This window comes from Coregonus lavaretus, assembly GCF_964263955.1.
Source record: "Coregonus lavaretus genome assembly, chromosome: 16".
Taxonomy (NCBI): Eukaryota; Metazoa; Chordata; class Actinopteri; order Salmoniformes; family Salmonidae; genus Coregonus; species Coregonus lavaretus.
Window position 1 is genome coordinate 17,740,645 of NC_140003.1, and position 144,179 is coordinate 17,884,823.

A 144,179-nucleotide genomic window follows, 5' to 3' on the forward strand; every position below is an offset into this window, starting at 1 on the left:
ATAAATAATTTTCTGGTAACCACCAAGCAGAACCACATTGACAGCCAACTATTGATACACAAACAGGCGGGGTCGGACTGGGACCATAAATCGGCCTGGGCATTTCCAACACACCAGCACACCAGGGGCAAATGGGTCGGCCCACTAAACTACTTTGGGCCGGTGTCTGTGAAATGGAACAGCAACCCATTACCCAAATTATGATAATTCTACACAAAAATCATAATAATATTTCTTAACAGGCACATTTTTTAACAAACCAAAAACTCCCATGAGATGGACCAGCCCACTGGTAATTTGCCCAAACTGCCCTATGGCCAGACCATTTCTGCAAACAGGTGTCAAAAGAAAGACATGCAAACTACTGTCAGAATAATGAATTAACCAACTCTATTGATTACTTGCTGGAATATTAACTAAGCTTGCAAGACCTTGTTTTAATTTTGGGCCACTTTCACTTGAATTCTATCCATGCCTCTGCCTCACTACCCACAAATTCAGCAAGTGTTCTGACACAAAAGACTGTGGTAAGGCTCCTTGTGAAAACTCCCCATCAACTCTCTGAGAAAATGTATTGTTTTCCATGGCTAATTCGAGGGGCATTAGCATAAATTGACAGCTGGGGTGTGCCATATGCATGTAAAGCGGTGAGTTCATTTACAGGTCGTGTGGAGTCCTAGCGATGGAGGTACAGTTAACTCACAGCGGTCAGATGAAGGAAGCGACCTCCATCAGTATGGATGCCAGCATTGAAGTGCCGCCTCAGCATCCTGGTTGACACAGGGCCTTTTCCTGTCTGTTAGCAGAATTACACCACCCCCTGGGACACAACATCAACACAGAGACAAGGTCCCTTCTGAATCTTTAATTAGGCCATGGAGAAAAATAACAGGAGTTAACCACATCTCCACAAAATCAATGACACTCTGATAACTATGGACACCCAGTACATGACAATGCTCTCTAGTGATATAGAGTTCTTCGGGTTGCGAGTCACCTCAGGATGCAAAATCCATACCCGTCATACTATGAGACTATCGTGACTGATGTGTTATTGTGCAGTACTAGGACAAAGACATCTGGTACAACTTCTGTGGATATGAGGATGTGTGCTTGAGTCAGTGAATGAGTCTGTGTGAGTAGAGATAAGGGTGGGTGTTGTTGAATTTGTGCAGTGGTGCAAAAAGTACCCAATTGTCATACTTAAGTAAAAGTAAAGATACCTTAATAGAAAATGACTCAAGTAAAAGTGAAAGTCACCCAGTAAAATATTACTTGAGTAAAAGTCTAAAAGTATTTGGTTTTAAATATACTTAAGTATCAAAAGTAAATGTAATTGCAAAAATATACAAAAGTATAAGTAAAAGTATAAATAATTTCAAATTCCTTATATTATGCAAACCAGATGGCACGATTTTCTTGTTTTTTTTTAATTCACGGATATTCAGGGGCACACTCCAACACTCAGACATAATTTCCAAATTAAGCATTTGTGTTTAGTGAGTCCACCAGATCAGAGGCAGTAGGGATGACCAGGGATGTTTACATTTACATTTACATTTTAGTCATTTAGCAGACGCTCTTATCCAGAGCGACTTACAGTTAGTGAATACATGTTTTTTTTTTTTTTTTTTTATACTGGCCCCCCGTGGGAAACGAACCCACAACCCTGGCGTTGCAAACGCCATGCTCTATCAACTGAGCTACATCCCTGCCGGCCATTCCCTCCCCTACCCTGGACGACGCTGGGCCAATTGTGCGCCGCCCATGAGTCTCCCGGTCGCGGCCGGCTGCGACAGAGCCTGGATTCGAACCAGGATCTCTAGTGGCACAGTTAGCACTGCGATGCAGTGCCTTAGACCACTGCGCCACTCAGGAGACATGTTCTCTTGATATGTGCGTGAATTGGTCCATTTTCCTGTCCTGCTAAGCATTCAAAATGTAATGAGTACTTTTGGGTGTCAGGTAAAAAATGTATGGAATAAAAAGTATATTATTTTCTTTAGGAATGTAGTGGAATAAAAGTAAAAGTTGTCAAAAATAGAAAAAGTAAAGTAAAGTTTTGATACCCCAAAAAATTACTTAAGTAGTACCTTAACGTATTTTTACTTAAGTACTTTACACTACTGAATTTGTGTCTTGTCTAGGTTTTAAGTTTCAATGCAGTCTCTTTTTCCAATGAAACTAGTAGCTTTGCAATAGTGGACTGCACTCTCAAAAGGCTGCAGCATTCACTTTGAAACAGAGATAAAAAATTATCTAGGCCTACAGAGATAGGGAGACAACAGATAACTTTTTATCTTCTGTAAAACTAGGGGGTAGAGGTTCTCCATCCCTAATGTTTTAGTTGTTATATTTACAGAACAAGAACGTCTAAACTACATTGCCAAAAGACACATAGAATAATGAGCATGTATCTTCTTGATTGCCAAATCTTCTTTGTAATTGAACAGAGTTGGACTTTGTAGCAGGGCTAACCTCGGATTAAGATGCAACCGTGTATTTTCCAATCGATGAGAATATATGAGCCATGAAGATAATGGATCTTTGTCATGTTAGAGCTGTGTTATTACTCAACAGGAGAGAGGAGTTGAGGCGAGAAATGATTGAAAAAGACTAATTTGTGAGTGTTACAACAATGGCCTTTCAAGGTGATGAAGCTATTTATGGAGAGAGAGTGTAGATGGGGCATCAGGGAATACAGATGAGGGAGGAATGGGTCTGTCGGGTGGTGAACACAATCAGCTGCAGAGCAGAAAGCACCATTGCCTCACCAGAGCCCAGCCTCCATTGTACTGGAAGAGACAAGTCTTAATTGTGCCTTTGAATTACTTGAGAAAGGCTGGCTGGCATCTGCAAAGAGAACGTTTAAAATAACTATGTCTCCCTCCATTTAGTATGGTATGTTACATTTGGTATGGTATGTATTAATTTGTGGATGTCCATCATCCATTTCGTATGATATGTTACGAATTTCAATTTGTTGTGGCTAATGTTAGCTAGGTGGCTAACACTAACGTTAGCTAGGTGGCTAATGTTAGCTAGGCTAGGGGTTAGGGTTAAAGTAAGGGTTAAGGTTAGAGTCAGGAGTTAGGTTAAATGGTTAAGGTTCGGGTAAGGGTGTCACAATCGTTCATGAACGAGAAGGACCAAGGCGCAGCGTGACATGCATTCATATTTATTTACGTACTGAACACACGACAAAACAATAAACGAAACGTGAAGTCCAAGGTAGACAAATAACATACCTCACACGGAACAAGATCCCACAACCCACTAGTGCCAACAGGCTACCTAAGTATGGTCCCCAATCAGAGACAACGAGCTACAGCTGCCTCTGATTGGGAACCACCCTGGCCAACATAGATCTAAACGATCTAGAAACTAACATAGACAAACCCAACACAGAAAATACACACCCTGACTCAACCAATACAAGTCCCTAGAGTCAGGGCGTGACAAAGGGAAAGGGTTAGCTACATGCTAAGTAGTTGAAAAGTAGCTAAAAAGTAGTAAGTAGTAGCAAAGTAGGTAAAATGCTAAAGTTGTCCGTGATGAGATTCAAACAAGCAACCTTTGAGTTGCTAGACGTTAGTGTTATTTGTCGGAAGTTACATTCTGTCTTATTTAACCATACCAAATGTAACAACATATTCAAATGTGAGTGTTTAGTATGTTACGTCTAGTCTATGAGAGCAGGCTGAGCAGACGGAGTTCAACCTTAGGATGGAAGAATCAATTTCATTAATAAAAAATAATGTACGAGCGAAAACAATCACATCACAGTAAATAGAGGTTGTGGGAGCTATCATCATAGCCTGACAAGCAGAAATTCATGTTTGAGTTCAAGTCCTGTGTCTGGATGCTTCTCATTTATCTTGGCTGTCAAGTAAAGGTCAGAATTGGGAGAGGTGAGAACTGCAGTAAACAGGTCAGCTCTGTCACCATAGAAACTGCCAAAGCCAAAAATAAAATAACAAGATGACTAAACTCAGATGGTCATAAAGATTTGGGGGAACTAGGGGTGGTATTGTGTCACAACGGTGGAATGGAAATATGGGTCCTTTGTGATACCAATCAAGCTGTGCTAATACAGTAGCCTATTACTATGTGAGTGCTGCCAATCCTTATTCTCAATGAGTCAACCACAATGGAAAAACCAATGAGAAAGTTTTAGTGACAACAATTGATTTGATGAGCCTACATGGGTCATTATTTCTTAAGGGCACAGGTACTGTACTGTCACATGTTCACAACATCCACTTCCTGTCGGAGTTGGTCCCCATCCACCAATTATCCTGGGGCAGTATCTGTATCAAAGCACATTATGATAACACAATCACACACACATTGAAGTCTTGTAGCGATAAGAGGCTGCATGGATTTGAGGAAAATTGGAAACATCAGGATCTTTACCCTTTTTATGAAACAGATTCAAGCAATGTGCCCAGAAATGTACAGTTCAAGGAAATAAAATAAAAAATACTGATTTCAAATACGGTTTAGTAAATACACAAAAATAACATGAATTAGAGAAGCTTATCCACTTTCCTAAGGGAGGAGTAGGCCTATTACAAAAGGTATGATACCTTTGTCTTATCAATTTTGAACCATCAGAATTAAGCATAGGCACATTACTTGAAGCTGTTATTGAGGTTCTTTTAAAACGTCTCTTGAAACTGTGAATACAATTTTAACATTGAATGTGCTTCCCTCTGCTGGATACAACCATAACTGCATCCTGAGTATGAATTCTAATGAACTATTCTGCCCTTCTCTGATCCCATCCAAAGAACCAATTGTGCCTCTTGACATGATAAATGCTACAGGTTATGCATTATTCAGTAAATATCATGAGTTCAACTGACAACACAGACACACAATCCCTGCCTCATGTGTATATTGTACATGACACGATGCTGGTTGTATATAAAAGTAGGCCTAACTGCATCAAAATCGATTAAAAAGACAGTTAGGCCTCCTTCACAAGTGGTAATTCAGAGCCCACTCAGTAACCAGAATAATTGTCGTTAGGTAATAGTCTAGCCTACACACACATTTTATCTTCGTGTTAGGTCAGATGGATCAACTTGCTTGCGAGGAGGACGCTGCTGGTAAACAGGATAATTATCTCACCCTACATGTAGTTAATAGGATTTATTTAAGGCTTAAGCCAATCAACAACTTAGCATGATGACTAACTCAATTGTGGGTACACACACACACACTCAATGTGCCCGCTCTGATTATGATTGACTCCAAGGCTTACACATGGTCATATAGGCCCCATGAGAAAAAAATCAGAAACTAGATTTTTATAGGCGGACATGAGAAGTATGTGTTGTTTCTTTTGTGGTATTTTGTTTTCTATGGAACATTTATGTATAAAAGGTTTGTTATTCAAGTTAGCGGCACTGTTTTCCAGGGTCCGATTAAGTTTTCTAAATATTTAAAATTACAAATGAGAAATGAATTGAAATATCAATTGGTTTTAAAACAAGATATGACAAATATAAATTACATATGGGTTTCCTTACCCTTTAAAAAGTATATAGACAAGGTATGAGAGTAATCAATGCTTTGGTTTTGTTTATCTGGCCACTGTTTAAAATGCTAACTATTTAGCATTTGTGGCACAAATCCAATGCAAGTCAATGTTACCTACAGTGAGGGAAAAAAGTATTTGATCCCCTGCTGATTTTGTACGTTTGCCCACTGACAAAGAAATGATGAGTCTATAATTTTAATGGTAGGTTTATTTGAACAGTGAGAGACAGAATAACAACAACAAAAATCCAGAAAAATGCATGTCAAAAATGTTATAAATTGATTTGCATTTTAATGAGGGAAATAAGTATTTGACCCCCTCTCAATCAGAAAGATTTCTGGCTCCCAGGTGTTAAAGGGAGTGCTCCTAATCTCAGCTTGTTACCTGTATAAAAGACACAGCAATCAATCAATCAGATTCCAAACTCTCCACCATGGCCAAGACCAAAGAGCTCTCCAAGTATGTCAGGGACAAGATTGTAGAACTACACAAGGCTGGAATGGGCTACAAGACCATCGCCAAGCAGCTTGTTGAGAAGGTGACAACAGTTGGTGCGATTATTCGCAAATGGAAGAAACACAAAATAACTGTCATTCTCCCTCGCCCTGGTGCTCCATGCAAGATCTCACCTCGTGGAGTTGCAATGATCATGAAAACGGTGAGGAATCAGCCCAGAACTACACGGGAGGATCTTGTCAATGATCTCAAGGCAGCTGGGACCATAGTCACCAAGAAAACAATTGGTAACACACTACGCCGTGAAGGACTGAAATCCTGCAGTGCCCGCAAGGTCCCCCTGCTCAAGAAAGCACATAAACATGCCTGTCTGAAGTTTGCCAATGAACATCTGAATGATTCAGAGGAGAACTGGGTGAAAGTGTTGTGGTCAGATGAGACCAAAATGGAGCTATTTGGCATCAACTCAACTCGCCGTGTTTGGAGGAGGAGGAATGCTGCCTATGACCCCAAGAACACCATCCCCACCGTCAAACATGGAGGTGGAAACATTTTGCTTTGGGGGTGTTTTTCTGCTAAGGGGACAGGACAACTTCACCGCATCAAAGGGACGATGGACGGGGCCATGTACCGTCAAATTTTGGGTGAGAACCTCCTTCCCTCAGCCAGGGCATTGAAAATGGGTTGTGATTGGGTATTCCAGCATGACAATGACCCAAAACACACGGCCAAGGCAACAAAGGAGTGGCTCAAGAAGAAGCACATTAAGGTCCTGGAGTGGCCTAGCCAGTCTCCAGACCTTAATCCCATAGAACATCTGTGGAGGGAGCTGAAGGTTCGAGTTGCCAAACGTCAGCCTCGAAACCTTAATGACTTGGAGAAGATCTGCAAAGAGGAGTGGGACAAAATCCCTCCTGAGATGTGTGCAAACCTGGTGGCCAACTACAAGAAACGTCTGACCTCTGTGATTGCCAACAAGGGTTTTGCCACCAAGTACTAAGTCATGTTTTGCAGAGGGGTCAAATACTTATTTCCCTCATTAAAATGCAAATCAATTTATAAATTTTTTGACATGCATTTTTCTGGATTTTTTTGTTGTTATTCTGTCTCTCACTGTTGAAATAAACCTACCATTAAAATTATAGACGGATCATTTCTTTGTCAGTGGGCAAACGTACAAAATCAGCAGGGGATCAAATACTTTTTTCCCTCACTGTATATCAGCATTTTTGCACTTCATGTCAAAATCATCTATAAGTAACATTGAGTTACACAATCCATTTTTAGATAATATAATAATAATAATAATATGCCATTTAGCAAACGCTTTTATCCAAAGCGACTTACAGTCATGTGTGCATACATTTTTACGTATGGGTGGTCCCGGGGATCGAACCCACTACCCTGGCGTTACAAGCGCCATGCTCTTCCAATTGAGCTACAGAGGACCACCACAGATACTTTAGGATGATTTGGACATGAGGTGCAAAAATGCTGTAGGTACCACTGATTTGCATTGGATTTGTGCCACAAATACTACAATGTTAGCATTTGTAACAGTGGCCAGGTAAATGAAACCAAAGCATGGATTGCTGTCACACTAAGACTGCTTACAGACTGCTTACATGGATTGCTGTCCATAGACTTCTTACAGGGTCAGGAAACCAATAAGCAATTTTGTAATGTGTGTTAACTATCCCTTTAACTATAGCCAAGAACCACAGAAAGCCTAACTAACCCATAGTTAAATTAGTCAAAGGAAGCTAAACTGCAGTTCACTGACTTACAGTATCTACGACATAGTAATATGTTACATTATCAATCACAGTTGTGGCTTACATTCAAATATACCGAGATATACTTGATCTTGCACAGTTAATTGATTGCAGTACCCTGATTTTATACAAACATGTCCAGTTTTGCCACAGTGTATACAGTGTGTCACGTTTTTTAATCATTTATAACAATAGTGTAGATGTCACTCCTTCAAGTGCATAATCCAGTACACTATGTGTATCATAACACAATCACAAGGAACTGAAATAGTGCTTAGGCAGTCAGATCAACAATACATAGACAAGTCGATCACAGTCTAAAAACTATATTTTGCACACGTTAATCTTTATTTATAGTACCAGTCAAAAGTTTGGACACACCTACTTATTCAGGAGTTTTTCTTTATTTTTTACAATTTTCTACATTGTAGAATAATAGCCTCACAGGCAGCACATTGGTCCTCTGTTTGAGATGGACTGGATGACTTTTTCCAAACTCTCCATCTTCTATTCTTATATCATTGCACAAGTCAGGGCCTTTGTTGTTGGGAAAAGCTGCCCCAATGTACTGTATAGTTTCCATCAAATTTTCCCTCTTCTCTTGTGATGTCATTCAGACAACCTGAGATGCACTTAGATCCCCACTGAGTGTTTCTGGCTCGGGGTGAGGTGAGGCTCAGCTGCATACTCTGTCTCTCACATTTCTACTGTCGCTGTCGCTTTTTATTATTGGCAGTACTCTTAAGTCCCAGGCAATGTACAATATTATACAGTTTTGATAGATGTATAAAAAGACTTCTCCACTAATTCAGTTGTCCGTACTAACTTCCGAGGTGTTCAGCGCCTCTTCTTTCTAGGGATGTAGAAACACAGACACATGAGAAGAGAAACATTGACATGGGTTTGAGTTATACTTCATCTCCACTAGGTGTCAGTGAGGAAACATAGCGTTAGCACTGGGTAACATTCACAAGAGTGAAACACACTGAACGTTGCAGATAAAATAATGAAAAGAGCTGAAATTATTTATTCCTCTATGTGTCAGAGAGGCATGTCATATTTAATAATATGCCATTTAGCAGACGCTTTTATCCAAAGCGACTTACAGTCATGTGCGCATACATTTTTACGTATGGGTGGTCCTGGGGATCGAACCCACTACCCTGGCGTTACAAGCGCCATGCTCTACCAATTGAGCTACATATCTGAACACAGCCCTGTACTCTACTGTACAGCCAGCTGCTGGATTTGGGGGAGGGGAGGCACAGTATGTGAATAGAACACTGCTGTCGGTCTTAGTTCTGTGAATCGATGGATAGGAGAACAGCTGGGCTCGTGAAACAGAATAAGAAAAGAAACACAAGGGACAAAAGGGGAGGCTCAAGCATCATACCCTTTCTCTTCCTCAACAGCTGTTCAAGTCTCTCTGCTTCACTGTGGTTCGAAAAGTCTCTGCTTTGTTGAACACACACTGAGGAATTATGTCCTCATTCATTCATTCACTCTTTCATTCTGACTCTCTGGCTCTCTCCCCACTAACTCCCATGATAAATGTCACCCCATGATAAGATGTTTTATTGGTCAGAACAAAACTCTTGGCCCTTCTCATAAACCCTCAAATACTTGTTCATCAATCCCTGCCAGCCCCAATCCCCAACTCCTGCTCCCTTTCCTAACCTCCATCTGTTGGTGGATCCACTTGAGGGACTGGGTGACGCGGGTGTACACCCCAGGCTTGTTCCTATCAGCACAGCCCTGGCCCCAGCTAGTGGCCCCCACCAGCTTCCACACTGAGTCCTCGCATGCCAGAGGTCCCCCGCTGTCCCCCTGGGGGCCACAAACACAACAGTAAAACCCCAGGCTCTCACAGAAAGGCCCTAGACACAGCTAACATTTTACCAGCAGTGAAAACATATCAGCATATATATATTTAACACATGTAGACTTACACAATCACAAAAGGTCTCACTCTGTACTAAGGCTCACCACCATCAGCTTACAGTACCTGGCAGGAGTCTGTTCCTCCCTCCAGGTAACCTGCACAGATCATCCCAGGGGAGATGTAGCCCTGGTAGACCCCAGGCGCGCTGCACGCCTTAGCGGAGATGAGTGGGACCCGGGCAGAGAGCAACGAATCACTAGCTTCTCCTGGCAAAGAGCAGACTACATTCAGACAAAGTATACATTTACAAAGAAAAACATTTTAAAACTCTATGACTCCTAGACTGACTACTTGTGTGAATAGAGGAACAGCATGTGAGATGCTTAACAGCCTAGACTCGCCCCCTTCTGAAGTGGCCCCCCAGCCTGAGATCCAGCACATGGTCCCGTCCTCAAAGTCCTCCCCAAAGTTAGGTAGGCAGATGGGCTCCACTAGACCTGGAGCAGGAAGGGAGGACGGGTCAGAGAAACAAACTACACTTCCCAGAAACACCTGGGTTTAAAATAGTGATAAAGTAAGAGTTCACTAAGACAATCTACTATTTACCTGATTCTTATTCCTGGGCAACTAACAAATGGCTAGAAAACAATGCATTCAATAATGAAAAGTGAGCTAGAGTAGAGATGCAGGATTGCAGGAAAACAAGAGTAGGGGTGTGGGTGAGCCTTATGGCCTCAACCACAGACAGACCATTCACTTAATGACATGTCGCTGTCAGAGCCCGGGAAACCTGAGAGAGAGACAGCCAGGTGACCAGAGAGAAGAGGGGGTGTATTGGGGTAAAAAGAAAGAGTGGAAAGTGTGAAAAAATGAGGGATGGAGGGAGATGATTAAGATGGATAAAAAAAGGAGTTACAGAAACAAAGCATAGGATATACTATGAGCCGTGCACCTGCCTCCGTCCCCTGTAGCTCAGTTGGTAGAGTATGGCGCTTGCAACTCCAGGGTTGTGGGTTCGTTTCCCACGGGGGGGCAGTATGAAAATGTATGCACTCACTAACTAAGTCGCTCTGGATAAGAGCGTCTGCTAAATGACTAAAATGTAAATGTAAATGTCCCTCCCTCCATTCATAAAGACAAATGGAGAGAGATCAGAGATGTACAGTATGTCTAAAGACAGAGGGGTCCCTACCTACCGTTAAAGGTGAGTGGCTCAGCCAGCTTCATCAGAGCAATGTCATAGTCTAGGGCCTTGGGCCGGTAGCGGCCATGGTAGATAATCTTCTGTACTGCCAGAGCCTGAGCCCCATTCACCGGCTGCTCTGTCAATCCTACATGCACTGCCCACAGTGTGGGGAACGCAAACCTGAGGAAGGAGGAACAGTATGAGATGTGTGGGATTGTGTGTGTGTTTGTCATATGATTATGTGTTTGTGTGTGTGTGTATGTGTTTGTTCTCTTTCGACTCACTCATACACGCAGTGTGCAGCTGTCAGTATCCAGCTGTCTGCTACGACGGAGCCTCCACACAAGTGTTCGCTCTGGAAGTGCAGGCTCACCTGCCAGGGGAACTGGCCCGGTGCTGATACATTACCCCCAACAATACGACTGCTGAACTGGGGTCTGGAGCCGCACTCTGCAGACACATGCACAATATGCACTTACAATTATATTATTACCTTTATGTATAGTTTCTCACTTTCCTTAAATATCCACTCACCCAGGCATTTGATTGTGGTCACCGTCTCTGAGCTGCATTGAGTCTTACTGGAGAAAGAGAGGAAAGGGAGAGCAAGACGAGGGGAGAGCAGAAGACAGAGATGCTCAGAATACTGATAGCAAAATAATTATGTTTTCTCAAAACAGCATCCGTCTCTATCATCTCTCTTGTTCTGATGTGGTGACAGTGGGCTACCTGAGGCCGGCGGCGTTATGAATCTTGATGGTCTGTTGGCCCGACTGGCTCAGGTTGATTGACACCAGGTTTTGCTGGAAATCCTGCTCTATAGCAGAGAGGGGGAGGGAGCGGGACTCCACATACCTGAGGGGTGAATAGAATAGATTATTGCCAATGAATCAGAAACACCCTCCGAAAACTCATCTATTATCACCAGGCAAGCTCTATCCTGGAACACACAAGGGCAATGAAAAAGAGGGCTCAAGAAGGCCAATAACGCATATCATGTTAAATACCCTAGTCATACCTGGAGTAGCCCAGCTGCTTGCAGGCAGAAAGGCCCAGAGCAGGGTTCCAGTCTTCAGAGCAGACAGTCCTCCACACTCCTCCACTCAGCACCTGGAGCACTGAGCTCTTTCCACTCAAACGCACTGTACGAACAGTCAGGTCGAGAAGGAGACAGAAGTAGAGATACTGGTAGAGAGAGTGAGGAATATAGGCTTCTACTGAATGAGTCCCTTGACCAGCTGCGTCTCAATAGTCTAATGTGTCCTTGTCCTTGTGTATGTTGGGATAAAACAGTAGCTCTGCTCACCACAGCTAAGCTCGTCCTCCCCATTCTCACAGTCCATCACCCCGTCACATTGCGCTGAGCCACTGATGCAGTGAGAGGACGTACCACAGCGGAACTTCCCCACACAGCTCAGACTCACTGTGGAGACAGAAAAAAAACCTTAACATGCTGTTGTTTGTAAACTGACACCAGACAACAACACTTTGTTTCTGTCTTTACTGTGCAAACAGGGTTCCAGGCATTGATTGACTTTAAAGCAGGACAGGAACCAAATTGTATAATGGGTGTCATGACTTGCCCTCATGGGCTGAGGATCAAAGATGCCGGCTAGGCAAAGGTTTGAACACCCCCTCTCCTGGGGACCTGTTTTATGATCGGTCATAAATTCCTTGCATAAACTCTCTTTTCCATGCCATGCAGTATTGGGAGAGGGTATTTCCCTGTGAAACAAAGGAAGTCTTCCCGCCAAGACTCCAACATCCAAAAGTGGATAATGAAACAATATTCATACTTCAATGAATGTGGGAAATGGTCGGTGGCGACTTAAAGAACAATCATGTCAAATTCGTTACTATGTTGTGATGTCATTAAAGACGGTGGAACAACATTACTGCATCTCTGGGGGTGTACACTTCCCAGTTATGAGGTTTGCATCTAATTGTTGTATAAAACAAATGATTAAGTATAATAATACTTTTGTGAAGATAACAATGTGATACAAAATGGTTTAAAACAACAACTCCATTACCAAAGGAAGACCAAACAGATTACAGTATAAGCCGGATGTTGCAAATTGTTGAATTTCTACCAGACCAGGAAGCGTGAAGCTGAAGCTACACAGGTTAAAATGGTTAGACCAGGAAGCCCCACAGCTTAAAATGGTTGACACTACAGACCAGCCAACAGGCAGCGTAAGCTGAATATGGCTAAATGGTGAAACTCTCAACCTCTACACGAGAAGAAGACAACGCACTAGACCTTATCATCTCAGTCTGCAGCTGCCTTGTATAGTCGTCTAGAGAACTTTCATTAAAGACACGAGTTGGGAAGGACAATCCCTCTCAGACAACCGTTGGTACATCCGAAGTATCTATCTAACAGTTCAACTCTACGAACTACAGGGTACGCTGAAGTATCCATTGTAACCACCACTAAGACCAGAAACTCTACCAAAGACATTGGGATCTCTGGTGGGCAAACCAGAGTCCTACGTCATCAACTCAATTATCGAGGACAGCTACACATAAATACATGTTGCATTTCTAATCCGAATGAGCAGGTGCTAAGCATTTATATTTCCGTGAGCGTAGTTAAGAAATGTCCGATAGGTGAATTCCTTTATCTCTTCCTTTCCCCCCTCTCTCTGAATCAGCCAACCCTCCTTCTACCCAAGCATTCATGCTATTGTTAGTCCAGTCCACTAGGGACCTGTTTTCATTGTATTACATTAGTAATCAATAACCTATGTGTGCGTGTGTGTTTGCATTCTGTGTAATTATTTAGTTGGTAAATAAATAATTAAGCCAATTTGTGTATTGCTGATTCATCAATAAGATTAGGGTTCTTGCAGGTTCAAGGATTATGCGATGTTCAAAATGAGACTGATAAGAGGTAATTATTTAATAAGTGACTGTTATTGATATATGACATATATATCTTCTTGGAGTTTAATTCAGGCGATGGTAACTCGTTAAGAAACGTATTCCGTGTGGCCCCAAATTCCTAATGAGTTAATTGTTACATGATTAATTTAATCAAGTGACAATTAAACATAGTTAGGTAATTCGATAAATAACAGTCATACATTAAAGTAAGTCACGTCACTGGATAGGGGTTAATTAATTATTTAAAGAGCTGAGGGAAGCAGTATAATGAATTAATTACAAAAAGACTATGTTCGTTAGTGCTCACCTCCCAGCCCAATGCCCAGCGTGAGAATGACCACCATGAGGACCGATGCTCCAATCAGCAGCTCCATCCTGCGAGCCACCAACCGGCCACACCACGTTTTCTCCTCTGATGGATCATCCTCTGTCAAAGGATGACAAAGGAATTTTGAATTCAAAGAGCCTCTCCGGGGCCAACCACTACACTCTTAGAGAAAAGGTTATTCGGTTTGTCCCCATAGGGGAACTCTTTTTGGTGCTGGGTAGAACCCTTTGCAGATGGTTCTATCTAGAACCCTCTATGTAGGGTTCTTCAAAGAACCCCCTGTATATGGTTTTACCTAATCACTCTATGTAGGGTTCTGCTTAGAACCCTCTATGAAGGGTTCTACCAAGAACCATTATATCTTTGGAGGGTTCTTTCTAGAACCCTCTATAAACGGTTCCACCAGCTTTATAAGCCTTTAAAATGTAATTATTTAATACAATACATTGCATATATCATAAGGCCTTTTTTTGAGGTCCTAGTTATACCCTAACACAGTGATGTTAGGAATATCCTGGTTTACAGGCCACATCAGGCCTGCAAGTCACATTATGCTGCCTTGCAAAGTGATGTGTAATTGGCATCCAGCCAGAGTTAGGATATCCAAAAAGTGGAATTGTTAGTCACCTGCAACCTGCATTCAGAATGACTGCTAGGGTAGGGAAGACTGAATACTGAGACTACCTCAATCATCTAAACTGGAACAACCATCTCAGTAACAGGTGCAATAAATCCAATTACTAACAGATTGGATTAGATTAGAAAACGGTATATTATTTATCTTTGTATAGCATAAAATGTATCAACCAATCAATGTACATGCAAAAACACAAATATTACAGTAAAACAAACTATTCTGAAAATGTCCTTGCAATTGAGCATAATGGGAAATACTATATATGGTTCTATGTAGAACCCTTCTTGCCATTCAAATAATCCTTCTTGCTTTCCAAATAATTATCAAAGAACCCTTTCTTCCAAAAACGGTTCATATGATGTTAAAGGTTCCAGATAGAACCCTTTACCTTACAAAGAACCCTCGTCTTCCAAAAAGGGTTCTTCTGATCAAAACGGTTATTGGTAGAACCCCCTCCGCAAATAACCAGTTTGGAACCCTTTTTTCCATGTTCATTCAAATGTAGGCATAGAATACTATAATCCACAATGGTGAACTCTTACCTATTACACTTCACACTCCACTGTACAGGTAGAGGAGTCCCAGTCTCTTACCATTCATGAAAGTCTGGACCTTAGTGATTGGCATGGCTGGACTTGGTGGGGCAGGGGGCGGGGCTTTGGGCTCAGTGGTGGGTTCAGGTTTGGTAGTGTCGGGTGGAGGGGTGTCATTGGGGCTGTCGAGGGGACTGACATTCAATGTGGTCGGGGTATCGACGGTCGGGAGGTCCTCATCAGTCACAGACACCACCTCTATCCTCCATGTGTCTGTCTGCTCGGCCTCAGGGGCCTATGGGATGATATGGATATTGACACAACGCTTATACTACTCAACGACCAATAGTATAGAGCCACGTGTATAGCTAACATAGACATGTAACCAAAGCTCTTGACTATTACCATGTGGATGGATAATATAACTTAAACATAATCAGAAGTAATTTCTGAACATGCATACACTCTTAGAAAAAAGGATGTGTTCTTACCGTGTCAGTGGCTGTGCTCTCCTCAGCAGCAGGAGCTGCTGGCTCCTCAGTGTTCTCTTGGTCTGCCATGTCTCCCCTCACACCCTGTCATCTATTGTACAGTCCATCTCAGAGCAGTTGACAGAAACACTCCATGGCATGGAATGGAAGAGAGGAGGAGAAAGAGGAGAAGAAAGACGGATGAGAGCGCAAAGTACAGGATAGACAAGATGAAAGACAAAAGAAAAGAGGTGAAAAGGCAAAGACCCAAAGAGATAAGAGAAGGAAGACTTGAGCAAACCAATCTGTAGATTGCCGCTAAAATGACTGCCTGACCAGCTACTTTTCTGGCCAACCTAGTGACCATTAGATTCCGGTAGTAATTATCTTGATCCTCTCCACCATCGTGTCTTTTTCTTCCAATCCGGATACCAACTGAACATACAGTTCTCTCCCTTTCTCTCTCCCTTAATGGGAGGTCTTATATCAACTGCCTTACCTGAACCCGCGCTCACCGCTCAGACACAAAGGGACACCTGAGTAGGCGAGTTCTGATCGAAGAGGCCTGCCACTCAGCGAGGGGATCAAATTATCCCACGCCTGCTCCTCCAGGGGTAGGGTTACACGTGGCACGGGGTGTGTGTCCCTCCCTGGACCGGACCACATGACATGGACATATAGTGAGGGAAAAAAGTATTTGATCCCCTGCTGATTTTGTACGTTTGCCCACTGACAAAGACATGATCAGTCTGTAATTTTAATGGTAGGTTTCTTTGAACAGTGAGAGACAGAATAACAACAAAAAAATCCAGAAAAACGCCACTTGAGCCACTCTTTTGTTGCCTTGGCCGTGTGTTTTGGGTCATTGTCATGCTGGAATACCCATCCACGACCCATTTTAAATGCCCTGGCTGAGGGAAGGAGGTTCTCACCCAAGATTTGACGGTACATGGCGCCGTCCATCGTCCCTTTGATGCGGTGAAGTTGTCCTGTCCCCTTAGCAGAAAAACACCCCCAAAGCATAATGTTTCCACCTCCATGTTTGACGGTGGGGATGGTGTTCTTGGGGTCATAGGCAGCATTCCTCCTCCTCCAAACATGGCGAGTTGAGTTGATGCCAAAGAGCTCAATTTTGGTCTCATTCAGTCCTTCACGGCGTAGTGTGTTACCAATTGTTTACTTGGTGACTATGGTCCCAGCTGCCTTGAGATCATTGACAAGATCCTCCCATGTAGTTCTGGGCTGATTCCTCACCGTTCTCATGATCATTGCATGGAGCCCCAGGCCGAGGGAGATTGACAGTTATTTTGTGTTTCTTCCATTTGCGAATAATCGCCCCAACTGTTGTCACCTTCTCACCAAGCTGCTTGGCGATGGTCTTGTAGCCCATTCCCGCCTTGTGTAGGTCTACAATCTTGTCCCTGGCATCATTGGAGAGCTCTTTGGTCTTGGCCATGGTGGAGAGTTTGGAATCTGATTGATTGATTGCTTCTGTGGACATGTGTCTTTTATACAGGTAACAAACTGAGATTAGGAGCACTCCCTTTAAGAGTGTGCTCCTAATCTCAGCTCGTTACCTGTATAAAAGACACCTGGGAGACAGAAATGTTTCTGATTGAGAGGGGGTCAAATACTTATTTCCCTCATTAAAATGCAATTCAATTTATAATTTTTTTTACATGTGTTTTTCTGGATTATTTTGTTATTATTCTGTCTCTCACTGTTCAAATAAACCTACCATTAAAATTATAGACTGATCATTTCTTTGTCAGTGGGCAAATGTACAAAATCAGCAGGGGATCAAATACTTTTTTCCCTCACTGTAGGGGGTGACGTGGTCACCTGTCCTTATAGTCTAGGCCGAACATAATGGCCAGCTGACAGTCTGTTAGTCTATAGAGTTCAGATCACTCAGATGTTCCCAGAAAAGTAATCAGCTCTCCATCAAAAATAGATTCACTCTTACAAATAATTTACCATTAAGTCATGATCAGTGTAATAATATGACTTTAAATAATAAAAAATGTGTCAGACGTAGTAAAAAAAACGGTACTAAATAAAAAGAACGAGAATGAAGAAGTAATATGACAATAAATAAACATAAATTGACCCCAAGTAAATTAGTTATTTTTTATTGTGCATTGTGGTGGAATCTTTCTCCCATATTGGAGGTCCAGTGAGAGGTCTGAGGTGACTTGAAATCCTGGGTGGTAAATCTATCTCTCCTCATCACGTCTCTTTGGCAAGCGCTTATGTCTTATTCAGTGAGGTGTGCATCATTCCCGAGAGAGAGGGGTTGGGGGCGGGGTCAGAGTGTGTGTAGAATAAATAGAGGAATAGACCTCATAACCTATGTACATGTACACTTCCCTATGTATGTATTTGGACAGGGATAATATATTTTTCTATTTGGCTCTATACTCCAGCATTTTGGATTTGAGTTGAAGGTGAGGTGACAATACAGAATGTCACATTTTATTTTAGGTTATTTTCATGCATATCTGATTTACCGTTTTGTAATGAAAGCAATTTATATATCTAGTCCCACCATTTGAAGATGTCATAAGTATTTGGACAAATGTCACTTATAGCGTATTAAAGTTGTCAGAAGTTGAATATTTGGCCCCATATTACTTGCGCACAATGATTACATCAAGCTTGTGACTACAAACTTGTTGGATGCATTTGCAGCTTGTTTTGGTAGTGTTTCAGATTATGTTTTGCCCAAAAGGAAGTGAATGGTGAATAATGTACTGTGTCATTTTGGAGGAAATGTTATTGTAAGTAAGAAAATAAGATGTTTGTGAATACTTCTACATGAATGTGGATGCAACCATGATTATGGATAATCATGAATTAATCATGAATGAGAAAGTTACAGACGGACAAAGATCATACAGTAAATCAGGTATGAAAATACCCTCAAATTAATGGTGACATTCTGTCACCTCATATGAAACATTTGATCTCAAATCCAAAATAATGGAGTGTAGAGCCAAATATTTATTTTTGTATCACTGTCCAAATACATACCTTGGGGGGTGTATATTCATAGTAAATTGTAGTAAATATCAGGGCCGATTCCAGGCATAAGCAACATAAGTGGTCGCTTAGGGCCCCTGGCTGCTAGGGGCCCCCGACTAAAATACAACTTTTTTTTAGAACTTACACAAGGTGCAATTAAAAGATTGGGTTGTGCATCAGCAGTTTTTCTCTTGTTATGTCAGTCAATGACAATCACTCAATTAGCATGTCAGCTAACACTTTTTAGATTGGTAAATTAGTCTAGCCAGCTATCTAACTTAATAATCATGGCTGAATACCGACCAGGCACATAGGGCAGGTGCCCAGGGGCCCTGACCTCCAGGGGGCCCACATTGATTTTGTTAGTCGCACTCACCCAGATATCATTAACATGGCATAAGTCATGTCAAAATGTGTACAATTGTAAATGCAAAATATTTCTCTAAACCCCAATGCAAAATGGGTAGATATGTTGGAAATTTGCTTTGAAACTCCACATTTTTTCTCTCAAAATTTATAGAATTGCATTTTATTTTGGGATGAAATGGCAACATTTTCTCTCTTCCCCATGGCAAAATGTGTAGAATTGCAGAAAGCTTGCTTTAAAACTGTAACATTTTCTTTACTTCTGATGGCAAAATATGTAGAATTGCAGGAAATTTACTTTAAAACTTTTCTCTCCGCCATCATGAGGGACCACTAAAATGTTTTGGCCGTGAGGTGGGGGGCCCCCCAAACAAATGCTTAGGGCCCCCAAAAGGCTAGGGTCGACCCTGATAAATATTATAAATAATGTGAAAAGTTTAAAAAAGGCAAGTGTAATGACCACAACTCAATCCGACTGACACTTTAGACTAAAAAACAAATATTTTTGTCCATAAATATCCTCATATTTCTAACAGATTATCCTTTAATCCAGTCCAGTCCAGTTACATCCAGTTATGCTAACAGAGCAAACAAGGGCCGTGTGTGCGTTGACCCTTAGAGTTAGTCTACCATTATATGCCAATTTGCTTTTCTTCCGTTGCTTCCGTCATTTCAAGTATATCAGTCACACTGGGTAAAAGGGTGAAATGCCCAACAGTTGTATAGTTTGGGTTATTTCAACGTTGTAGGGATTTGCAGGATTCTCCTCACAGTTACAGTTGTGACCCCTGAGTTGGGTTCATTGGTTGTAAATGTTGTAGAAAGGTTGTAAAGGGGTTGCAGAGGGGTTACTTATGGAGCTCTGCGAGGGAGGAAGTGTGTGCAGGGCTGGTGTCTTCCAGCGCTGGTCCCCCTCTTAGCCTCTCCTTTATGGGACAGGGCCAAGTAGATGCCTGGGTGAGACAGGGAGGAGAAGGTGGTGTAGTGGTTCTCCTCCAGGCTCTCCTTAAACAGACAGTCAGATGAGAACTGTACCTGCGGGTGGACAAGATGAGATGCTCAGAAAAGCAAATGTCTTCATTGCATTACTATACCCCATTTATAACAGTCAAGTTAGAGTCATGTTAGATGTACTGAATTGTACTCACTGCTCCGTGTGCGATGCCCTCTTGGCTCATACAGAGATACAAGCCACTCTTGATGCCTCTGATTCCCACAACACCACACTTCATGGCAAACACCTTCAGCAAGCCTGCAGGATGCAAGGGATGGTGAGATACAGACTAACGCAAAAGAGTGACACACACACACACGCAACAGGTTAATGATCTTACATCAAGGGGTTCCAGGTCTGTTTCATACCTGTTCTCTGAAATGGACAGTTCCTCTGACACTGACATAACAACTGATATACTGTATATTATTGTTATCAATTAAAGGGAGGTCAGCAGAACTTACTATGTTCAGTTGGTTCATGCACTCCTCCTACAGTTCCATTGGACAGGACCTGGAGATGGTATCCAATCCCAACACGGCAGTACAGCAGCTGTTGTTTGACCATTCCTCTGATTGGATGAGGAGGTGGCACACCTGAAGAGAGAGAGAGAGAGAGAGAGAGGGGGGGGGTGTAAGAAATACAACTGTGGACACGTGCATTTTATCAGTGGAACTATAGTTCTGCTTTTATTCTCTTTTGTTGAAGTTTACTATACAGTAAGAGTATTAGGTAGCGTCCTGTCTCTCAAGGTGACAGCAAAGGCTAATGTATTCTACAAGCTGATCAGGGCAGGCTAGCCCAGACACAGTTACATAAGAGGAAAATATTTATCTAAACAAAGTAACCTCAGTCACAACAGTTTAAAGCTGTCTGGCAGAGGAATTTCACAACAGGTGATTTTTTAACCTTTTAACTTCCTAATGAACAAACATCCAACAAACACCTGCAGCCGGTCGGGAGGTCATTATGTTACAGTATGTAGGGCCAGGAGTTTATATGAAAAACTCTGGGTCCTAGTAAAATTATATCAGCATCTTGCAAGAAGACACAACCTTCTTGATATTTTATCTCATGTTGTTCTCACCTTTCGTTTTCTGCTTTGAGTCTTTCATTGACAACCTCCAAAGGCCTCGCAGTTGACTGCCCTGGTCCTCATTTGCATCTGCATAGTCATAATCCATACACACAGCCAGTAGCATCATCAGGAACGGGAACAGCAGGTGAGCATCCATAGTGATCAGCATTAGATACCAGACCTGGGTTCAAATACCTGTGTATTTGAGTATCTGGTATGTCAAATACTTTTTTCTGTGTATTTCAGTATTTTCAAATACACAGCCTAAAACAAGTACTTTTATTTGAGTATTTGAATGGTTATTAGTAAAAACCTAATTGTATTTGAGAGTATTTTCTAATACTAATTTCAAATACTATTTTCAAATACCTGGGTTAAATGCATGGGAGTGTATTTGAGTCAGTGTATTTAAGTATTTTTAAATACTTTCCAAGTGTATTTCCAAACACATTGAAATATTCAACTATTTGTCTATTCAAATAAAATAGATCTGAATACTTACTTCGAATGTATGTGAAAGTAATTGCGATATTTGAAATAGTACTTGAAACCAGGTCTGTTAAATACAAATCAATGGGCACCAGTTCCATTCTGCCATGTTGACAGCAAAGCCCCATACAGGGACAGTGAAGTTAAGCACACGGTCCTTCCATTCGGCCCACGCTGTCACCAGACCCACCAGTCAAGTTGTGGTGTTGCGGCTGTCAAAGTGCACCCAACCCTTAATACTTTTCCCAATCCTCCTCCAACCAATGCTGCTGAACGCGGTGTACTCCAGTCAAAATAAACACCTCTGCTACACAGGGTCAGTGTGCCTTCTCTCTGCCCTATCCACTTCCTCCCCTCTCACTCTGCTTTAACACTGCACACACACACACACACACACACACACACACACACACACACACAAACACACACCACTGTCCGTATGCCATCACATTTATAATATACACTTTGCTCTATGTCTCTTTTGAGAGGTGGCCCTGGTTAGACTTACAGTACATGACCTTCCCATGTCACTAATTGTTCAAATGCAGATTAACCTGATCAAGAGTTTCATTTTAAAAGATATACCATTAGAATGCTGTAACGCTAACCTGATTTGAGTTGGTATTATATCATTATTTTGAATAAGTCTATCAGGGAGAAGTACGGACACAGATAAACCTAATGACGTTGTTGTTTGGGTATGCGTGTGTGTCTTTGACAGACTTTGACATACACACTGTTGGAAATTCTAAGACCCATAGGCATTATAATAAACTACAATGTTGCCTCTGACAGAGAATATGCATGCTTTATAATTTACATTTACATTTACGTCATTTAGCAGACGCTCTTATCCAGAGCGACTTACAAATAGGTACATTCACCTTATAGCCAGTGGGATAACCACTTTACAATGTTTATTTATTTTTTTTTTTTTAAATTTTGGGGGGGGGGTGGGTTGGGGTAAGGGGGGGGGGGTAGAAGGATTACTTTATCCTATCCCAGGTATTCCTTAAAGAGGTGGGGTTTCAAATGTCTCCGGAAGGTGGTGAGTGACTCCGCTGTCCTGGCGTCGTGAGGGAGCTTGTTCCACCATTGGGGTGCCAGAGCAGCGAACAGTTTTGACTGGGCTGAGCGGGAACTATGCTTTCGCAGAGGTAGGGGAGCCAGCAGGCCAGAGGTGGAAGAACGCAATGCCCTCGTTTGGGTGTAGGGACTGATCAGAGCCTGAAGGTACGGAGGTGCCGTTCCCCTCACAGCTCCGTAGGCAAGCACCATGGTCTTGTAGCAGATGCGAGCTTCAACTGGAAGCCAGTGGAGTGTGCGGAGGAGCGGGGTGACGTGAGAGAACTTGGGAAGGTTGAACACCAGACGGGCTGCGGCATTCTGGATGAGCTGTAGGGGTTTAATGGCACAGGCAGGGAGCCCAGCCAACAGCGAGTTGCAGTAATCCAGACGGGAGATGACAAGTGCCTGGATTAGGACCTGTGCCGCTTCCTGTGTAAGACAGGGTCGTACTCTCCGAATGTTGTAGAGCATGAACCTACAGGATCGGGTCGCCGCCTTGATGTTAGCGGAGAACGACAGGGTGTTGTCCAGGGTCACGCCAAGGCTCTTCGCACTCTGGGAGGAGGACACAACGGAGTTGTCAACCGTGATGGCGAGATCATGGAACAGGCAGTCCTTCCCCGGGAGGAACAGCAGCTCCGTCTTGCCAAGGTTCAGCTTGAGGTGGTGATCCGTCATCCATACTGATATGTCTGCCAGACATGCAGAGATGCGATTCGCCACCTGGTTATCAGAAGGGGGAAAGGAGAAGATTAGTTGTGTGTCGTCAGCGTAGCAATGATAGGAGAGGCCATGTGAGGATATGACAGAGCCAAGTGACTTGGTGTATAGCGAGAATAGGAGAGGGCCTAGAACTGAGCCCTGGGGGACACCAGTGGTGAGAGCACATGGTGCGGAGACAGCTTCTCGCCATGCCACTTGTTAGGAGCAACCGGTCAGGTAGGACGCAATCCAAGAGTGAGCAGCGCCGGAGATGCCCAGCTCGGAGAGGGTGGAGAGGAGGATCTGATGGTTCACAGTATCAAAGGCAGCAGACAGGTCTAGAAGGACAAGAGCAGAGGAGAGAGAGTTAGCTTTAGCAGTGCAGAGAGCCTCCGTGACACAGAGAAGAGCAGTCTCAGTTGAATGACCAGTCTTGAAACCTGACTGGTTTGGATCAAGAAGGTCATTCGGAGAGAGATAGCAAGAGAGTTGGCTAAAGACGGCTCGCTCAATAGTTTTGGAGAGAAAACAAAGAAGGGATACTGGTCTGTAGTTGTTGACATCAGAGGGATCGAGTGTTGGTTTTTTGAGAAGGGGTGCAACTCTCGCTCTCTTGAAGACGGAAGGGACATAGCCAGCGGTCAAGGATGAGTTGATCAGCGAGGTGAGGTAAGGGAGAAGGTCACCGGAGATGGTCTGGAGAAGAGAGGAGGGGATAGGGTCAAGCGGGCAGGTTGTTGGGCGGCCTGCCGTCACAAGTCGCAAGATTTTATCTGGAGAGAGAGGGGAGAAAGAAGTCAAAGCATAGGGTAGGGCAGTATGAGCAGGACCAGCAGTGTCATTTGACTTAACAAACAAGGATCGGATGTCATCAACCTTCTTTTCAAAATGGTTGACGAAGTCATCCACAGAGAGGGAGGAGGGGAGGGGGGGTGATTCAGCAGGGAGGAGAATGTGGCAAAGAGCTTCCTAGGGTTAGAGGCAGATGCTTGGAATTTAGAGTGGTAGAAAGTGGCCTTAGCAGCAGAAACAGATGAAGAAAATGTAGAGAGGAGGGAGTGAAAAGATGCCAGGTCCGCAGGGAGTCTAGTTTTCTTCCATTTCCGCTCAGCTGCCCGGAGCTCTGTTCTGTGAGCTCGCAATGAGTCATCAAGCCACAGAGCTGGAGGGGAGGACCGAGCCGGCCGGGAGGATAGGGGACATAGAGAGTCAAAGGATGCAGAAAGGGAGGAGAGGAGGGTTGAGGAGGCAGAATCAGGAGATTGGAGGGAGAAGGATTGAGCAGAGGGAAGAGATGATAGGATGGAAGAGGAGAGAGTAGCGGGAGAGAGAGAGCGAAGGTTGCGACGGCGCATTACCATCTGTGTAGGGGCAGAGTGAGTAGTGTTGGAGGAGAGGGAGAGAGAAAAGGATACAAAGTAGTGGTCGGAGACATGGAGGGGAGTTGCAGTGAGATTAGTAGAACAACAGCATCGAGTAAAGATGAGGTCAAGCGTATTGCCTGCCTTGTGAGTAGGGGGGGACGGTGAGAGGGTGAGGTCAAAAGAGGAGAGGAGTGGAAAGAAGGAGGCAGAGAGAAATGAGTCAAATGTAGACGTAGGGAGGTTGAAATCCCCCAGAACTGTGAGGGGTGAGCCATCCTCAGGAAAGGAACTTATCAAGGCGTCAAGCTCATTGATGAACTCTCCAAGGGAACCTGGAGGGCGATAGATGACAAGGATATTAAGCTTAAATGGGCTAGTGACTGTGACAGCATGGAATTCAAATGAGGAGATAGACAGATGGGTCAGGGGAAAAATTGAGAATGTCCACTTGGGAGAGATGAGGATTCCTGTGCCACCACCCCGCTGACCAGATGCTCTCGGGGTATGCGAGAACACATGGTCAGACGAGGAGAGAGCAGCAGGAGTAGCAGTGTTTTCAGTGGTAATCCATGTTTCCGTCAGCGCCAAGAAGTCGAGGGACTGGAGGGTAGCATAGGCTGAGATGAACTCTGCCTTGTTGGCAGCAGAACGGCAGTTCCAGAGGCTGCCTGAGACCTGGAACTCCACGTGGGTGGTGCGTGCAGGGACCACCAGGTTAGAGAGGCAGCAGCCACGCGGTGTGAGGCGTTTGTGTAGCCTGTGCAGAGAGGAGAGATCAGGGATAGGCAGAGGCATAGTTGACAGGCTGCAGCAGATGGCTACAATAATGCAGTGGTACTCAACGCTTACCCTACAAGGTCCGGAGCCTGCTGGTTTTCTGTTCTACCTGATAATTAATTGCATACACCTGGTGTACCAAGTCTAAATCAGTCCCTGATTAGAGGGAAACAATGAAAAAATGCAGTGGAACTAGCTTCGAGGTCCAGAGTTGAGTTTGAGGGCTTTATCAGATCAAAACTCTAAGAAATACAAAGGTATGTTATATCACTCATCCTCATTCTCTGCCCACCAGTCATGCGTAAGGATACTGTACACTACAGTATCAGTGAGATTGCATGGCAGGCCTAATCACTGGTCTGTGCTGGTCTGCAATCAAAGACACAGAGAGAGAGTGTGATTAAGTGCATTTAGGCTGGTTATTACGTCTCTCAAACAAGATTCAAAACTGGTGGTGATACAGGACATTTGTTGCGAAGACCCTCACATGACCTTTGAGTCTGAAAAACGTAAGACTGATCATTGAGATAAAGCAAGGAAAACTCCCTCTTGGCTTTATCTTTATGAGACTGACGTCTGTCTGTGAGCCATTTTCTTATACAGCACAAAATGTCTGACAAGAGAAATCATATCATTCAGACAAGTCAAAGGTTGTTTGATAAAGAAAAGTAAACAGGTGGTTCTGTGATCATTCTTTGAATTATTGTCATTTTTAATAGCAGGTGTAATAATTACTGATGATAAACAATGAAAACCATTTAGTTCTTTGTTATCAATAAAAATCATCATCATGAAATGTTATACTGAATGTACATGTTGGGCGCGTTCCCCTGCTCAGACAGTTCATTGCGCAGTCGCAGATGCCCCTCTCTCGCATGCCTGCCTCACCTGGGGCAACAATAGATATTCCTGTTTTTCTACAGTCAAAAACTACAATAGCCACAAGACTGTTGACAGCCAAAGCAGGCTGACTGTAGTTGTTTAACGCAGAAGTCAGCCTACTTCCTGTAGTCTCAAAATGATACACGTTTTGTTTAATGTAATAAATGATTTCTACTTCAAATGGAGCAGACTTAATAACATTAATAACATGTATTAAATCATGTGAAATAATGTCATTCAAATAAGTTGACTCACCTACATAAGTACACTCAAAATGTCCCCACCTTGGGGGAAAACACTGGGGAGTTCTCATAGACCGCCAGCAAAAACAAAACAACATATACATTGCAGTGCATTTCACACTACTTTTGGATAATAATTGGATTGTTAGGCTAGTATGAATGTCCTGCTTAATATAATGGTTGTGTCATCGTGGCAAATCAACTGCATTATACTTAAACAACACTTCAACTTCAACCAGTAAAATGGCTCTTTGGGTAGCTTTGCTACAGTCTATATGAACGAGTGTTAGCATTTTAGCTAAAAACTGCTGCATCCAAAATAGGTTGTGTGCAATGATCACAACCAAATATCATCCTAGCGAACTTTCAAGCAATAACCAAACATTGTAATTATATGAGAATCCTAAAAAGTGTTTTTGTTTAGAAGTAATAACTACGTACATCTAGGATAAATAGAATGGCTGCAGATGGTGAACAGCTTGATTATGATGTGAATTGTGACTCCATGCAGATGTATCAACTTTGAAACATGTTTTTTTCTTATTGGGATGATGGCTATTGCTAATGTGTTCTACCTGATCACATGGCACTTGGTAATTTTCTGCAATTCACATCTTCCAGTATACATACAGTGGGGAGAGCAAGTAATTGATACACTGCCGATTTTGCAGGTTTTCCTACTTACAAAACATGTAGTGGTCTGTAATTTTTATCATAGGTACACTTCAACTGTGAGAGACGGAATCTAAAACAAAAATCAAGAAAATCACATTGTATGATTTTTTAATAATTAATTTGCATTTTATTGCATGACATAAGTATTTGATCACCTACCAACCAGTAAGAATTCCGGCTCTCACAGACCTGATAGTTTCTCTCAAGCCCTCCTGTTCTCCACTCATTACCTGTGTTAACTGCACCTGTTTGAAATCGTTCCCTGTATAAAAAACACCTGTCCACACACTCAATCAAACAGACTCCAACCTCTCCACAATGGCCAAGACCAGAGAGCTGTGTAATGACATCAGGGATAAAATTGTAGACCTGCACAAGGCTGGGATGGGCTAAAAAGGACAATAGGCAAGCAGCTTGGTGAGAAGGCAACAACTGTTGGCGCAATTATTAGAAAATGGAAGAAGTTCAAGATGATGGTCAATCACCCTCGGTCTGGGGCTCCATGCAAGAACTCACCTAGTGGGGCATCAATGATTATGAGGAAGGTGAGGGATCAGCCCAGAACTACACAGCAGGACCTGGTCAATGACCTGAAGAGAGCTGGGACCACAGTCTCAAAGAAAACCATTAGTAACACACTACGCCGTCATGGATTAAAATCCTGCAGCGCACGCAAGGTCCCCCTGCTCAAGCCAGCGCATGTCCAGGCCCGTCTGAAGTTTGCCAATGACCATCTGGATGATCCAGAGGAGGAATGGGAGAAGGTCATGTGGTCTGATGAGACAAAAATAGAGGTTTTTGGTCTAAACTCCACTCGCCGTGTTTGGAGGAAGAAGAAGGATGAGTACAACCCCAAGAACACCATCCCAACTGTGAAGAATGGAGGTGGAAACATCATTCTTTGGGGATGCTTTTCTGCAAAGGGGACAGGACGACTGCACCGTATTGAGGGGAGGATGGATGGGGCCATGTATCGCGAGATCTTGGCCAACAACCTCCTTCCCTCAGTAAGAGCATTGAAGATGGGTCGTGGCTGGGTCTTCCAGCATGACAACGACCCGAAACACACAGCCAGGGCAACTAAGGAGTGGCTCCGTAAGAAGCATCTCAAGGTCCTGGAGTGGCCTAGCCAGTCTCCAGACCTGAACCCAATAGAAAATCTTTGGAGGGAGCTGAAAGTCTGTATTGCCCAGCAACAGCCCAGAAAAGGATCTGGAGAAGGTCTGTATGGAGGAGTGGGCCAAAATCCCTGCTGCAGTGTGTGCAAACCTGGTCAAGAACTACAGGAAACGTATGATCTCTGTAATTGCAAACAAAGGTTTCTGTACCAAATATTAAGTTCTGCTTTTCTGATGTATCAAATACTTATGTCATGCAATAGAATGCAAATTAATTACTCAAAAATCATACAATGTGATTTTCTGGTTTTAGATTCCGTCTCTCACAGTTGAAGTGTACCTATGATAAAAATTACAGACCTCTACATGCTTTGTAAGTAGGAAAACCTGCAAAATCGGCAGTGTATCAAATACTTGTTCTCCTATTGTAGATGGCGATAATTAGCATAACGCTCAGTGCTTTCCCGCCAAACATTCCTTTGTTCTTTGAGCAGCGTTATTGCATGAGTCAGGCTGGGGCGAGCAACTACAGCGCTGCCCAATTCGTTGCTATTTCGCCAATACAGGTGCATGGTGACTCCACTTACGTCAGCGCCGTCATGCTTACCCCTGCTGAGAGCCAGTGGCTCTAGCACATAGAGATAGATCTATCTCTTTTAGGACTCTGGTGCCCAAAAGCCTGTTTTAGCATGTGCAGCGCCATTGAGGACTTTCACCATTTTTATGCAGTTAACTTGGTGGGACTTCCTATGGGTTAAGGAAGGTTCACATAATTCCATCCAGGTTATTAGGAGGGATCAGCCAATGAATTATACACATGAGCATACATTTCATAACTGCAGATGGCAGTAAATCGCCAACCATGGCTTTATACCTATTCAAACAGCACACTCTGTGGCCGTATGCACCCTTTCAGTTTGTTTACCAACTCATAGAATTAGTGAAAGAAAACTGACTACTTCAAAATGTAGATGGCCTCAATGGCGCTGCCCTTGAGTCATGGGTAACGGCATACGTGTAGTGTGTCTGAAAGTGGGCGAGGCAAAATAAGTGGGTGGATCAGCTAATTGGGCAGATTTGTTGCCACTCAAGACCGTTTTGCCTGGCTGGATTGGGCTGCAGGATGAGTCAATTAACCAGTGCGAATCACTACACTGTAAACCCCAATGTGCTGTCATTACTCAAAGCTTATAAGGAAACCCACATGATTTTGTAGTCATTACTCAAACCAATAGAGTCACTGTGACCCTGTAGGGGTTCCAGATTTGAGTTGTATCAGCTTGAAAATGTTGAGTAACACCCCCACTAAACCATGCATCCAATATAATTTTCCAGTGTGCCTTGCCTTTTCGAGTGAATTGTAGAGTTACAAACCATGACTGTTTTTGTTAATGACAGAAACATGGTTGTTGAATTCATTTATTTTCAGTCCTGTGATCTTCACCAAGTGAGATCCTAGGCGAATGTTATCATTATAATTAAACTCTTTATGACAATAAATTACATATCTGGGAAGGCCTATTTTGAAAAAGTGACTTTGTTATAATAACAAAAACAAAAGGGTGCTTTTTAGTCGTTCAGTTTTTATTGTTATTCTATTTTTGATATCCTCTTATGTTTGTTATTATTTTCATTGTTTTTATTTGTTTTTTCCTGTAAAGCACATTGTGTTGCATTCCATTTCTAAAATGTGCAGTATAAATAAAGCTTGATTGGATTTGATGGATTCTCATTTAGTTTTGCGTCAATACTGAGGAGTATTTCTGTCTGTAATAAAGCCCTTTTGTGGGGAAAACCTCATTCTGATTGGCTGGGCCTGGCTCCCCAGTGGCCTGGCTCCCCAAGTGGGTGAGCCTATGCCCTCCCAGGCCCACCCATGGCTGCACCCCTGCCCAGTCATGTGAAATACATAGATGTATTTATTTCAATTGACTGATTTTCTTATATGAACTGTAACTCAGTAAAATCTTTGAAATTGTTGCATTCATATTTTTGTTCAGTATAGATGTCATCTTCATACAGTCTATTCAGTGGGGAGGGAATGAACGTTAACAACACCGGGACACAATGTCCTTCGCTCCCGCTTGCCAGGCACTGTTGTTGCCAGGCACTGTTGTCCCGCAACAGCGTGGGAAGTACAGTACCAGTCAAAAGTTTGGACACACCTACTCATTCCAGGGTTCTTCTTTAATTTTCTACATTGTAGAATAATAGTGAAGACATCAAAACTATGAAATAACACATATTGAATCATGTAGTAACCAAAAAAGTGTTAAACAAATCAAAATATATTTTATATTTGAGATTCTTCAAAGTAGCCACCCTTTGCCTTGATGACAGCTTTGCACACTCTTGGCATTCTCTCAACCAGCTCCATGAGGAATGCTTTTCCAACAGTCTTGAAGGAGTTCCCACATATGCTGAGCACTTGTTGGCTGCTTTTCCTTCACTCTGCGGTCCAACTCATCCCAAACCATCTCAATTGGGTCAAGGTCAGGTGATTGTGGAGGCCAGGTCATCTGATGCAGCACTCCATCGCTCTCCTTCTTGGTCAAATAGCCCTTACACAGCCTGGAGGTGTGTTTTGGGTCATTGTCCTAGATAGGATGGCGTATCGCTGCAGAATGCTGTGGTAGCAATGCTGGTTAAGTGTGCCTTGAATTCTAAATAAATCACTGACAGTGTCACCAGCAAAGCACCCCCACACCATCACACCTCCTCCTCCATAATTCACGGTGGGAACCACACATGCGGAGATCATCCGTTCACCTACTCTGCATCTCACAATGAAACTGCGGGTTGGAAACAAAAATCTCAAATTTGAACTCATCAGACCAAAGGACAGATTTCCACCGGTCTAATGTCTCTGTGAAGCATATATTTGGGCTGCAATCTGAGGTGCAGTTAACTCTAATGAACTTATCCTCTGCAGCAGAGTTAACTTTGGGTCTTCCTTTCCTGTGGCGGTCCTCATGAGAGCCAGTTTCATCAAAGCGCTTGATGGTTTTTGCGACTGCACTTGAAGAAACTTTCAAAGTTCTTGAATTTTTCAGGATTGACTGACCTTCTTGTATTAAAGTAATGATGGACTGTCATTTCTCTTTGCTTATTTGAGCTGTTCTTGCCATAATATGGACTTGGTCTTTTGCCAAATAGGGCTATCTTCTGTATACCACCCCTACCTTGTCACAACACAACTGATTGGCTGAAACGCATTAAGAAGGAAAGAAATTCCATTTCATATGATATGTTACGAATTACAATTCGTATGATATATTACGAATTGCAATTCGTAAAATATGTTAGAAATTTGATAAACGTATGACATGTTACAAATTTACATTTACTATGTTACGTCTAGTCTATGAAACCAGACTGAGTATGCAGTTACCCATGGGAGAGGCTATAAGGACATTCCTGGTGCCCAAAATGATGAAGTATGTCGCGCAGCTGAGAGTCAAGTGGAGATTAATGGATTCGGTTCAGTCAGTCAACCTGATAAGCCCTGCTAGCTAGTTTATGCTGCTGGCCAGCTGGCAACAACAGCAGCAGCATGTTGCTAGTTAAACCTTGTAAAATAAAGTGTGTTTATTTCGATGGGCGAGAGAGAATTTACTTTTAGTAAGTTATTGGTCACCATTTGGAATCTGGATGTCACCGTGACAAAATGAGATAATGTAATGACAAGGCGGAGTGAATGACCAGTGATTTGGTGTTGTATCGAGGTGTTTCCCACTGTTGCCACTGGGCAGCAGTTGCTTCACGGGCAGCTGTATCTCATGTCGCTGGCGGTAGTTAACGTGGCCAATTTCCATCTCACTTGATTATATTTTGAGTAAGCAGGATAACAGCATACACGAGAAATAACTTGTAATATTGGTAGTAACCATCTGGATCTCAGGGTGATACAGTCTACTGCTCAAGGGGAGACTTTTTGTGCTGCAAGCCGGCAACACAAGGGGGTGGGAAGAAAAATATTTGAATTTGGCCTTTAAAATATAACCTATAGAAACGCGTTGAATTAGACATTCATAAATGGAAAAACAGACAGTAACGAAACAAAAAAATCACAAGGAATAAGGTTAAGTATCTGTCCTATATCTTGGAGATATAAGAAAGCTCAGGAAATATTTTTGTTTTTTGGACACCTATTTAACCCCTTTTTTTTGTTGGCACAATACTGCCTCCATACTCCCATATTTTTTGTATTTACTTACTACCGGGTTATTTTCAGACGAGTCCCGTGACAGTTGTGGGGGTTTCATCTGTCCATAGAGTGGTCATACTATTTAGTAGACCCAACCATTCGTATGCTACATACATTTTAGTGAGAAGGAGGATTTTGGGGATGTCTCTTAGTTTGATAAACAGTGCTGTAGCTCTGCCACTTTCCACCAAAGATGCTGAAGGCAGATGCGGTGGATTGAGATGCAGCCCATACAAAAAAAAACACACTATTGGCTTAAACTGACTGATTTTGATGGGGATTTGTTATTATGTTAATTATATTGGCTCATGGGTGCATCAATAGACTCTTAAGGATTTTAAACTAGCTAGCTGTGGAGGGCTCATTAGGACGACTGACTGAACCGAATCCGTTACGGCTCATGTACACTAGCACGCGGTAAATTTTCCGCGTGCCGCTTCGGCCGCTCAGAGTGGTTCGCTTGTGGGCGTGCTGGCATCATATGGCAGTATATAGCAGCAAGCTCGTTGTGCATCAATAATTCAGCATAGCAAGTTTGTATGAAGGTCTGGTTATTAAATGGGTAAATAGTTTAATCCATTCTCTGTTTTATGAATTTATTCACAGGTAAATAGTAATATGCTCTAAACCGCTCTGGTGACAAACAAACATCGTTGCCCTGTCTCCAAATGGAATAACCTATTCAAGTAAGTAAATACATTTGGAAAATGTAAAAAAAGATGTATTATTAGCTAGCTAGCTACAGTGCAGGCTAACTCAAATGAGCTGCTAACGTAGCTAGATACCTATCTAGCCAACTTTACATACTGTATAGCTAGCTAGCTACAGTAAGTGAATTAAATATCACCAGCTACCTAACTTCATATTAGCTAGCTAAACACAAACTCCAAATGCATTTGTAGGTAGCTAGCTAACAGCCATGGAAGAGGGTGAAAGGATAGCGCAGCTCCAGCTGTCAAGGAAGGGAGAGAGTAGGCTATTCTGGGTAGGGCAGGTACTTTTGTGTAGTTCCAGTACCTAGAAAGAAAAACTGAGGACAGAGATAATAGCAACATAATTTTCATTATATTCAGTGCTGTCTAATTTGAGTATAATGAAGCCTGTGTCTTGTGATGTTTTCTGTCCTCAGATACAGAGAGCTGTGACAGCGTGTCTGCAGATGAACAGGTCCCAATGAACAGCAGTGGTTCGCAGTCCTGGTCCTGGGGACTCAAAGCGGTGCACATTTTTGTTTTTGCCTTAGCACTACGCAGCTGATTCAAATGATCAACTCATCATCAAGTTTCAAGTGGTATTTGGGTATTAATTTGTGATGCTATCCTTGATACGATCCTGCTGTTGTCACATGCACCCATCTATCCAATGTTATCATGATTTGTTACAAGAGATATTATACTTTAGTAATCCACAATGACCTGGTGATGTAAAAGTCTAATGATGACATTATCTTCCATATTCCTACAGATACCTTGCAACTGGAGATTCCTTCAAAACGATTGCCCACAGTTACCGTGTAGGGCACTGCACGGTTGGGTGCATTGTCGCGAGTGTAACCAGGGCCATCTGGGACTTCCTCATGGGGGAATTCAGGCCTGTGTGAAGGCTACCTGTGTCCTGCATAACTTCATGAGGATGGACACGAGGACCTGCAGCTCGCCACCGTGTGCCAGAGGAGAGGTCTGCTCTGCAGGATGTTGCACAGATGGGGGCCAACAACGCAGCATGGGAGGCAATCCGTGTGCGGGAGACCTTCACCTCCTGCTTCTTTGAAGAGGGTGCTGTTCCCTGGCAACACCTTGTGCCATAGACTACACTATGCACAACCAAAGGCTCTTTTAAGAGCCACCCACATTGCAATAAGAGTATTCTTACATTTACATTTTACATTTACGTCATTTAGCAGACGCTCTTATCCAGAGCGACTTACAAATAGGTGCATTCACCCTATAGCCAGTGGGATAACCACTTTACAATATCTTTTTTATTTTTATTTTATTTTTAGGGGGGGGGTAGAAGGATTACTTTATCCTATCCCAGGTATTCCTTCTTCCATTTACTTAACTATGTCAACTGAAGTTATTAAATTCCCAGTTTCCCTCCCTTTGATTTCTACTTCTCAGGTGAGGGCCTGTTCAGGTAAGTGTGATGTCTGCACAAAAACAAAACAGGCTCTTTTAAGAGAGTCACCCATATTGAAAAATTTTAGATCAGTTAGACACCTGACCCCATACACAGGAGCTCTCCCATTACCCATACTTGCGGCCCATGCCCTCACATACTCCATAATGGGACACATTAAATGTTGCGTCCTCTAAATATTTCTAGGCTCTAGCACAGCTTGAAAGATAAGTGAATTTCACAACGCTAGTTCAAAGGACCCCATTTCCGTTTCACCGCCTTTAAAGTTGAATGTGTCTAAACAAACTGTTTGCCTAACTCCGACCCTATGCAACCCATGATTGAATCAATTTGAATGTCTGTTTACATTGGGATAGTCTGACTGATTCATTTATCGTACTGGAAACTTGTAAATCATTATCCACTTGTGGCGCAGGTGACTTCTTAGGTGTCCATATAGTTGCCTGAGATATTGCAGCAAGTCAGTCTTCTGGAAGTGTGTCAAGCGGTTTCGTGTTATTTTTTTTGTAGTCTACACAGCCCAGAGGAATGAATATTGCTGGAGTTTTCTCACTTGCATTGAGTTTCCTCATGTAGCTAAACGCTCGTGTACAGGATTATTTGCTCAAGCGTGATTAGAAACCCATTTTATTCCACAGCCCTCGTATCTTTAAAACGGAATTCTTGAAATGGAGTGCCGTGTGTTGTCTGTTCAGAGTCATGTTGTCAGGGGATACGTCGGGAATAAATCGGCAACATTCCCATTGCAGGTAAGAAATTAATATTTGTACGCTGCTTGCAGAGGGTTTGCAATGTATGCACGTTTGACAGCTCTGCTCGACTAGCCTGGCTACTAAAGATGCTGAGAAAGGGGAGAGAGTACAGCCAAGGGTTTGGAGGGATTCGCAAAATTGGTCAGATTAGCAGAATTTAGTCACAGAATTAACAGAAATGCTCAAAATAGTAATGCAGAATAACAGAGGATACAGTGTACACAACCTGTTCATTCAGACATAATGAATGAATCAATGCAGTGAGTTTTATGATGTTGACCTCAAATGATTGTGTGTGTTCATGAAGAAAGATGGCATACGCCCACAAAAGTGAAGCATTGTTATGAGCTGCTTCTCTCCTCTCAGGTGCTGGGGTTTGAAGTGGACTCCATCAACTCGGTGCAATTCTCCAATCACACAGGTATGTAGGCCTACAGTGCAGTAATTCCATGCTCTAATATAACATTTTACAAAAACAATTGGCAACAATAGGCTACTTATATAAAAGCACACCAGAAGAAAATCAAATCAAGAATCAAATCAAATCCTATCTCTGGTTGTAAAATGTATGTCTTTGGATCCTTTTTGTCCCATATCAGTAGCCAATATCGTCTTGGCCCATCCCCATCTCGGCCCACATTCAAGATTTCAGTGAATGTGTTTAGTAAGCACAGTGTGTAGCCTAGCTATAGTGGTCTGTAACACTAGTCTCACCCTCTACTTTTTGTGGAGCTCTTTTTTTAACCTCTCCTCCCCCAAGCTCAAGTGTCCCACTTCCACTCAGAGAAGAAGAATTGAGACTTTGTGCTTATCCCAAATTAGTTTTTGGCTCTAACTTGTTCGATTCATTAACCCACTGTGTCTCCCAAAACACTTTTTCTAATGTTAGGTCATAAAATACTGAAAGTTTCGGAGTGAATGATGATACAATGATCTCATACATTACATGAAATCCAAGTTCTCTGTAAGGTGTTGGAGATAGGCCTACAGGTAACGATTGATAGTCCATCTATTACATTTAACTGTACAGAAAGAAGGGGGATACTGAACTGTTAAGTAATGGGTTCGTAGAGTGCATGCCATTCATTCAGAGATTGAACACTGGGATGGTTGTTTTTTTACTTCTAGTAGGCTGCAGTAGCTATGTTAGCTCATGCTTGACCTTTCAGTATGGGGGTTGGCAGTGGACAAAATAGTCTGCCATGAATCTTTTGATGGTGAGAAGTTAAGATCAATGTCAAGTTATGCCTACAGATCTCAGCCCAATCTACAGTGGAGCTCTGTTTTTCCTTTACTTTTCCCCTTCACCCCCACAGTCCCCCTTCTCTCTCTGATCTTGGGTCTAGGCCAAGGGGGCCTCTCCTAAACTCAGTGGGAAACCTGTATGGCCTGGTTGGAAATGTATTCCCCTCATTCATTCTTGATCCTGGAATGTCTCTTCATGATTTAACATATAAGCTAGCTTTGTTATCTGACTTACAGGAAAGTACAGTGGAGTTAATATCTGACTTGATAGCGTAGTTTAAAGAAGTTCAGTGAGTTGCTCTCCTGTCTGTTAGTGTTAAGTGAAACCAGAATGTGTGTCAGTGAGTTCACTACCTACAGGGAAGTCTAACCGAGAGCTGGTGGGGAGGACAAGGAAGGAGTGAATGTAGAGAGGGGAGAGATACGGTGGGAAAAAAGCAGACAGACATTTTGTAGCCTGATAACTTCACTCTGGCCTCAATAAGGTCTGTGCCTGTACATAGAGTTTTTGTCCAAATCATTAATTGCCATCAACAAATGATGTATGTGATGGTTCAAGTGCAGCCTTTCCTTGGAGTTCAGCCCACTGTGCCCCCTCCCTATCACGTTACTGGCCAACTGTTTGAGTGCTAGCCCATGCTCATGACCTACTATAATTTCCCTTGAATGTGTTCAACTGATGTTCAGGGTTAAAGTGAATAAACACATTCCTTATATGTTTGAGCTCTTAAACCCAAGACTGTATTCTTTCTTCCCCTGCAGGTGGTTTATTGGAATATGTTTAGAGATTAGAATCGTTGCTAGGCCTGTTTCTTGCTCAGTTGTGAATGGCTTTTATTTTATTTTTCTATGAGCTGCTATGTCCTCAGCCCAATGTCAGAGATACAAATGCTAGAGGAATGATTGATGCAGGTAACTGAATTCTAACAATGGAGATTGTAATCAGTCTTCCTCTGTCAGAATGTTTGGTTGTCTCTCAGCCTCTTCGTCTCTCCCAAATCCACACTCTGATTAACTGCTTGACAACTTCTACTTCACATTTCCGACTGCTGGTCATAAGAACAACACAGCTAGACTATATAATGATTTGAATGGCTACAGATAAGAGTTTCTGTATCCCAATTTGCCCAGGTTAAAAATAATAGAGGCCAACCGATATATTGGCCTTTTACCACTATAAATAGGATAGGGAAAAAAGGACTCTCATGCTTATCTGAACACTTGAGGCCATTCTCATGATGTCATTATTGTCATTAATGTTTTGGTAACCTTCCCCAGATCTGTGCCTCAACACAATCCTGTCTCGTAGCTCTACGGACAATTCCTTCGACCTCATGGCTTGGTTTTTGCTCAGACATGCACTGTCAACTCTGGGACCTTATTTAGACAGGTGTGTGCCTTTCCAAATCATGTCCAATCAATTGAATTTACCACAGGTGGACTCCAAGTTTTAGAAACATCTCAAGGATGATCGATGGAAACAGGATGCACCTGAGTTCAATTTCCAGTCTCATAGCAAAGGGTCTGAATACTTTTAATTTTTAATAAATGTGCAAATTTTTATAAAAACCTGTTTTCGCTTTGTCATTATGGGGTATTGTGTGTAGATTGATGAGGAAAATATTAATTTAATCAATTTTAGAACATGGCTGTAACGTAACAAAATGTGGAAAAGGGGAAGGGGTCTGAATACTTTCCGAATGCACTTTATGTTGGTATCGGTAAGTTTTGTCCCACTAAAAATCGGAATTGGACCCTAAAAAACATATCACTAAGGCTCTAAAAAAACATGGAAATCTCTGCGCGTGTGCAGGATTTTTTTTTTTTTTACGTAGGTGAGTGCCCACTCCACTGCCTACGTAGCTGCTGTGCTGTGTGCTCCGCTGCCGCTTCCCCCTCCTTGAGCGCCTATGTCTGGTCAATGGTGTAGCCTACAAACTTCATGTTGTAAACAAAACTAATGTGTGCGTAAAATAACACATGCGCAGAACATGATCTGGATCCTTAGCTTTAAGAAAGAGGTTTCTGGAGGGGGGGCCTGGGTGAAAACGATGTATCCGTAGCCATGGCCTATAATGATTGATGACTGGGAGATCAGTGTTTCTATAATCACCTTAGCAACCAAGTCTGCCTCTGGAATTCCTTCAAAGAACCCAGTCTGGTGAATTTACCAGTCCACATTCTCCCTCCATAAACAATAGCCCCCCCCTGTTGTTTGAACTTTTCATTCAGGGTATTGGCAGGCACTTGCAGACTTATCAATCTGTTGAGTGAAGTCTTAAGGTGTTCCGTTACCTCTGACCATTGACATCTCTTGTTTCCAAGGTTACTCTCATTGGAAAGGGCAAGTGCTGACGGCAGATGAACTGAACGTTCTCTATGAGGGTATCAAACTCAATAACGTCAACCGTTATGACTACGTCCTCACAGGTGAGAAAGCTGTTTCCATTGTCAATATGGATTCTGCCATTTTAAGCAGTTTTATAACATTTACATAATATTATGTAGGAGTATTATGGCTGTGTTGACCTTTAACCTAATGATCTGTAAAAATTCTAATAAGTTCGTTTTCTGTAATGTTTACACATGAGGTATGTGACCTTTGCATAACCCATAGATCTTCTCTTCCCCAAGGGTACACCAGGGACACATCTTTCCTAGAGACGGTGGTGGACATTGTTCAGGAGCTGAAGAGGTTGAACCCAAAACTGGTATATGGTGAGTAGCCATTGCTACACAGATGTGTATTCCATATAGCTGCATACAGTAAGGTTTGGGATGAATGTAGAGCTTGGATGTGAGTGTGTTCTTATATATTTGCTTTGTGTTATCAGTGTGTGATCCAGTGATGGGAGACCAAGGCACTATGGTAAGTATACCATGCTTATAGTCATTTTATTATAATATTTTTTATCCATGCTTATTATAGTAATTTTCTATTATTATTATTATTATTATTATTATTATTATTATTATATAGTCCTGTTTTTCTTCAAACATGTTCAAACCACTAATATGTGCACTCATGAACCTAATACCCTCTTTTCCAGTATGTCCCTGAGAATATACTGCCTGTTTACAGAGACAAAGTCGTAGCAGTGGCTGACATCCTTACACCCAACCAGTTTGAGGCAGAGTGAGTACAGTTGCTACTAGGATACATTGGGTTGCATTTATTAAGTTGCTATGTCCATGTGCTGCACAACATGCCATAATGTACAGTTGAAGTCGGAAGTTTACATACACTTAGGTTGGAGTCATTAAAACTTATTTTTCAACCACTCCACACATTTTTACAACAATTGTTACAGACAGATTATTTCACTTATAATTCACTGTATCACAATTCCAGTGGGTCAGAAGTTTACATCCACTAAGTTGAATGTGCCTTTAAACAGCTTGGAAAATTCCAGAAAATTATGTCATGGCTTTAGAAGCTTCTGATAGGCTAATTGACATCACTTGAGTCAATTGGAGGTGTACCTGTGGATATATTTTAACTCAGTGCCTCTTTGCTTGACATCATGGGAAAATCAAAAGAAATCAGCCAAGACCTCAGAAAAAAGATTGTAGACCTCCACAAGTCTGGTTCATCCTTGGGAGCAATTTCCAAACGCCTGAAGGTACCACGTTCATCTTTACAAACAATAGTACGCAAGTATAAACACCATGGGACCACGCAGCCGTCATACCGCTCAGGAAGGAGACGCGTTCTGTCTCCTAGAGATGAACGAACTTTGGTGCGAAAAGTGCAAATCAAACCCAGAACAACAGCAAAGGACCTTTTGAAGATGCTGGAGGAAACAGGTACAAAAGTATCTATATCCACAGTAAAACTAGTCCTATATCGTCGACATAACCTGAAAGGCCGCTCAGCAAGGAAGAAGCCACTGCTCCAAAACCGCCATAAAAAAGCCAGACTACGGTTTACAACTGCACATGGGGACAAAGATCGTATTTTTTGGAGAAATGTCCTCTGGTCTGATGAGAAAAAAAAATAGAACTGTTTGGCCATAATGACCATCGTTATGTTTCGAGGAAAAAGGGGGTTGCTTGCAAGCCGAAGAACACCATCCCAACTGTGAAGGACAGGGGTGGCAGCATCATGCTGTGGGGGTGCTTTGCTGCAGGAGGGACTGGTGTACTTCACAAAATAGATGGCATCATGAGGAAGGAAAATAATGTGGATATATTGAAGCAACATCTCAAGACATCAGTCAGGAAGTTAAAGCTTGGTCGCAAATTGGTCTTCCAAATGGACAATGACCCCAAGCATTCTTCCAATGTTGTGGCAAAATGACTTAAGGACATCAAAGTCAAGGTTTTGGAGTGGCCATCACAAAGCCCTGACCTCAATCCTATAGAACATTTGTGGGCAGAACTGAAAAAGAGTGTGCGAGCAAGGAGGCCTACAAACCTGACTCAGTTACACCAGCTCTGTCAGGAGGAAAGGGCCAAAATTCACCCAACTTATTGTGGGAAGTTTGTGGAAGGCTACCCGAAACGTTTGACCCAAGTTAAACAATTTAAAGGCAATGCTACCAAATACTAATTGAGTGTATGTAAACTTCTGACCCACTGGGAATGTGATGAAAGAAATAAAAGCTGAAATAAATCATTCTCTCTACAATTATTCTGACATTTCACATTCTTAAAATAAAGTGGTGATCCTAAGACCTAAGGGAATTTTTACTAGGATTAAATGTCAGGAATTGTGAAAAACTGAGTTTAAATGTATTTGGCTGAAGTGTATGTAAACTTCCGACTTCAACTGTAGCTATCACAGTAACGAGAGAATGAATGCTTACTACAATATTACTACCCAATAAAAAAATGGTTGCTGTTCTTAGCCCTTTGTAGAATAACCCTTATTGGACAAAAACCATTTGTTCCCTTATGTTTTATTCGTAAAGCAACAGACCAAACCTTTCCCCAGCCCTTTAAGTGAACACTGTGCCCTGGTTTATGCATTCGTCATTACACGTGGCTTGACTTGATTTGCCCTGCACACGAGTTCACCTTCTGGACAAATGTAAAATAGCATTGGCTAAAAGAAAAGGCCAGTTTTACACAGAGCATTTTGATGTGTGTATGTGTGCAATTATGTCTTGAACCTCTCTGTGCTTGTACTGTGTGTATAACCTCTCAGAATGTGTTTCTTAGGCTGCTGACGGGGAGGAAGATCAGCACAGAAAAAGATGCTCTTGAGGTGGGTTCCATTGTCCACCACTTAAATCTTGTAGAGCTAATACACATTATGATGATGGTTGTAATGGTCAGGATGATGATGGTGGTGGTGGGGCGGCAGGTAGCTTAGTGGGTAAGAGCGTTGTGCCAGTAACCGAAAGGTCGCTGGTTCTAATCCCCGAGCCGACTAGGTGAAAAATCTGTCGATGTGCCCTTGAGCAAGGCACTTAACCCTAATTGCTCCTGTAAGTCGCTCTGGATAAGAGCGTCTGCTAAATGACTAAAATGTAAATGTAAATGTAAAAAATGTGATGATGATGGTTTTAATCTTGACTGATGATGGTGAAGGCTCCTTGCTCTCGCAGGTGATGGACCTGCTCCACCAGATGGGCCCTGATACGGTAGTCCTCACCAGCACAGATCTGATCTCTCCTCATGGGGACCAGTTGCTAGTGGCCCTCGGAAGCCAGAAGATGGGTAAGGCAAGGGCCGGAAGGAAGGGCTCTGACTGGTAAAGAAATGTGTCCCTTTAGGTTCTGGGTAGTGCATGTGGAAAGTTTAACTTGACAACATGTTAAAAGGTAACAGACATACTCACACTGTGTCCTTTCTTCAGTGAGACCAGATGGGACTAAGTCCACCCAGAAGATTCGGCTGGAGATGCCCAAGGTGGATGCAGTGTTTGTGGGAACGGGAGACCTGTTCGCTGCCATGCTGCTGGCCTGGACCCACCACCACCCCAAAGACCTGAAGGTCAGTAATACAGGGGACTGGGGAGATAACAACCAAGCTACATAATCATTTACTAATGTAATAAATGTGGTTTGATTTATGGATGAACAAGTCTATCTTTTCTTATCTACTTTGTCATCTCTTTTAGGCTGCCTGTGAGAAGACTGTCTCTGTCCTGCACCATGTTATCAAGAGGACCATTACCTATGCCAACAGTGAGATGATATAGAAGTCTCTGCCTGCCTGTCTGTATGCCTGTCTAATTTATATTCCAGTCTTTCTAACATCTCTCCTCTTCTCCATCAGAGATGGCCGGCCCCGGTAAGAGACCCAGCCCTGCTCAGTTGGAGCTGAGGATGGTCCAGAGCAAAAAAGACATTGAGGACCCGGCCATCGTAGTGGAGGCCACCGTCTTATAACACCCAACGCCTCATAAATAGACATAGGATTTTTACACCATGAAATGTCATCTGACTTTGCCTTATAGGATCTCGTAGAGAGCACTATATTTTCATGATGGAGGTCAGTCTGGGTATTTACCCTGCGCACCGCACACACGCATATACTTAATCACTGCCATGTGTCTTTACTATGACCTGAGCCTTGTCACCCATTGGAAAGATGGTAAATGGTATTAGAGGGCCACAAACAGGGTAGGGGTATTACCGTACATCAGAATAGAGAAGTGGAGGTATGGATGCCTGATTGGCCCTCAATTTGGCGTGGGCATTGATTGGCATGGCATGGGCCCTGAGTTTCCCCTGACAATGTGAGCTGACCAGGAAAATCTCTGAGCCTCAGTTATGGGTTGGGGATAGATCATAGGCTTTTATCAGATACAGTGATGCATCAACATGAGTTGTGCTATCATGATCATGTTATGCAATACTAATCCATGCACATTTGATCATCAGATTTTCAATTGTCAATGTTTCATTTTAGGCAAAAAGTATATTATTTGATAGTTGAAAATTGTAGATGTTAGTTTTCATACTTTTTATGTTCCTTTTACTTGTACTACTAACGTGCTTTGTCTGTCCGAATACTAATACTTGTTATATAATTCTTAAATGTCTTACACATTTCAAACTGAGGTACCAATATTTGCACAGATAGTCTTGATAAACATGTTTATTATGAATTGTAATCATTGAATGTTTTTCATGGTCTTGATTGTCTCACTATTTTCTATCGTTACTAGAACACAGGCCTATGTCGGTATGAAAAAGTACAAATTGGCCTTAGCGGAGTGTGTTGGAGGAATATGTTTTGTATCTGTGCCTGCCAAGGTAATTAAATAAATCTTTACACAATGTTAGAAAGATATGTGCAAAACCTGAAGCTGCTGCTCTGAGATGGAGTATATAATAAATATTAATATTTTAATTAAACCCACAGGTCTCTAGTTTCTTCAAGCCTCTCTAAGGTGAGGGCCTCCTGTACCTGTTGCTTTGGTTCCCTTTGATGTGATTACAGTGAGATCAGTAGTTTTCTGTACTACACTCAAGAGTCATAGGGGCACTCTGTAGCTTTATGCAATGTTCTCATTGGAGTATTAATTGATCCCACAGGTATTGGTGCCTGGAAACAAATGATTTCTGCCAGCAGTGAATTTCTATTTTCTATATTGTTGTGGTTGTGCTTTCAATAATGGATATAATATGCCACAAAAGGTGAATGTTAGATATTATATAAATAGATTGGAGGAATATTACAGAACAGAACATTCAATTACTGGCTGGCTGGGGGCCTGTGTGCCTGTTGTATTCTGGTGAGATTAGGGGCAGGTTTCATAGCCTCAGATTGGTGCACTAATCCCAGCATGGATAGTTTGCATTAACCCAAATAAACAGGCAGGCCAAGTAAAGAAGCTCACGCTGTGCCAAGGCAACACCAACCAAGTTGATGAGTCATGCTTTTTGTTTGGGGTGTCTGACTGTAACTGTGCCAGGCCTGTCTGAGCAGCAACAACACTATCTGTGGTTAAACAACCAACACCTGAGCGCCACTGGAGGTTGAGGAGGCAGTGGTTAGTTACAGTAACCAGCAGAGGGCGTCAGACCGTTAGCCCTGATCCATCCCATGCTGCTCAGAGCTGGGCTGTACATGACTGTACAGAGGACCATCAATAACCATAAGGGGATAGCATGAATCTTCTTGATTGTTGGAATGGTTATCTAGACAAGCACCGTGTGAATATTGGCAGTCATGATGTATAGTGGGTTGACTTGCACTGCAATGTGTTTAAAAAAAGCCTTATGTGGCTGTAGTTCCCTGTACTGTATTACTGCAATGTATTGTATCTTTCACCTCTGTGGTGATGATGATGATGATGACTGTGACTAACAGTTAAGCAAGACAATGCCACATTCCCAGAGTAAAAATAAATAAATCCTAATTTGTCTGTATCTGAGCTACTGTGTCTGTCAATGATGCATACAAACCCTGGATTGCTGATGCTATGTATTGGCCAATTGGAGGCTTTGAAGCCACCTGTCGGCCATATTGGCACTCCACAGAAGGAGCAGTCCTCCACAGGAATGAATGGAATTCTACAGTATTTCAATTAAACATTTCAAGGACAAAATTACATGTATTTAAGTATTGTTTTGTTGTAGTGGGGACAGTAACATTAGAACTTTCTAAAAATTATACTTTAAGGAAAATGTTTGTATATAATTTTCATGTTTTATTTTTTTATGTTTAGCTCACAATATAATGTAAAAGTATGCATTACGGTGTATGTAATAGAATAAACGTAACAAAAACAAATGTAGACAGGAATAAATAAATTTCTATAGCATCCAAAATATTTTGGTCTGGGAGTGCAATAGGCTCTATGCACGCATCACTTCCGCATTGGCGTAAGGATGCTTGGGCATTTCCGGTTACCGGAAAAAAAAAACATTAGACAGTGACAGTAGACCGTTATGATGTCAGAGATGAAGTTTACAAGGTGTTTGCTGGAGTTGCCTAAAGTATCTGTTAATGATATACGGAGGGTCGTCCGGACATCCAGTACGACACCACGTAGCAAACTGGATAAAGGCTTCAAATTTTACGTTTCTTCTTTTCATTGCAACTTTGAAGGTAATATGCTAACGCTAGCTAGCCTGAGCTAGAAGCCTTGCTTTGGTGTTTTAAGTCATGACTCCGTCCTGCTTCAGGTTAATCATGCTTTAAATAAAGTTGAATCATGTGTATATACCTCTCACTTCATGTGTTTGTACTTTTATGAAAGTATCAGGTAAAAACAGGGCTACAAATGAGATCTCTGTGAGAGCCCACTGCTCCCGCTCAATGAAGAAACTAAAGCCACCACACCAGCTGAGAGTAGGACTAGATTAAGTGGCATGTTCAAAGTTCTGTTGAACTTGTTCAAGGTTCCGTTCAACACATGTTTTACTCGTTTAATGTTACCACAGCTTAGATACTTTACTCATCCCGAGGGAAATTCAAGGTTTCCAGTAGCTTACAACAACACACATCACACATGCAGCATTTAAACAGATAATAATACTAGTCATTGTTGACAGCTCAAATACATAGGCCTATATATTAAACACATTGGACATTTTAATTTACCTTGTGAAAAACCTTATGTCATCATCAGATCCAGCAAACCGCTCCAAGCAGAACTTGCTGCTGATAGTTATCTCCTCAATTTGATTTCGGAGCCTTGCTATCTCTACACTAAGTTCTTCATTGTGGTCAAGGGACATATCCAGCGCAGCAGGTTCAGTACTGTTGCAGTAGTCATGGTCAGGAGGACAGTCCAATTCCACAGACGGATCATTCATGGTTTCTGTGTTGGGACGCTCTGTCCTTTCCCAAACTCCGGCCCGTGGGGCTGGAAGACTGAAATTGTTCCATTGAAACAGCACTGGAACAGCTCCCTTCTTCAGACTTCTGCGCCCAGCTGGAGTCGGAGGCTCTATCACATCTTCACTTAGAAAGTGTCGGCTGAAGACTCGTGTGTTTGTTGTAAGAAAGTTGACTCGTCGAATGTTAATCATCCACCATTTATGTAATTCACTGTCTTTGTGAAAAGTAAAAAAAACTAACAGAAGAATTGCATCTGGCAGACACTGTACATTGCGGCAAACAGCAGTGATGGCTGGAAGAGCTGTCATCCTGTTTTTGAAAGGACACTTTCGTATGTTTACACGTCATCGTGTTATAAGTCAAGACGAAGTATTACAAGTAAAAACATTAACATAAATATTAAGATAAACAACAACAACGACGAAAATGAACCGTTTCGGATGTTTTTGACGACAAGCATTCAATGCTAACATACGGTAGCACAGCATTCTACGATAACCGGAAGTTTACATCCATCCTGAGATTTAAAAGGAAATACGTCATGCTCGCCTGTGCATATCGCCTATGGTGTATACAATGGTGGGGGAGTACCAAGATGGAGGTGCGGTGGCTTTAAAACAGCGCCCCCTGCCAGTCATCTAAGAGCACCATTGAGAGGATCTTGACTGGCTGCATCACCGCTTGGTATGGCAACTGCACACCCTCAATCGCAACACACTACAGAGGGTGGTGCGGACGGTCCAGTACATCACTCGGGCCGAGCTCCCTACCTTCCAGGAGCCTCCTGCCATCCAGGACCGCACGGCAAGCGGTACTGGAGCGCCAAGTCTGGGACCAAAAGACACCTGAACAGCTTCTACCCCCAAGCCATAAGTCTGCTGAACAGTTAATCAAATGGCTACCCGGACTATTGCATTGACCCTTTTTGACACTAACTTTCTTACATTGACTATGCACACTCACTGAACTCTACCCACACACTCACACATACTTACACTGACACTCCAACACACACACACACACAAAACACACATGCATATTGACGCCACATACTGTGCACAAGCATTCACACTCTCCACATATGCTGCTACTACTCAGTTTATTATCTATCCAGATTGCCTAGTCACTTTTACCCGTACCTACATGTACAGTGCCTTCAGAAAGTATTCACACTCCTTGACTTTTCCCACATTTTGTTTTGTTACATCCTGAATTTATAATGGATTAAATTGAGATGTTGTGTCACTGATGTACACACAATACCCCATCATTTCAAAGTTTATAGAAATGTTGAATTAATTCAAAATGAAAACCTGAAATGTTGTCAGCCAATAAGTATTCAACCCTTTTGTTATGGCAAGCCTAAATAAGTTCAGGAGTAAAAATGTGCTTAACAAGTCACATAATAAGTTGCATGGACTCACTCTGGGTGCAAAAAATAGTGTTGAACATGCTTTGTAAATGACTACCCCATCTCTGTACCCCACACATACAATTAATTATCTGTAAGGTCGCTCAGTCAAGCAGTAAATTTCAAGCACAGATAAAACCACAAAGACCAGGGAGGTTTTCCAATGCCTCGCAAAGAAGGGCACCTATTGGTAGATGTGTAAAAAAACAAAAGCAGACATTGAATATCCCTTTGATCATGGTGCAGTTATTAATTACACTTTGGATGGTGTATTAGTACACCCAGTCACTACAAAGATACAGGCGCCCTTCCTAACTCAGTTGCCGGAGAGGAACGAAACCGCTCAGGGATTTCACCATGAGGCCAATGGTGACTTTAAAACAGTTACAGAGTTTAATGGCTGTGATATGAGATAACCGAGGATGGATCAACAACATTGTAGTTACTCCACAATACTAACATAAAAGACAGAGTGAAAATAAGTAAGTCTGTACAGAATAAAAACATTCCAAAACATGCATCCCGTTTGCAATAAGGCACTAAAGTAACTGCTAAATATGTGGCAAAGAAATGAACTTTTTGTCCTGAATACAAAGCGTTATGTTTGGGGCAAATCCAACACATCAGTGAGTACCACTCTTCACATTTTGAAGCATAGAGGCGGCTGGATCATTTTATGGGTTTGCTTGTCATTGGCAAGTACTAGGGAGTTTTGGGGGGGGGATAAAAATAAACTGAATAGAGCTAAGCACAGGCAAAATCCTATAGGAAAACTTGGTTCAGTCTGCTTTCCAACAGACACTGGGAGACAAATTCACATTTCAGCAGGACAATTACCTAAAACACAAGGCCAAATATAGACTGGAGTTGCTTACCAAGACGACATTGAATGTTCCTGAGTGGCCAAGTTATAGTTTGACATATGTCGGCTTGGAAATCTATGGCAAGACTTACAATTTGGCTGTCTAGAAATGATAAACAACCGACTTGACAGAGCTTGAAAAATTGATAAAAGAATAATGGCCAAATATTGTACAATCCAGGTGTTCAAAGCTCTTAGACTTACTTAGAAAGATAAAGCTGTAATCGCTGCCAAAGGTGATTGTAACATGTATTGACTCAGGGGGTTGAATACTTATCCAATCAAGATATATCTAATATGTTTTCTTTTCTGTTCATTTCTTACAAATGTTAAAATGTTCCTTTCACTTGGAGTATTTTGTGTAGATCTTTGACAAATTACAATTAAATCAATTTTAATCCGACTTTGTAACACAACAAAATGTGGAAAAAGTAAAGGGGTGTGAATACTTTTCTGAAGTTATTACCTCAACAACCTCGTACCCCTGCAGATTGTGACTCGGGACCAATACTCCTTCTATATTGTTGTTATTTATTGTGTTACTGTTTTCTATTTTTATTTGCTAATTGTCTTACTTTTTAACTCTGCATTGTTGGGAAAGGTCTCATTACTTGTATTTTTTTATTTTATTTTTTAGCTAAGCATTTCACGGTAAAGTCTACACCTGTTGTATTCCGTGCATGTGACAAATAACATTTTATTTTTATTTATCTAGTGTAAATATAATTAATTGGTCTCAACACCTCACTGCACAACGCCGGTCCCCCATGTGACCTACTTGTTGTGTGTATGTACTGACGGGTATGTGTAACTGATAGATGCACACTGATACATGCAGTGCTTAATTTGTCAATTGGGAGGTGATGGAACAAAAGGTGAGGCAGAAGGGGGGTGACCCGGTGTGCTCTGAGGTACCAGAACGCATAAAAAAAAAAACGTTTGAATAAAGCATTGCACGCATTATCATCGCTTTTACATACTGGCATAGATCAGTAGAGTAGAGGCGCTTGCAGAAGTTTCACACATGGAGGAAAACATGTGTAGCCTAGGTTTCGGGAAAAATGTGGCCTTTATAAACGCATTTCATGCAATTCTAGATCATTTTAGATGACTGGAGACTTTAGCAGAATATTTTTTAATACCTCACAAATAATCAAAATGACACTGACAAACTGAGAATCTGAGATCAATAAAAACGACATTGTCTTCAATCCATCAACAGCCTAAACTTACTGTAGGTGTGTGAAGACACATATTGTACAATATGAGGAGGAAATTATAGTCCTAAAATGATGTTCAGTCACCTCACCAGCGTTGGCAGATGCGCTTGTGCCAAAAGCTTATATCTCTCTTGTTTTACTTGGTAAAACAATGCTGTTCGCTCAATAGGCCTATTTGGAAGTTGCTAACTTGGTAGCCTACAGACAGATTAGTATTCTCTTTTTAGCAGGATCCACTTGCTTTCCAACCTGTATTTTCCCACGATTGTATTTCAAATATTGCGAAAGCCTGTTTTGGCTGCATGCTGTTCACTGACAGATTTGACGCGCGTTCCCGACTGTAGGCATGCCTCGAGATTGGGCTACACACAATCCACAGCTAGGCACTTTTTTCAAATAAACTATTGATAATCTGTGGCTAAATTATATGCCTACTCCTGGTGTAGCATTCGGAATTATTTCATTTATTTCTGAACAGACAGCAGTAATTGTATAACTTTGGCAAATGTATTTCAATTGATCTCATGTCTATCAGAGTAGAGAGAGGGAGAGAAATCATAGAACGTGAATCTCATTCTAGTTCTGTGCGAGATACAGGCGCGCTTCTCTCTCTCGCCACGGCAATGGCCACGCGATGGTCTACATAGGCTACAATGTTGCGCAAATCATAAACCTGGGCCCGCCCAACACGAATCAATTATCAGGCACGTTTTCACATTGCATTTTTAGGGGGCAACATTTTTAGGGGCAGCCATGAGAATTACAGAGGAGTCATATTGAATTAGCCTAACTCTGATTCCTTTTATTATAATTTTAACGTTTTTTTCATGCCAGGAGAAGTACAGGATCCTGGCAAATGGGTTCCGGAACGAAACTATCCAAAACGTCGAGGTGCTTGATCCTGTTCCTGCAGGATCCGGCTCAAATTAAGCACTGAGTACATGTTAATGTTTTTAAATGTATGTAAATAGTACATTATTTTGTCTGTATTGTCTTTTTCGCTATGTGTCGGACCCCAGTAAGACTAGCTGTCGCCATTGGCGTCGGCTAATGCAGAACCTAATAAATAAAAATAAAAATATTAATGAAAACCGCCAAATTACATGAAGTGTTCCATTCCGATTATGGGTGAGGGGCTGGACCGGAAGTTTGATATATTCTCTGCTCTGATCTTTTATACCTCAGTTGGTGCTTTCAGCGACAAACAATAGCATAGCAACCACCCTGATGAGTGAATTAGCTAGCTACTGAGAATAATTTAGATTGGAATCCTGAAGCATCCAAAGTGGCAGCACTAATGAAGATTATAGCTAGATACATTTTGAACTAGCTAAGAAGCTTGCATCTTCAAAACTGGAACAAATCCGGAGACTCATCACACGCAGAAATCAGGTAACGTTAGTTAACTCGCTAGCATTATCACGGTGAGTGACAGTAAGGGGTAACGACGTTAGCTTACTGGCTAGTAAGCACGAATCTTCTGATGTTGGGTACTAACTACCAGTTAGCTAGGTAGATAGAACAGACACCTCGATTGCGTTTTATACCTTGCTTGCATGCTAATTTACGTAAATACAATATCGTATTCGTTTTCCAGACGAATGGCTAGCTGGATTGGTCCCATGTATTATGTTTGTATAGTTGGCTAGCTAACAGCAGTTAGCTACGTTTAATGAGCAATCAACGTCTTTAGTGGTCAAACTAGGTAATTAGCTTCAAGTTTGCTAGCTAGATGCTAACTAAGCAGTTAAAAGTTAGCTAGCATAGTTATGTGGCAAGGGCATTGATGAAGAATTCGCTAAATTCATATCAAAACATACAGTAGCAATCTTGTGTTAAAATAATATGCTGTTCCTGATGCACTTTTTGCTTGGTTTTGTCCTCTGTAACTCAGCTGGTAGAGCACGGCGTTTGTAACGCCAGGGTAGTGGGTTCGATCCCCTGGACCACCCATACACAAAAATGTATGCACGCATGACTGTAAGTCGCTTTGGATAAAAGCGTCTGCTAAATGGCATTATATAGTATATTATTTCTATTTTCAGGAATTGTAATGTTACATTGGGAAATTGTGAGCATCCCTCCCTGTTCGACGGTGACACTGCATGTGTCCACTTCAGTCACGCCTCGATCAGACTGAGCATAGTGCGTTTTGGCACACCAGAAGGCCATACATTTCCAATGGAACGCTGCGTTTGCCTTGCAGCATTGGGGCTCAGTTCTGTGTGGTGCATACGTTGGATTTATCCAAAGTATGCATGAAAATGTATGCTTAGACTTGGCATAAATAGAAGCAAATGGTGAATGTCGGACTATAGTGGATATGTGTGTAACAAAACATAATGAAAAGTTTCTGCAGAATGTGTAATACAGCATTCAAGCAATTCAGTGTTCGGTCAGATCGAGGCAAGTATAGCTTGGCATGTGTACATTGTCGTCCCACCGGGTTACTTTAGTGCAAACTCTCCTGCTGCGTGCCTTGGCGATTCTGTACTGTAAAATTCATTTTATTCAACTGCACCAGTACTAAAAGCAATAATTTAATGCATCTCTTTGAGATGTAGCTAGCTAACTGGATGATGTGCATGTTTGATCATCGTGATGTTACCTTTTGCACATGCTCCCTTTGTCTTTCTGTTCTACTTAGGGCAGGCAGGGTTTCCCAAACTCGGTCCTGGGGACCCCAAGGGGTACACGTTTTGGTTTTTGCCCTAGCACTACATAGCTGATCAAATAATCAACTAATCATCAAGCTTTGATAATTTGAAACATTTTTTATTTATTTTTAACCTTATTTTACCAGGTAAGTTCACTGAGAACAAATTCTCATTTACAGCAACGACCTGGTGAATAGTTACAGGGGAGAGGAGGGGGATGGATGCTGGGGATGATTAGGTGGCCATGATGGTATGAGGGCCAGATTGGGAATTTGGCCAGCTGTGTAGTGTTAGGGCAAAAAATAAAACATGCACCCCTTGGGATCCAGAGGACCAAGTTTGGGAAACGCTTACTTGGGGAGCTCTGAGGCGTCATGCCCACAGGGGCACGTGCCCCCACATATTTGTTTTGTTTAAAAAATAAATGTTTTATTATTACATTTTTGTTTTGTTTTTTTCTCATACCACATTTACATTTTAGTCATTTAGCAGACACTCTTATCCAGAGCGATTTACAGTTAGTGAGTGCATACATTATTTTTTTATATATATATTTTTTCATACTGGCCCCCCGTGGGAATCGAACCCACAACCCTGGCATTGCAAACGCCATGCTCTACCAACTGAGATACATCCCTGCCGGCCATTCCCTCCCCTACCCTGGACGCCCCATGGGTCTCCCGGTCGTGGCCGGCTACGACAGAGCCTAGATTCGAACCAGGATCTCTAGTGGCACAGCTAGCACTGCGATGCAGTGCCTTAGACCACTGCGCCACTCAGGAGACTACTACTAACTAAATACTACTAACCGCGTAGCAATTTTATGAAGTTGGCTTTAAAATCAAATCAAGAAAATATTTGCTAAAAAAAGAAAAGTAACACTAAGATTACATAACAATAACATTTACATTTACGTCATTTAGTAGACGCTCTTATCCAGAGCGACTTACAAATTGGTGCATTCACCCTATAGCCAGTGGAATAGCCACTTTACAAATTTTTTTTTATTTTTTTTTATTTTTTTGGGGGGGGGGGGGGTAGAAGGATTACTTTATCCTATCCCAGGTATTCCTTAAAGAGGTGGGGTTTCAAATGTCTCCGGAAGGTGGTGAGTGACTCCGCTGTCCTGGCGTCGTGAGGGAGCTTGTTCCACCATTGGGGTGCCAGAGCAGCGAACAGTTTTGACTGGGCTGAGCGGGAACTATGCTTCCGCAGAGGAAGGGGAGCCAGCAGGCCAGAGGTGGATGAACGCAATGCCCTCGTTTGGGTGTAGGGACTGATCAGAGCCTGAAGGTACGGAGGTGCCGTTCCCCTCACAGCTCCATAGGCAAGCACCATGGTCTTGTAACAGATGCGAGCTTCAACTGGAAGCCAGTGGAGTGTGCGGAGGAGCGGGGTGACGTGAGAGAACTTGGGAAGGTTGAACACCAGACGGGCTGCGGCATTCTGGATGAGTTGTAGGGGTTTAATGGCACATAATAATGGCACATAATAACGAGACTATATACAGTGGGTAACGGTACCGAGTCAATGTGCGGGGGTACAGGTTAGTCGAGGTAATTTGTACATGTAGGTAGGGGTGAAGTGACTATGCATAGATAATAAACAGTGAGTAGCAGCAGTGTATAAACAAAGGGGGGGGGGGGGTCTATGTAAATAGTCCAGGTGGCCATTTGGTTAATTGTTCAGCAGTCTTATGGCTTGGGGGTAGAAGCTCTTAAGGAGTCTTTTGGACCTAGACTTGGCGCTCCGGTACTGCTTGCCGTGCGGTAGCGGAGAGAACAGTCTGACCTGGGTGACTGGAGACTTTGACCATTTTTTGGTCCTTCCTCTGACACCGCCTAGTATATGGGTCCTGGATGGCAGGAAGCTTGGCCCCAGTGATATATTGGGCTGTACACACTACCCTCTGTAGCGCCTTACAGTCGGAAGCCAAGCAGTTGCCATACCAGGCCGTGATGCGACCGGTCAGGATGCTCTCGATGGTGCAGCTGTAGAACTTTTTGAGGATCTGGGGATCCGTGCAAAATCTTTTCAGTCTCCTGAGTGGGAAAAGGTGTTGTCGTGTCCTCTTCACGACTGTCTTGGTGTGTTTGGACCATGATCGTTTGTTGGTGATGTGGACACCAAGGAACTTGAAGCTCTCAACCTGCTCCACTATAGCCCGTCTATGTTAATGTGGGCCAGTTTGGCCCTCCTTTTCCTGTAGTCCACGATCATCTCCTTTGTCTTGCTCATATTGAGGGAGAGGTTGTTGTCCTGGCACCACACTGCCAGGTCTCTGACCTCCTCCCTATAGGCTCTCATCGTTGTAGGTGATCAGGCCTACCACTGTTGTGTCGTCAGCAAACTTAATGATGGTGTTGGAGTCGTGCTTGGCCACGCAGTCTTGGGTGAACAGGGAGTACAGGAGTGGACTAAGCATGCACTCCTGAGGGGCAACGGTGTTGAGGATCAGTGTGGCAGATGGATTGTTGCCTGCCCGTCAGGAAGTCCAGGATCCAGTTGCCGAGGGAGGTGTTTAGTCCCAGAGTCCTTAGCTTAGTGATGAGCTTTGTGGGCACTATGGTGTTGAACGCTGAGCTGTAGTCAATGAACAGCATTCTCATATAGGTGTTCCTTTTGTCCAGGTGGGAAAGAGAAGTGTGGAGTGCGATTGAAATTCCATCATCTGTGGATCTGTTGGGGCGGTATGCGAATTGGAATGGGTCTAGGGTTTTCGGGATGATGGTGTTGATGTGAGCCATGGCCAGCCTTTCAAAGCACTCCATGGCTACTGACGTGAGTGCTACGGGGCAGTAGTCATTTAGGCAGGTTACCTTCGTATTCTTGGGCACAGGGACTATGGTGGTCTGCTTGAAACACGTAGGTATTACAGACTTGGTCAAGGAGAGGTTGAAAATGTCAGTGAAGACACTTGCCAGTTGGTCCACGCATGCTCTGAATACACGCCCTGGTAATCCGTCTGGCCCCGCGGCCTTGTGAATGTTGACCTGTTTAAAGGTCTTGCTCACGTCGGCTACGGAAAGCGTGATCACACAGTCATCCAAAACAGCTGGTGCTCTCGTGTTGCTAGCCTCGAAGCGAGCATAAAAGGCATTTAGCTCGTCTGGTAGGCTCGCGTCACTGGGCAGCTCGCGGCTGGGTTTCCCTTTGTAGTCCGTAATAGTTTGCAAGCCCAGTCACATCCAACGAGTGTCAGAGCCTCTGTAGTAGGATTCAATATTAGTCCTGTATTGATGCTTTGCCTGTTTGATGGTTCGTCTGAGGGCATAGCGGGATTTCTTATAAGCGTCCGGATTAGTGTTCCACTCCTTGAAAGCGGCAGCTCTAGCCTTTAGCTCGGTGCGGATGTTGCCTGTAATCCATGACATCTGGTTGGGATATGTACGTACGTTCACTGTGGGGATGACGTCGTCGATGCACTTATTGATGAAGCCGGTGACTGAGGTTTTATACTCATCAATGCCATTGGATGAATCACGGAACATATTCCAGTCTGTGCTAGCAAAACAGTCTTGTAGCATCCGCATCATCTGACCACTTCCATATTGAGTGAGTCACTGGTACTTCCTGCTTTAGTTGTTGCTTATAAGCAGGAATCAGGAGGATATAAATATGGTCAGATTTACCAAATGGAGGGCAAGGGAGAGATTTGTATGTTAAGTTTGCCTGCATTAAAGTCCCCGGCCACTAGGAGCGCCGCTTCTGGATTAGGATTTTCTTGTTTGCTTATGGCCTTATACAGCTCGTTGAGTATGGTCTTAGTGCCAGCATCGGTTTGTGGTGGTAAATAGACATCTACGAATAATATAGATGATAACTCTTTTGGTAGATGGTGTGTTCTACAGCTTATCATGAGGTACTCTACCTCAGGCAAGCAATACCTCGAGACTTCTTTAATATTAGACATAGTGTACCAGCTGTTATTGACAAATAGACACACACCCCCGCCCCTCGTCTTTCCAGACGTAGCTGCTCTGTGCTGCCGACGCACGGAAAAACCCAGCCAGCTCTATATTATCCATGTCGTCATTCAGCTATTACCGTTTTTAATGTCCAGTTGGTAGGATAGTCTCAACCGTAGATCATCCAGTTTGTTTTCCAGTGATTGCATGTTGGCCAATAGAACCGATGGTAGTGGCGATTTACTCACTCACCTACGAATCCTCACAAGGCACCCCGACCTTCGCCCCCTGTATCTCCGTCTTTTCTTCATGCGAATGACGGGGATTTGGGCCTCGTCTCCGGGAAGCAGTATATGGTAAAAGTATTAGAAAGTGTCCAGATAAAAAATATTTTATCAATATTAGATGACGCTTACCCAGACACACTTGTCTAAATTGATGGGTCATGTAAAATATATGCTATAACCCCCAGCCACATCTTGCTAAGTGGATGGGTCTCTACAGAAGGTGTAAACGGTACAGCCAAATGGTTACTTGCATAGTAGCAATATCAGAAATAGTGTCAATATAAATACAATAATATACAGTCTACAAAAACAATATCAATAATGATATCAGTGATAGATGAGGTAGTTATATGCATACAATCAGGGGTAAAGTGGCTGAGCAGCAGGATAAAAAAAATTGTAGCAGCAACGTCACAAAATGTATTAGGGGAGAGTCATTTGAATAGAGGCACTGCAGATAGTGCTGATGACTGGTCCGTCCGAACCACGCATGAACAAGGGAATCTATATTCGGAGAGCCTGTTCTGCCCTTGACTTTGGTGCAGGGCATGTGATGTCCATAGCCTCTTCGTCACAAAACTCCCTGATCTTCTCAAAAATATGTTTGTCTAGCTGTGTCCAGTCCAGGTGGTGCTTGTACAGGCAGACCATCTATGGGAGGAAGGATGTCAGCCTTGCGCAGCAGCTGAAACCTGGTCCTGACTGAGTCCGAACGCTCCTTGGCGACAACACCAACCTCCAGAGCATCGAAGCTGTAAAACAGGAAATAACAAAAAAATTTGAGAAGACATTACAACCTTGCACAACATCAATTCACCTCCCAAGTTTAGATAAGAAGAATAACCTCATACAATGCAATGAAAATGATATTCACCTGAAGTGCTGGTACTGCTTGACCTGAGCTTTCCACCCAAAGTGTTTGTGTCCTGGGTGGCGTCCTGGTAATACTATTTCATTAACCTCTGCGTAGTTGTTGATGTTAACCACGCGCTGTAAGTCCTCATGCTTCAGGTGTAACCTGTGCTTGCTTGGGCCAGCTCTCTTTTTGATGGGAGGCATTAGACCATTATCCTTGTATGACTGGTGGAGGAGAGTCAGGTGTGTTCTACTGATGCTGAAAGACAAATTCCAGATACAAATATTTTTGCATTATTATACAATAGATAGCCGTAGTGGTCTCCTGAGTGGCGCAGTGGTCTAAGGCACTGTATCGCAGTGCTAACTGTGCCACTAGAGATCCTGGTTCGAATCCAGGCTCTGTCGCAGCCGGCCGCGACCGGGAGACTCATGGGCGGCGCACAATTGGCCCAGCGTCGTCCAGGGTAGGGGAGGGAATGGCCGGCAGGGATGTAGCTCAGTTGATAGAGCATGGCGTTTGCAACGCCAGGGTTGTGGGTTAGATTCCCACGGGGGCCAGTATAAAAAAATATATATATATGTATTCACTAACTGTAAGTCGCTCTGGATAAGAGCGTCTGCTAAATGACTTAAATGTAAATGTAATCACCGTCAGACACACCTGGCTAACTTGATGGGTGGTCAGCTAGCTAACAGTAAGCTTTAAATTGGGGTATTTTGTTTAGACATGTAGTTAGCTAGCTAGCTAAACAATGAACCATAATCCCAATCTATGGAGTACTAGCAATACAAACTTTTTATCATAGCTAGCTAAAGTTAACCAAATAGGTTCAATGTTAGCTAGATAACATTAGGCTATAACTAGCGATGCGGAATGACATAGTATCTGAAACTGTAGCTAGACTCTTACCTGTATACATGGATGAACGCTCCACGGCAAACTGCAACCCCTTTCATTTAAATAAGACGTCCTGTGTCGTTTCCGTTTTGTTTGTACAGCTTGCTTGGCCCGTTGTGTCAAGTCACTGGTTCACACTGACCGTGTGCAATGCCATAAGGATCATCAGCCTTCTGTGTTCTCTTTTCGACTCCCTCTGCATTTGCAATCAAACGGCAGAATTCTATTCATCTCCTTATCATCCTCTGCTTCTACCAGACATTCCACTGATTTCAAAACTCGGTCAACTTCTTCCATGATAACAACACTGTTGATCGCCGTTTCTTCCCCATCACTGTCATCGGAAGACTCTACAATGTCTTCAATGAAAATCAGGGGTTTCCTCATCTGATTCATTTTCAGAGTCAGGGAGTCCTCCAGAAAGTAGTCCATCACAACTTTTTCCCACTGATATTTGTCGATAGCGCCTGATAAATTCAGGGCAGCAATGTTATTGAGCGCAGAAGCAACATATTTGCAGTTCTCCATGGCTAACATTATATATAAATAAAAAAAACTGCAGTAAAAAGGAGTATCTACGCCATAATGAGCAGCTCATTTTATAGACACAAGCTGCTACACCGCAGACCAGTCTGAAACTCATCTCTCGGCATGTCCAGCCCACTCATTATCTCAGCCACTCATGGCAAGCGTGTAGGTTCCTGTCTATTTCTGTGGCTAAATCGACTAGGCTCGTAATTTAACAACTTTATTCGTATTTACAGATGGCATACAAGTTTGTTATTAAGGCACATGAAAGGGGTCACATGCACAAACTGTTCTGAACTGTTTCGGATGGGAAGTACGTGGACGCCTTTACAGATCTGTTTCACTATTATATTATATGGTGCCCATATCCCTGTTAGAGAGCGAGTCAAATAAGGCTACAGTACATTATTGTATTTAACAAAAAAATACAACATTAGGCTCTATTTATGGAATTGCAAGGCAGTGCGAATTATACTGTGACATTCGGGGTCTCTATATTTTTTTTTAGCAGAATCTCCAGTCGTGTACCTAAATAGTAAAGACGTCATTTAACAGTTTAAAAAAAAACTGTGTTAGGACATAACCAGTCATGATGTTTTCATCTGATTGTCAAACGAATCACTTCAAAAAGTAGGCTACCTGTGCATGTTTGTCCACTCAAATAATTCCAGCATCCAAATGGTGCACTGTGCACCTGCAATTTGATGAATGGAAAGGGACATCGGTTACAAAACACCAAAAAGTGTAATGACATTCGCCGATTGTCATTAGGTCTGCACTCTTGTAGCCTGAATTAATTGATGCGTCTTGCTGACAAAGGACCTTTTTTTGTAGAAAGAAAAGTCGGACACCTGAAAAGTGGCTAAAATACAGGACTGTCCCTGGATGACAAGTGCAGCCACGTGGAAATAAATTGTTTAAACCATGACAGATGTGGGGGTGTTTGTTACATTTGAAATAAGCTTTTATTTAAATATTTACCACTGTAGCCGTACAAACAGCATTTTAAACATGGTAGAATAATTTAATTAGCAAACAAAGTCCCCAGTACCGCGGTTGGCCTTGAACTTCCATGGTTCAGCTAGTTGGTTGTTACCGTTATGATTGACAATCTTCATAGCCACTTCTTTATAATATCCAAATGATATGCAACGGACAGCTGTTCTTGGCGCTGTGGGCAAGCCAGCTCTAGGCTATGTATGGTAACTGTCCTTTCTGGCTTTCTCTCTCTGGCTTGCCTATTCTCAGCAAGGGTCCACTCAGTTGGATAGAATAAACCTGGTCCAATTTGTTCTGCATTCTTGCATCCAGATGTTTTTTTCCCCGCTCTGCTTAGCACTGAGAGGGGCTTGACATGAAGCAAAGTAACATAATTGAGGGAGCGTTTCATTAGTCAGGAGAACGTTTCAACTTTAGCCTCGTCACTGCAGGTGCGGTGGGCCTACGGAGAGGGACTCAGAGGGGGCTAATAGGGCAGGCTTGATCCCATTACCCTTGAGGTGACTGGACTGTCCACTGGATAGTGAGTGGGGGTAGACCAAGGCAACTGCACTGTCTTCGTGGACACTTTCCTTTTTCTACACTGCAGACCTTAATGGTCAAATCATGTTTTTGTTTTTCAGTTCGTTTTGGAATACTGACTGTCCAAACAGAAAGTTATAAGTGACCAAATCGGATTTGTGTGTGTTCAGACTAGTCATTTGCTGACATGGCTACGCTAGTTGTCATGTTAATGGTGTGTGTGCAGTGGCATAGGCTGATTGGTTGTGGTGCTTGTGCTTCCTCTCACCCAGAAGTTGTGTACCAAGCTAAAGTGACAGCAATGCCTGCCATGGAAGTCTTAGTTGCTTTGAATGTTCTAAATCATAGTGTAAGAACATTTTTTAAAGCCTCAAAGGATAAAATGATCCAACTTTCAAAACAAGTCCTTTTTGGCTAGTCACAGCAGTCAACTAGCTAGTTAGGTAGCTGTTTAGCTTGGTAGCACATTCACTAATTTGTTTGTAAACAATTAATAAGCTAGTTAGCTACCACATGTTCTTGTCAAACTGTCAACTGAGTAGCTAGCAATAAACAATACAGTGGGGGAAAAAAGTATTTAGTCAGCCACCAATTGTGCAAGTTCTCCCACTTAAAAAGATGAGAGAGGCCTGTAATTTTCATCATAGGTACACGTCAACTATGACAGACAAATTGAGATTTATTTTCTCCAGAAAATCACATTGTAGGATTTTTAATGAATTTATTTGCAGATTATGGTGGAAAATAAGTATTTGGTCACCTACAAACAAGCAAGATTTCTGGCTCTCACAGACCTGTAACTTCTTCTTTAAGAGGCTCCTCTGTCCTCCACTCGTTACCTGTATTAATGGCACCTGTTTGAACTTGTTATCAGTATAAAAGACACCTGTCCACAACCTCACAGTCACACTCCAAACTCCACTATGGCCAAGACCAAAGAGCTGTCAAAGGACACCAGAAACAAAATTGTAGACCTGCACCAGGCTGGGAAGACTGAATCTGCAATAGGTAAGCAGCTTGGTTTGAAGAAATCAACTGTGGGAGCAATTATTAGGAAATGGAAGACATACAAGACCCCTGATAATCTCCCTCGATCTGGGGCTCCACGCAAGATCTCACCCCGTGGGGTCAAAATGATCACAAGAACGGTGAGCAAAAATCCCAGAACCACGCGGGGGGACCTAGTGAATGACCTGCAGAGAGCTGGGACCAAAGTAACAAAGCCTACCATCAGTAACACACTACGCCGCCAAGGACTCAAATCCTGCAGTGCCAGACGTGTCCCGCTGCTTAAGCCAGTACATGTCCAGGCCCATCTGAAGTTTGCTAGAGTGCATTTGGATGATCCAGAAGAGGATTGGGAGAATGTCATATGGTCAGATGAAACCAAAATATAACTTTTTGGTAAAAACTCAACTCGTCGTGTTTGGGGACAAAGAATGCTGAGTTGCATCCAAAGAACACCATACCTACTGTGAAGCATGGGGGTGGAAACATCATGCTTTGGGGCTGTTTTTCTGCAAAGGGACCAGGACGACTGATCCGTGTAAAGGAAAGAATGAATGGGGCCATGTATCGTGAGATTTTGAGTGAAAACCTCCTTCCATCAGCAAGGGCATTGAAGATGAAACGTGGCTGGGTCTTTCAGCATGACAATGATACCAAACACACCGCCCGGGCAACAAAGGAGTGGCTTTGTAAGAAGCATTTCAAGGTCCTGGAGTGGCCTAGCCAGTCTCCAGTTCTCAACCCCATAGAAAATCTTTGGAGGGAGTTGAAAGTCCTTGCCCAGCGACAGCCCCAAAACATCACTGCTCTAGAGGAGATCTGCATGGAGGAATGGGCCAAAATACCAGCAACAGTGTGTGAAAACCTTGTGAAGACTTACAGAAAACGTTTGACCTGTGTCATTGCCAACAAAGGGTATATAACAAAGTATTGAGAAACTTTTGTTATTGACCAAATATTTATTTTCCACCATAATTTGCAAATAAATTCATTAAAAATCCTACAATGTGATTTTCTGGATTTCTTTTTCCTCATTTTGTCTGTCATAGTTGACGTGTACCTATGATGAAAATTACAGGCCTCATCTTTTTAAGTGGGAGAACTTGCACAATTGGTGGCTGACTAAATACTTTTTTCCCCCACTGTACACTCAATTAGTATTTGGTAGCATTGCCTTTAAATTGTTTAACTTGGGTCAAATGTTTTGGGTAGCCTTCCACAAGCTTCCCACAATAAGATGGGTGAGTTTTGGCCCATTCCTCCTGACAGAGCTGGTGTAACTGAGTCTGGTTTGTAGGCCTCCTTGCTCGCACACGCTTTTCCAGTTCTGCCCACAAATCTTCTATAGGATTGAGGTCAGGGCTTTGTGATGGCCACTCCAATACCTTGACTTTGATGTCCTTAAGTCATTTTGCCACAACTTTGGAAGTATGCTTGGGGTCATTGTCCATTTTGGAAGACCCATTTGCGACCAAGCTTTATCTTCCTGACTGATGTCTTGAGATGTTGCTTCAATATATCCACATAATTTTCCTTTCTCATTATGCCATCTATTTTGTGAAGTGCACCAGTCCCTCCTGCAGCAAAGCACCCCCACAGCATGATGCTGCAACCCCCGTGCTTCACGGTTGGGATGGTTTTCTTCGGCTTGCAAGCTACCCCCTTTTTCCTCCAAACATAACGATGGTCATTATGGCCAAACAGTTCTATTTTTGTTTCATCAGACCAGAGAACATTTCTCCAAAAAGTACAATCTTTGTCCCCATGTGCAGTTGCAAACGGTAGTCTGGCCTTTTTTATGGCTGATTTGGAGCAGTGGCTTCTTCCTTGCTGAGCAGCCTTTCAGGTTATGTCGATATAGGACTCATTTTACTGTGTATATAGATACTTTTGTACCTGTTTCCTCGAGCATCTTCACAAGGTCCTTTGCTGTTGTTCTGGGATTGATTTGCACTTTTCACACCAAAGTACGTTCATCTTTAGGAGACAGAACGCGTCTCCTTCCTGAGCAGTATGACGGTTGCGTGGTCCCATGGTATTTATACTTGCGTACTATTGTTTGTATGTGGTACCTTCAGGCGTTTGGAAATTGCTCCCAAGGATGAACCAGACTTGTGGAGGTCTACAATTTTTGTCAATTAGCCTATCAAAAGCTTCTAAAGCCATTACATTTTCTGGAATTTTCCAAGCGGTTTAAAGGCACAGTCAACATAGCGTATGTAAACTTCTGACCTGGCTTTAGAAGCTTTTGATAGGCTAATTGACATCATTTTAGTAAATTGGAGGTGTACCTGTGGATGTATTTCAAGGCCTACCTTCAAACTCCGTGCCTCTTTGCTTGACATCATGGGAAAATCAAAAGAAATCAGCCAAGACCTCAGAAAAAGAATTGTACAGCTCCACAATCTGGTTCATCCTTGGGAGGAACTTCCAAACGCCTGAAGGTAGCACATTCATCTGTACAAACAATAGTATGCAAGTATTAACACCATGGGACCACGCAGCCGTCATACCGCTCAGGAAGGACACTCGTTCGATCTCCTAGAGATGAATGTACTTTGGTGCGAAAAGTGCAAATCAATCCCAGAACAACATCAAAGGACCTTGTGAAGATGCTGGAGGAAACGGGTACAAAAGTATCTATATCCACAGTAAAACGAGTCCTGCATCGACATAACCTGAAAGGCCGCTCAGCAAGGAAGAAGCCACTGCTCCAAAACCGCCATAAAAAGGCCAGACTACGGTTTGCAACTGCACATGGGGACAAAGATTGTACTTTTTGGAGAAATGTCCTCTGGTCTGATTAAACACAATTTTAACTGTTTGGCCATAATGACCATCGTTATGTTTGGAGGAAAAAGGGGGTAGCTTGCAAGCCAAAGAACACCATCCCAACCGTGAAGCACGGGGGTGGCAGCATCATGCTGTGGGGGTGCTTTGCTGCAGGAGGGACTGGTGCACTTCACAAAATAGATGGCATCATGAGGAAGGAAAATTATGTGGATATATTGAAGCAACATCTCAAGACATCAGTCAGGAAGTTAAAGCTTGGTCGCAAATGGGTCTTCCAAATAAACAATGACCCCAAGCATACTTCCAAAGTTGTGGCAAAATGGCTTAAGGACAACAAAGTCAAGGTATTGCAGTTGCCATCACAAAGCCCTGACCTCAATCCTATAGAAAATGTGTGGACAGAACTGAAAAAGCGTTTGCGAGCAAGGAGCCCTACAAACCTGACTCAGTTACACCAGCTCTGGCAGGAGGAATGGGCCAAAATACACCCAACTTATTGTGGGAAGCTTGTGGAAGGCTACCTGAAACGTTTGACCCAAGTTAAACAATTTAAAGGCAATGCTACCAAATACTAATTGAGTGTATGTAAACTTCTGACCCACTGGGAATGTGATGAAATAAATAAAAGCTGAAATAAATCATTCTCTCTACTATTATTCTGACATTTCACATTCTTAAAATAAAGTGGTGATCCTAACTGACTTAAGACAGTGAATTTTTACTAGGATTAAATGTCAGGAATTGTGAAACTGTTTTTAAATGTATTTGGCTAAGGTGTATGTAAACTTCAGACTTCAACTGTATGTGTATATGTCTCTCTCGTGTTAGTAAACCATGTGCGTGTTAGTCATTGTGAGCGCTGCTTTATTGTGGAGGATGGGATGGAAGACTGGCAAGTCTCTTCTTGTTAACGTCTGAAGCAATATTCTCTCTAATCTTCTTTGGCACTGAGCAAATTTCAGGTCTGCTGAGCGTTAACTTAAACGTTGTGAAAGTTCTGTGCAACTTCCAGCGTGCTTTTACTGTGAACACTTAAGGCTCTACCCGCTTCAAGTTAGTTTTAACAGTGGCCAAGTAGGCTACTGTGGCTATTTGATCGTAATGTAAGCCTACCAGTGGCCTACCATCAAAAACAATGGAGAAAATGCATACCATAACATTATATGCATTATAACATGGAAATCACTGTTCTATTATTTAGCCTACAGTATCAGCCAATGTGTGATGTTCAATGTAGGCCTACATTCCATTAGACATATAGGGCTTGACATTAACCTGTTTATCCACTTGTCCTTCAGACAAAGAGGTGACTGAAAATGTTGTTTGATGCAAGAAACCACTTTACCAATTTAAAATGCATAATTATTCCCATACCATTTATTACAGATAATCAGACAAATTATGCTACCCCCTTTTTAAGACAAAAAAAAAAACCTTTTTACATGACTCACTTTTAAAAAATGTCTAGAAATGTACACATTTTGTGCTCTTGTAGGAAGTATTTAGCTCACCTATTGCTGACTACAAATTATCTTTAACTGGGCTAATAACTCACTAACTAGCAAAGGATATGAACAAAATGTGGCTACGTGCAGCTCTCGCTTTGATCAAAATAAAAAAGCGCATATACTCACGACCGCTCATGCTTTAAACACAGTCCAGTTCAAAGTAAGTGGCACATCCATATATGGCAAAGGTCTATTTACATATAGGCCTACTACAGCTGTGATTGTTTGTCTCACAGGTCTGTGTAGAGTAAGGGCTGAGTCGTGCGTGTCAATGCAATAGAATCCTATTCCGATGCGTTCTGCCTACAACAAAATCTCTTCCATAATTAGTTTTGTTTCGGTATGTTGCATTGAAAGTGGCTAATATTGCATTGATTCAATCACAATTGCTACAGTAAAGGGAACGTTGATAGTGTTAACAGGAAAAACTCTAGAACAGTGGTCACCAACCTTTTCTCAGTCGATAATTTTTTGAGTCGATGCAAGCCGAGCTCTACCACTCAGATTTTTTTTTACATGACTTACAAAATGTAAACCTATGCAACATTAACCAATTAAAAACAGTACTGTAGCAATGAGGTTTGTGCAGTAAGCTATAGGCCCAATATATTATTATCGCACGTGGGCTTTGCTTGAATTGCCCTGCATTGTTGTTCGGGCCATAAAAAAAAAAAATGCCTCAACATCCCTCCGCTCTCCCTTTCCTCTACTGACTCTGACCAAAAAGGGACCCCGTCTTCCAGCTGATGGCAACTCGAGTCGCACCACATTTCTGCCTCATGCACACATTTAAAGAAGACCCAAGATGCTAATAATAACAACGCAAGCCTATAGATACACTTTCCTACTCATTCATGACTGCTGCAGTGCTTGTTGTAGCGCTGAGTGGAAATAGGAAGAACGCACATTTTATGGCTTATAAAAGTGTTGAATACAACATGTTGATAGTGCTGAGTAAGAACTTAAACATGAACTCACTCATAAAAACAGCAGCTCTTTGCTGTATTCGTTGACAGTCTCGCTCTAGTCATGGTTTTGAAATATCACAGTATCACCTTTGCTGTAGCTTTCTATGCCTGCTACGTTACTGCAGACACGGTAATCTGAGCCATCTGATTGGCCAGCGGTAGGCCGATAGTGCACTTGATTTGCTCTCCGGGCCTGTCGAAGGCAGAGTTTTGAACCTTCAGACGCATGAAATGGTTCAAAATGGCAACAGTTCGCCTATTCAGCACGCAGGTGAATAATATTCGCAACAAGAGGCTTTATATATATATATATATATTTTTTTTACATAAATGTTTGGCGATAGACTAGGAAAGCCTTGGAGGTCGATCACGATCGACCAGTTGGTGACCACTGCTCTAGAAAGTTGAGTGAAGTTCAATCTCGTGCTTCTCTCTGTGGGCTGATATTTCTTCTGCACGGCAGTCCCGGGGGAGCTGCGCAGCAGCCTCATGGTTACTGTGCTCCTGCGCACAGCTTAGAGGGAACATTGGTCTGAAGTTAGTTAAACTTGCACACAGAGAGAGCTAATAAGGCCCATCACTGCGCTCACATCGTCAATCTGTCTCAGGTGTGCTATGGTTTTGTGCTCGGCTTTGAAATGTCAATTTCCTGCACAGAGAAGATTAAATCACCAGTACATAGCCTGGTCCTCATTTTTAAGCGCTCTCCATTGTTAAAGAGCAAACTAAGGGTTTCCAGACTAGCTAGCCCTATTTATCACCCCTCACGTTCCCTAACGGCCATCCCCGTTTTGCTGATTACATGAAGAAGCACCACTTGGATCCTCATGTCTTATCAGTCATCTCCCCCTTACAGCTCAGTCAGAATTTTATGGTTACACTATGAAGCCATTGATAACGGAGGCTAACTGCAGATGCTAGGCTAACCCAGCCTAGCCCCTTTAAGCAGGCTTGTTAAAGGACATGGATAGATGAGCCTCAATGCTGAGTTATGCAAACTCATTGACCTGCACAATGAACAAACAGGCATTTGCTGCCATTAACCTATAACTGTGTGTATCAGATATGCTTTGAGCGCTAGGCCTATGTTTAGGATCTGCGCTTCTTCTCCTCGGATTCTGAATGACTTTCCTTGTCCAGCTTTCACTGTGTTCTCGTCTCCTCTCTCACTCAGCTTTTAGGCCTGGCAGTGAAGCCAGAAGTGTGTTCTCTGGCTCAAGACCTCTGACCCCTAGCTTTAGCATCACATCAGTGGTGCTTTGGCTTGACCGGCTATTCATGTCTCTGGACTCCTGCCTGTGAACTAGGGTTGGGCGGTATTCAGATTTTCATATCGTCCCGGGATTTACGGTATTGCTGGCTTAGTACACAAGGGGGCGCCAAAAAAAGCCTGTTGGGCGTCTATTACCGGAATGATGATAGAATGAGCACAAGTAATGGCGAATTTCCATGGTGGCTGCTAGCAAAATATGCTAATGAGCGCAAACAGAAATAAACGAATTGCAAAGTAAGGCAATCCAGCTAATAAAGTTATACATGTATGGGTAGGAGCTACCGAATGTCATTTTTGCTGAGTTTGGACATTTTACAAGCGAATGTGAACGAGAGACATGCAAATGAACAAAGTTTTGACACATGCTTGTCTGAAAGAACAGTGCTGGCTCTGAAGCAGCATGTGTATATGCTGTGTCTGTGTAGAGGAGCAGACAGGCCTAGAATGGAGGAGAGAAAAAAACTCAAGAAATCAAGCAGTGGCAGCTGTACAGAACTCATCCAAAGGGCTTTGACTTCTCAAACATGGCAGAAAGTGAACACTATATGATACCCCGTCACCTTATTAATTCAGCCACTTGCTTGAATAACTACAAAGTTAAACTTGGGGTTTGCGTTAATGCATAATTCTGCATTTTTCATGCAGCAAAAAACGTATTACGCATAAGAAATATCTTGCTGCGTTTTGTAAATGCAGATTTAAAATGCTTCTTGTAATTTCTGCTCGGCATCAGACAAATTTTGTGCTTCAGTTGCACTCCTCCACTCTGAGAATTCACAAACGGGCATTCTATCAGCAGACAGCTACTTTTCTCGGTGTAGCCAGCCTACTGTTCTCCAGTAAAATGAAAGATTAACATTAGGAAATGTAGCTGGCCAAACAATTTTTTGGGGATAAACAGAAATATGATGGCCATGCATCGTTTTTGCAAAACATACCTTGCTTTTTCATTGTAAGCTCATTTACTCGTGTTGATGCCAGCCAAATAGTGTTGCACATCTGTTGTCATCTAGGCAGAAAATAGCTTTATTTTCATCAATGTGTCGCACTAATGTATTTTCTGTGAAGGAAAACTATAGTTGCACGTCCCTGATCATTCTATTTAAGAAAAAAAACACTGACTTTCAATATAAAACGCGACCCCTGTCAATACACAGCTGGACTCACCTGCTCCCGCTTTCTCCTGTTGTGCTATTTACAAACAAACATGTGACTGGCTCAACTGTTCTGGGGAACGATGATGAGCTTAATAATGTGACTGGTGAAATGAGGAACGCGATCTACTTTATCTCCTAACATATTGCACAAGTTGACTGCAGGTATTTTCTTAAGTAGCTACAAATATTTTTTTGATGAGGGTATTGAAAAGCCATCCAGTGGCTATTTTCAAATACTCCGGTATACGGTACAGTGAGGGGAAAAAAGTATTTGATTCCCTGCTGATTTTGTACGTTTGCCCACTGAAAGAAAATCCGTCTATAATTTTGATGGTAGGTTTATTTGAACAGTGAGAGACAGAATAACAACAACAAAATCCAGAAAAACGCATGTAAAAAAATGTTATAAATTGATTTGCATTTTAATGAGGGAAATAAGTATTTGACCCCTCTGCAAAACATGACTTAGTACTTCGTGGCAAAACCCTTGTTGGCCATCACAGAGGTCAGACGTTTCTTGTAATTGGCCACCAGGTTTGCACACATCTCAGGAGGGATTTTGTTCCACTCCTCTTTGCAGATCTTCTCCAAGTCATTAAGGTTTCGATGCTGATGTTTGGCAACTCGAACCTTCAGCTCCCTCCACAGATTTTCTATGGGATTAAGGTCTGGAGACTGGCTAGGCCACTCCAGGACCTTAATGTGCTTCTTCTTGAGCCACTCCTTTGTTGCTTTGGCCGTGTGTTTGGGGTCATTGTCATGCTGGAATACCCATCCACGACCCATTTTCAATGCCCTGGTTGAGGGAAGGAGGTTCTCACCCAAGATTTAACGGTACGTGGCCCCGTCCATCGTCCCTTTGATGCGGTGAAGTTGTCCTGTCCCCTTAGCAGAAAAACACCCCCAAAGCATAATGTTTCCACCTCCATGTTTGATGGTGGGGATGGTGTTATTGGGGTCATAGGCAGCATTCCTCCTCCTCCAAACACGTTGAGTTGATGCCAAAGAGCTCGATTTTGGTCTCATCTGACCACAACACTTCCACCCAATTCTCCTCTGAATCACTCAGATGTTAATTGGCAAACTTCAGACGGACCTGTAAATGTGTTTCTTGAGCAGGGGGACCTTGCGGGCGCTGCAGGATTTCAGTCCTTCACGGCGTAGTGTGTTACCAATTGTTTTCTTGGTGACTATGGTCCCAGCGGCCTTGAGATCATTGACAAGATCCTCTCGTGTAGTTCTGGGCTGATTCCTCACCGTTCTCATGATCATTGCATCTCCACGAGGTGAGATCTTGCATGGAGCCCCAGGCCGAGGGAGATTGACAGTTATTTTGTGTTTCTTCCATTTGCGAATAATCGCACCAACTGTTGTCACCCTCTCACCAAGCTGCTTGGCGATGGTCTTGTAGCCCATTCCAGCCTTGTGTAGGTCTACAATCTTGTCCCTGACATCCTTGGAGAGCTCTTTGGTCTTGGCCATGGTGGAGAGTTTGGAATCTGATTGATTGATTGCTTCTATGGACAGGTGTCTTTTATACAGGTAACAAATTGAGATTAGGAGCACTCCCTTTAAGAGTGTGCTCCTAATCTCAACTCGTTACCTGTATAAAAGACACCTGGGAGCCAGAAATCTTTCTGATTGAGAGGGGGTCAAATACTTATTTCCCTCATAAAAATGCAAATCAATTTATAACATTTTTGACGTGCGTTTCTGGATTTTTTTGTTGTTATTCTGTTTCTCACTGTTCAAATAAACCTACCATTAAAATTATAGACTGATCATTTCTTTGTCAGTGGGCAAACGTACAAAATCAGCAGGGGATCAAATACTTTTTTCCCTCACTGTATATACAATATACCGCCAAAGCGTAGTGTGAATCATAATTTGACACTGACAGCTTGACATTAGCTTTTTTAGCCACTTTAAAAAAAAATATATATATATATATACTTGCCCGAAAGCTCAAGTCACAAAATGGTTAACACCATGGGCCAAAAAGGTTACTGAAAATGGTGTTGTATGATGCAAGGAACCACTTTACAAAATAACATTCAATATTATCACTGGTATTCACAATGGAAGGCTGGTCTCTGGTGCCATGGATTACAGTATATATCACCTGCTGTTGTGGCCTTGAGCAAGGCTTTTAACCCCCCACAAAGTCAAATACTGCACTGTTAGGCTACTGTATAAAATATGTGGTCCATCAACTCTCCATCTGGAGAGCTATTCTCCATCTGGAGAGCTACTGGGTGTGCAGGCTTTTGAACAAACCCTGTCACCAGAGTCTGTTTATCAAGGTCCTTTTGAGCAGCTGATTCTATTACAATGTGGTATGATTGAGCAGGGCTGGAGCAAAAGCCTGCACACCCAGTAGCTCTCCTGGACTGTCCTGGAGGATGGTTGGCCACCCTGCAACATTACTATTGCAACCAAATACTTTTAATGTATTTTTAGAAAATAATTCCATTCAGTGAACCAGATATCAAATGGCAAAGGTGGGTGAGGTAGCTAACTAAGATGTTTATCTAAACTCAGCAAAAAAAGAAACGTCCTCTCACTGTCAACTGCGTTTATTTTCAGCAAACCTAACATGTGTAAATATTTGTATGAACATAACAAGATTCAACAACTGAGACATAAACTGAACAAGTTCCACAGACCTGTGACTAACAGAAATTGAATAATGTGTCCCTGAACAAAGGGGGGGGGGGGGGGGGGGGGTGTGACACACCGCCCTAGACCATGACGGACCCTCCACCTCCAAATCGATCCCGCTCCAGAGTACAGGCCTCGGTGTAACGCTCATTCCTTCAACAATAAACGCGAATCCGACCATCACCCCGGTGAGACAAAACCGCGACTCGTCAGTGAAGAGCACTTTTTGTCAGTCCTGTCTGGTCCAGCGACGGTGGGTTTGTGCCCATAGGCGACGTTGTTGTCGGTGATGTCTGGTGAGGACCTGCCTTACAACAGGCCTACAAGCCCTCAGTCCAGCCTCTCTCAGCCTATTGCGGACAGTCTGAGCACTGATGGAGGGATTGTGCGTTCCTGGTGTAACTCGGGCAGTTGTTATTGCCATCCTGTACCTGTCCCGCAGGTGTGATGTTCGGATGTACCGATCCTGTGCAGGTGTTGTTACAAGGGGTCTGCCACTGAGGATGATCAGCTGTCCATCCTGTCTCCCTGTAGCGCTGTCTTAGGCGTCTCACAGTACGGACATGGCAATTTATTGCCCTGGCCACATCTGCAGTCCTCATGCCTCCTTGCAGCATGCCTAAGGCACGTTCACGCAGATGAGCAGGGACCCTGGGCATCTTTCTTTTGGTGTTTTTCAGAGTCAGTAGAAAGGCCTCTTTAGTGTCCTAAGTTTTCATAACTGTGACCTTAATTGCCTACCGTCTGTAAGCTGTTAGTGTTCATTCATTGTTTATGGTTCATTGAACAAGCATGGGAAACAGTCTTTAAACCCTTTACAATTAAGATCTGGGAAGTTATTTAGATTTTTTTTACAAATTATCTTTGAAAGACAGGGTCCTGAAAAAGGGATGTTTCTTTTTTTTCCTGAGTTTATTTGTAAGGCTAAAATATTCAGTGTTCAGGGGAGATCTTGACAGCATAGGAGTTAGGCTACATGTCAATTAGTCTATTATAATAATATATATTTTTTAACTTTGTCAGAATTACATGGCCAGTATTGAAGAGGGGAGAATCCTAGCCAATTTTGAGCACTTGAGACGGTTCTACAACCAGAGTATGTACTATTGGCTTCATCAACTGTGCACCAGTATCAACTGCGTGTTGGCCATTTGCGGTTATACACAGGTGCTGGTGGAAAGTTATTTTAGGACATCGGACATGACAATGACATTTAATAAATGCTAATAGTTAACTAGCGAGAACCAGCCAAACTACACTGTTATGAATTGGCTAGGCTATATCATTATCTTACCTGCTGCGCAATGTCTCTCTGGCAACGGCCCACAGACACGCACACAGGTGATATACACCATGACTTTTCCAGGATTTTTATTGCTGACCAAAAATGACCTATAACTGGGCAAATAACTCACTAACTAGCAATGAATATCAACAAATGTGACCCACCGGCTCGATTCGATCTTATGTAGCAAAATTTGAAATTGTGTTTTTACATTGGATGAAAGTAGAGACTCAGAGCTAGAAAACTGTATATTATACACTACAGCTCTCGGAGCGTTCAGAGTGCACACTGGACGCTCTGGCCAAAAAGTAGGGTTGATCCGAGCGTTCTGACCTAACAGTAGTCAAGCACCCAAGCTAACGTTGGCTAGCTTGCTAGCTACTTCCAGGCACAAATGAGAGAACCGCTCACTCTGGCCATTTTATTCACCCTAGCAGAGCTGGTTAGGCTGTTTTTTTATGTTATCCAGAGCGTTGATGACTGCAACTGTGCCGCTGGCAACAATTCTATTTAGCTTTTTTGCCAACGTTTACTAACACCAGCCATATTCAAAGGGTGTTGAGCGTTCGTAAATGTGTCAGTTATTCTGCGCTATGGGACACTCAGACTCGGAGTAGATAGTCAGAGCGAATTTACCAACTATGTCTATCGACAGCTGTCTCAGCGACATTATAAACATTATTTTGAAGTAGTTACTTGCATAGTGGAGTCTTTTTCGTTTATACATGTAGCTAGCTAGCTAGCTAGCCAAACAATGAACCATAATCCCAACTCATGTATGGAGGACTAAAAGTGCCACAATTAAATAAATAAATACACCATTAAATAATTACTTAAATGTGTCATTAATTAATTAAAATTAGAATTAAATACATAAATGTGTAATTAAATGTATCATTAATTAATTCAAATACCGATTCATTTTATGTAAAATACATATATAATTATTTCACTATTTACATTTACATTTCATGATCCTGCATTGCAGTGACTCATGAATTACTTAAAACTGTCAAACTGACCCATCAAAGTCAGTGGGCGGGGCTAACGCGAATCTAGTCTGATCCATTGCTTTGGTCTGAAGTAGAGTAGGCCAACCTGGATAGAAACAATGGAGGATCTCCGTGAACTTTCCAGGGAGTTGGTTAGAGACATTTTAAACTTAGCAGAGGATGTAGAAGCAGGACCTGCTGACCCAGAGCATGTAGCTAGTAAAGCAGAGGAACTTATTGAAGTTGTTGGAGTCATTTCCGCACTTTCCGACGAAGATATCGACCACAGAGTGATTGCAAATCTAGAAGAAGTTGTCCACCGCTTCTCTGGTACCAGGGCACTTCAGGCCCAACACACACAGGGACCGGGGCGTTTGGCGTTTGACATACCGAGTGCAGTTCTGGAGCATTAACTTCTTTGTGGAGTTCCCGCAGTTCAAATTTGCAGCGATGTTCGGTGTGTCAAAGAGGACCATCAGGAGGCGCATGCAACAATACAGTTTAAGGTATTTACACTAAATTCATGAGTTTTCTGTTTATGAATTGCTGCTCTCATACACTCGGAAAGAATATGACGTTTAAGGTAACATTACTTGATGTTGTGTTTTTCTTGTTTGTACAGAAAGACAGATCTCTATTCAGCTGTGAATGATGAGGAGTTAGACCGTATTGTAAGTGAAATTCACAGAAGTCATCCAAACACCGGCTACAAGCTAATGCGTGGTCACCTGAATGCAAGAGGTGTGCATGTTCCAAGTGAGTAGATAATAATATGGGCATTATTTAAATGTATTTTTAATTTGGAGCTCTGCCCCTTTGAAAGGTGAAGGAAGCCCGCTTATGGAAAGACATCAACCTGTGAGCTGTAGTTTCTACAGTGCATACTATGCAAAGCTGTATTATTTAAAAAAACTGAATAAGTAACATTTCATTTCTCACTGCCTTGGTGACCAAAAATAACAATCTTGTGTAAGGACATGTCAAACTAGTTTTAAGTACAAGACTGATTATGCTTGTCATCCATTCAGGTTCCTGAAGAATATGGGATCGATTGGAACGGACCTCACTGCCTTCATCGAGGCACTGTGTCAGTCCCCGAGGTTCAGCTGGCCCGTGAGCTCTCAGATGAAGAGGTTGCAATTTTGCCAGCTCCAGGAGTTTCTGTTACTGATGCACTTAGACTATATGTAGAGACTGTGGAAGTGTTATCAAGAATCTTAGACTGATGTCCAACCCATGTTTTTATTTGTTGTGTTAGAACAAGCAAGGAAAAACTGAAAGTTTACTTTCCTTTTAAAAGAAAGGAAAAAAAGCTGTTTCTTTGAAGCTTCCTGTCTCATTATGGTCCACAGAATGACTAACATGAATGCTGTACTGTTAGCACTGAAGGTGCAGAACAGTTTGATTTTAGTAAATGGAAGAAAAAAAAGTCAACTACTGCACAGTGTGTTAATGTTTTCAAAGACACTGAACTTGTGTCAATTCATCTGAACTGTGTATGCATTGACATTAGGGCTGGGCAATATGGAGAAAATCAAATATCACATTTTTGACCTAACACCTTGATGTCGATATTGCAACGATATTGTAAGGTTGACAATTGGTGCATTCACAAAATATCTTCCACATTTAGATTTCGGATAAATAACTATCATATTGTGGATATAATGACTAAGTGGTAAAAGGCAAATAATAGAACAGCTAGAACAGTCTGGTAAGTTCAGAAAATGACATCACTTTACTGTAATGCAGCCTTTGAAACCAGGAAAAGACTAAACTTACCATGTAACGATATTACACTTCTTCAAAATCTAATGGTGCTTTTCCATTACATGGTACCTACTCGCCTCGTCCTAAAATCTGCAATGGGAAACGGACGCACAGCGAGTCGAGGCGAGTCAAGTAGGTACTGGTAATGGAAAAGCACCTTAAGACGATATCTAGTCTTATATCACGATAGATATAATATTAAAATATTGCCCAGCCCTAATTGACGTCTGAAAAAACTTAAACAAGCCCAAATCCAGTACTTTTTATGGCAGCGACAAGTGCTTTCTCAAAGTCCATGTAGAGTTTGAAATGAGCTGGCAGCTTTAGGGTTTCAAAGCATGTGGAGGACGTAGGAAGGGTTCCCCCAGAAATCTCCACTCTCAGTTCAGGAGGAAGCATCTCCCAGCCAACCCAGAATGTCAGCAGCTGGGCCAGGGTACCTGATGAAGCTAAAAGTCATAAAATGGATTAAAGACATTTAGTTCAACTGTAATTGATCATATCTATCCATGAGACATAGAAGCATTTGTAAAGAGAGAAAATAAGGTTTATACCTGTTTCAATGAACATCCTTAGAAAGCCAGTGATGCGGCAGGTGGTGTCTAAGTCAAAGTCTTCATCATCACTGTCCTCAACTGGCCATGTGATTTTTTCTAGGAGCATCTTAAAGAAAACAAAAATTGTAATTTAAAAAAAGGGAGAACTTATTTTGGTGAAGGACTATGCAGATCAAAATCTTAGAAAATTGAAAAATATCCATCTCAGTCATTGAAAATACACGTAAATTCATCAAGTTAAGTCACAGATATAACTAAATTACTGACTTACCTGGGGTGTGAACTGCATTTCAGCCATTTTGGGGAAAAGAAGTGGTACAACATCCGGCCTAGATGTCAGCAGGGGCCATACCATCACATCTTTCAGTCCCTTTCTCAACTGTTTAATTTGGCGCATGGTCCTCCCAACGACCTAAGAGACAGACCGACCCATATTACAGCCCAAATCCTTAACCCAAATTTGACAAAAGTTGGCACAGTAGGAAAAATGTTAATAAACACAATAAAGTGCTTTATAAAAATCCATTAAAACTCTAGTACTTAAACTCTCGTGTTAATATAACAAGCCAGGGTTCACAACACATTCTATAATTTCAACAAGTACAGCGATGAATTCTGTCACTTAACCAGCAGGAACTCACTGCATGGAGTAGAAGTTTGTTATGTAGCCATCTCCGATTTGTTTTGGTGACTGCCGGAAGATCCCAAGACATGGAAAGATCTGAAACTGTGTCCTTCTGTTCCGGTGTAAGATCTTCATGTTCAAGCTAGAATTAAGACCATACAAGTTATTATATCTGCCCAAGCAATATTTTTTACATGGCAAAGTTTCTTTTAGGTTACATACCAGTTCTATGATGCTCCTGATGTGCAGATCAGGGCAGTCTTCTGTAACAACGGTAGCCATTTCAGGGTCCCCATTGAACAGTACATGAATTACAGCAGGACTTAGTCCTGTGACATGGGGACCATCATGCAGAAAGGTGTGGCCCAACATCCTTCCTGCAACCCGGAAGAGGTTGCTTTCAATAAGTGCCTCTGATGCTGCTGGAACAAGATGGTCAGGTTCACCCTCAAATAGCAGTGTTTGGCCCATTCCTCCTGTAAAGTACCAAGAGAGCAGGGAATAAAGTCACAACAATTAACCTCTTAAATACATTAAATAAAAATGTATGATAGATAGATAGATAGATAGATTACATCATACTAGTGGCGATTACTTGGCCTGTGGTATTGCTGCTTGTAGAATTCACTTAAACCAAATTGTAGCCTACTCCAAAATGACTTACAGAAGGACCCCAAACCACTTCAAATTCAATTCCCCTGTATACCCTACTACAGACTTACCTGACACAAAACATTGCCCACCGGCCCTCCGCTAAACAGCACATATCCGCGTTCATCAACCACCAGAACGTACGTGTACGCGTGTGTGTGTGTGCGCGCGCATAGAGAGAGGCGGTGTAGAGTGAGTCACGACACAAACAGGTGCTCAGTCAGCGTTGCATGCAGTGTGAGAATGGCAAGCAGCAAGAGCGGCAAAAGCCAATGTGTGCTTCTTTTACCTATATATGTAACGCTATCTTTTGCGTTTATCCAAACGTCGTCAAACTTGGCACTGCACTTACTCGTGACCAGAGCAAGACACCTGTCAAGTTTGAAATCCATCAGACTAACTGAGAGACATGCGCTACAGACAGACATTTCTGCAATTTATAGATGGATTAACCTTCAAAAAATTAGTAAGATACTTACCAAGATCTAGACTGAATCCAAACTGGAGTTTGGATATGATTGTTGTCATAAAGTACCGCATCACTCCCTCTCCGATAGCAACATCACCTGAAATAAAATACTGATAATAACACTGGAAAAAAAGTGGCGGCCTAATACAGGTAACTGGATTTGGTAACATTTAACAAGAAAGGGAGAAAAACTTCTATTGGCTGTAATTCTAGAATAGCATCCTTAATATTGATTATTCCAGATAACAAGAGTATATTGTGCACAATATTCACATACATACATATAACATTTTTATCAATTATATAATTTTGTGCATTCCATTCTCCCATTTAACAATTACATATAAGCTACTTGAGTGGTATAAACTGTACTGATGTATTTATATTATAAATGTTATATTACTTACCAACCAGAGTACAATGAAGTGGACATGCCCATTCTTGCTGCTGTTTATAGAATAAGAGAAGCTCCCGTTCCCTGTCCTCTTCAGAGTCCCTTACATCCATCTTCATTCTAAGTGGTTTCCCAGTTGCATGTTCCCTTAGCAGATTCTCTTTGAAAACTTTGGCAGCTTGAGTGGGTTCTTTAATAAGCTTCCATTCTAAACAAACAACAACAATAAAGTTATCTATTACAGAGAGACATATTGTGAGTTGGCATGTTACCTGCATATACAGATATCCTCTCACTCTACAGAACAGGAGGAAAATTCTGTTCATTTCACTGACAAAACGTGAGACCCAACATCTTCAGAACCTGTCACAACGCTGAGTTGACATAAAAACAGCACTACTAAACAACTACAACTAAATATTAGAAAAATAGAAAAACCCAGTTGCATGTTATTAATTGTCTGTAACTGTATTATCTTATCTAATTATATCCTACAGGTGTTATCTTTCTATTAACTTTTCAGTTACACACAATCTTATAGCAACACTATTGTGATGACACAAACCACTGTCTGTTTCTTTGCGATCCAACTCCTCGTTGACAATCACTGCCGGTACTACTGCACTCTCAGCTGATGTTTCAGGCCTCACTGGAACACTGTCACTGACTAGGGCTGTCTCACTATCATTTTCTTCACTTTGGCCTCCCTCTTGTTCTCTTTCTGATTCCTGCATGGGTGTCCTTGAAGTTAACACAATTGAAATGATGGTCATACTCGCTTATTTGTGTGCACAACAATAAGAGAGACATATTCCCAAAGAAAATAAATTATGCTACCCTTGCATTGCTTTAAGAAGTACATACCCATTGCAGCTCAATCTGTGCAGCTTCATCTCTGAAAAGGGAACTTCCTTCTGACAAGTGATGCAGGGGATGACTGGACCAGAGGCAGGACGTGAGCTCTCCTAACAACAACAACAAATGGCTTTTAATTAATGATTAAAAGTCACCAGTAATCTTTGTTTTGATTATGTATTAAACTAAGTCTCTGTAAATGTATGTACACAATCTAAGGGTAGATCCTGTTGAAGTGGACGTATGTTGATTGTAGCCTGTCCAATCATCGTCGATGGATCTTTCAGATAGGCAAGGGTGTATCCAGTGCTGGGACACTGAAGCAACGCAAGATTTCGACTGCGAGTAGATCCTACAAGTTTTAGAAATTCAAAGCCTCCCCCTTGTTGGAGCTTCGGAAACACTTCCATCAGTTTATTTGTTATAACCATGGGATCGTGGTCATTCCCTGGAGAAAAAAACAAAACAAAATCATAACTCACCTCACCTTAAATTAAGCAAATAAGCCTGTGATAACTATTATTGACACTATGAACACCAATTAAGTTTGAGTCACTATAAAAAGAAATGCAAATAATTTCAACAAGCCACAGACAGTACAAACTTTTTTTTACTTTTGGTAAATGCCTAGTTTGGCACTGACCTGAAAATGTTACTTTTTGCTCTCCAAGTCCTGAAGTAAGAAGTTCAGCTTTAAACAGTACGCTTGGAGTTTTATCCGCATTGTGGTCAGCCAAACAACAGACAGTGTGTGTGTAGCTTCTTCGGCTAACTTGGACTTGTGCTGGTCGTCTCGTCATATTCCTTCTGGCTCCAATGTTATATGGCGCAAAGAGCCTTGCTACCTCCGCTGCAACACAGAAAAACGTAACAGCTCAATGGTCACCAGTCAGCTAAAACAGCCTCTACTTCTATCTTGGGATGCTCAAGCCAGCTAACACCATTTAGCCGATTAGCGAACTAGCTAGGTTTATGCTTCCCCCCCCCCATTAACAATAAACGTGTCACGCACGAAGCATCATAATACCGCATGCAAATACATGTTCGAGTCGATCTAATTTAACCTACACGTGTGTCCCGAATCATTAAATAGTAGCACACCTGGCTAACATGAAATTACTTAGCTTACCTTGGACAGGTGTACGTGATTGAGCGGCCGGTATCTGCTATGACTGAGCTGCCGGAGTCACCGGTGCCGCGGGAGCCGTTGGACTTCTGCTCAGAGCTTCCTCAATCAAATTCGCTGCTTCTCTCAGCAGCTCCGGGCAACTTTTAGACATTTTGTCCTGCACCTCACACAGCGTCTCAACATTGGGGCTAGCAGGACCGAGTCTTCTTGATTTTTAGCCGTTGCAATGAAAGTACTGTTTAACCGTGTAACTAAACCAACGTAGAGGTGAATAGCGCCACCCAGTGTATTGGAATGTGTTCAGTAGCTCTGCATCAATCCATTATCCGGAATTGATTTGTCTTGGCTTGATGCAGAGGGTAACCAATCAGGCGTTAGGTTCCGCCTACCAACTTTTGATGGGTCAGTTTGACAGTTTTAAGTAATTCATGAATCACTCCAACGCAGGACCATGAAATGTAAATGTAAATAGTGAAATAATTATATATGTATTTTACATAAAATGAATCGGTATTTGAATTAATTAATGATACATTTAATTACACATTTATGTATTTAATTCTAATTTTAATTAATTAATGACACATTTAAGTAATTATTTAATGGTGTATTTATTTATTTAATTGTGGCACTTTTAGTCCTCCATACTCATGACGTTACTACCCTGCATGAATCTGCAGGTAGCTAACCAACCAGGTTCAATGTTAGCTAGCAGACAATTCTGATCGGAGTAGCCTAATTGTTTGCTAGTGATTTTTGCGTGACTTTTTTTTATTTACCGGTCTATTCGGACAACTGCTTGTCCAACATATTTTTTTACTTTCCCTGGGCATGCGGACAAACGTTATTGTCGAGCCCTGCTGGTACTGTATGTCCAACCCAATGGCCCATGTTAGGGCAAAGCTGGCCGCCGAGGAAGCTATCTTCTTAGTTGGGTTATTTGTGAGGAGAATGAGCCGCCTTTACTTTGAATGTTGTGGCTGAAATAGCTGCCATCTGAACAAGTGTTTATTTAGCCCACCATGTCCTTAGAGAACAAAACAAACCACAACCAGAAACCAAGAAGACACTGGCTGCAAATTTAGTTAAGTAGCTAGCCTTTAACCTAGCTCCGAGGTCACTTCTCCCGCCCTTTCTTGAGTGGCACTGGTCGGTAGCCAATGGCAGAGTAAAGGCAGAATCAACAACTTGTGGTCAAACTGTTACCATGGCAGAGCCTGCCATGCTAACTCCACCCCTTTCCAAGAGAACCCAGCCCCCTCCAGGTTGATGGAAATGGGAAGTGACTTATCCAGGGTGCCTGTAGCTCCCTAATCAGTGCTAATCTGATCCATGAGGATTAGAGATGAGTAAGGCATGTAAGATACTACTTACATGTATGCCTCTCCTCTAGAAGGGAGTCACTTGCCATTCTTGCCTACCTAGCTATCATTAGCTTAGTCCAGTGAGAGTCTGAATTGAAGTGGACTGGTGATTGGAGGTGCACTGTTCCTCTGGGTCATCTTTATTGGACTTCACTTATTTTGCCCCATTGTAGTAGAGGGCAGTGTTGTCTGGGGACCCCAATCACCTCTTGCGCTGAGTGGGAAGTTTTCCGTGGAATCTCCCCTCCTACCTACACCTCATCCAGTGGGATCTGGTTGAGTTATAGTTTATATCATCATAATCTCCTTTGTTCCTTCTGAGGGATTACCATGGCTGTGCAGCAGAACAGGCCGTGAGTGACGATCCGCTGTCCTCCTGATCGTTTTCAACTTTTTTATTTTATTTTGGTGGGGAAACTTAAGGTCAATATGCTGAACCAGAGCGCAGTGATGATCTTCACCGGGATCTGTGGGGCGTTGGTGGTCCTGGCCATGGGCTACTACGTCTACTGGTAAGTCATACTCAGAAGGAGGGGGGTGGACTGGCCACTAACCAGGGCCGTTCAGATGGCCTCCGGTAGATATCTGGACCAGTTCTGGGACTTCGATGGGTGCCTGGCTCTTTGTTTGGGGAGCTTCAAGAGAAGTCAACTCATATCCCATCTTTAATCCCCTCAGTTGTATTTTCTACTTGTTTGTTACGACCCAGGCAGTTGTATCAAATGGACTTTGAGAATCTTGACCTTTGTTGACCAGATGTGGACTAATGGTTTCTCAAATCCTAATGTGACCTTTCTTGGTCTTTGTAGAATAGATAGATCCTATGGCCATACATAACCATATCCCCCAGTGAACCTGCAGCCAGATGATCGAGGATAGGCTGCTGTTACTTTCCTAAGCAGCTTTAGCCCAGTGTCTGTACTCTGTAATCCTCTCCCAGGCATTCGCGAGGCCACAGGTGGGCCTTGCTTTCTTTCTCAGGCTCCTGGGGCTAGGCTGGCGCTCTGCTCACACTGCCTGTTTACTTGAGTTGGGTCCCTCTGGTCTTGCTTCCCATAGGGAAGCAACTAATATGTGATGCTTTGAGGGCTCTAGTCTGAGGCAATGCTCACCAACCTTGGTCTTGGAGATGATCCTGGTTGAAAGCGATGGAGAGCGAGAGTAAAGCGCTTTCCAGACAGACAAGCGATGGGCAGAGTGGGGTTCGCCTGGTTCCTGGTTTATCCCTCTAGTCAAAGCAGCTACTGCCTTCACACATGAGGGCAACAGCCGACCGCCGGTGACCATAGCAACGAAGCAAACAAACATTTTCGACGTGAAAAGTGAATCGCTATAACACCATAAGCATGCATAAAAAACTATTTACAGGCAACAAAAATTAGTAACCCAAAACTAGATTAGAATACAATGATTGTTTTTTGATATAATTCCGCCCCCCGCCTATCTCCATTGAAAATGAATGGGACACTGCTGCTTGTCTGGAAAGCTCTTAAAGGGGCAATCTGCAGTTGCTACATCCATTTCTGGACTTATAGAATTTATGTACCCATTTGATGCTTGAAGAATACAACTTATAAATGCCTCATGAGCTTGGTTCAACTGTCATGCACTATCAGAACCCAAAACTCTTTCTATGAATTCGAGTGGTTACATTTCTCCAGCCCCATCCCTCAGCTTTTTAATGGAACGGGGGCTGGGAGTACGCTTTGTTATTGTTTCAACTAAGGATTGCCGCTTTTTAAGATGGCTAGAGAGGTAAGAGAGGAACTGGAAACAAATGAGGCAGAAGGAGCACCAATAATATCCATTACCTAGTGTGTTACATCTGGGTCTGTTACCATGGCTACTCCTTGAACATATGTTCCTTTTTGAGGATGTTTAAAGGGACAAATTATTTTAGGACTCCCAGGTGATCCAATTGTTCATTATAAAAAATTTATTTCTGCCCCCGCTTTTGTAGATGCACACCGAAAGCATTTTCTTCCAATATTTATTGCAGTGAGCTGGAAAATACATTGATCCTGTGGTCACATCTGAACAGGCTGTGCATGTGGGAGAGAAAGTGCGTGCGTGCTCTTTACTTTCTGTTACCTCAAAGCCCAGAGCCTTCTCCTTTGGTCTCAGTTGGAAGCGGTCTGTTGGGGTCTTTTTGATGCTTTGACTACAAAGGTACACCGCCATCTGTCATTCTGATACTCAGGTTAATGGCCTAAATGTAGGGGATTACTCTGAATAATCTACAATGCAGAATGCCTTTCTATTTTTAACTGATTGTGACATGGGAAGATTCCCCCAATGGTATATATCCCCAAGTGGTAGCCCTCTCCTCTGTGTTGTCAGAGATGCTCTCAAGGCACTACTTGAGCAATGGGTTGGGGTGGAATAATTATTGGGCAACCTTCCAGTGCAGTTTTGCAATTTACTAGGAATTGACTTGTTTGGCAGCGTGGTACCAGACATGTCTCTACTCCCAACCTACTGCTTTCTCATCCCTGGGTTTGACTGCCTTTTTGTCTCACAGGTTGCGCAACACATTGAAATGCAGTTTCCCAATGCGAAATATACTAGGACTAGGCCAGGCCCACCTGAGCCTTACCGGTGAGATTCCAATTTGGTCCACACACAGGCAGTCCAAACATTTTGACACCCCTGGGCTAGACACTTCTTGTAGATCTGAGAGAACTGGATAAGAGGTAGGCATAAGCAATATGTTAGCTTAATTTCGATCCATGTTTAAGTTTTAACTGATTGCACCCAAATTGGCAATTTCTATTGATTGGCAATTTCTATTGATAGGATTCATATAATATTATTTATATAATACCCAACATCCGATTTGGACCAAACCACTTCTTAACAAAGCAGTTTTGTGTTCGAGACCACCTAAAGCGAGACCGATTTCAAGACCAAGACCGGAGCAAATCGAATCTGAGTCAAGACCGGAGGGTGGCGAGACCGAGTCAAGACCGATACAGAACAGTGAGTCCAATTCAAGACCATGATTGTAATTTTGTCAAATCGCCACCATAATAAGAGTTCAAAATGTCCAGTATTTCTGCAATTCTGCAATCGTATTTCAGAAGAACATATGGATTCTAAAGGGCAAATGCATGCTGAGGGAAAATGGAGGCACTCTACAAATTATTACTAACCCAAATATAGTGGGGAACAATGAGGGCCTTCTACGCCTTGAAGATAGCCCTATTTGGTAAAAGACCAAGTCCATATTATGGCAAGAACAGCTCAAAATAAGCAGAGAGAAATTACAGTCATCATTACTTTAAGACATGGTCAGTCGATATGGAACATTTTAAAGAACTTTGAAAGTTTCTTCAAGTGCAGTCGCAAAAACCATCAAGTGCTATGATGAAACTGGCTCTCATGAGGACCGCCACAGGAATGGAAGACCCAGAGTTACCTCTACTGTAGAGGATAAGTTACCAGCCTCAGAAATGGCAGCCCAAATAAATGCTTCACAGAGTTCAAGTAACAGACACATCTCAACATCAACTGTTCAGAGGAGACTGTGTGAATCAGGCCTTCATGGTCAAATTGCTGCAAAGAAACCACTACTGAAGGACACCAATAAGAAGAAGAGACTTGCTTGGGCCAAGAAACACGAGCAATGGACATTAGACCGGTGGGAATTTGTCCTTTGGTCTGGAGTCCAAATTGGAGATTTTTGGTTCCAACCACTGTGTCTTTGTGAGACGCGGTGTGGGTGAACGGATGATCTCTGCATGTGTATTTCCCACCGTAAAGCATGGAGGAGGAGGTGTTATGGTGTGGGGGTGCTTTGCTGGTGACACTGTCTGTGATTTATTTAGAATTCAAAGCACGCTTAACCAGCATTGCTACCACAGCATTCTGCAGCGAGACGCCATCCCATCTGGTTTGGGCTTAGTCCCACTATCATTTGTTTTTCAACAGGACAATGACCCAACACACCTCCAGGCTGTGTAAGGGCTATTTTACCAAGAAGGAGATTGATGGAGTGCTGCATCAGATGACCTGGCCTCCACAATCCCCCGACCTCAACCAAATTGAGATGGTTTGGGATGAGTCGGACGGCAGAGTGAAGGAAAAGCAGCCAACAAGTGATTAGCATATGTGGGAACTCCTTCAAGACTGTTGGAAAAGCATTCCAGGTGAAGCTGGTTGAGAGAATGCAAAGAGTGTGGCTATTTGAAGAATCTCAAATCTAAAATATATTTTGATTTGTTTAACACTTTTTTGGTTACTACATGATTCCATATGTGTTATTTCATAGTTTTGATGTCTTCACTATTATTCTACGATGTAGAAAATAGTAAAAATAAAGAAAAACCCTTGAATGAGTAGGTGTTCTAAAACTTTTGACCGGTACTGTGTGTATGTATGTATGTGTGTGTGTATGTATGTATGTATGTATGTATGTGTATGTATGTGTATGTATGTGTATGTGTATGTATGTGTGTGTGTATGTATGTATGTATGTATGTGTGTGTATGTATGTATGTGTGTGTGTGTATGTATGTATGTATGTATGTATGTATGTATGTATGTATGTATGTATGTGTGTATATATATATATATATATATATATATATATATAATATTTACCAATCAAAATATGTTTATATTGTGTAATATATTATTCTAACTCTCAACAGTAAGTTGAGACCCCCTACAGAGATTTTTTTTGTGAAATTGGTCCGCAGGCCTACGAAAGGGGGGCCACCATTTGCCCATCCATGGTTTAAGTAAAGAGCAGCCACTACTAGTATGACACTGACATTTTACTGTACATTCTACTATATCTAGGACTATCCCTGTGATCTAATCTAAGCCAATTGTGAGGGCAACACTTAGGCTAAGTCCCCTCCAGTCCTTTGTAAATCAGAGAATAGAATAAGCCTTGAGCTTCCATGAGTGTTTGATCTTGTTTATAGGCCACAGCCTGGATTAAAATATCACCATCACCTGCTGTGTAGTGGACAAACATCAAAATGGAGCTGGCTAAACACCCAGTCAGTGATGTTCAATACAGCATGTAGACTTGTGACTTCTCAGAACTGTGCAAGACGAGATACTAAGAAGGTTTTGCACTTAGGAAGGCCGTGTTTGTAATGTAGTCTGTACTGCTGCCTGTCTGCCAAACGATTCTACACACGTACACATCATTGCACTTGCACACAATCTCTCTCTGTGTGTCTTCCTCCCTCTCTGGAACGCTGGTGATTTGTCCCGAACAATGGAGACATGGTTTTCCTATCTTGAGAGAGAACAAAACGCATCTTTTTCCTCTCCTCTCACACATACACACTTTGCAACCCGTTGCCTCCTTTTTGAGATGAAATGCCATTTAGCATACGCTTTTATCCAAATCAACTAAGTCATGCGTGCATCTTTTTATTTAATTTTGTTTACATACGGGTGGTCTCGGGAATCAAACCCAGTATCCTGGCATTGCAAGAGCCATGCTCTACCAACTGAGCTACAGATGACCACTCCAGGCATTGTCTGGTCTTATAATCCAAACCCAAACGTGAACACCTTAGAAAACAGAACTGAATGGAAAGAAAAACAGAGGGAGGGATAAGTAAAGGGGTGGATGTTTATTGTCATGAGTCTTGCCCTGGAGGCAGTACTGAGCAGTTTCCACTAGATGGGCCAGCAGCAACGTCAAAATTGGCTATATGGTAAAAATTAATGAAAACCAAAACCTAATTTAAGGTTGGGGTTAGGCATTAGGGTTACCAGTGTGGTTAGGTCTGGTTTTATAACTTTGTGCCTGTGCCAGCTAGTGACCACTCTGCAGAGCTGCCTCCAGTACACGAGTCATCCCAATAAATGCCAACCTGTGGATGAAATGGAAGGTTGAATGAGGGATGGGCCTATGTCTGATGGATGGAGGGAGGGAGGGAGGGATGAATAGGATAAGGAGTTATGGAGGGATGAATTTAATAGAAAATTGAATAGAGGGATGTGAGAGAACAATACATAGGAGAGGTGGCGTGTGCAAAGCTCTTGAGGTTGAGAGTGAATGCTCCTGCATGGGGTTGAAGGTCACAGTGGACTGGAGGGCTGTGTTGTGACTCACATGTCTGTGTGAGTGAAAATGCATCACAGAGACCCACTTGCTGTGACAAACACATGTAAGCCTTGTCTCTCACGCTCATTCGGTCTGTGACAGTCGTTTATTCATTATTTTCTGTGACAGGCACTCACACACACAATATACAGTAGTACACAATCTAGACAAAGGCTAGAGAGTGTTTTTTCCCGCTCTGTCTACTAGCTTAGAGTTTAGTACAGTGAGGGGAAAAAAGTATTTGATCCCCTGCTGATTTTGTACGTTTGCCCACTGACAAAGACATAATCAGTCTATAATTTTAATGGTAGGTTTATTTGAACAGTGAGAGACAGAATAACAACAACAAAATCTAGAAAAACGCATGTCAAAAATGTTATAAATTGATTTGCATTTTAATGAGGGAAATACAGTGGTGGAAAAAAGTATTGTCAGCCACCAATTGTGCAAGTTCTCCCACTTAAAGATGAGAGGCCTGTAATTTTCATCATAGGTACACGTCAACTATGACAGACAAATTGAGGAAAACAAATCCAGAAAATCACATTGTAGGATTTTTTATGAATTTATTTGCAAATTATGGTGAAAAATAAGTATTTGGTCACCTACAAACAAGCAAGATTTCTGGCTCTCACAGACCTGTAACTTCTTCTTTAAGAGGCTCCTCTGTCCTCCACTCGTTACCTGTATTAATGGCACCTGTTTGAACTTGTTATCAGTATAAAAGACACCTGTCCACAACCTCAAACAGTCACACTCCAAACTCCACTATGGCCAAGACCAAAGAGCTGTCAAAGGACACCAGAAACAAAATTGTAGACCTGCACCAGGCTGGGAAGACTGAATCTGCAATAGGTAAGCAGCTTGGTTTGAAGAAATCAACTGTGGGAGCAATTGTTAGGAAATGGAAGACATACAAGACCACTGATAATCTCCCTCGATCTAGGGCTCCACGCAAGATCTCACCCCGTGGGGTCAAAATGATCACAAGAACGGTGAGCAAAAATCCCAGAACCACACGGGGGGACCTAGTGAATGACCTGCAGAGAGCTGGGACCAAAGTAACAAAGCCTACCATCAGTAACACACTACGCCGCCAGGGACTCAAATCCTGCAGTGCCAGACGTGTCCCCCTGCTTAAGCCAGTACATGTCCAGGCCCGTCTGAAGTTTGCTAGAGTGCATTTGGATGATCCAGAAGAGGATTGGGAGAATGTCATATGGTCCGATGAAACCAAAATATAACTTTTTGGTAAAAACTCAACTCGTCGTGTTTGGAGGACAAAGAATGCTGAGTTGCATCCAAAGAACACCATACCTACTGTGAAGCATGGGGGTGGAAACATCATGCTTTGGGGCTGTTTTTCTGCAAAGGGACCAGGACGACTGATCCGTGTAAAGGAAAGAATGAATGGGGCCATGTATCGTGAGATTTTGAGTGAAAACCTCCTTCCATCAGCAAGGGCATTGAAGATGAAACGTGGCTGGGTCTTTCAGCATGACAATGATACCAAACACACCGCCCGGGCAACAAAGGAGTGGCTTTGTAAGAAGCATTTCAAGGTCCTGGAGTGGCCTAGCCAGTCTCCAGTTCTCAACCCCATAGAAAATCTTTGGAGGGAGTTGAAAGTCCTTGCCCAGCGACAGCCCCAAAACATCACTGCTCTAGAGGAGATCTGCATGGAGGAATGGGCCAAAATACCAGCAACAGTGTGTGAAAACCTTGTGAAGACTTACAGAAAACGTTTGACCTGTGTCATTGCCAACAAAGGGTATATAACAAAGTATTGAGAAACTTTTGTTATTGACCAAATATTTATTTTCCACCATAATTTGCAAATAAATTCATTAAAAATCCTACAATGTGATTTTCTGGATTTCTTTTTCCTCATTTTGTCTGTCATAGTTGACGTGTACCTATGATGAAAATTACAGGCCTCTCATCTTTAAGTGGGAGGACTTGCACAATTGGTGGCTGACTAAATACCTTTTTTCCCCACTGTAAGTATTTGACCATTCTGCAAAACATGACTTAGTACTTGGTGGCAAAACCCTTGTTGGCAATCAGAGGTCAGACGTTTCTTGTAGTTGGCCACCAGGTTTGCACACATCTCAGGAGGGATTTTGTCCCACTCCTCTTTGCAGATCTTCTCCAAGTCATTAAGGTTTCTAGCCTGACGTTTGGCAACTCGAACCTTCAGTTCCCTCCACAGATGTTCTATGAAATTAAGGTCTGGAGACTGGCTAGGCCACTCCAGGACCTTAATGTGTTTCTTCTTGAGCCACTCCTTTGTTGCCTTGGCCGTGTGTTTTGGGTCATTGTCATGCTGGAATACCCATCCACGAACCATTTTCAATGCCCTGGCTGAGGGAAGGAGGTTCTCACCCAAGATTTGAAGGTACATGGCGCCGTCCATCGTCCCTTTGATGCGGTGAAGTTGTTCTGTCCGCTTAGCAGAAAAACACCCCCAAAGCATAATGTTTCCACCTCCATGTTGGATGGTGTTCTTGGGGTCATAGGCAGCATTCCTCCGCCTCCAAACACGCCGAGTTGAGTTGATGCCAAAGAGCTCGATTTTGGTCTCATCTGACCACAACACTTTCACCCAGTTCTCCTCTGAATCATTCAGATGTTAATTGGCAAACTTCAGACGGCCCTGTATATGTGCTTTCTTGAGCAGGGGGAACTTGCGGGCGCTGCAGGATTTCAGTTCTTCACGGCGTCGTGTGTTACCAATTGTTTTCTTGGTGACTATGGTCCCAGCTGCCTTGAAATCATTGACAAGATCCTCCCGTGTAGTTCTGGGCTGATTCCTCACTGTTCTCATGATCATTGCAACTCCACGAGTTGAGATCTTGCATGGAGCCCCAGGCGAGGGAGATTGACAGTTATTTTGTGTTTCTTCCATTTGCGAATAATCGCACCAACTGTTGTCACCTTCTCACCAAGCTGCTTGGCGATGGTCTTGTAGCCCATTCCAGCCTTGTGTAGGTCTACAATCTTGTCCCTGACATCCTTGGAGAGCTCTTTGGTCTTGGCCATGGTGGAGAGTTTGGAATCTGATTGATTGATTGCTTCTGTGGACAGGTGTCTTTTATACAGGTAACAAACTGAGATTAGGAGCACTCCCTTTAAGAGTGTGCTCCTAATCTCAGCTCGTTACCTGTATAAAAGACACCTGGGAGACAGAAATCTTTCTGATTGAGAGGGGGTCAAATACTTATTTCCCTCATAAAAATGCATTTTTGACATTCGTTTTTCTGGATTTTTTGTTGTTATTCTGTCTCTCACTGTTCAAATAAACCTACCATTAAAATTATAGACTGATCATTTCTTTGTCAGTGGGCAAACGTACAAAATCAGCAGGGGATCAAATACTTTTTTCCCTCACTGTAGGTTCTGGTTGTTAATGAGGTAGACCAGCTTCCACACGAACACTTCTTCCTGACTGTGCACAGTTGTGCAACAATACACTATGGTTTACAGTGGGCTTTTTTGTCTCCTGCCTGTCACTTTCTGCCCATGTTGACCTCTTTCTCTCGGTCTGTCTCTTTCCCAGGTCCGTAATACTGAGTGAAGGGCCGTGCAGGAGGGGCTTATAAAGGGGAGCCCACCGTGGTAAGAATGAAACATTGATGTTTTCTCAAATCACTCAATCAACCATACACCTCTTTTGAAATTGATTGATTTGATCTTCTCTCTGAGCAAACACATCTAATGTAACAACATGTTCATTGTTTCTCCTCCTTTTACTTTGTCTCCTTTTTTTTTTTTACTGCTCTGTCCTTTTTAAATCTCCCTCTTCTCTTCACCTCCTTGTACCTACTTTCACCTTCCTGCCTCGCTTCACCCTCTCCATATATCTCGTCTTCCTCCTGCACCCCCCCTCTTCTCTCTCCCTTTTCCTCCAGGTCGGTTGTAGTGTGTAGTGGAGAAGAGGCTCATCAGTAGCAGTAGCAGCAGCCATGGGTCTGTTAGCCTATCTGAAGACCCAGTTTGTTCTGCAGCTCCTCCTGGGTTTTGTGTTCGTGGTGAGCGGCCTCATCATCAACTTCATCCAGCTCCTCACCTGCGTCCTGTGGCCCATCAACAAGCAGCTGTACCGCAGGATCAACACCAGGCTCTCCTACTCCCTCTGGAGCCGTGAGTCCCCACACTATAATTGTTGTGTGTGTGTGTGTGTGTGTGTGTGTGAGATCCTGTGTGTTTGTGGTGTATGCTTGATTGACTGTGTATTTGTGAGATCCTGTGTGCATTATAAGACCTTGTGTCACACCTCAAAAGGAGACCTTGTAAAAGAATGGATCTGGTGATTCGATATTGATAGTTGTGACTCCGTTGACAATAGTTGAGTCGATTAATTTCTATATTTGGACTTGTTGCAGAGCTGGTGATGCTGCTAGAGTGGTGGTCGGGCACAGAATGCACCCTTTACACAGACCAGGCCACGGTGGATAACTTTGGCAAGGAGCATGTCATCATCATCCTCAACCACAACTATGAGATTGACTTCCTCTGCGGCTGGACGATGTGTGAGAGATACGGAGTCCTAGGGGTCAGTATTTTCTGTCTCTACTATCTACTATTCATCAGTCACTAAATGGGGGTCATCTCAATAGTCCAAAGTCAGCGGCTTCCCCACTTTCTCCTTTCTATTATCAGCCCTGATCTGAAAGAATCAGACCAGTGAAACCAAATGATGCCTTCCACATGGCTTTAAACTGTTGTGCATTTTCAGATTCCGTAGCAAGAAAGAGATGAGATTGATCATAGAGAAAGACTTCAGGACTTTTACCGTTCCCACGCTTTCTTTTCTACCCAGAGTTCCAAGGTGCTGGCCAAACACGAGCTGCTGAAAGTGCCTCTGATTGGCTGGACCTGGTACTTCCTGGAAATCGTATTCTGCAAGAGGAAGTGGGAGGAGGACAGAGACACCGTGTTCAGAGGTCTGGACAGACTCAAAGACTACCCTGAGTTTATGTGGGTTAGTATGGCTCATTTAGTTAACCCTTTACACTCATGGGAATTGGCCTATACGGAGAGGGCTAAATTAAAATGTTTCTTACAGAAGAAATATGAAAAGCATAAACATAAGATTTGTAGCAATTGAAACAGTTAGGAGATTATGGGGAAATTATTACACCTGAAGTTGAGGACCCAACAGTTCACCTTACACAATACTGAATCCAAACATTACACTTGATTTTATGTGCATTTTATATATACTGTACTTTTCGCCACATTTGTTGATAACAGAATCTGAAAATTATCTGGATACATTCAGTAGCATAAGAATATTCATCTCCAATACTTCACACAGTTGTGTCAAGTTGGCTGGATGTCCTTTGGGTGGTGGACCATTCTTGATACACACAGGAAACTGTTGAGTGTGAAAAACCCAGCAGCATTGTAGTTCTTGACACAAACCAGTGCACCTGGCACTGTTGTAGAAAATTATCAAACAAACAAAGTACTTTCAGAGTTTTTGTAGAATCAAGATAGACTTTATTACACAAGCAATAGAGCTGAGCTGGTCTGCAGAGCAACTGCCGTCCCAGACTTGGAGCTCTCTTTTTATACAGCTTCATCTTTTCATATCATATCTGAGCCACTATGGTTTCTTTGTCTAGCTTCTTTCCTGTCTATCCCCATGTCTGCTTGGTATCCTTTTCACATCATATCGGAACCCCCTCTTTATCCAAACAGTCACCTTCCCTTGACCTGAAGCCACTATGGTTTTCTTCTTGTGGCTATGTGTATCGGGTCATAGCGCACAAACAAGTGATAACGTTAGTTCTGTTACTACTCATATCTCCACACAGCTGCGCCCTTGGAAGATAGTAAAAGACAGGATGAACAGAAAAACTGTGGTCATTCTGAGGCTCTTTGTCTTGACCGTGTGACCAGGTTACTCAGAAGCAATGAGAAGTGGAAACAATACAGGTCTATCTCCATCCCATGGCCTTGACTACACACCAGACCAGCTGCAGAGAGCTAGAGGGAACCATCCTTTCTCAGAAGCACGGCATTTGCACTAAAGAAATGCCTCTACTATTGTTAAGCATATTATAATATATGTAATGGAAAAATACCTATAGAGCCACTTCATCATGGGTCTGTTTTAACCCTTTAATTGGTTCTTAATCCATAGGCATATAGGCATTTCATTCTACAACATGAATAATTCATATAATTAGTTTATGTTGTCTGCCCTTAAATGAGACAGAGTAGTTAACTAAAAATCTCCAATAGCACCTACTACCATACCCCGTTCAAAGGCACTTAAATATTTTGTCTTGCGCATTCACCCTCTGAATGGCACACATACACAATCCATGTCTCAATTGTCTCAATGCTTAAAAATATCTCCTCCCCTTCATCTACACTGATTTGAAGGTGATTTAACAAGTGACGTCAAGGGATCATAGCTTTCACCTGGATTCACCTGGTCAGTCTGTCATGGAAAGAGCAGGTGTTCCTAATGTTTTGCAAACTCAATGTGCAATGCATAGGCCTATTATGCACGGCAGAAAAGCATAAAAAAACAACAACATAGATTTAAGATGTCTTTGGCACATAATTGGTCTAGCCTTTACTCCAAAATCTTAGTTGGCCTACAATTACAGTGAATTTGTTTTTGAATAGCCTAGCAATGGGGATTATTTTTTTCCCAAAGTTAATAGACTGACACACAACCTTTTTAGCTACAGAATCTCACCACTATGAGTTTCCATCTCCTACTCACTCTCCTTCATTCCTTTCTCGAGCACGTAGAGAGAGGGGCAGTCAAAGGATTTAATGAAATATGTTTTGTTGTGAAAACATGTTACTATTGATGTTCCCGAACAGATTCCACTTAGTTTCCCAAGTTAAGCACTGCAGGAACATGGTTGGAGAGCCCATGGCATACAGAGTTTGGGCGGAATATCACCCGTCGTGCAGCGAGAGGCTGCATGCTCCTCAAATAATGGTTGATGCGTGGTGTGAAATAAGTGTTCTTATAAACCCAGACATTTCTATATGTAATCCTGTGTGAAAGCGGAGTATTGATGGTTGCCACTAAAAAGAGGACGATCCCAGCTCCGACTATTTTTCTCAGCTGCTAGTATTAAGCACATGCTTCGCTATAAAACCGGAATAGCTTACCCGGCATGATTTGAAAAACGAACTGTGGAGAGCGGCCTCTATTCGCTATTCGAGTGCATACGGATGACATTAATTTTTTCCCCCTGCCCATTTGACAATGGGCCGTTCTAAATCAAAACGTATTGTACATATCACCATCTAAATCTAGCATATGATGACCTGTTTCAAATGATCACCTTTTCGCTCAATATAGTCATTTCATATGCGCACTTGCTCCGAAATGGGAAAAATATTATTTATTTTATTCAGCTAAGTTCAATTATATTCTTCTTACTATAAAATATAAAATAATGGTACGCGACTTATAAGCATATATTTTCTGCTAAATGAACTAGCCTATGGAAAGGCGCATAGCCAGATAATGTATAGGCCGACTCATTCTGTTCTTCTGAAATGCATTTATCATCATAATGTTTCTTTAGACCTGCTTAAAATAAATCATAGATTTATTGTGATGGTGAATATTAAATGGATTTAATAGACTTTTCTGTATGTAGACGTTCCAAAGGCTCACATCAGCGGCTTGTGTGCCTAGAGACCTGGAGATGCTAAACATGTTTATGTTAATTAACGGTCAATTACCTTGAGACCGGTAGTCATTTGCATGACAATAACCAGCAAATTGTCATGACAGCCCTTGTCATGAGTGCATTCAGGTATGTGTTCCACAGCGAATATTCTTCACAATAGACAAACAGGCCCATTCTGTTCAGGACAACCCAGGATGTGATGCCATGTCATCTTGTAACTGTAAATCAAACATAGTGATCATAAAGGTTGACACTGTATATGTGAAGTGCACATTTGGACTCATGAGTGTTTGCCTTGCTTCTATGATATCAAAGTGGTATTTATTATAATCCTCAACATTTCATCTTTCAAAATACATTGAGTCCTCTTAATTTACAGCATTTCCCTCACTCGGACAACAAAAAAGTTGCCCAATTAGCGGGAGGGATGGGTGTAACGTCTTGTCACGTGTATTGCTCAAGTTCAGAACGGCTGTCAGTCAAAAACCATACAGAGCTGTAAAGTGCAGCGCACTGCGTTCCAATGTAGGCACTTATCAGTGCCCAAATCTGCCCTTTTCAACCCGTATACAGGTACGAGTGTAAAGGGCTAAGGCCTAAATTTTTCTATCCTGGGCCAGATGACTCAATTTTTTGTAATTCTGCCAGCTCTTAACCACCATTTACAAAACGATGAGGGTAGCGCACATTAGGCCCAGACAGGTCGTACAGTGAATCTACACACAGGACTGATCCTTGAGCTCCCGGCCATAACAAGTCATTGGACTAAGTCCAGGAGTTCTGTCTTGTCCGGAGCAGGTCTAGTTAGTGTTATTCACCAAGCTGAGACGCCACAGGGGAATCTAGGTCAGTGATTCTGGTCTGGTTCCTAATAGCCCTCCCTAAAGATCTTTAGACGCATGCTGTTGCTCAGGCTGCAAGCTTCCACTTCCACCGCTTGTTATGGTTACCGGGAACGACCAGAGAGATTTTGCCAATCAGGTCGTCTGATCTGATTTAAGCGACACCTAGGAAAAAACCCAGTCACATGACTGACCAACTCACCTCAGGGACAGGAGGACAACAAGATGTGCAGTGTTGTTTTCTTTGAAACACTCTGTCTGAGAATGTACATTTTAGTGACCCTGTACCAACTCTAAATGGAAGTCCTTGAGATGATAAGATAATAACTTTATTTAGAGTAGCGTTTCCTGGAGGTGCATTTAATCTGTAACACAAGCTGGCCCTGCTGGGAAGTCTAAGAGGATAGAGGAAAGGAGGTCACCTCAACGGGTGTGTGCCTGTGTCTGAACCAGTAGTGTCTTGTGTATTTCTAAACTTGTTTTATCTTTGCGTATGTTTCTCTAAGCTCAACATATGTGTGTCTGTGAATCCTTTGAGTGTATGTGTTTATTGACACTCCTTTTCCTGTCTCCATAGTTCCTGCTGTACTGTGAAGGCACCCGCTTCACAGAGAAGAAGCACCAGATCAGTATGGAGGTGGCAGAGAGCAAAGGCCTGCCCATGCTCAAATACCACCTACTGCCCAGAACCAAAGGCTTCACCACAACACTGAAATGCCTCAAGGGCACAGGTGGGGCATGCATGCATGCACACGTGGCGCACGCACACACAGTTCAAAATAAGTTAACGTATTATTATAGATTTTCTGTTCTCCGTCTTTTATTGTTTTTAGTATCTGCCGTGTATGATGTCACACTGAATTTCAAAGACCACCAAGTCCCCACTCTGCTGGGCATAATCAACGGCAAGAAATACATGGCAGATATGAAAATCAGGTGGGTACTGATCAATATGTATGACCCTGTGATTATTACTTGAGCTGTTTCAAGCGAAAAACCCATGACGTTCTGTTAGCCTCTTGGCTTTGTTCCAAGCACATTGTTTTTTTAATAGTAAGCGAGACAGTGGACTGCTCAAAACTGAGCCGGAATCTTGCCTGAACACTCCTTTGAGTTGCTGGGGTAGTCCTGTCCTACCCAACCCGCAGAGGTAAAGAGAGGCTGAAAGAGGGAAGATGGCAAAGAGAGGGGGCGCAGAAAGGGTGGAGGAGCGGGGCATCGACAGAGATCACGGATGCCCTGTGGTGAAAAACAGGACTCGGCGACTCATGTCCTTGAGACCATATTTAAATCTTGAGTTACAGTACCAGCCTTCAGTAAAACCCCTAACTCTTAGAGAGAGAAGAATAAAACTATAAGATTACAGAGAGCCATTTGTCTTATTGCAATTTGAAATGTTTATTTTCTAATCATAGTGACCATTTGAATGACAACGTTCAAAGCCTTAATTTCATTGCCTTTAAATTAGATTACATGGAGAGCCAGATTAAAAACAGCTCCAGTGCATGAATGAGCCCTGTGTGAGGCTAAACGGGGAGAGTAGCCTGGTGTGGCAGAAACAGGTGCTTGTGGCAAAATAATACGTAATGCTATACATCTAAAGGCTGTTATATGGCACTGTCCTACTGTAGGTGTCACTGTATGAGGAGCTCCATCTGAACCTTGTGTGAGTTTGCCCCCTGGTGGTGAGATGTTGCTATAGCAGACATTCTCTACTCCAGGGTTCCCAAACTCGGTCCTGGGGCCCCCCCCAGGGTACACGTTTTGGTGTTTGCCCTAGCACTACACAGCTGACTCAAATAATCAAGGCTTTATGATTTGTTTTTTTATTTGAATCAGCTGTGTAGTGCTAGGGCAAAAACCAAAACATGCACCAAGGGGGGGCCCCAGGACCGCGTTTCGGAAAACCCTGCAATCTGTTGCCATAGCAGACTCTCCCTGCCATCTCCTGCATTGTGTTGACTGCCTGCCTCCTCTGCTCCTTCTCTCTACAGGCGGTTCCCTGTAGAGGAGATCCCAGAAGATGAAAAGGAGTGTGCCAACTGGCTTCATAAGCTTTACCAGGAGAAGGTAGGGCTCTTTAGTGCTTGAGTTATAACTGAATATTGTTAAATGTAGTTTTGTTCCATGTACAGGTCTCACACATGGATAAACTTCTATATCAGATGAGTTAGACACATACCTTTATTTGGAAGTAACAACACTAAATATGTTTAACCAGTTTGGTAGTACCTTGACATTCATTCGGTCTCCCTCTCCAGGATGCTCTGCAAGAACACTACCATAAAGAGGGCACTTTCCCAGGTCCCACCATCACCCCTCCTCGCCGGTTGTGGACGCTACTTAACTTCTTGTTCTGGGCGACCCTGCTGCTCTCGCCCCTCATAAACTTCGCCTGCGGTGTGGTGGTCAGTGGCTCCCCCCTCCTCATCCTCGGCTTCAGCCTCTTCCTTATCATAGGTGAGTAGAGGGTACATAACGTTTCCTCGTAACTCTTACCTTAGCCTGGGACTATGATCCAATAACCATGAGGTTTATAGCTAACTAACACGTATGGGAATGTAACTAAAATGTAGACTAATGTGCATAGTTCCTGACAACATTGGTCCATCATCTGTCTATCTTTTTGGTCCTCCTCAGCCTCTATAGCCATCCGGCGCCTGATCGGTGTGACCGAGATAAAGAAGACTGGCTCCAGTTACGGCGACGAGGGGGCTAAGAAACAGAACTAGAACGCTCCCTCCTCCTGACAGCGGTTGGTCGCTCTCATACGGTCCTTCTGCGGTCCCCCTATTCTGTTGTCCTGAGGTACGAGTAAGCACTCTGGGGAGGGGGTCAAACCGATTTACACCGATTTACACCAGAGATGGATCTGGACGATGAGGGAAGAAAGAGGGGGAGAGGTATGTTCATGGGAGGAGTGTAGAGAGAGAAAGGAGACCATCTGGAGCCATCTCTCTGTGGAGCAGGACTGCGAATGGGAGGTACTGCTGTGAACATGCTCCTTGCCCCCTTATCACCCCCCTCAGATTCCCCCCCGCCACCGCCCACTCTTCGACTCCTGACCAATGCCCTTTGACCCTAGGAACCAAGCCTATCAGTAACTTTCCTTTCCATAACTTTCTTTTGAATTTAGTTTTTTATTTGAGGTTGAGGTGTTACTTCAGTGTTCACCTTGTAACATACAGTATATCTCCCCCCTCGTTCTACCAAAAGCCTGGCAGAGCTCTACAATGCGACCATTTTACTTACATATGCGCCTAAATATGTTGCTGTGCGACCTGGAATTTAAATTTAGGAGCACCAGTGCACCTAGAAAAAAAAATCACCCAGATGATAATTGTTGCAATGATTACTTCACTGTACGGCAGCCCCTGAATGCCATCGAGAATACGCTGAGCGCAGATTCATGACCGTTATCCTTGCACCATTATTACAAAGAAAACCGCTTGTTACCTCAAACATTTTTCATTATGCTCCTTCTTTGTGTACTTGTACATTTTTCAACTTAGGCGCACGTGCTCCCTGTAAAAAAAATTAAAAAAAAAGGTCAATGGAGAGCCCTGCCTGGTTTCCTCTTTGCTTTTAACCTCTTGTTTATTTTCGCTGTGCTTCATCTCTGCTGTGGGAGCCATTCATATTCATGAGAAAATATAAATGGGGTGGTTCTATGATTCTAGAAGTCTATGCATTCTTACCAAGATAGTCAGCTAGAGTTTGGCTGCTGTTGAATATCACTGAGGGACTTATTCTCAACTGAGCTATGTTCAACAGCAGAGATGGGACTTCCAGTGTTTTAAATACTGAGCATGTTTCTATGTGTTAAGACTACAGTAAGGGCTTTGTATTCATTAACTACATTGTAACTAACTACTTACTTACATGGACATGATATTCCACTCCAATGTTCCAATGCCCCCGGGTTCTGACTGTTATTATTCATTTATGTATGTAGGTTTTTACAGCGTTCTCCATGGCTTGCTCAGAAGTAGATGTCTGCACACATATTACCATGCCAGTTCCTGAGTGCTCTATGAACTTGTTCTCCTGCTATCTCTGCTCTGGTGTACACATGCTCAACCACCCCCAGTGTTAGTGTGACCTCTTTATAATAACTTTGATCACCAATTCCAGTCAAAACAGACTATGATAACCCACACCTACCCTTTTATAGTTGAAATGCAGTATTTACTGAATGAATGAGTTCATCTAATGATCGAAGCTGAAAGCTGCTGGTCCCACTGTCATCCCCTTCTCTTGTAAAACAGTGATTGGGTTGGTAGTGGCATTAGTGTATGGAAACACAGCACTTACTACTGTCCACTTGTAACCTCATTACTGAAAGGACATTTGATTCTGCTCTTCAGCTCTAGACTATAGGAATGTTTGCCTTAATTCAAGTTTGCTTAGGCTAGGGTGATTGTTTGATTGGTTGCTAAGTTCCTTCCCCACCTCATCTCTCCCTCCACTACAGTCTTGTATTCAGACACCCTTCATCCATAATGGTGCACAATGGGTAGTGGAGTTTTTTCTGGAGTTGTACTGACATGTTTTAGGCCCAGGTATATGTTGAGGTGCGAGGATCAATAGGATCTTATCAGTAGCCACCAATGTGTAACATGATGTTACTAAAGCTACTTACAGGTCCTGAACTGCACAGGAAGGAATAGTTCTTAATATTTTATTTTTTTCTCATTTTATTTTGCTGCTATTCATTGTAGAGCACAGCGCCACCCTAGGCTCAGGCACTGCAACCGCACTTGCTTTCAAAACATGTTACATTGTTTATCTCTACTCATTGGACAATTATTTACACTCTGATGGCAGTCTTAATGGTGACCTGCCCCATCTGTGTTCTGTGGGGGGTTGGTGTATAGGGAGGGTGATGACTCCTTTATAACTGGGATTATGAAAGCAGACCTCAAAGATGACAGGTGACTGGTATTTCCCCAGTGCAACATGGTAGCAACACGTCATCATTATCCCTTGTCTATAGAGCACCATCCTGTTTCAACGTCATCATCTTTTCTCCATATGTTGATGTTCATTGTTATTCTGTTTTTAATTTTAGCGTTAAATGTTTTTTAACCAGGACAGATTCATGTAAGCCTTAACAGACAGAGTGCAGCTTCATTGCATTGTGTGTGAGAACTTAGACAGACAATGCTTCCTCAGCCCCCATGTAGTAAGTTTTGATTGGCAAGTGGTGAGGGACACTGATTCAGTAAGATTCACATAAATCTGCCCTCTGTTAAAATGAAGAGGAACTCATGTTTATTTCTCACTATAGAAAAAAGTAGAAGTATAACTATTTGGAAAGCTGAAGAGATGAGGGTCCTGTAAGAATCTGCTCCTAGTTACAGTAATAGTTAAGCGGGCCCCATTTTTAATAATACTTACTGTCCCATGATACTTCTGTGTTTTGATACCTATTTTTCAACTCCTGTGACATCTCTGAACTGTCAATACAACTGTTACAATAGCTTAGGAGATATGTTCTAAGTTTTGGGGCATAATTTTGATCTCATCTCCGGTCTACTTCCCATAACTCCAAACTACAGTACATGTCAGGCACTGGTGCAGTCCCACCTCTCCCTCAGGTATCTATCAGTCTAACTCTGTGTATAAGGTGTATATATTTCCAGAGCAACATAACATGCAGAGAAGTTATAACATTATTTGACAGTTTCTAACACAGTGGGATTTTTTCCAGTAAAAACCTACAAACTTCAAATTTTCTTGTTTTTGTTAAAGTTTTCGAAACTAAAGAATTAGGTAACGTTAGAAATTCGACACTGAAATCAGACCCTTTTTGGCTTAAGTGGCACATCTCGACTCAAATTTTATTTGTCTTTTTTCTAAGTCTATTTGTATCTGTTTCTTCAAACAATTAATCATATTAAAGGATTTAATCAGTTGGTTCTAATTCTGTCAGTTTGTTTGAATGAATTTCTCAGTTTGCAGCAGAAACCACATTGTCTTCAGACAAATGTCATTCTAACGAGACCACGTCATCACAGGAGGCTGCTGATGGGAGGCTGGAATGGTATCAAACACATGGAAACCATGTTTAATGTGTTCGATACCATTCCATTTTTGTTCCGTTCCAGCCATTACTGTGAGCCCGTCCTCCCCAATTAAGGTGCCACCAACCCCCTGTGGTTGGTATGAACTATCATTACAGACTGAGTCGTTGCGCTATCTGACATAAGACAATGGCAGAACCACACACTGCAAAAAGTTACATCTAAGCAAGCCTAAATATCTTGTATTGAATGATAATTAACTTAGTTATTATATATATATATATATATATATATATATATATATATATATATATATATATATATATATACACAGAGTACCAGTCAAAATTTTGGACACCTACACATTCCAGGGTTGTTCTTTTATTTTTACTATTTTCTACATTGTACAATAATAGTGAAGACATCTAAACTATGAAATAACACATGGAATCATGTAGTAACCAGTGTTAAACAGATTCTTCAAAGTAGCCACCCTTTGCCTTGACAGCTTTGCACACTCTTGGCATTCTCTCAACTAGCTTCATGAGGTAGTCACCTGGAATGCATTTCAATTAACAGGTGTGCCTTGTTAAGAGTTCATTTGTGGGATTTCTTTCCTCCTTAATGCGTTTGAGCCAATCAGTTGTGTTGTGACACGGTAGGGGTGGCATACAGAAGATAGCCCTATTTGGTAAAAGACCAAGTCGATATTATGGCAAGAACAGCTCAAATAAGGAAAGAGAAACGACAGTCCATCATTACTTTAAGACATGAAGGTCAGTCAATCCGGAAAATGTCAAGAACTTTTGAAAGTTCCTTTTTAAACAGCTTGGAAAATTCCAGAAAATTATGTCATGGCTTTAGAAGCTTCTGATAGGCTAATTGACATCATTTGGGTCAATTGGAGGTGTACCTCTCAGTGCCTCTTTGCTTGACATCATGGGAAAATCAAAATAAATCAACCAAGATCTCAGGGGGGAAAAAAATTGTAGACCTCCAAGTCTGGTTCATCCTTGGGAGCAATTTCCAAACGCCTGAAGGTACCACGTTCATCTGTACAAACAATAGAACACAAGCATAAACCCCATGGGACCACGCAGCCGTCATACCGCTCAGGAAGGAGACGCGTTCTGTCTCTAGAGATGAATGTTTATAGATTCCGTCTCTCACAGTTGATGTGTACCTATGATAAAAATTACAGACCTCTACATGCTTTGTAAGTAGGAAAACCTGCAAAATCGGCAGTGTATCAAATAGTTGTTCTCTCCACTGTGTGTGTGTGTATATATATATATATATATATATATATATATATATATATATATACAGTGGGGGAAAAAAAGTATTTAGTCAGTCACCAATTGTGCAAGTTCTCCCACTTAAAAAGATGAGAGAGGCCTGTAATTTTTATCATAGGTACACGTCAACTATGACAGACAAATTGAGATTTTTTTTCTCCAGAAAATCACATTGTAGGATTTTTAATGAATTTATTTGCAAATTATGGTGGAAAATAAGTATTTGGTCACCTACAAACAAGCAAGATTTCTGGCTCTCACAGACCTGTAACTTCTACTTTAAGAGGCTCCTCTGTCCTCCACTCGTTACCTGTATTAATGGCACCTGTTTGAACTTATTATCAGTATAAAAGACACCTGTCCACAACCTCAAACAGTCACACTCCAAACTCCACTATGGCCAAGACCAAAGAGCTGTCAAAGGACACCAGAAACAAAATTGTAGACCTGCACCAGGCTGGGAAGACTGAATCTGCAATAGGTAAGCAGCTTGGTTTGAATAAATCAACTGTGGGAGCAATTATTAGGAAATGGAAGACATACAAGACCACTGATAATCTCCCTCGATCTGGGGCTCCACGCAAGATCTCACCCCGTGGGGTCAAAATGATCACAAGAACGGTGAGCAAAAATCCCAGAACCACACGGGGGGACCTAGTGAATGACCTGCAGAGAGCTGGGACCAAAGTAACAAAGCCTACCATCAGTAACACACTACGCCGCCAGGGACTCAAATCCTGCAGTGCAAGACGTGTCCCCCTGCTTAAGCCAGTACATGTCCAGGCCCGTCTGAAGTTTGCTAGAGTGCATTTGGATGATCCAGAAGAGGATTGGGAGAATGTCATATGGTCAGATGAAACCAAAATAGAACTTTTTGGTAAAAACTCAACTCGTCGTGTTTGGAGGACAAAGAATGCTGAGTTGCATCCAAAGAACACCATACCTACTGTGAACCATGGGGGTGGAAACATCATGCTTTGGGGCTGTTTTTCTGCAAAGGGACCAGGACGACTGATCCGTGTAAAGGAAAAAATGAATGGGGCCATGTATCATGAGATTTTGAGTGAAAACCTCCTTCCATCAGCAAGGGCATTGAAGATGAAACGTGGCTGGGTCTTTCAGCATGACAATGATCCCAAACAGACCGCCCGGGCAACGAAGGAGTGGCTTCGTAAGAAGCATTTCAAGGTCCTGGAGTGGCCTAGCCAGTCTCCAGATCTCAACCCCATAGAAAATCTTTGGAGGGAGTTGAAAGTCTGTGTTGCCCAGCGGCAGCCCCAAAACATCACTGCTCTAGAGGAGATCTGCATGGAGGAATGGGCCAAAATACCAGCAACAGTGTGTGAAAACCTTGTGAAGACTTACAGAAAACGTTTGACCTGTGTCATTGCCAACAAAGGGTATATAACAAAGTATTGAGAAACTTTTGTTATTGACCAAATACTTATTTTCCACCATAATTTGCAAATAAATTCATAAAAAATCCTACAATGTGATTTTCTGGATTTCTTTCTCTCATTTTGTCTGTCATAGTTGACGTGTACCTATGATGAAAATTACAGGCCTCTCTCATCTTTTTAAGTGGGAGAACATGCACAATTGGTGGCTGACTAAATACTTTTTTTCCCCACTGTATATATATATATATATACAGTGAGGGAAAAGTATTTGATCCCCTGCTGATTTTGTACATTTGTCCACTGACAAAGAAATGATCAGTCTATAATTTGAATGGTAGGTTTATTTGAACAGTGAGAGACAGAATAACAACAACAAAATCCAGAAAAACGCATGTCAAAAATGTTATAAATTGATTTGCATTTTAATGAGGGAAATAAGTATTTGACCCCTCTGCTAAACATGTCAGTACTTGCGGCAAAACCCTTGTTGGCAATCACAGAGGTCAGACGTTTCTTGTAGATGGCCACCAGGTTTGCACACATCTCATGAGGGATTTTGTCCCACTCCTCTTTGCAGATCTTCTCCAAGGCATTAAGGTTTCGAGCCTGCCGTTTGGCAACTCGAACCTTCAGCTTATTCCACAGATTTTCTATGGGATTAAGGTCTGGAGACTGGCTAGGCCACTCCAGGACCTTAATGTGCTTCTTCTTGAGCCACTCCTTTGTTGCCTTGGCCGTGTGTTTTGGGTCATTGTCATGCTGGAATACCCATCCACGACCCATTTTCAATGCCCTGGCTGATGGAAGGAGGTTCTCACCCAAGATTTAACGGTACATGGCCCCGTCCATCGTCCCTTTGATGCGGTGAAGTTGTCCTGTCCCCTTAGCAGAAAAACACCCCCAAAGCATAATGTTTCCACCTCCATGTTTGATGGTGGGGATGGTGTTCTTGGGGTCAGAGGCAGCATTCCTCCTCCAAACACAGCGAGTTGAGTTGATGCCAAAGAGCTCCATTTTGGTCTCATCTGACCACAACACTCACCCAGTTCTCCTCTGAATCATTCAGATGTTCATTGGCAAACATCAGACGGGCATGTATATGTGCTTTCTTGAGCAGGGGGACCTTGCAGCGTAGTGTGTTACCAATTGTTTTCTTGGTGACTATGGTCCCAGCTGCCTTGAGATCATTGACAAGATCCTCCCGTGTAGTTCCCCCTCAGGAGACTGAAAAGATTTGGCATGGGTCCTCAGATCCTCAAAAAACTCTACAGCTGCACCATCGAGAGCATCCTGACTGGTTGCATCACCGCCTGGTATGGCAACTGCTTGGCCTCCGACCGCAAGGCACTACAGAGGGTAGTGCGTACGGCCCAGTACATCACTGGGGCCAAGCTTCCTGCCATCCAGGACCTCTATACCAGGCGGTGTCAGAGGAAGGCCCTCAAAATTGTCAAAGACTCCAGCCACCCTAGTCATAGACTGTTCTCTCTGCTACCGCACGGCAAGCGGTACCGGAGTGCCAAGTCTAGGTCCAAAATACTTCTCAACAGCTTCTACCCCCAAGCCATAAGACTCCTGAACAGCTAATCATGGCTACCCGGACTATTTGCACTGCCCCCCCACCCCATCCTTTTTACGCTGCTGCTACTCTGTTAATTATTTATGCATGGTCACTTTAACTCTACCCACATGTACATATTACTTCAACTACCTCAACTAGCCGGTGCCCCCGCACATTGACTCTGCACCGGTACCCCCCTGTATATATAGCCTCCCTACTGTTATTTTATTTTACTTCTGCTCTTTTTTTCTCAACACTTTTTGTTGTTTTATTTTTTTAAATAAATGCACTGTTGGTTAAGGGCTATAAGTAAGCATTTCACTGTAATGTCTGCACCTGTTGTATTCGGCGCATGTGACCAATAACATTTATATATATATATATATATATATATATATATATATATATATATATATAATTTACCTAAATATATCTAAAGTCATTGCCAGATCATTTTGCTTATTTTAACTTAAACAGTCTGTCTAAAAATGGGGTTTATGTGGTGTGCATGACGGGGCGTGGTAATGGGTGTGACCAATGGTGCAGTCGCTGACTGAAAATTGCCATGACAAAAATAATCCTGAATGCATAATTTCAGATTCTCCCTGACTGTCTAGCTTTTGTTTTGGTGAATGTTGGTTCTCAAAGATGATCTTATTTGAAAATATATAGGTCCATTATCTTTTCTACATACTTGACAGTCCTGTGGGGGAAAAAAAGTATTTAGTCAGCCACCAATTGTGCAAGTTCTCCCACTTAAAAAGATGAGAGAGGCCTGTAATTTTCATCATAGGTACACAACAACTATGACAGACAAATTGAGAGAAAAAAATCCAGAAAATCACATTGTAGGATTTTTAATTAATTTATTTTCAAATTATGGTGGAAAATAAGTACTTGGTTACCTACAAACAAGCAAGATTTCTGGCTCTCACAGACCTGTAACTTCTTATTTAAGAGGCTCCTCTGTCCTCCACTCGTTACCTGTATTAATGGCACCTGTTTGAACTTGTTATCAGTATAAAAGACACCTGTCCACAACCTCAAACAGTCACACTCCAAACTCCACTATGGCCAAGACCAAAGAGCTGTCAAAGGACACCAGAAACAAAATTGTAGACCTGCACCAGGCTGGGAAGACTGAATCTGCAATAGATAAGCAGCTTGGTTTGAAGAAATCAACTGTGGGAGCAATTATTAGAAAATGGAAGACATACAAGACCACTGATAATCTCCCTCGATCTGGGGCTCCACGCAAGTTCTCACCCCGTGGGGTCAAAATGATCACAAGAACGGTGAGCAAAAATCCCAGAACCACACGGGGGGACCTAGTGAATGACCTGCAGAGAGCTGGGACCAAAGTAACAAAGCCTACCATCAGTAACACACTACGCCGCCAGGGACTCAAATCCTGCAGTGCCAGACGTGTCCCCCTGCTTAAGCCAGTACATGTCCAGGCCCGTCTGAAGTTTGCTAGAGTGCATTTGTATGATCCAAAAGAGGATTGGGAGAATGTCATATGGTCAGATGAAACCAAAATATAACTTTTTGGTAAAAACTCAACTTGTCGTGTTTGGAGGACAAAGAATGCTGAGTTGCATCCAAAGAACACCATACCTACTGTGAAGCATGGGGGTGGAAACATCATGCTTTGGGGCTGTTTTTCTGCAAAGGGACCAGGACGACTTATCCGTGTAAAGGAAAGAATGAATGGGGCCATGTATCGTGAGATTTTGAGTGAAAACCTCCGTCCATCAGCAAGGGCATTGAAGATGAAACGTGGCTGGGTCTTTCAGCATGACAATGATCCCAAACACACCGCCCGGGCAACGAAGGACCAGCAACAGGCCAAAATACCAGCAACAGTGTGTGAAAACCTTGTGAAGACTTACAGAAAACGTTTGACCTGTGTCATTGCCAACAAAGGGTATATAACAAAGTATTGAGAAACTTTTGTTATTGACCAAATACTTATTTTCCACCATAATTTGCAAATAAATTCATTAAAAATCCTACAATGTGATTTTCTGGATTTTTTTTCCTCATTTTGTCTGTCATAGTTGACGTGTACATATGATGAAAATTACAGGCCTCTCTCATCTTTTTAAGTGGGAGAACTTGCACAATTGGTGGCTGACTAAATACTTTTTTTCCCCACTGTATATCTGGTTTTAGTCATTTAAGTTTACACTGAAAATGTTTTTAAATCCTGAAAAAACACTTAAATCGGCCCGCCCAATAATTTTCTAAGCAGAAAGAAACCTGAAAAAGGTTCAAACAAGCAAAATGATCTGCCAATGACGTTAAATAATTTAGCTTGGAAAGAAAAAACTAGAAAAAAACATGGCAACCAATTCATAATAGCACTAAGATACCTTGGGGGTTTGTGGTATATGGCCAATATACCACACAGATACCATGGCTAAGGCACTGTATCCAGGCACTTCGCGTTGCGTCGTGGATAAGAACAGCCCTTAGCCATTGCATATTGGCCATATACCACAAACCCCCGAGGTGCCTTATTGCTTAATTATAAACTGGGTGGTTTGAGCCCTGAATGCTGATTGGCTGACAGCCGTGGTATATCAGACCGTATACCATAGGTATGACAAAAGTTATTTTTACTGCTCTAATTACGTTGCTAAACATTTCACATTTTACCAACATCTTAAGTTATTTTTATATATACACTGCTCAAAAAAATAAAGGGAACACTTAAACAACACAATGTAACTCCAAGTCAATCAAACTTCTGTGAAATCAAACTGTCCACTTAGGAAGCAACACTGATTGACAATAAATTTCACATGCTGTTGTGCAAATGGAATAGACAACAGGTGGAAATTATAGGCAATTAGCAAGACACCCCCAATAAAGAAGTGGTTCTGCAGGTGGTGACCACAGACCACTTCTCAGTTCCTATGCTTCCTGGCTGATGTTTTGGTCACTTTTGAATGCTGGCGGTGCTTTCACTCTAGTGGTAGCATGAGACGGAGTCTACAACCCACACAAGTGGCTCAGGTAGTGCAGCTCATCCAGGATGGCACATCAATGCGAGCTGTGGCAAGAAGGTTTGCTGTGTCTGTCAGCGTAGTGTCCAGAGCATGGATGCGCTACCAGGAGACAGGCCAGTACATCAGGAGACGTGGAGGAGGCCGTAGGAGGGCAACAACCCAGCAGCAGGACCGCTACCTCCGCCTATGTGCAAGGAGGAGCAGGAGGAGCACTGCCAGAGCCCTGCAAAATGACCTCCAGCAGGCCACAAATGTGCATGTGTCTGCTCAAACGGTCAGAAACAGACTCCATGAGGGTGGCGTCCACAGATGGAGGTTGTGCTTACAGCCCAACACCGTGCAGGACGTTTGGCATTTGCCAGAGAACACCAAGATTGGCAAATTCGCCACTGGCGCCCTGTGCTCTTCACAGATGAAAGCAGGTTCACACTGAGCACGTGACAGATGTGACAGAGTCTGGAGGCGCCGTGGAGAACGTTCTGCTGCCTGCAACATCCTCCAGCATGACCGGTTTGGCGGTGGGTCAGTCATGATGTGGGGTGGCATTTCTTTGGGGGGCCGCACAGCCCTCCATGTGCTCGCCAGAGGTAGCCTGACTGCCATTAGGTACCGAGATGAGATCCTCAGACCCCTTGTGAGACCATATGCTGGTGCGGTTGGCCCTAGGTTCCTCCTAATGCAAGACATTGCTAGACCTCATGTGGCTGGAGTGTGTCAGCAGTTCCTTCAAGAGGAAGGCATTGATGGACTGGCCCGCCCGTTCCCCAGACCTGAATCCAATTGAGCACATCTGGGACATCATGTCTCGCTCCATCCACCAACGCCACGTTGCACCACAGACTGTCCAGGAGTTGGCGGATGCTTTAGTCCAGGTCTGGGAGGAGATCCCTCAGGAGACCATCCACCACCTCATCAGGAGCATGCCCAGGCGTTGTAGGGAGGTCATACAGGCACGTGGAGGCCACACGCACTACTGAGCCTCATTTTGACTTGTTTTAAGGACATTACATCAAAGTTGGATCAGCCTGTAGTGTGGTTTTCCACTTTAATTTTGAGGGTGACTCCAAATCCAGACCTCCATGGGTTGATACATTTGATTTCCATTGATAATTTTTGTGTGATTTTGTTGTCAGCACATTCAACTATGTATAGAAAAAAGTATTTAATAAAATTATTTCATTCATTCAGATCTAGGAGGCGTTGTTTAAGTGTTCCCTTTATTTTTTTGAGCAGTGTATATTTTTTCCCTGGCTCAACTTTTTTCATTCAACTTTTTCTCCCCGGACGCTTTATCTGGACATGGTTCTACAGGACCTCCACTAGCCGAAGCTAAGTAGTAACATTAACACTATGCCATCTAATTGCAGTCGCTGTACTCATAATAGACAGCAAAACTATCGCCTTATGGTGAGGATAGCCGTGCTGCAAGCCCAGCTTCAGATGCAATCGTTAGGCAAGGGCAATTTAAGTGTAGGAAAGGATAAAACAGCATCTGTGCCACCAGTAAGTACAGATAGTAGTATAAATCCCCTTGCACAGTCCCCGCAGCCGGACAATTTTCTCAAGACTTCTGGAAAGAAATGCTGTCGGCATGCTCAACCGGTGTCGCTCATTTAGCCGACAAACTTTCAACCGGTTCTCCCCATTAAGCAACGAGTCGGAGTCAGAGGTCAAGCCTTCTAAGGTCTCTCCTCCACCCGTTACGGGGTCTGAGCCACCGAAGCCTCACCATTAGCTCTGACAAATTGAAAACCCTAGTCATTGGTGACTCCATTACCCGCAATATTAAACTTAAAAATAATCATCCAGCGATCATACACTTTACCAGGAGGCAGGGCTACCGACATAAAGGCTAATCTGAAGATGGTGCTGGCTAAGGCAAAAACTGGCAAGTGTAGAGCGTATAGGGATATTGTTATCCACGTCGGCACCAACGATGTTAGGATGAAACAGTCAGAGGTCACCAAGAGCAACATAGCTTCAGCGTGTAAATTAGCTAGAAAGATGTCGGCATCGAGGAATTGTCTCTGGCCCCCTCCCAGTTAGGGCGAGTGATGAGCTCTACAGCAGAGTCTCACAACTCAGTCGCTGGTTAAACTGTTTTCTGCCCCTCCCAAAAGATAGAATTTGTAGATAATTTGCCCTCTTTCTGGGACTCACCCACAAACAGGACCCAGCCTGGCCTGCTGAGGAGTAATGGACTCCATCCTAGCTGGAGGTGTGCTCTCATCTTATCTACCAACATAGACAGGGCCCTAACTCCTCTAGCTCCACAATGAGAGAGGGTGCAGGCCAGGCAGTAGGCTGTTAGCCAGCCTGCCAGCTTAGTGGAGTCTGCCACTAGCACAGTCAGTGTAGTCAGCTCAGCTATCCCCATTGAGACCGTGTCTGTGCCTCGATCTAGGTTGAGCAAAACTAAACATGCCGGTGTTCGCCTTAGCAATCTCACTGGAATAAAGACCTCCTTCATTCCTGTCATTATTGAAAGAGATTGTGATATCTCACACCTCAAAATAGGGCTACTTAATGTTAGATCCCTCACCTCCAAGGCAGTTCTGGTCAATGAACTAATCACTGATCATAATCTTGATGTGATTGGCCTGACTGAAGCATGGCCTAAGCCTGATGAATTGACTGTGTTAAATGAGGCCTCTCCTCCTGGTTACACTAGTGACCATATCCCCTGCTCATCCTGTAAAGGCGGAGGTGTTGCTAACATTTCCAATAGCAAATGTCAAATTACCCCCCCCAAAAAATTACTGCGTTTTCTCGTCTTTTGAGCTTCTAGTCATGAAATCTATGCAGCCTACTCAATCATTTTTAATAGCTACTGTTTACAGGCCTCCTGGGCCGTATACAGAGTTCCTCACTGAGTTCCCTGAATTCCTATCGGACCTTGTAGTCATGGCAGATAATATTCTAATTTCTGGTGACTTTAATATTCACATGGAAAAGTCCACAGACCCACTCCAAAAGGCTTTCGGAGCCATCATCGACTCAGTGGGTTTTGTCCAACATGTCTCCGGACCTACTCATTGCCACAGTCATACCCTGGATCTAGTTTTGTCCTGTGGAATAAATATTGTGGATCTAAATGTTTTTACTCATAACCCTGGAGTATCGGACCACCATCTTATGTTTGCAATCAATCGCAACAAATAATCTGCTCAGGCTCCAACCAAGGACCATCAAAAGCCGTGCTATAAATTCTCGGACAACCCAAAGATTCCTAGAGGACCTTCCAGACTCCCTCCACCTACTCAAGGATGTCGGAGTACAGAAATCAGTTAACGACCTAACTGAGGATCTAAATGTAACCTTGCGTAATAGATGCAGTCGCACCCCTAAAAACAAAAAACATTTGTTACAACAAACTAGCTCCCTGGTATACAGAAAATACCAGAGCCCTGAAGCAAGCCTCCAGAAAATTGGAACGGAAATGGCGCTCCACCAAACTGGAAGTCTTCCTACTAGCTTGGAAAGAAAGTAAAGTGCAATATCGAAGAGCCCTCACTGCTGCTCGATCATCCTATTTTTCCAACCTAATTGAGGAGAATAAGAACAATGAAAAATGTCTATTTGATACTGTTACAAAGCTAACTAAAAAGCAGCATTCCCCAAGAGAGGATGCCTTTCACTTCAGCAGTGATGAATTCATGAACTTCTTCGAAGAAAATATCATGATCATTAGAAAGCAAATTACGGACTCCTCTTTGAATCTTCGTATTTCTCCAAAGCTCAGCTGTCCTGAGTCTGCACAAAACTGCCAGGACCTAGGATCAACGGAGACACTCAAGTTTTTTAATCCTATATCTCTTGACACATTCATGAAAATAGTCATGGCCGCTAAACCTTAAAGCTGCATACTGGACCCTATTCCAACTAAACTACTGAAAGAGCTACTTCCTGTGCATGGCCCTCCTATGTTGAACATAATAAATGGCTCCCTATCCACTGGATGTGTACCAAACTCACTAAAAGTGGCAGTAATAAAGCCTCTTGAAAAAGCCAAACCTTGACCCAGAAAATGTAAAAAATGATCTGTCTATATCAAATCTCCTATTCCTCTCAAATTGTTTTGAAAAAGCTGTTGTGCAGCAACTCACTGCCTTCCTGAAGACAAAAAATGTATACGAAATGCTTCAGTCTTGTTTTAGACCCCATCATAGCACTGAGACTGCACTCGTGAAGGTGGTAAATTACCTTTTAATGGTGTCAGACCATGGCTCTGCATCTGTCCTCGTGCTCCTAGACCTTGTTCTGCTTTTGACACCATCGATCACCACATTCTTTTGGAGAGATTGGAAACCTTAATTGGTCTACACGGACAACTTCTTGCCTGGTTTAGATCTTATCTGTCGGAAAGATATGTTTGTCTCTGTGGATGGTTTTTCCTCTTGTTAAGCATTTTTCGATAATGACTTTAATTAATCATGATTTCTTAACTGTAGCCTAGGCCTATTACTTTTTGCATGGCTTGCAATCAGTTAATTCTCACTCAGGGATTATTTTACAGACTGGCAATGGAACAGCTGTTACATTCACTCTGAATTTGAATCTGAATAATAAAGGCTTTCTGAGGAAGCTGAAAAATAATTTTGTTGCACTCCATTAGATATGCAGGCACTCTAAACAATTACTTGACGTTTCATTAGGATTTTTTGTATGGATGATTTTCTGACATTTGGTATTCAATGACATGACAAATCATTAGACCCTCTAGTTCTGACTTACTAGGCTAATAATTTGTTAGCATGACCTGTCTAGCCTGCTAAATGTTTGTAGGCCACTGATAATGCTAAGGCTACATGGGGGCTGTTCAGTATGATGCCATTATCTCACATTTCAGTTCTTATTGTGCATCCTTTAGTGGTGTGTTTGTATGCTACAGTGGCAGTGCCTTGGTGGTAATTTCCAGGCCTGGTGCTTTATCCTAGCCTTATAGCATACCTGACATGGCTATAATACTAGCTTCAGGCTCTTCATGGGCCGCTTACTATTTAGCCATCAATATGTGATTCAGGCACTGCAATATTATGCATGTTTAGCTTCATGCATGTTTATCTTTAGTGTTCAATTGAGAACAGTATTGTATTTAGCTTAACTTGTGTGATGCAGTAGTGTAAATATGTATAGGCCAAATTGCCTTGTATAGCCTTTGTGTATAACTTTGCATGGTTAATTATATTTCCATTTATCTCTTTCCTCCTAGAAACCACACACCCTGTTGTATAAGTACCCAAAGTGAACCGGAGTGCGTTGTGTGGTGACAAGAAAAACCCTTTGCCCTGACATCCTTTGGCTCTGCTCTTGCCAGACATCCTTGCCATTCACACATCCCTGAATCAGTACAGTGTGTTTAGTAGATGTCATCCAGTTTTTTAAATAACCACCTACACAAATTATATAAAGTGATCACATACCTCAATGTCTCGCCACTGTTTCATTGACCCTGAATGAGTAACAATAGTTGGATAGTCTGATTTCTTCACACAAAAGGGTAGCCAGCAGATCTGCACAGCTTGTTTGAGCTCCAACAAATAAATAAACTCTTCAAAGACAATGTTCTAGTGTTTGGCTGTTTATTGCCTTTGTTGTCAAGGGTGCATTAATAATGACATGGATTACCAATTAATTATTCTACTTCAGACGAGCATCCATAGATTTGGGAGAGATTCACCTATCGTGCTTTTAAGACAACTGGCAACTTGAAAAAACACTCGGTCAAATCATGACGTCAGTTATCTTCAGGTCAGAAAGTCAGAGCTCTAGAAAGATGCCTGATACGGGTTGGATGGTATACTGCACTGTTGGAGCTAGAAACAAGCATTTCACTGCACCTGCGATAATCTACAAAAAAGAGTGTACACAACCAATAAAATTTGATTTGCTGGCTAATAAAAAGGGGTGTGCTTCAGGATCGGAGGGGATTCGATTAAATCGTCCCGGACACCTGGGTAGGCGAGTTTTGTACCGGGTGAAAGTTGATTGCATTCATTTTGGAACCTGGCTGCCTCGGAGTCGGCTCAAAATAAAAGTGACGTAATTAAGCACATGGAGTAATGAGTAGGATTGTGTTTTCACACATGCAAGAGCAGCTATGTTTCAATTAAACTTGTCCAGTGAAAGTTTACATAGAAAATAGATGTGACAATTGCATGCTAGGGTGCATTTCCATTGAACTATACTAAAAACAGCTGTATGTAATGACGTCACCCAAAACATTAAACGTTGAATACAAATGTAAAGGTTGAAGTATTTCCATTACTCATTTAGGCAAATTGTGCATACAGCTGTATGCCCTCCCACTTAGGTTTCATGTCTCAGGTAGCTCACGAAAGCCAGCATGGATAGAATGCAATAATTGACATATCTTTGCCAAATTCTAATAATTCTCATCATTACCATAACGCCACAGATCTAGCTCCCATGCACTATCGGCTGCCTAGGCTAGTTCGTGCCATGGTGAAACCTGCATTCCTGTAGATCTGAAATAATTGGATGGTGAAACTTGCCAGCCCACCAGAAAAGCAAGTTGAAGCAATTCAGACATTCTTGAAAGTCAGGACAATCCGTGTCCTACAAAGAAAAAACATTTTATAGTTGAACATTTTTGCAAGACGTAGGCTAGGTATTTATAATGAAATGTGCAGTGGAGCTTTTAGTTACGTGAAGACATCACATGCACCGCGTAGCCTACCTTCAATAGTATTCGGCAATCATCATTTATTTGAAAAACACCGTTTATCACTTATCGCAATAAATAAAGTTCGACAAAAGAAAAACCCACACCTGTCGAACGTTAAAAATGCTGTTGATCTTTAGATGTCTCCTATATCTGACTTAACATTAGACGTCGCAAATATTTTTTTTTTGCAACATTGCTTTTGTCGAATAAACCTGGGGCAATGGAAACCTGACTACTGATTTGCTTTTGAGAAATCTGCCTTCCCAATGAAAACTACTTAGAAAATTCAACAAAAATAAAATGTTTAAAAGAGATGTTTCTAGACGATGCACCATGCTGCCTTGTTGATAACGTGACAGAGTGGCGCTCCCCACTCACCGCTTTTCGCCGTTCATGTCACGGGCCAAAGACTAGTGCCCTGCAGCTCAGCATTATCGAATCCGCCCACTGTCCCCGACTTTAGTACCATAACATCAAATATATTGTAATGACCTGGCTAGATCATAAAGGAACAAATGTCCAGACAGACGCTTGAGTTTACGAATTCCCGGTTTATTAACCAAACTCAACACAGGCTACTGTTTGACCGTAGCCACGCCAAATAAATCAAGGATAACCGTATAAAACAACCGTGACCATCTCTTGTTAAGACCAGATGTAAGAGAGAGAACAATGGCTAAGCATGGTCTTATACTTGTCTCACACCTGCATTCACCAGCTGCTCTCTGGCGAAGGTGTGGGCCGCTTCCAGGCGGTCCTGGAGTCTCCAGGGGCTGACCAAACGCCATCTTTGCAGATGGTCCTGGATGCCAGGAAGCTTGGCCCCAGTGATGTACTGGGATGTATGCACTACTCTCTGTAGTGCCTTGCGGTCGGAGGCTGAGCAGTTGCCATACCAGGCAGTGATGCAACCAGTCAGGATGCTCTCGATGGTGAAGCTGTATAACTTTTTGAGGATCTGAGGACCCATGCCAAATCTTTTCAGTCTCCTGAGGGGGAATAGGCTTTGTTGTGCCCTCTTCACGACTGTCTTGGTGTATTTGGATCATGATAGTTTGTTGGTGATGTGGACACCAAGGAACTTGAAGCTCTCAGACAAACAAAGGAAAATAAAACCCACACCAACTTAGGTAAGGGAGTGCAAATAAACGTGGAGCAAACCAAACAGGTGAGACAAGATAAGTATTTTTCACAACTTAAGGAGAAGGTGCTAAACAGCAGTGTCGCTCATCCAACATCTTTCATGCCAACTGGAGCACTCGGCCAGCCACTCTTAAATAGCACCTGTGCCTGCATAGGTGAAACTAACGACTGACTAACGAGGCAACAGGTGCAACACATCCTGACCAATGAGGATGATTCAAATCAGGGCAAGCCACACCCAAAGAGAGCCAACCTGTAAATCGAAAACAAAATAGAAAACGAAATTGAGCAAAACCCCAAAGCTTATAATGAGGATGTTTAAGAACATATATTGAACATTTTATTCAAAACAGTTAAACTGTTGTAATATTGTGACGTGTAACTTCAGACACACTCTATGCTGAGTAAAATAACATTATTTATTCTCCAAAAATTCTAACATTAGCATTTCTTGGGAGTGACTTTTCTACCAAAACAAGTGTGGTATAAAGATTAAAGACTGAAGCACTTAAAGGTTATACATTTCTACTTGCAAATCATACATGTAACATTTATACCTCAATCACATACTGTATCAGTAGTAAGGAATAAAAATCCACTACAGAAAAACTGGCAGGTAGATCTCCCCGTTTTATGATTAGTTTGTGTTCGCGAGGTTGACAACATTAGCAAAACATTCACATTACAAGTCTTCCTCAAGTCCATGCAACAGTTGTTTCACAACAGTTTTTGTGAATTAAATGTTTGTTATATTTCCTATACCATCCTGTGTTGTGTGGTTAGTCTTTAACCATTGATATGTTCTAGGCTATTTTGAGACCTTAAGGGAAAGATTCACCCATTTTGAATGTTATATCGTTTTTGTGCATTTCTGAGCGATGATCTATCGATTCCTGGGTTGATTTCCTGTTTTCATGTGTATCTGATCTATTCACTGTTCAAGCAGGCATGAAATACAAAACTCGTCATACCTGCTGTATTTCTGCCTGCTTGAACGGCAATAGCTCAGATACACATGAAATGACCCCAGGAATCGATATAACATCACTCAGAAATGGCATGTCCATCTTTTTGTGAGAAATTACACTGGTCACTCAAAACATTTATAAAGTATTTATAAAGTATAAATAGCCCACACTTCAGATGAGGCCACACAAAAAGACTAATGATTAATTATGATTAGTAAATGGTTAATAAGGACCTATATTAAACATCTTATGAATGGAGTAATGACTAATAAATGAATAAACTATTTACTAATCTATTATGCTTTATTACGTAGAGTTATTACAAAGTGCTACCAGAAAAAGAAAACATATGTTGATCGATCTTCTGTGGCAGCAGTTATCACTTTCATAATTTGCCTACAGTACATGGCATCTGTAATGCTGACTGTTCAGATTGACAGTCGTGGCTTTTTCCACATCCAGTTTATTCAGTGACTATCTTCAGGGCATCAGATAAGTTAGTCACTCAAAAAAGGTATATTTCCAACACACACACAAAAATGTACAGAATGTCCCCAGGTGTGTGTGTGTGTGTGTTTGGGTCTGTGTTACATGAGAAGGTGTGTGCCAGAGCAGAGTCTAAATGTCATGAGACCAGATGGTGGGAGATGAGGTCTGATTAGATACAGCAGCAGCAGATAATAGCGCGTAAACATCAGTACAGCAGCTAACCAAACCATCCACACAAACCGATACAGGCTGACAAAATTGGACAGAAACACGATAGCATTTATCTTTATTGCAAGGCTTGAGTAAATGAGGCAAGTCTTTACAAGCACAAAAGCAACATACAGTAGACTACCTTGTCTTCATTTTGTTTTGACATAATAATCGACACGCTTTTCTTGAGAAACTTGTCTACTTACACAAAAGGTTGGAAATGTACATTTCAATTGATTTAGGACCTTAGTCAATATGTCACTATGGCAGCTGCCATAGACCGGTTGGTTGTTTAGCAACATAACCGAATTGTGCACAAATATGGGGCAAAACAGACAGTGTTGGCTTAGATTGACAACATGTAAACTATATTTAGTCTCCAATGTTTATTGAAAACATAAATAAAGTTGCACAATGAGCACTTGTCTCTCAAACACATCATTACAGTTGTAAGTTAGCTAGCAAATTTTTGCCATTTTAGCATTGACGTGACATCAGTGAAAATCCCTAAAAACAACACATTGTACCAAGAACAAGATAACACTAGCTGAAATTAGCCACTTACGATTCCCCACATGGCAGTTTCTATTCATTGTTGCTAGCCATCCAGAATCACAACACACTGCCTTCTGCCACATTGAAGCGTACACATCGTTTTTGTGACGTTCTCAGCTAACCTGTGTATATCTCTGCACAGCACTGGAATCATTCATTCTATTTCTATGACTGGAATAAGGATTTTCAGAGACAACCTGGGGTGTTCTCTTCTATAACAGAATCCCAGACCTCCAACCGCACTTCAAGTCCTCAGACCTTCTGATCGTTCACATAGAAGAGTCATATTAACCGGTTGTCAAAACTAGTCGAGTGGCGCGGCCAAGGCATCATGTAACGCACCCTCTTCCAGAAGCTTGAGTTGGGCAGCGTCGACCCACGCTTTCCCTCCTGCCACATTAAGGGGGCACTCTTGCGGACCAGGTGCTGCAGGCCGGGGGACAGGTGTGTGTAGCCCCCCTCCCCCATGTCTCCCAGCTGGATGAGTATGACGCTCATCTCACTGTGGACCAGAGCCTGGTGGAGCCCCACCTGACAGTCATAGTCCTCCGCTGAGGTCAACGATGACGAGTAGCCCCACTGGCCCCATGACCCTTGACCTCCTGAGCCTGACCTTGAGCTTGAGCTGGGGGTCAGGATGACAATCAGCCTCCTGCTCAGCCGCATGCAGGCCTCCACCAACTCCATGCGGTCTGGGGACAACAGAACAGAGAGGAGCAGGAGAAGTTAACTTTCGACTTTGGTACTGTTTATTACTGTTACATTTGCTTCTTAGAGGGCAAGACACAGTCTGAAAGAACCAACCTTCTCCAGGTAGGTCGTCTCTGCCGTGGATGAAGAGTCTAAAGCCACACTTCTGCTCCAGGACAGTCGGCAGAACGCTGCTCACGAAGTGAAACACTTTCTCGTCCATGTCTTTGTCTATGCCATCCATTTGGTAGACAATGTAAGCATCATAGACCTTCCCATCTGAAAACACAGACAAAGAGGAGGTTTCTGTCAAACCTCAGCATGAAAGGAGTAGATTTGAGAGATTTGATTAAATTCTATTTGAACTGAAATTGAGTTATTTTAGTATAAATGGCCCATTACTTCTACACTAGTAGTGGGATTGACCCAAGGCGGGACCTGTTGCGAAAGGCCTACTGCAAACAACTGCTGTCACGTTCGTTGATGAATGGGTCAGACCAAGGCGCAGCGATATGCATACATGTTTATTTGAACCGAATAAACAACGACAAAACAACAAACGAAACGTGAAGTCCAAGGTACACAAACAACATACCTAACACGGAACAAGATCCCACAACCCACTAGTGCCAATAGCGACAGCTGCCTCTGATTGGGTACCACACCGGCCAACTTAAATCTAGACATACTAGATCTAAACATAGAAAATCACAACAAGGAATATACACACCCTGACTCAACATATAAGCGTCCTCTGAGTCAGGGCGTGACAACTGCACTGCACAATCAGTGGGCCGATTGAGACATTTACTGTACAGTACAAGGTTAGAGTGCTCCTGTGTGGTGACTAAAAACTAAATGTAGTAATATGTTTATATGGTACGCAATACTATACAGATAATGTAGGCTGAATAAGCATTTCTGTACAATGAAATATCTTAGTGAAATAGCATCAGTAAACTTTAGTCTATGGCTAGATGTTCTTACCCTCAGATCGATCATAGCATTTGAAAACTCCACGGAAGAGGAGAGCCAGATCGATGTCAAACACTTTGACGGCTACAGCAGCTAGCAAGAAGAAGAGCAGCAATGCCACACATAGACCCATAAATATAAACCCTGTTGGGGGAAGACATGGAGGACACAACACCAAGAAAGTTACAGAGTGTATATGTGTGATTTTGTTTGTGTGACATGTGGATGTGTGTCTGAGTGATGTTTGTGTAAGTGTGTGTGCACTAACATCTTGGTTTGAGAGTCACCACTGCATGAATGAATTTCTGGTCGTTTCTGGCAACACACTTGAACTCTGACTGGAGGTCCTTGATAGTCACTGTGTCTATGGTCAGGATAGCCGTGAAGATACTCCGCATTGAAGATACCTCCACCTCGCTACAGTAACACATACACACAAAATATTCACACAGTGAATTCTCAATGGTGAATCTGGGGTCTGTGTAAATTCTGTTACCATGTTCTCAAAAACAAGTGTGTGTATGCTTGTGTGTATGCGTGCATCCATGTGTGTGTGCGTGCGTACCTACCTGGTGGTGATCACTGAGTAGCCTTGCTGCTGCGAACCCACTGTCACTCCGTTCATCTGCCACGACACGTGACAGTTGTCTACAATGTTCTGCCCACAAAATGCTTCACACCTCAACTTCTTTGTGGTGTCTATGAAGAACAAGAGATACAACGAAGACGGAGAGATATACCGGGCAAACCAAATCAAGCACAACACAAGTATTTGAAAGTATTTGAGCCAGGTGTGATCCCTACACAGGTCAGTGGTCTCTGTGCTTCCGTCTCTAGGCAGGTTGATCTGAGGAGGATGCGAGGCAGAGGGAGCTGAAGGAGACAAACGCACAGTTTAGTCAGAAAGATACTTTTGGATACATTCAAAATGTAGTCATTGATGTTTTTGATGATTGTTGCTGCCTCAAAGACCACACGTGATATGAGGGTTGCTTTTGATGTTGCTTTTGATCCTGTTTGTTTGTGTAGCCTAATAACCTACTGTAATTTAGCCTAGAGTTTCTATGTTTGCTGACCCTGCTGCCATCTTGGATGAGGTTTCAGTAAAGCTAAAATCAAATAAATAAGATGCTGAGTGGATTGACAGAGCTGTCATCAAGCCACGACCTACTTACCTTGGATCTTTAGTCTCCTGGATGCAGAAGTGTTGAGAACCCTCCCGTTGTGATCCCACGTGCACACACACGTATAGATGCCCTCGTCTGCTTTTGAGGCGCCATTCACCCACAGATTACTCTCAGACTCGTTTGGAATGAGACTGAAATTCTGAAATGAAAGACAAACAATTTGACAAACTTCTTTGCTGAACTAGCAGTAAGATACCTGATTCCACTAATCAAGAGCTTGATGATGAGTTGGGTGTTAGTGCTGGGCTAGAACAAAAACTGTGCAACACTTATGAGCTTTAGGACAGGAGTTGAGAACCAATGGTAAATAGTTTTGCAGGATTGAGGTTTGTGTTAGCATTCTGGTCATGTTCAGTACCTTATACCAGGCTAAGTTTTCTTTTCCATCCTGGCACAGTTGTTCCACGGGGTCAGGACATGGGATACGGATTTTGTTTGCTGAATCTGAGATATCACTGAACAGGACTGAGTGATCGAACGGTTGGGCTTTGACCACAATCACCTTTGTCACAAATATGACGCAGGTGTTTGCTGCCTTTCTCCTGGAACATATGAATATACACAGTGTACCAGTTATCCAAAACGGTTCTACCTGGAACAAACAGGGTTCTAACTGGGGGCCAGCCGAATAACCCTTTTAGGCTATAGATAAATGTTTTTTCTAAGAGTCTATACAGCCTGAAACTAAGCAGTGTAAAAACGTAGAAAGTTTCCTTACAAGCCAGAATGTTTAATAAAATTGTATTACATTTTACCATACCAGTTGTCTGTGTGGTTGGTCCTTCAGTGGGTCGAATTTTGAGACAAAATATCGACAGGAAAGTATTATTTACCTGACTTTTTAGAGTACCGGTACTGCCGTTGATATTTCTATCATCTGGCACATGCTCAAAACCATGTAAACACCTGCAATATTTTGGTCAGTATGCATATATCGGCGTGCATGTCCTTCCATCTTGTGCTTGGCCTTAGGTCAGGAGCAAACACATCTTTATTGCCACACACGAGACCCGCGTTTTGAAGACGGTTATAATAGTTTTTTGTGGATATTTTGCCTCAAATTTCAATTGGCAGAGTAAGTTCAAATACAGTGCATTCGGAAAGTATTCAGACCCCTTCCCTTTTTCCGCATTTTGTTACGTTACAGCCTTATTCTAAAATCGATTAAATTGTTGTTTTTCCTCATCAGTCTACACACAATACCCCATAATGACAGGTTTTTAGAAATGTTAGCAAATTAATAAAAAATAAAAAACTGAAATATTACATTTACTTAAGTATTCAGACCCTTTACTCAGTACTTTGTTGAAGCACCTTTGGCAGCGATTACAGCCTCGAGTCTACTTGGGTATGACGCTACAAGCTTGGCACACCTATATTTGGCGAGTTTCTCCCATTCTTCTCAGCAGATCCTCTCAAGCTCTGTCAGGTTGGGTGGAGAGCGTCGATGCACAGCTATTTTCAGGTCTCTCCAGAGATGTTCGATCGGGTTCAAGTCCGGGCTCTAGCTGGGCCACTCAAGGACATTCAGAGACTTGTCCCAAAGCCACTTCTGCATTGTCTTGGCTGTGTGCTTAGGGTCTTTGTCATATTGGAAAGTGAACCTTCGCTCCAGTCTGAGGTCCTGAGCAGGTTTTCATCAAGGATCTCTCTGTACTTTGCTCCATTCATCTTTCCTTCTATCCTGACTAGTCTCCAAGTCCCTGCCGCTGAAAAACATCCCCAATGCATGATGCTGCCTCCACCATGCTTCACCGTAGAGATGGTGCCAGGTTTCCTCCAGACGTGACGCTTGGCATTCAGGCCAAAGAGTTCAATCTTGGTTTCATCAGACCAGAGAATCTTGTTTCTCATGGTGAGTCCTTTAGGTGCCTTTTGGCAAACTCCAAGCAGGCTGTCATGTGCCTTTTACTAACGAGTGGCTTCTGTATGTCCACTCTACCATAAAGGCCTGATTGGTAGAGTGCTACAGAGATGGGAGATCCTTCCAGAAGGACAACCATCTCCACAGAGGAACTCTGGAGCTCATTCAGAGAGACCATCAGGTTCTTGGTCACCTCCCTGACCAAGGCCCTTCTCCCCTGATTGCTCAGTTTGGCCGGGCGGCCAGCTCTAGGAAGTCTTGGTGGTTCCAAACTTCTTCCATTTAAGAATGATGGAGGCCACTGTGTTCTTGGGGACCTTCAATGCTGCACAAATGTTTTGGTCCCCTTCCCCAGACCTGTGCCCCGACAGAATCCTGTCTCAGAGCTCTACGGACAATTCCTTCGACCTCATGGCTTGGATTTTGCTCTGACATGCATTGTCAACTGTGGGACCTTATATAGACAGATATGTGCCTTCCAAATCATGTCCAATCAATTGAATTTACCACAGGTGGACTCCAATTCAGTTGTAGAAACATCAAGGATGATCAATGGAAACAGGATGCACCTGAGCTCAATTCCGAGTCTCATAGCAAAGGGTCTGAATTCTTATGTAAATAAGGTATCCATTTTTATTTTTACATTTGCAAGAATTTCTAAAAACCTGTTTCCGCTTTGTCATTATGGGTATTGTGTGCAGATTGATGAGGATTTGTATTTTATTTAATCCGTTTTAGAATAAGGCTGTAACGTATCAAAATGGGGAAAAAGTAAAGGGGTCTGAATACTTTCCGAATGCACTGTATAATATTATTCAACGTTCATGCAAGACAAGGGACATTTAGGTTTTTTTTCTTTGTAAATGTGCATGCCTACCCTAGCCCTAGCTTCATGTACACATCCAGGTTCAACACTAACCCTAGACTCAACCCTCAACCTAACCCTAAGCCCCCCAAATAGGGCTCCCCCACCTCCGAATTACCAATTTAATCCCTAAAACACACACACATCAACACACTGTTGTTGTATTACCAGTAGGTGTAGTACTGATCAGAGTCGTTGATTAAAAGGGGGAGGAAGAAGAGCACCGGCCCATGATGATGCACACGCCCTTCCTCAGAGGACGGGAGCTCCTGGGTTCCGTTTCTGTACCAGGTAAACTCAGTCACGTTGGCCCAATCCAACTCACTCAGGTTATGGTAGGCTGGCAAACTAAGGCCCTCCCCCTCTGTCACAGTAGTTGCCATCCCCTCAGATCGGTTACATGGGGACTCTGCTAAAATATTAACATACATTACCCGACTAAAAGAGGTCTATTGTTCTAGGTACAATATATTCACTATGCTTTGTAATAATAGGACGTAAAATGTGTGAAATGTGAAGATGCTATACCTGTGTAATGACCTATTATAGTGGGGTTTAAGGACATTCCTCTCTGTGCAGAAATCCTAGTCAAACTAAGGAGCAGAAACATGAGACCACCATCCACCAACTACAAGACAAGGGGAACAAAAAAAAGTTATGTTACCTTATTGTAAAGTTGGTCAGGAACTATCGTTCCAAACAAGACCCTATATGAAAACATCAGGACCATGCTTTACTTGTTTTTACAATAAATTACACTTATTTTCAAGAGGGAATACATATGCATAATTTTTTTTTAGGTTCGGAGTGAAGAATAACTGAAAGAGCATACCCTGAAAGTGTAGGAGCACATTTTCTGCAAAACAGGAACTTGCATCCACTGATACGAAAGACCATGAGTCACATTTCTCTTGAAAGATCTTGCTAGGATATCCTGTGTTAGATACTGCAGAAATGATTAAATCTGAAATGTTGACCAAATGGGGATTATTGAAATGGCAATGCAGCATATTAACCATCACCACCACGCTTGACCTTTGGTATGATGTTCTTACTGTGGAATGCAGTGTTTGGTTTTCGCCAGGCATAATGGGACCCATCTCATCCAAAAAGTTGACTCAAAGTTTGCCAAAAAGCACCTGGACGATCATCAAGGCTCTTGGAAGAACGTTCTATGGACAGATGATTCAAAAGTATAACTTTTTGGACAACATGGTTCCAGTAATGCCTGGCGAAAACCACAACACTGCATTCCACAGTAAGAACATCATACCAAAAGGTCAAGCATGGTGGTGGTGGTGGTGTGATGGTTTGGGGATGCTTTGCTGCCTCAGGACCTGGACGACTTGCCTTAATAGAAGGAACCATGAATTCTGCTCTGTATCAGAGAATTATACAGGAGAATGTCAGGCCATCCATCTGTGAGCTGAAGCTGAAGTGCAGCTGGGTCATACAGCAAGACAATGATCCAAAACACACAATCAAGTCTACATGAAAATTGCTAAAAAGCAACAAAAATTGGAAGTTTTGGAATGGCCTAGTCAAAGTCCAGACCTAATCCCAATTGAGATGCTGTGGCAGGACTTGAAACGAACAGTTCATGCTTGAAAACCCACATGTCACTGAGTTAAAGCAGTTCTGCATGGAAAAGTGGGCCAAAATTCATCCACAGCAACGTGAGAGACTGATCAACAACTACAGGAAGCATTTAGTTGGAGTCATTGCAGCTAAAGGTGGCACAACCAGTTATTGAGTGTAAGGGAAAATGTAAATGTAAAATGGGGCAATTACTTTTTCACACAGGGGAATTGGATGTTGCATAACTTTGTTTATGAAATAAATGAAATAAATATGTAATTGTTGTGTTATTTGTTCACTTATGTTCCCTTTATCTAATATTAGGTTTTGGTTGAAGATCTGATAACATTCAGTATCACAAATATGCAAAAGTAGAGAAAATTAGAAAGGGGGCAAATACTTTTTCATACCACTGTACTGTATTTGCCAACAACAAAAAATCTATCGCTTTGGTGCTATTTTCATAAGCATGTTGTGAATTTTCAAAACTTAGTACAAAACTCCAAACTGCTAACACCTGTAATGCAGAAAGTCTTATATATTTTTAACATTTTATTGTGCATTTATTTTGTATGGAGACATCTATCACCACGCAACCATTGATCCAAACATTTATTCAATCACCAAACAACAATGATATATTTTCAATTTATGACATTGTTGCCAAAACCAGATAGCAACCTCTGTCCAGTGAAGTCCACAAAGCATATTGCATGTACAGTAACAGACATGACCTACAGCATTGTCAAGCAAGTTAATGTTTCCGACATTTTCGGACCACTAAACAACTATTGATTTAGAACCAAAGAGTGTTACCGCAAGTCGCAAAGAAAACAGGAGCTGCCTCCACTATTCCAGCACCATTTCAACTTTAACATTTAAACATAATCAAATCACCTCTGCTTAGTCTAATACTGTGACAACTAAAATATACCAAAAACAATTTAGTCCAGTCAACGTAAGCTAAATATGATGTGGCTGTCCATGGATCTGATTTCTGTGTGCGTTTGTGCATGTAGAAAAGCATGTTGACTCACCCTACTTGTAGAGAAACGGCAATGCCATCCTCCTCGCTTTCATGTTGACAAAACGGTCTATGACTCTGTCATACAGTACACGTGTAACAGTTGTTAAAGTACTTTGTGAATTTCACCAGGTTCATATATTAATATAGCATGTTGATTTGTTATTATGCATGCCTGCATCCTGGGAATAGGGGAGTGTGTACTTACATTTTGCCCTGCGTGCTCGTGCGCAAATAATTTTGATGCACTATGAGAGAGAGAATTCTGATTAATTCAAACAGCTAATACTAGCTTCAGGCTCTTCATGGGCCGCTTACTATTTAGCCATCAATATTCATTGATATGTGATTCAGACACTGCAATATTATGCATGTTTAGCTTCATGCATGTTTATCTTTAGTGTTCAATTGAGAACAGTATTGTATTTAGCTTAACTTGTGTGATGCAGTAGTGTAAATATGTTTAGGCCCAATTGCCTTGTATAGCCTTTGTGTATAACTTTGCATGGCTAATTATATTTCCATTTATCTCTTTCCTCCTAGAAACATCACACCCTGTTGTATAAGTACCCAAAGTGAACCGGAGTGCGTTGTGTGGTGACGAGAAAAACCCTTTGCCCTGACATCCTTTGGCTCTGCTCTTGCCAGACATCCTTGCCATTCACACATCCCTGAATCAGTACAGTGTGTTTAGTAGATGTCATCCAGTTTTTTAAATAACCACTTACCTCAATGTCTCGCCACTGTTTCATTGACTCTGAATGAGTAACAATAGTTGGATAGTCTGATTTCTTCACACAAAAGGGTAACCAGCAGATCTGCACAGCTTGTTTGAGCTCCAACAAATAAATAAACTCTTCAAAGACAATGTTCTAGTGTTTGGCTGTTTATTGCCTTTATTAATGCACCCTTGACAACAATGACATTGATTACCAATTAATTATTCTACTTCAGACGAGCATCCATAGACTTGGGAGAGATTCACCTATCGTGCTTTTAAGACAACTGGCAACATGAAAAAACACTTGGTCAAATCATGACGTCAGTTATCTTCAGGTCAGAAAGTCAGAGCTCTAGAAAGATGCCTGATACGGGTTGGATGGTATACTGCACTGTTGGAGCTAGAAACAAGCATTTCACTGCACCTGCGATAATCTACAAAAAAGACTGTATACAACCAATAATATTTGATTTGCTGGCTAACAAAAAGGGGTGTGCTTCAGGATCTGAGGGGATTAGATTAAATCGTCCCGGGCACCTGGGTAGGCGTGTTTTGCACTGGGTGAAAGTTGATTGCATTCATTTTGGAACCGGGCTGCCTCGGAGTCGGCTCAAAATAAAAGTGACGTAATTAAGCACATGGAGTAATGATTAGGATTTGTTTTTCACACATGCAAGAGCAGCTATGTTTCAATTAAACTTGTCCAGTGAAAGTTTACATAGAAAATAGATGTGACAATTGCATGCTAGGGTGCGTTTCCATTGAACTATACTGAAAACAGCTGTATGTAATGACGTCACCCAAATCATTAAACGTTGAATACAAATGTAGGTTGAAGTATTTCCATTACTCATTTAGGCAAATTGTGCATACAGCTGTATGCCCTCCCACTTAGGTTTCTTGTCTCAGGTAGCCCACGAAAGCCAGCATGGATATAATGCAATAATTGACATATCTTTGCCAAATTCTAATAATTCTCATCATTAACATAACGCCACAGATCTAGCTCCCATGCACTATCGGCTGCCTAGGCTAGTTCGTGCCATGGTGAAACCTGCATTCCTGTAGATCTGAAATAATTGGATGGTGAAACTTGCCAGGCAACCAGAAAAGCAAGGTGAAGCAATTCAGGCATTTGTTATGGGTGGAAGATGGCACAATGATGCCATCTGTTGGTAAATGTTAATTACTGCAACTCCCGTGTTTTACCGGTGTACTTGAGATACCCGGATTTATTGCAATATACTGAACAAGACTGGTTACTTGCATCAATGCCTCTGTCTCGTCATTTAACATTCAAACATGGTGTCAGAGTCAGATAACTAACCATGCTTTCCGCAAATTAGAGTCACCTGTTCTGGTTTACAAAAAAAAGCTTAGTTGAGTAAAACGTCGCCGGAATTGTCCTTAGCTAGATTGAGTTTGCTAGTTAGCTTCTGTGTTGTTAGCACCGTTTAGACATGGCAGCGAACATTCCCCCTCCCGCCGTTATGAAGCTCAGCAGAGATTGGAGCACAAACTGGGATACGTTTAGAGGTGAATGGGAGGACTATGCACTAGCAACGGGACTTCGGGAAAAGGACAATGAGGTAGTGGCTGCCACTTTGAGGACTATAATGGGAGCTGAATGCCGACACGTATACAAACACAACCTGAACCTAACAGCAGCTCAGCAAGGTAACGCTACAGCTATTCTTGATGCTCTCGAACTTTACTTTAAGCCAGCAAAGAACGTTATCTACGAGCGTTATGTTTTCGGTTGTTGCAAACAGGAGGACGGGGAGTCCATTGACAGCTTTGTCACTAAGCTAAGGGAAAAGGCAGCTACATGTGAATATGGTGCTTTAAGAGATGAACTGATCAGAGACAAGATAGTGCTTGGCATAACTGATGAGGGCACCCGCAGACGTTTGCTTAGAGAACGTGACCTGACACTGGTCTTGGCAGTGGAGACATGCCGTGCAGCAGAGCTTACAGATAAGGTCCATGGAGCTAGAAAGGCAACATATGGACAATGTCAATGCTACATTCAGGCAGCCAGTAAAGAAATTCCCTTTTGCCACAGCTAATGCTAATATTATAGCCAACTCTGCAGTAGACAACCCCAATGCATGCCGATATTGTGGCATTTCTCATGGACGAGGAAAAGAACACTGCCCAGCCTATGGAACAATATGCAAATCCTGTGGTACAGCTAATCACTTCCCAAGGGCCTGCATGAAAAGCTTGAGAAAGGTTGGTAAAGTGCACTCCATTGAAATAAACACAGATGAAGGGAACAACAGCACAGAGGATGTATATGCTAGCGATTGCATAGGGGCAGTAAGGGCAAAAGGAAAAAAAATGTTTGTCACCCTGCTACTTAATAATAAACCACAGCAATGCCAGCTAGATTCAGGGGCCACGTAACATGAGCCTTAAAGAGAAAAGGAGGCTCGCGCCCAGAGACAAACTCACACAGAGTAGCACCAAGCTGAAACTGTATTCAGGCCAGTTCATGACCTCTTTAGGCCTGTTTGTGATAGAGTGTGTTTTACGTGGCCAGAAACACACTCTTGAGTTTGAAATAGTTGAGGCTAGTCAACAGCCATTACTGTCAGGTTCTACATGCGAGGACCTTGGGCTTATTAACTTCACCATCCCAGCTGATCTTAACATTATAGACAAAGTCCAGGCTGGGCCCCTGAGCAAGGAGACTCTCCTAAGCAAGTACCATGATGTCTTCAACGCACCGGTCGAGTCAGTTCCCGGCGAAGTCCATTTTGAGTTGGATGCAGCAATCCAGCCTGTCCAGTGTGCACCCCGCAATGTACCAGTGGCCATGAAAGCAGCTACGAAGGCTCAGCTTGACAAATACGAAGCAGATGGCCACATCATATCCGTCACCGAGCCTACAGACTGGATAAGTAATATGGTTATCGTCAAGAAACCAGACAAGCTATGGATATGCATGATGCAGACAGGTCAAGCTAAGGCTAAGCATAAAAAAGCTTCAGTTTAAAGTGCCAGAGGTTCGCTTTCATGGGCACATCTTGTCCTCCACCGGATTGAAGGCGGATCCAGAAAAAGTGAAGGCTGTCTTGGATATGCCCCACACATCTGACGTGAAGGCAGTGCAGCGCTTCGTCGGATTCGTCACCTACCTGGCCAAGTTCCTACCGCTGCTCTCTGAAGAGTGTGAACCACTAAGGAGGCTCATGGACAAGGACACCATCTGGCATTGGCTCCCAAAACATGACACAGCGGTGAGGGAAATAAAACAACTGGTCACCCAGACACCTGTACTGCGATACTACGATGTGTCAAAACCTGTCACGATTCAGAGTGACTCAAGCCAGTATGGACTGGGCTGTTGCCTCATGCAAGAGGGCCAGCCTGTGGCATTCGCCTCTAGGGCACTCACTCCAACAGAGCAGAACTATGCCCAGATAGAGAAGGATTGCCTCAGCATTGTGTTTGCATGCCAACACTTCCACCACTACCTGTACGGGCGTGACAATATTACCGCAGAGACAGATCACAAGCCCCTTATTGCTATATTTCAGCAAGCCTCTCCTGAATGCCCCGAAACAACTGCAGAGCATGCTACTGGCCCTACAAAACTACAACCTCAAGGTGGTGTATAAGCCAGGGCCAGAGATGTATGTGAGTGACACGCTCAGCAGGGCTACTGTATCAGGCACTCACACACGCTCCATGCATGAACAACATGCAGTGTGCAGCTTACAAACAGAGCAAGTGGATGTTGAACACATCAACCAGGCTGACTACCTCAATGTTACGGACCAGCGCCTTATACAAATCAGACAGCACACAGACAGGGACGAGCAACTCCAGGCATTGAGGTCTGTGATTCTGATGGGCTGGCCCGACTGCAAGGAAGAAACTGCTTTAGCCATCAGAGAATATTGGCCAGTCAAAGAAGAGCTCAGTGTTCAAAACGGAGTAATATTCAAGGGTCAGAGAGTCGTTATTCCCCGGTCTCTGCGCCCTGAGATGTTGGCGCGCGTGCACTCAAGTCACATAGGAGGTGAGGCCTGTTACAGACAAGCACGTGACACACTGTATTGGCCAGGAATGCAGAGTGAAATCAAAGACTGTCAGTAAATGCACAATCTGCAATGAATATGCCATTGAGCAACAGAGAGAGACGATGTCCCACGAGCTACCAATGCGCCCCTGGCAGATAGTAAGTCTAGATCTCTTCCAGCACAGTGGCAAAGACTTTCTGCTGGTAGTTGATCATTACTCAGACTTCTGGGAGATTGACCTCCTCCCTGACCTCTCAGCAGAGACAACGATCAAACGCTGCAAGGCTCAGTTTGCCTGCTATGGCCAGCCAGATAGGGTAATTTCAGATAATGGACCCCAATTCACCGGATGTGAGTTCCGAAAATTTGCTGCAGAATGGGAATTTGAGCATGTCACTTCAAATCAAATCAAATTTTATTGGTCACATGCGCCGAATACAACAGGTGCAGACATTACAGTGAAATGCTTACTTCATCACCACGACACCCAAACGCTAATGGGAAGGCTGAGTCGGCAGTCAAAATCGCAAAGAACCTCTGCAAAAAAGCTCTGCGAGAGGGCAAAGATGCCTGGAAAGCAATCCTGCAGTGGCGCAATACCCCGACAGAAGGCATGGATAGCAGCCCGGGCCCAGCGCCTCATGGCACAGCGTTTAAAAGCAGCTCTGCCAGTAGCAAGCACTCTCCTGGAGCCATGTGTGGTGACAGACGTGCTGGTGAAGCTACGTCACAGAAGACAGGTCTCCAAGTTCATCTACGACAAATCAGCAAAAGACTTACCTGAACTCAGGGTGGGTGAAACGGTGCGAATGAAGCCACTACCAAGGGACCGGACGGGCCTCTGGAGACTCGGATCCTGTGTACAGAAAGTGGCACCACGCTCCTACTTGGTCGAAGTGAATGGATCACTGTACCGTCGTAACAGGGTTGACCTTCGGATTGCTGAGCCAGCATCTACTCAGAACTCTGATGGTCATAGGGGTCGCATGACAAAAGACGGAACCCCAGCAAGTCACATGGGGCCTGAGGCACTGGGCGAAGAGCCAGGGGATCACAGGTCGGCCACTCCCTCGCCCATCAATACTCCCCTTAGACAGTCAGGTGACAAGCCTGTGCGGGAGCCCACAGTCCACGCAGACAAGCAGTGTGCCACTAGAGATCCTGGTTCGAATCCAGGCTCTGTCGTACCCGGCCGCAACCGGGAGACCCATGGGGCGGCGCACAATTGGCCCAGCGTCGTCCAGGGTAGGGGAGGGAATGGCCGGCAGGGATGTAGCTCAGTTGGAAGAGCATGGCGTTTGCAACGCCAGGGTTGTGGGTTCGATTCCCATGGGGGGCCAGTATGAAAAATAAAACAATAATGGTATGCACTCACTAACTGTAAGTCGCTCTGGATAAGAGCGTCTGCTAAATGACTTAAATGTAAATGTAAGCCCCCTGTCTTTTCACTCTGCGGGCGTCTGTCCCAGCCACCAAAAATACTTAATCTGTAGGTTTCCCATTAGGGATTGTTGACAGACAGAGATAAAAGTGAAGAGAGTATCAAAATGTGTTAAGTGGTTAACAAAAAAAAAAAATATATATAATAATAATAATACTAAACTGTTCATGTTGGAAATTACTACTAGGTTTGTTTTGTTAGTGAATTGACAGCTCCTGTCCTATTTTATAAAAGGGAAGATGTTATGGTGGAAGATGGCACAATGATCCCATCTGTTGGTAAATGTTAATTACTGCAACAGTGTTTTACCGGTGTACTTGAGATACCCGGATATAATTGCAATATACTGAACAAGACTGGTTACTCGCATTAATGCCTCCGTCTCGTCATTTAACATTCAAACAGCATTCTTGAAAGTCAGGACAATCCTTGTCCTACAAAGAAAAAACATTTTATAGTTGAACATTTTTGCTAGACGTAGGCTAGGTATTTAGAATGAAATGTGGAGTGGAGCTTTTAGTTACCTGAAGACGTCACATGCACCGCGTAGCCTACCTTCAATAGTATTCGGCAATCATCATTTATTTGAAAAACACAGTTTATCACTTATCGCTATAAATAAAGTTCGACAAAAGAAAAATCCACCCGTCGAATGGATAAAAATGCTGTTGATCTTTAGATGTCTCCTATATCTGACTTAACATTACGCATCGCAAATATTTTTTTTGCAACATTGCTTTTGTCGAATAAACCTGGGTCAACGGAAACCTGCCTACTGATTTGCCTTCCCAATGAAAACTAGTTAGAAAATTCAACAAATAAAATGTTTAAAAGAGATGTTTCTAGATGATGCACCATGCTGCCTTGTTGACAACGTGACAGAGTGGCGCAGATTTCTGTTCAATTTGAGAAGGGGCTCCCCTCTCACCGCTTTTCGCCGTTCATGTCACGGGCCAAAGACCAGTGCCCTGCAGCTCAGCATTATCGAATCCGCCCACTGTCCCCGACTTTAGTACCATAACATCAACTATATTGTAATGACCTGGCTAGATCATAAAGGAACAAATGCCCAGACAGACGCTTGAGTTTACGAATTCCCGATTTATTTACCAAACTCAACACAGGCTACTGTTTGACCGTAGCCTCGCCAAATAAATCAAGGATAACCATATAAAACAACCATGACCATCTCTTGTTAAGACCAGATGTAAGAGAGAGAACAATGGCTAAACATGGTCTTATACTTACCTCACACCTGCATTCACCAGCTGCTCTCGGGCGAAGGTGTGGGCTGCTTCCAGGCGGTTCTGGAGTCTCCAGGGGCTGACCAAACGCCATCTTTGCAGATGGTCCTGGATGCCAGGAAGCTTGGCCCCAGTGATGTACTGGGATGTATGCACTACTCTCTGTAGTGCCTTGCGGTCGGAGGCCAAGCAGTTCCAATACCAGGCAGTGATGCAACCAGTCAGGATGCTCTCGATGGTGCAGCTGTAGAACTTTGAGGATCTGAGGACCCATGCCAAATCTTTTCAGTCTCCTGAGGGGGAATAGGCTTTGTTGTGCCCTCTTCACGACTGTCTTGGTGTATTTGGATCATGATAGTTTGTTGGTGATATGGACACCAAGGAACTTGAAGCTCTCAGACAAACAAAGGAAAATAAAACCCACACCAACTTAGGTAAGGGAGTGCAAATAAACGTGGAGCAAACCAAACAGGTGAGACAAGATAAGTATTTTTCACAACTTAAGGAGAAGGTGCTAAACAGCAGTGTCGCTCATCCAACATCTTTCATGCCAACTGGAGCACTGGGCCAGCCACTCTTAAATAGCACCTGTGCCTGCATAGGTGAAACTAACGAATGACTAACGAGGCAACAGGTGCAACACATCCTGACCAACGAGGATGATTCAAATCAGGGCAAGCCACACCCAAAGAGAGCCAACCTGTAAATCGAAAACAAAATCGAAAACGAAATTGAGCAACACCCCAAAGCCTATAACAAGAGGTTGTTTAAGAACATATATTGAACATTTTATTCCAAAACAGTTAAACTGTTGTAATATTGTGACGTGTAACTTCAGACACACTCTATGCTGAGTAAAATAACATTATTTATTCTCCAAAAATTCTAACATTAGCATTTCTTGGCAGTGACTTTTCTACCAAAACAAGTGAGGTTAAAATATTAAAGACTGAAGCACTGGAAGCATTTAAAGGTTATACATTTCTACTTGCAAATCATACATGTAACATTTATACCTCAATCACATACTGTATCAGTAGTAAGAAAGGAATAAAAATCCACTACAGAAAAACTGGCAGGTAGATCTCCCCGTTTTATGATTAATTTGTGTTCGCGAGGTTGACAACATTAGCAAAACATTCACATTACAAGTCTTCCTCAAGTCCTTGCAACAGTTGTTTCACAACAGTTTTTGTGAATTAAATGTTTGTTATATTTCCAATACCATCCTGTGTTGTGTGGTTAGTCTTTAACCATTGATATGTTCTAGGCTATTTTGAGACCTTAAGAGGGAAAGATTCACCCATTTTGAATGTTATATCGTTTTTGTGCATTTCTGAGCGATGTTCTATCGATTCCTGGGTTGATTTCCTGTTTTCATGTGTATCTGATATATTCACTGTTCAACCAGGCATGAAATACAAAACTCGTCATACCTGCTGTATTTCTGCCTGCTTGAACGGCAATAGCTCAGATTCACATGAAATGACCCCAGGAATCGATATAACATCACTCAGAAATGGCATGTCCATCTTTTTGTGAGAAATTACACTGGTCACTCAAAACATTTATAAAGTATTTATAAAGTATAAATAGCCCACACTTCAGATGAGGCCACACAAAAAGACTAATGATTAGTAAATGGTTAATAAAGACCTATATTAAACATCTTATGAATGGAGTAATGACTAATAAATGATGAATAAACTATTTACTAATCTATTATGCTTTATTACGTAGAGTTATTACAAAGTGCTACCAGAAAAAGAAAAAATATATGTTGATTGATCTTCTGTGGCAGCAGTTATCACTTTCATAATTTGCCTACAGTACATGGCATCTGTAATACTGACTGTTCAGATTGACAGTCGTGGCTTTTTCCACATCCAGTTTATTCAGTGACTATCTTCAGGGCATCAGATAAGTTAAAGTCACTCAAAAAAGGTATATTTCCAACACACACACACACACACAAATGTACAGAATGTCCCCAGGTGTGTGTGTGTTTGGGTCTGTGTTACATGAGAAGGTGTGTGCCAGAGCAGAGCCTAGTCTAAATGTCATGAGAACAGATGGTGGGAGATGAGGTCTGATTAGATACAGCAGCAGCAGCTAATAGCGCGTAAACATCAGTACAGCAGCTAACCAAACCATCCACACGAACCGATACATGCTGACAAAATTGGACAGAAACACGATAGCATTTATCTTTATTGCAAGGCTTCAGTAAATGAGGCAAGTCTTTACAAGCACAAAAGCAAAATACAGTAGACTACCTTTTCTTCATTTTGTTTTGACATACAGTGGGGAAAAAAAGTATTTAGTCAGCCACCAATTGTGCAAGTTCTCCCACTTAAAAAGACGAGAGAGGCCTGTAATTTTCATCATAGGTACACATCAACTATGACAGACAAATTGAGATTTTTTTTTCTCCAGAAAATCACATTGTAGGGTTTTTAATGAATTTATTTGCAAATTATGGTGGAAAATAAGTATTTGGTCACCTACAAACAAGCAAGATTTCTGGCTCTCACAGACCTGTAACTTCTTCTTTAAGAGGCTCCTCTGTCCTCCACTCGTTACCTGTATTAATGGCACCTATTTGAACTTGTTATCAGTATAAAAGACACCTGTCCACAACCTCAAACAGTCACACTCCAAACTCCACTATAGCCAAGACCAAAGAGCTGTCAAAGGACACCAGAAACAAAATTGTAGACCTGCACCAGGCTGGGAAGACTGAATCTGCAATAGGTAAGCAGCTTGGTTTGAAGAAATCAACTGTGGGAGCAATTGTTAGGAAATGGAAGACATACAAGACCACTGATAATCTCCCTCGATCTGGGGCTCCACGCAAGATCTCACCCCGTGGGGTCAAAATGATCACTAGAACGGTGAGCAAAAATCCCAGAACCACACGGGGGGACCTAGTGAATGACCTGCAGAGAGCTGGGACCAAAGTAACAAAGCCTACCATCAGTAACACACTACGCCGCCAGGGACTCAAATCCTGCAGTGCCAGACGTGTCCCCCTGCTTAAGCCAGTACATGTCCAGGCCCGTCTGAAGTTTGCTAGAGTGCATTTGGATGATCCAGAAGAGGATTGGGAGACTGTCATATGGTCAGATGAAACCAAAATAGAACTTTTTGGTAAAAACTCAACTCGTCGTGTTTGGAGGACAAAGAATGCTGAGTTGCATCCAAAGAACACCATACCTACTGTGAAGCATGGGGGTGGAAACATCATGCTTTGGGGCTGTTTTTCTGCAAAGGGACCAGGACGACTGATCCGTGTAAAGGAAAGAATGAATGGGGCCATGTATCGTGAGATTTTGAGTGAAAACCTCCTTCCATCAGCAAGGGCATTGAAGATGAAACGTGGCTGGGTCTTTCAGCATGACAATGATCCCAAACACACCGCCCGGGCAACGAAGGAGTGGCTTCGTAAGAAGCATTTCAAGGTCCTGGAGTGGCCTAGCCAGTCTCCAGATCTCAACCCCATAGAAAATCTTTGGAGGGAGTTGAAAGTCCGTGTTGCCCAGCGACAGCCCCAAAACATCACTGCTCTAGAGGAGATCTGCATGGAGGAATGGGCCAAAATACCAGCAACAGTGTGTGAAAACCTTGTGAAGACTTACAGAAAACGTTTGACCTGTGTCATTGCCAACAAAGGGTATATAACAAAGTATTGAGAAACTTTTGTTATTGACCAAATACTTATTTTCCACCATAATTTGCAAATAAATTCATAAAAAATCCTACAATGTGATTTTCTGGATTTTTTTTCTCATTTTGTCTGTCATAGTTGACGTGTACCTATGATGAAAATTACAGGCCTCTCTCATCTTTTTAAGTGGGAGAACATGCACATTGGTGGCTGACTAAATACTTTTTTTCCCCACTGTAATAATCGACACGCTTTTCTTGAGAAACTTGTCTACTTACACAAAAGGTTGGAAATGTAAATTTCAATTGATTTAGGACCTTAGTCAATATGTCACTATGGCAGCTGCCATAGACCGGTTGGTTGTATAGCAACATATGCGACGTGTGCACAAATATGGGGCAAAACAGACAGTGTTGGCTTAGATTCTTGACAACATGTAAACTATATTTAGTCTCCAATGTTTATTGTAAACATAAATAAAGTTGCACAATGAGCGCTTGTCTCTCAAATACATCATTACAGTTGTAAGTTAGCTAGCAGATTTTTGCCATTTTAGCATTGACGTGACATCAGTGAAAATCCCTAAAAACAACACATGGTATCAAGAACAAGATAACAAGATTCTGAGCCTGCCTGGCAGGGTTGGTCCTACAAAGCCAGAGCCCCCTGATGGGAGAGCATAATATACAAGGAAATTCTCAAAGCTGCTAATGAGAACCTTGACGACCTTTTACCTAGCCGGTGGGGATTCCGGTGGGGTACGCCCACCCAGGTAGTGGCAGTGCTGGCAACACTGGCTGCAGTAACCCATGGGGAGGGGGTCACACTCGGACAATCAGAGAGGGGGTTTATCATTGTAGCCCAGGTGGCACAAAATAATCAAAGGTCTGACCGCATGGAGATGCTTGGGGAAATGGTTACAACAGGGGATCAGAGTGTTTGTGTCTCAGGTGAAGAGAGTGGATCTGATCTCCATCACCTAGGACTTGACATAGATTAAGTAGATTAATCAAATCTCACATTGTTATCAATTTCTGCTCAATCTGCATGCTTTCTCAATCAGCTTTAACTGTATGGGCACTCGTAAATCAAGTTCTTTCTCGAGTTGGGCTCTGGGATATAACAGCCGTTGAGTATCTGATTTTATGGTGGATTGTGGAGGAGGGGGGTTGAGTGTGTTGGAGTATGTGAGTATGTGCGTGTGTGCTTGTCTGGCATCTGTTGTGGGGGGTGGGGATGTTGGGGGGGGAGGGTATGGGATGGACCGCGGGAATTATTTGCTAGGATAATAATTGCTTGTCAATGAATTAAATGTAAAACAATGGCAATCCGGGTTATATGTTAGAATCCTACGCGTGAACTGCCGACATTATTACGCATATTAATTGATAATGATGGAAAATAGGATATGCATAATTTAAAAAAAATAGTTATATATACAGTGGGGAGAACAAGTATTATGATACACTGCCGATTTTACAGGTTTTCCTACTTACAAAGCATGTAGAGGTCTGTAATTTTTATCATAGGTACACTTCAACTGTGAGAGACGGAATCTAAAACAAAAATCCAGAAAATCACATTGTATGATTTTTAAGTAATTAATTTGCATTTTATTGCATGACATAAGTATTTGATACATCAGAAAAGCAGAACTTAATATTTGGTACAGAAACCTTTGTTTGCAATTACAGAGATCATACGTTTCCTGTAGGTCTTGACCATGTTTGCACACACTGCAGCAGGGATTTCGGCCCACTCCTCCATACAGACCTTCTCCAGATCCTTCAGGTTTCGGGGCTGTCGCTGGGCAATACGGACTTTCAGCTCCCTCCAAAGATTTTATATTGGGTTCAGGTCTGGAGACTGGCTAGGCCACTCCAGGACCTTGACATGCTTCTTACGGAGCCACTCCTTAGTTGCCCTGGCTGTGTGTTTCGGATCATTGTCATGCTGGAAGACCCAGCCACGACCCATCTTCAATGCTCTTACTGAGGGAAGGAGGTTGTTGGCCAAGATCTCGCGATACATGGCCCCATCCATCCTCCCCTCAATACGGTGCAGTCGTCCTGTCCCCTTTGCAGAAAAGCATCCCCAAAGAATGATGTTTCCACCTCCATGCTTCACGGTTGGGATGGTGTTCTTGGGGTTGTACTCATCCTTCTTCTTCCTCCAAACACGGCGAGTGGAGTTTAGACCAAAAAGCTATATTTTTGTCTCATCAGACCACATGACCTTCTCCCATTCCTCCTCTGGATCATCCAGATGGTCATTGGCAAACTTCAGACGGGCCTGGACATGCGCTGGCTTGAGCAGGGGGACTTTGCGTGCGCTGCAGGATTTTAATCCATGACGGCGTAGTGTGTTACTAATGGTTTTCTTTGAGACTGTGGTCCCAGCTCTCTTCAGGTCATTGACCAGGTCCTGCCGTGTAGTTCTGGGCTGATCCCTCACCTTCCTCATGATCATTGATGCCCCACAAGGTGAGATCTTGCATGGAGCCCCAGACCGAGGGTGATTGACCGTCATCTTGAACTTCTTCCATTTTCTAATAATTGCGCCAACAGTTGTTGCCTTCTCACCAAGCTGCTTGCCTATTGTCCTGTATCCCATCCCAGCCTTGTGCATGTCTACAATTTTATCCCTGATGTCCTTACACAGCTCTCTGGTCTTGGCCATTGTGGAGAGGTTGGAGTCTGTTTGATTGAGTGTGTAGACAGGTGTCTTTTATACAGGTAACGAGTTCAAACAGGTGCAGTTAATACAGGTAATGAGTAGAGAACAGGAGGGCTTCTTAAAGAAAAACTAACAGTCCTGTGAGAGCCAGAATTCTTACTGGTTGGTAGGTGATCAAATACTTATGTCATGCAATAAAATGCAAATTAATTACTTAAAAATTATACAATGTGATTTTCTGGATTTTTGTTTTAGATTCCGTCTCTCACAGTTGAAGTGTACCTATGATAAAAATTACAGACCTCTACATGCTTTGTAAGTAGGAAAACCTGCAAAATCGGCAGTGTATCAAATACTTGTTCTCCCCACTGTATATATATATAGAGGTGAAAGCATTGGAAATGCTTTTGGCGGTTAATCTGCTTCTGTTTTGTGGGTGGTACTGTGTGCTGTTTTCGATGGATGGGTCCTGGCCTCTCGGGGCCTTAGGGATACGGAGGGACGTGGGTGGGATGCTGATCACTGGGATGACGGCTCAACTTGGGATGGGCAGGGGCTTTAGCGGGGGAATTAGTGGAGAACAATTGAAGGGTTACTCCGTAGCAATGCAAATATCACGGTACAGCTATATGGACACTCAATCATTACGCAATTTTTTATTGGTAAATTTACAAACATATATAATGATAATTAGACTTGAAACTTGTATCTCATTATGGTGTATGGTGAAATAAGTATAGCCAGTTATAATTGTAATGGCTTAGCTGATAATTACAAAAGAAGAACAATATTTACACGGCTCAAAGAGAAGGAATATAATATCTATTGTATACAGGAAACTCATTCAACAATTCGAGATGAAGTAGCGTGGAAAAAAGAATGGGGGGGTGAAATATACTTCTCCCATGGGCAAAGAAATTCAAAAGGGGTGATGATATTAATTAATAGTAATTTCGATCCGAATGTGCAAATTGTACAAATAGATACACAAGGTAGATGGATTATTTTAAATATGTTATTGGACCATAAACAGATATGGCTCATTAACCTTTACGGACCAAATAATGATGATCCACAATTCTTTGACAATATATATAATAAATGATCAAGCCTGCAAGCAACTCAAGACAATATTATTATGGTGGGGGATTATAATACTGTTTTAAATAGCTCAATGGACCGTAAAGGAAATCACACCACAAACAATCACCCACATGCTCTTAAGGAAATTGTGAATGTCATGGATACATTAGAACTAGTAGATATATGGAGGCTTAAATATACTGATCTAGTGATATATACATGGCGGAGACTGAATCAAGCTAGTCGTCTTGACTTCTTTCTTATCTCATTCTCGTTGGCACCAAAAGTAAAAAAAGTGTTGATAGGGGACAGAATGCGGTCGGACCATCATATAATAGGCATATACATTACTCTTACTGAATTTCCACGTGGGTGAGGATATTGGAAATTTAATCAAAGCCTATTGGATGATAATTTATTTATAATTAGAACAAAGGAATTTATAACTGACTTTTTCCAACATAACATAGGTACAGCGAATCCCCTTATTGTATGGGACACCTTTAAATGTGCCTTTAGAGGCCATGCAATTCAGTACTCATCTCGAAAACAAAAGCAATTTAGGTCAAAAGAGTTTATACTAAGAAAGGAAATAGAAAGTCTAACAGAACAGATAGATGGCAATAAAAACTGTAACATAGAGGCTCAGAATAAATTAGAGGAAAAACAAAAAGAAATGGAGAAACTTATTCAAGAAAGATCAAGTGTAATATATTATAAAAATAAAGCAAACTGGATGCAATATGGGGAAAAATGCGCAAAATTCTTTTTTAATCTTCAACATAGGAATGCTACCAAAAATAACTTAATGAAACTGGTTACAATTGACGGAGTCACCCATAATTCACCAAATGATATTTTGAAGGAAGAAACAAAGTACTTTAAGCATATGTTTTCTTTTCAGTCGCCTCCATCTCCTCTAACTGAAGCTAATTGTAGAGATTTTTTTCTATTGATAATGTCAAATTAACAGCCACACAGAAAGACTCATGTGAAGGTGAAATTACAGAG

At 42.5% G+C, this 144,179-nt stretch overlaps 6 protein-coding genes and 2 long non-coding RNA genes across 9 annotated transcripts; 3 read left to right on the forward strand and 5 right to left on the reverse strand.

Moving 5' to 3' along the window:
- Positions 1-8,587: 8,587 nt before the first annotated feature.
- LOC311143422 (transmembrane protease serine 3-like) lies at positions 8,588-15,794 on the reverse strand (the record flags this gene model as incomplete). Its single annotated transcript, XM_084179242.1, has 13 exons — positions 8,588-8,632; positions 9,457-9,606; positions 9,785-9,927; positions 10,063-10,158; positions 10,858-11,027; positions 11,132-11,297; positions 11,382-11,428; positions 11,577-11,702; positions 11,866-11,989; positions 12,154-12,270; positions 14,044-14,163; positions 15,295-15,529; positions 15,726-15,794. 13 exons carry the CDS (start codon positions 15,792-15,794, stop codon positions 8,588-8,590), a joined length of 1,608 nt encoding a protein of 535 aa, XP_084035368.1.
- A 4,152-nt stretch (positions 15,795-19,946) lies between these two features.
- LOC311143342 (fibroblast growth factor 4A-like) lies at positions 19,947-21,335 on the reverse strand (the record flags this gene model as incomplete). Its single annotated transcript, XM_084179184.1, has 4 exons — positions 19,947-20,129; positions 20,243-20,346; positions 20,553-20,684; positions 21,176-21,335. 4 exons carry the CDS (start codon positions 21,333-21,335, stop codon positions 19,947-19,949), a joined length of 579 nt encoding a protein of 192 aa, XP_084035310.1.
- Positions 21,336-35,316: 13,981 nt separating this feature from the next.
- LOC311143693 (pyridoxal kinase-like) lies at positions 35,317-44,094 on the forward strand. The gene is made up of 11 exons (XM_084179565.1): positions 35,317-35,578; positions 35,948-36,002; positions 39,152-39,256; positions 39,461-39,544; positions 39,661-39,695; positions 39,877-39,962; positions 41,990-42,035; positions 42,379-42,490; positions 42,630-42,766; positions 42,894-42,960; positions 43,052-44,094. Exons 1-11 carry the CDS (start codon positions 35,498-35,500, stop codon positions 43,162-43,164), a joined length of 921 nt encoding a protein of 306 aa, XP_084035691.1. The 5' UTR covers positions 35,317-35,497; the 3' UTR covers positions 43,165-44,094.
- Positions 44,095-51,183: 7,089 nt separating this feature from the next.
- Positions 51,184-100,688, forward strand: LOC311143645 (1-acyl-sn-glycerol-3-phosphate acyltransferase gamma-like). 2 transcript variants are annotated; one of them, XM_084179513.1, is made up of 10 exons: positions 51,184-51,455; positions 91,812-91,870; positions 92,164-92,395; positions 92,638-92,807; positions 93,075-93,236; positions 97,348-97,501; positions 97,604-97,706; positions 98,765-98,840; positions 99,032-99,230; positions 99,411-100,688. In XM_084179513.1, the coding sequence occupies exons 3-10, from the start codon at positions 92,218-92,220 to the stop codon at positions 99,500-99,502; spliced, it is 1,134 nt and encodes a 377-aa protein (XP_084035639.1). In that variant the 5' UTR covers positions 51,184-51,455; positions 91,812-91,870; positions 92,164-92,217; the 3' UTR covers positions 99,503-100,688. The 2 variants fall into 2 exon arrangements, with proteins under 2 accessions (XP_084035639.1, XP_084035640.1); XM_084179514.1 differs by lacking the exon at positions 51,184-51,455 and adding an exon at positions 84,808-85,158.
- Positions 74,464-76,626, forward strand: LOC311143583. Its single transcript, XR_014614423.1, has 3 exons — positions 74,464-74,871; positions 74,988-75,121; positions 75,394-76,626. It is a non-coding gene; the product is annotated as an uncharacterized lncRNA (long non-coding RNA).
- LOC311143582 (uncharacterized protein) lies at positions 75,595-81,103 on the reverse strand. Its single transcript, XM_084179433.1, has 12 exons — positions 80,816-81,103; positions 80,330-80,536; positions 79,896-80,134; positions 79,696-79,796; positions 79,397-79,572; positions 78,845-79,039; positions 78,448-78,534; positions 77,540-77,793; positions 77,334-77,459; positions 76,964-77,104; positions 76,690-76,798; positions 75,595-76,584 (listed from the first exon to the last, which is right to left on the reverse strand). Exons 2-12 carry the CDS (start codon positions 80,484-80,486, stop codon positions 76,373-76,375), a joined length of 1,797 nt encoding a protein of 598 aa, XP_084035559.1. The 5' UTR covers positions 80,487-80,536; positions 80,816-81,103; the 3' UTR covers positions 75,595-76,372.
- Positions 100,689-120,197: 19,509 nt separating the features above from the next.
- Positions 120,198-126,086, reverse strand: LOC311143423 (interleukin-1 receptor-like 1; the record flags this gene model as incomplete). Its single annotated transcript, XM_084179243.1, has 9 exons — positions 120,198-120,814; positions 120,927-121,091; positions 121,800-121,931; positions 122,056-122,204; positions 122,357-122,486; positions 122,592-122,660; positions 122,963-123,113; positions 123,333-123,516; positions 125,872-126,086. The coding sequence occupies 9 exons, from the start codon at positions 126,084-126,086 to the stop codon at positions 120,405-120,407; spliced, it is 1,605 nt and encodes a 534-aa protein (XP_084035369.1). The 3' UTR covers positions 120,198-120,404.
- A 184-nt stretch (positions 126,087-126,270) lies between these two features.
- On the reverse strand, positions 126,271-126,648 carry LOC311143310. Its single transcript, XR_014614405.1, has 3 exons — positions 126,536-126,648; positions 126,368-126,410; positions 126,271-126,296 (listed from the first exon to the last, which is right to left on the reverse strand). It is a non-coding gene; the product is annotated as an uncharacterized lncRNA (long non-coding RNA).
- Between the last annotated feature and the right edge of the window lie 17,531 nt (positions 126,649-144,179).

What these genes read in the sequence shown, in the direction of transcription:
- LOC311143693 (XM_084179565.1), top strand. Translation starts at nt 35,498, where the DNA reads ATGGAGTGCCGTGTGTTGTCTGTTCAGAGTCATGTTGTCAGGGGATAC. An exon ending in GCAATTCTCCAATCACACAG is followed by an intron (nt 36,003 to 39,151) that starts GTATGTAGGCCT and finishes CTTGTTTCCAAG; the next exon opens with GTTACTCTCATTGGAAAGGG. An exon ending in TTATGACTACGTCCTCACAG is followed by an intron (nt 39,257 to 39,460) that starts GTGAGAAAGCTG and finishes CTCTTCCCCAAG; the next exon opens with GGTACACCAGGGACACATCT.
- LOC311143582 (XM_084179433.1), bottom strand. Translation starts at nt 80,486, where the DNA reads ATGACGAGACGACCAGCACAAGTCCAAGTTAGCCGAAGAAGCTACACA. An exon ending in CACAGATTGAGCTGCAATGG is followed by an intron (nt 79,573 to 79,695) that starts GTATGTACTTCT and finishes GTTAACTTCAAG; the next exon opens with GACACCCATGCAGGAATCAG. An exon ending in TCGCAAAGAAACAGACAGTG is followed by an intron (nt 79,040 to 79,396) that starts GTTTGTGTCATC and finishes TTGTTTGTTTAG; the next exon opens with AATGGAAGCTTATTAAAGAA.
- LOC311143645 (XM_084179513.1), top strand. Translation starts at nt 92,218, where the DNA reads ATGGGTCTGTTAGCCTATCTGAAGACCCAGTTTGTTCTGCAGCTCCTC. An exon ending in AGAGATACGGAGTCCTAGGG is followed by an intron (nt 92,808 to 93,074) that starts GTCAGTATTTTC and finishes TTTTCTACCCAG; the next exon opens with AGTTCCAAGGTGCTGGCCAA. An exon ending in ACTACCCTGAGTTTATGTGG is followed by an intron (nt 93,237 to 97,347) that starts GTTAGTATGGCT and finishes CTGTCTCCATAG; the next exon opens with TTCCTGCTGTACTGTGAAGG.